This window comes from Protopterus annectens, chromosome 3.part1 (assembly GCF_019279795.1).
Source record: "Protopterus annectens isolate FY-2018-M chromosome 3.part1, PAN1.0, whole genome shotgun sequence".
NCBI classification, from domain to species: Eukaryota; Metazoa; Chordata; order Ceratodontiformes; family Protopteridae; genus Protopterus; species Protopterus annectens.
In genome coordinates, this window is record NC_056732.1 from 1,251,721,667 (window position 1) to 1,251,865,845 (window position 144,179).

Genomic DNA, 144,179 nt, shown 5'->3' on the forward strand with positions numbered 1-144,179 from the left:
CAGCAATTTTACTAAATATTTTCTCTGTGTCAGCTAAAGTAAATGGAGATCATTGCAACTGGGCACTCTTCTGGTTTCTCAGATTGAAAGTGTGATGCCTAACAAACAGCTTATCTTTAAGCAGAAGACAATACCTCTACAAAAACAAAGTATAAAAATGCAAGAAAATCAGATAAGTGTTAAGGCAAATGAAGCAATTTTACAGCGATTTCATTTTTTTCTTTTTGTTGCAAGTTGCAAAAGTCTCCTTGGTCAGCCATTATTACTGAACAGTGAAATGAGAGAAAGTAATATGCAACAAGGCATACAACAAAGTGAAATGTAAGCCTGTGCAAGTGGTGTAAAGGACAGAATCATAGCTAAAGTCCAGACAGCTCAAGCTGGCTTAGCAGCCGGGTGCTTAATGGTTCAAGCAGAGAAGATGGGCATGCCCATCTGTGTTGTGCAGATATGCACACCTGGTTCCACCTAACAGTTGATCTGTGGTGGAAACCAGGGGTACAATAGGGTATTCTTCTCAAAGGGCCAGCGCTGTCACCGAATCACCACAGAAATGGAGTGATACACCAGCAATGTTCATTATTATTATTTATTATTGTTTTCTGTTGTTAATGCCATTGTACATTCTGTTGTGTATTTGTTGCACAGTGTCACTCTTACTGTGTATCAATTGAAATGTGTTAATTCTTCCTAAATGTAATGTTATGTATTAACCTTGCTATTCACCTGATATATAATTTGTTAGTATGTAACAAAAAATACTGAAAGGCAGAGTACATGAAGCTATGCAATTTAAAAGATGTTTTCCTAAATGAGGAAACAAGGGTATCTGAACTATTTCCTCTCCTAGTATCTGCTTTCAGATATGCAAATGGCATGCAGACCCTTGGCATCACTCACAAAGATTGTACTTCAAAGCTACACATATAAACTGTTCACAATCCTGTTCTGGGGAATTAGGGTGTCAAGAATTCCAAAAGGGTAATAAGGCTCATAGAATGTTATGAGGAGCTTTACAAAACAAACATCTCTTCTCTCTTCCAAAACATATATTCCAAAACAGCAATAAACTTAGATAAATGAACAGGCTTAAACAGTGAAGGAAGAAAATCAACCTCAAATACTTATGTCTTTTTACTAGCCTCTGGTCAATATAGCTGACCCCGATACTGCAGAATATCTACCACAAGGGCCAACCCCCAAACATTTTCACTGAGAATTTTGTCTTTCTACAAAGTAAATAAATTTAACTTGAAGAACCTTGCTGTTTATTAACTTTATCAAGTCTAATATGTGCCTGTGCTGGGAATTAGCTATTAACATCACCCTCCAACAGAATTGTCCTTGAACTAATTAAGAACCACTTAGCCACCGTCTTTTCTCTTAACCAGGAGTTTATACTGTATATGCCAATTACTTAGACTTTCTATCTGACAGGTTTCTGCATTCAGAAAATGAAAGACAACCTGTTCTACTTTGTACCTCTCTGCTATTTGCTAAATATTGGCTATATATGGATTACTCTCTGTTACAATTTAACCTGAAGGGGGAGGGCCACTGTAGTAGAATGTATTGCTAAATATCCCCTCACTATTTTCTCCACTTTCACCAACTTCCTCACACTGCAGGTATGTGTCATATGTCATTGCATTTCTATTTGTTCTAAAACTTGTAGAACAGCAAATAGACCTGGGTAGTGTGCTGTATTTGTATTTATTTCATTCAAATTCTATAAGCTGTATGTATGTTGAGTCTGTGCCCTTTAACAAGTATGTAATATTAGTTTCTGGTGTTCTGATATATATATATATATATATATATATATATATATATATATATATATATATATACACACACACACACACACACACACACACACACACACACACACACACACACACACACACACACATATATATATATATATATATATATATATATATATATATAAAAAACACTCATTTGATACTGGTTAATCCAATGAATGTTATTAAGTGATGGCTTTATATTGTGCTTATCAATGCAGCACTATGTTATGGTATCTTGTTCTATACAGCTGCACATATACACTGCATTACCTCCTGCTAAACTACTTTCAGCTTACATTCATAAACTTTTTACCATATCTCTGTTCTTATACTTTTCCCATACTATCGTGTTCTAACTCGCTGTGGTCCATCCTACGTCTCTTTTTATAATAAGTATTAATATAATTAACATAGAAAGAATGGCAAAAATATAAAACCACAATATCTTGAAAACTTCAGAACGCTTCATAATTGTACCAAAAATCAAATTAATGAAGACAAAAAATTATACTATAATAACTTTCAGAATAATAGTAAACAAAACCTCAACCCTAAAAAATTTTGGACAGCCATTAAAGAAACCTTGCATCCCAGCCATAAATTCAACCCTAACCCTCTCCCAATAACTCATCAATCAAAACTGCAATACATTTTGACTCTTGATAGTATAGCATCTCTAACCAAGGATCCCCAACATCTAATGCCATCCCTGCCCAACAGCCACATATCACCACATCCACTTTCACCTTCAAACCTGTGCCCACATCCCATACAAAACTACTCTTAAACAAACACAGACCATGCTCTACTTCAGCTGATGACCTTCCAAGTGAGTGCCTTAAAATAGCAGCCAATAGCATTGCCTGCCTTGTCTCAGTCCTTATAAATGCATCAGTCCAAGAATCCCACATTCCCTCTCTCTGGAAAAAGTCACATGTTACCCTGCACAAAAGCTGAAATTCAACAGCCATTGCCAACTATAGGCCATAGTAATCGTATCGCCATCTCCAAAACACTTGAAAAATGTATTCAAAAGCACCTGCTAAACTACCTCCTGCAAGAAGAATTCCTATCCCCCAATCCACATGGCTTCCATCCTTCCCACAGTACTAACACTGTACTTCTGACCTATATAGATACTGTCAATAAAGCTAGAGTTAATGGCAAACTAGTCTCCTCTTTATTTTTATAGTTGTCTAAAGCTTTTGACATAGTTTTATCACAGCAAACTTCTACTTCAACTGTCCTCATTAGGTCTCTTTCAGCCCACCCTTCTGTGGTTCAAAAGTTACCAATCCAAAAGGTAAAAGTCATTAAAATGGCATTCTGCCCTTTCTGCATACCTCCCAGTCACCACCAGTGTACCATAAGGCTCTATCCTTGGTTCCTTCCTCTATAAAACTCTCACCAACACCCTCCACACATCCACACAGCAGACTTCCCTAATACAGTATGCAGATGAGTTACATACTCGTTTGCACATCTGACAACATGGCACACCTCCAAAAAAATTACTCAGAAAGCTTTAACAGCAACTAAAACATAGCTTTGTAACTCATAACTCATCAACCCCAAAAAAAGAAAAATACTACTTTTTTTCCAAAAACCCTCTCCCATGAAAAAAACAAAATTTAAAATCCTCTCTCTCTCTTGAAAATACAACCATTGAAGTTACTTCTTACAGAAAATTCTTAAGGGCGATAATGGCTGATACTCTTAAATTCTACCTGCATATACAAAATAGCATAAGAAAAACTCATCAAAAAATAGAGATGTTTTACCGAGCCAAAAACTTTCTCACCAATATAACTAAAGCTATACCTGCCTCCTCCCCATGCTTCCTTATAGTGCTCCCATCCTTACTAACCTTTAGGCATCACAAAAATCAAAACTTACACAATGCTATAATGAAGTTGTTAATTTGCAGCCAATATCCCTTTCAGAACCCACCATTGTACAACACTAAAAAGTCTAACTTAGTACTACCCATCAATTAAAATATACATATCTTCTTACCACCTATAAAATTATCCAGAATCCATCTGCTTCTCCAGTGACCAAAAACTCCTGTCTTTCCACAAAGCTATCAAATCTGCTGGTCATTGTCTATACTTATACCATGTTGTTAAAGCCTGGAACTCCTTATCTCTTTCCATCAGGTCAATACCTTCCCTCCCATCCTTCAAAACCATTCTGAAAGACTTCCTAGCCAAAAGGTAGCTCTATCCTTGCTCAACACCAAGACAAACTATACCCTAAATGTGAACAAATACCTGTTCATACCTTACATTTCCTTATGCTCCCTTCTTCACTCACTTCCTTACTTCTATCAATTTCTCTCCCTTGACCTTCTCTCTCTAAATACACAAAAAGGCTGTTTTTCTCTCACTTTGTATTCCAATTTCCTGTTTGTATTATACAAACTTTCTTTTAATTTCTCTATAACCTGGCTAAAATGTATTTAACTTTTAAATCATTTTCATATAACTTATATCTATTCTTAATCAATGTTTTCATGTTATGGCTAACATAGCATAATTACTTAAATTGAATTTGTTTTTAATATTATTTTTAAAGACTGTAAAATTATTGTTCTTAAAGTGTTTTCCAGTACTTTGGAGCTTTTCCTCCCAGGCCTCCAGTGAAAATGGGCTCCTAACCAGTTGGCCTTTCCCGGTAATCAAATGTCAGTAAATAAATAAATTATGTGTGGTAATGACAGCTAGAATCAGTCCACAGAAGAGACGGAACAAAATTTCCAACCCTTCCCTCCTTCTGACAAGAGTTATATACAGGAGAGACTTGCAAAGATTTGTTTTTTCAGTCATGCTTGCTTCTTTGGTCATACTTGGATAGCCAGAGAAATATTCATTCCAGTCTTAAAACATACATATGTTTTAGACACATGTAATAATGTCCTTCTAGCCTGCCAATATACCAGAGCAGTCATATCTATAAGAAGTGTCCAAGTTCTTCTTAAAAAATTTTTACTAGTGCTTGCTTTAATATAATGCGGTAGTTCATTCCAGACATAAGCTAGTCTCTAGGATAACCACTTAATATATATCTCATTCCTAAATAATGTCCTACACACTCATTTGGTAGATATTCCTTATTACAATTTTCAGTGTTCTAAATTCAAGTTCAGGGCCTAGAAAGACCTTCCAGGTGCTTGCCACCCTAAAAAGTTGGATCACATACTTCCAGGTCTAATTACTGATCCAAATTAAACTTGAAAATACTAATAGATTCCAATGTCATAATCCATAGTGAGATATTATTCCACCGCAAACAAGCTCTCCAGAGGTAGTGGACTCTAAATGCCCTATATATCCAAATAAATTCTAATCTTAAATATATATATATATATATATATATATATATATAAGACATTGCATAATTTCAAATATTTTAATCTTTCATAATAACTTAAACTTTCACATCCATGCATACACTTATTATATTACCACTGTATTCTTTTCAGTTTACTCATGATAGTTTTTTCAGAAGTTTCCATGTAATTATTGCATTCCCTAGTTCATGTCTAATATAATTTACAAACAATGATTTCATCATTTCTGATTTCCAAGACTATAAAGCATTTTACACAGTCTGTAGTTTTTTTAAAATAATCTAAAACCATTAAAAGCTTTACAGGCACACTTAAAGAGCATCTCTTTACTGAATCTACCTACAACATCTACCACCATCTGTTATCATGAATACTAGAATACATTTAATAAACTTTTTTCATCCTCTTAATGTGACATCTTATATCCAAATATTTCACATGAATATATGAGTTTATGTATTATATTTATGATTGCACAGCATTTTATGCATATCTTAGCTTGCATTTGGTATATATATATATATATATATATATATATATATATATATATATTTTTTTTTTTTTTTTTTTCTCAGTACACTCTGGCTGGATCTTTAATCTTACACTATCTGCATTCAATCTTTCTATTTTCTGAATTTTGTGATGCAATCATTTGGTAGATAATGTTGTTGACTTAAAGAACATGATGCATTTTCTGATCTTTGAGCTCAGGTCATGGATGAAACTGGTCAATAGACTAAGTTCACTTACCCAGTAAACAAATAGCAAATAACAGAATTCCTAATTGGTTGATATGATCAGAAAAACATAAAGCTTGGTCTACCCATAGGTCCCTAGAAGAGTACACTGATTCAATCACTGTATGCAGTATTAAATATTCACCCTTCAATCTATGTCTCTCAAATCTCATATGCTTAGGTTTTGATATACTTAGAAGCATATAAATCTCCTGTGCCTAAATGGTCAATTTAATCAAGTTATTTTGTAGACATTCCCTATCTGTAACAGATGTAATACTTTTACATATGTTCACATCATCTGCATATAGATTAGAAAACACTTCAGATGAAAAATATAGATCTGGAAGATACTTTCTAAAAAAAAGTATGCACCTAGGAGAGATCCCTGTGAGAGACTCTGACTGTAACCGAGAATTCTACCTGTCCATTTGTTGTATATTTGCTATGTTCTGTCTGTAAGCTATACAACTACCCATCTGATCAAGTTTTTCTAATTTATTGATCAGTGTTTTGTGCATGACTCTATTAAAGATTGAAGATAAGTGTATATAAATTACTCCACAGCACAATTTTTCATATTGTTATTCACAGAAGATTCATAGGACCCTAGGAGATTAGTAGATTAAGGGCCTTAGAGCCTTTTTTAAGCCGATTCATTAATGCCCCAATTTTCCCAATTATCAGTGCCCATGGGATAGAATGGCTTTAGGGCATTTACAAACTGTCCCTGTCCATAAAGGCTGCAGGCAACAAGCCAGGGGTGAATTTGCAATTTCCCTGCCCTTGGTCCAAATTGTGTTTGAATAGGAAGGCTTAGGGAAGGTCTTTGTTCCACATGAATAGCAAGTTTGTTCCAGAGAAGGGATAATCTCTGAGACATACTTGTCTCTTCAATGTGTTTTGTTTATGTCACACACAAGGTTTATATCCTTAGATAGGGTAATTCTAGTGTTTGTTTTGTGAATGTGTAGCAGATCCATAAAAGCTAGATTGGAGAATGCCTTGTTGGTTAGGCATAGATTGCCCATCAGCAGTCTGTAGGAGGTCAAGTACAGGGACAATGCTTAGAGGTGGTCTGCATAGGACATATTATTTACACCCTGTATTCTTTTAGTGAGAAACCTCTGTGGCCACTCCATTTGTTGCAAATACCTGGTCAGGTACATGCCAACGGGTGCATTGTACTCAATTATTGTCTAATGAGAGCTGAATATAGCAGGACTGTGATCTTGCTGGATCTGGATGCCATGCCTTTACTTATAAATTACACCACTTAGAAAGAGTTTCCTCACTGCCATGGACACATGGTGATCAGACTTCAGGTTACTGTCAACCCAATTTCCCAATACTCTTACCACTGGGTTTACTTTTAAGGGAGTGTTATCAATGTTGCAATTTGCAGTTGTGGTCATCTTCCTAAAGGGTATATTTATGCATTTTTTACATTGCATTTAGGCCATGGTTCTGACACCAGTTATTTGTCTGTGTCAGACCCTTCTGGATGATATCTACATCTTTGTGGGATTCAGTGATTGCACCAAACTTCAAGCTGTCAGCAAATTTGGTTAGCCTGTAGGACACCAATAGTAACAGGCCTCTTGATGGAGGTGGATTCCCCCACCCTAACTTCATGTATCGTATCTGTGAGACATTTGGCTATGCTTTGGGTGACATAGGGATTTATGCCTAAATTTGTGACATTTTCTATAATATCTAAAGTATTGTGCCAAACACCTTTGTCAGGTCAGTGTAGGCAGTATGTACTATTTTGCCCTCATTTGTGACTCTAGTGACTTTCTCAAAGTTCACCAAGTTTAGTCAGCATGACCTCCCCTTGATGAAACTGAACTGGAATGGGTCCAGTGTTTGAAGATTTCCTATGTCGTTACTTATCAGGTCCATGATAATTCTTTCTATGGCCTTGCAGATAAGACTAAAACTTTAGGTTTTATAGTTCCTGGGGTCCATCTTTATATACAGGGATGAACACTGCAGTCCTGAATTTCCTAGGGATGAATCCTATTTGGAGGCCATGGTTGAATGGAGATTCTAGAAGGCCTGGCAGATCATGTTTCAAGCTATTTAGACGGCACCCTGGGATATTATCAGAACCCACTGATGCTGTGTTTTTAGCTCTGGAGAGCACAGAGAGATCCTTTTCTTTAGTGATACTTGGGGAAGCAATGGTAGAGGGTATTTTCTGGGGGGAACTGTGGTGAAATTGGAGCTAATTTATCGGCTATCAAATTTGCTATATCCCTAGTTCAGTATAGGAAGTTCCATTTACTATTAGTTCATCACAACCGTTAAGGTTGCAGACATAACTGAAAAATGCCTTATGGTTATCCTTAGATTGGGAGGCTATTTTTGCAAAAGCGTTGACTTTGGTGGACTTGATTAGTCCCAAATTGCTTTTTGAGACTGATGAGGGAGGTTTTGTCTTTTAGGCATAACTCTTTTTATTTTTTGGACAGGATTTTTAATCTTTTGTTATACACCCTATTTTAACTGGCGGTCCACCAAGGGGGAGGGGGTCATGTTTTTGGAGTTTGTCCTAAGTTTATTTCTATTTGGTACTGCTGCTTCTGTTTAGTTATTTACATGCTTATATAGGGTTTCTGTAAACACTCTGCATAGGCCACAGTGTTCTCTGAGTTTGTGGGGGCTTGGAATTTAGCTATGCCATCACTTAACAGCTAGTAGTTAGCCTTGCAGAAGCTTCTGGGGTTTGTCGGGAGTTCAGCTTTTATATTTACTTCAAGGAGAACCACTATTGATTATTATTAGGAAGGTTTGTGGCAAGCACTGTGGTGGCAGGACAGGTAGCTTTCATCCTTCTAAGTTGGGAACTGCTGATTGAGAGCCCAGTGTCCAAGTGTATTAGTTCTGGTTTAGGCACTTGGGCTTCAGGCCAGTTATTTTACATTAAGAAGGTTCGTGGTCTGCACTCTTGTGGGAGAAGAGGCTGGACTCTGCCCTTCTGAGCTGGGAATTTTCTGGTTAAAGGTTTATAGTGCCTGAATATTTGAACTGTATCTTACTGAAATTGGTTCACCTTGTTTGCTCTAGCATAGACTAGATCCAGGCCTACTGAATCTAGCTTTGTTTATATGCTTGTTGTTTGTTTGCTTGTTATTTCCCTGGAAGCTAATTCCACCTAATACGCAACTTCTCAGCTTCTGTGGATCACTAGTGATATCTGCATTGCTTACTGTACTTATTTCCTTGTTTCACTTGAAAGAAAGTTACTGTTTGTCGTTTTGCATTTAGTTACTTGTAACACATTGCACTCAAGTTACCTGGCACTTGCTCACTAAAGCAATTATATAAGTCAGCACTAAAAATTAAAAGCACTACACCCTCACTCCCCACTGGCCCTTGTTTTCAATTAAGGATTTCCCAATATTATTCTAGCATGTCCAAAGGTCAGTTGTCAATCTCCTCTCCGGTCCAGCTGGTGAATCTGGGAATCTTGAGGCAATGTTATAACTGCCTCATGTACACAGACAACCCTCTCCTCCTCCCACATAACACAAATACTTGCGAGAGATGCAGCTATTTAGCCAAACTGGAGGCTGAGCTCTCTCAACTCAGGACTGGCAAGACCAGACAGGAGGAGAAGGCAACTACACACACCACAAAACCAGCCTCACATAATGCTACCACTCCACTGAATCAAACACATAAACACACAAAGACATACTCGGAGGCTCTGAGTAAAATTTACCTAAACAGCAGAGGCCTCCAAAGCAGACACCCAAACAACTGCTACCTCAAGACACCCCACAAGCAACACATAAACCACAAAAGCAGTGTGCAAAGCAGTCACAGCCCTTAAGGCCAAATACAACACCAAACATACTTGTCATAGGTGACTCCATAGTCAGACACACTGACGTCCCACTCACCAGGCTGAACAAGGAGAGGGTCACAGTAAGCTGCCTGTCGGGTGCTAGAATCCGCCACATAACACAAGCACTCGGGTCACTCCATGGCAAGTACAAATATGACACAGTCATTGTCCATGCTGGTGTGAACGACCTGAGACGTACCTCCCTGGACTACATGAAAAGAGACATAGAGGAGCTCTCTGATTATGTAGCCCAGGCAGGTGTGACCCTAACCCTGAGCAGTATCCTTCCTTCACCAAGAATGATGCCACAATATAGAGACAAGATGATCAGCTTTAACAATTGGCTTAATGTCTGGTGTCATTCAAAGGGGATCCAGTGTCTGTCTGCCTGGGATGACATGCTTGACAAGCCACGCTGCTTCGCAAGGGACGGCTTGCACCTGTCACCCTGGGATTCGGATATTGGCTAAGGCTCTTGCCACCCCCATAGTGCCTTTTTAGGCAAGGCTCAAATTCTAAACCTACCACCCTAGAAAACAAAAATGGGAAGAAACTGAGGGTAATGCTGCTCAATGCCAGAAGTCTAAATCTCAAAATGCACGCACTCAAGGCCCTTCTCAGTATGGAGAACATCGATGTCTGTGCTGTAACTGAAACCTGGTTCAAGGCTCCTGAGAGCACCCGGCACTATTAGGTTTTACCTCATATCATGCGTTCGGCCCCAAAACCCGGACCACACCACAAAAGGAGGGTGTATCCATATTCATAAAGGATACTCACACCTCCAGGTTGGTGGCAACGCATCAAGCTTGAAACCATCCAGGTGCAACTAACCATAGGCAAAACTGCTCTACAAATTGTAGCATGCTACAGGCCACCCTCTCAAACTCAGGAACCCCACACAGCCTTCCTGAAGACACTGGAGGGTATAAATGTATCTCCAAACACCATCATATTGGGTGACTTCAACTACCCGAATATAGACTGGGAACATTACTCAAGCCCTAACTTTCTAGCCCAACGGTTCCTGGAGTTCATAAATTCAAATGCCATGGAACAGCTAGTCACTGTTCCCACGAGAGGAGAAAATATACTAGATCTCATTGTCACAAACATGGGGACAAAATGCTCCACACCGAAGTATATCCCTCATTGGTGAGATCTGATCATAAACTAATCTCACTGGAAATCCACATCCCGCCCCACCCCAAGCAAAAAGACCATAGTGAAGAACTTCTCTAAAGCAAACTTCACACTACTCAAGACTGGTGTGGTATCCTTCAAGGCCCCTGAGCCAGAGGAAACCACAACCCAAGCTGCGGAAGCCCTTACAAATGCCTTCTATGAACACCTCCAGGACTGCATGGATCAGGCAATCCCAAATAAAACCAAGACTCTTTCCACAAAGGGCAAACGTCCAGTCTGGTGGACCCCAGCCATTAACAAACTTTACAATAAGAGGAGAAAGCTATTACATGATAGAACAAAATCCATAAAAGGAAGTCACCCTGATCATTATTAGTAAAAAATACGAGCACTCATAAAATCAACTAAGGCCAATTTTGAGAGAAAAATTGCCATGGATTCAAAGGACAATCATAAGGCCTTTTTCAGCTATGTTAGGAACCTGGGTGGAAACTCCCAGATATGCTCAGAATTAGTCCAAAATGATACAAAATCACTGAACCCACAGACATTGCCAACATACTGGCAGACAGGTTCAGTGCAAACTTCACCCCTCTCCCCTAAAGGAGAGATAACTATCCCAGCCGAGTGTAGCCTCCCGGACATCTCAAATGCGCAGGTGAAAGCTGCTCTCTCTAAAGCTAAAAACACAGCATCAATGGGACCGGATGGTGTCCCCGGCTGTGTGCTACACGAGCTAAATGAGGAATTAAACCTGCACATAAGGCAGCTGTTTAATCTCAGCCTTACCACAGGATACGTGCCCAAGGAGTGGCATACGGCAACTGTGGTCCCACTCCACAAAGGCGGTGCCTCACGGACCCTGGTAATTACCGCCCCATAAGCTTAACAAGTCTAGTCTGCAAAGCTATGGAGAGGATCATAATGGAGCTCATAAACAAAGATATAGTGGACTTGCAGACATTGGACCCGACCCAGTTTGGCTTTGTCAAGGGAAGATCATGCCTTTTGAACTTGGTTGACTTCTTCGAAACAGTCACCAAGGCCATTGATGAGGAAAGGCAGTCCATACAGCCTACCTTGACCTTGCAAAGGCTTTCGACACAATACCCCACTCAGGTATTGTAGAAAAACTTACCAGCTTAAATGTAAACCCATATGTCACAAGATGGGTTGCAAACTGGCTTAAGGACAGAACCCACAGGGTTAGAGTTGCTGGCGCTGTGTCAGACTCCAAGCCGGTCACAAGTGGTGTCCCACAGGGCTCAGTCCTTGGCCCCTATTGTTTGGCATCTACTTCTCAGAAGTACAGGCCAACATGGGAGGACTTTGGCTGACAAAGTTTGCAGATGACTGCAAACTGGGCGCCATAGTGGAAAGTGCATCGGACACGGATATCCTTCAGAAGGCACTCACGGAAACAGATAGCTGGTGCCAGAGCCATGGCCTGAAGTTAAACGCCAAAAAATGTATAGTCATACCCTTCGGGAAAAACAAGGTAACCCCAAGCTACCATATAGGTGGCAATCCACTAAGCACAGAAGAGGTTATCAGGGACCTGGGGACCCAGGTTGACAGTGGCCTTTCTTTTGACACTCACATTGCTAAAGTGGTTAGAAAGACCTTCTACATTGTCCACCTGATCATGAAGGGATTCACATCCAGATCTAGTGAGGTCATTGTTCCCTGTACTCTTCACTTATCAGACCAATGATCGAGTACAATGCCCCATTCGGGATGTATCTCACCCGACATCTGCAGCAATTGGAGAGACCCCAAAAGTTCCTCACCAAAAGGATAAAGGGACTCCAAAATCTGTCATATGCTGCCAGATTGAAGAAACTCCAGCTCTATTCAGTCGCATACCGTCTGCTCAGAGGTGACATGTGCCTGACATACAAGGCCATGTCCAACCCGGAATTAATGGACATGCTCCACCTCAAAAAATCCAAATCCACCAAAACCACTAAAGCAAGCGACTTAAACCTTAGCACGGATATAAATAGGACGTGCTGGAGGGATAGATTTATCACTCAGAGACTCCCTATGCTGTGGAATAAAATCCCGGTCCATGTGAGGCAGAGCACCTCGCTGACTCTGTTCAAGAGAAATCTAGACCTGTGGATGGGAGATCGTAGGTTTACCCCAGGAATCAACTCTGTGTCACTGCTGGTCAGAGGCACAACAAACTAATGGGCACAGTATTTTTTCATATAAGGGGTGGCGTAAGCCACAATAATTTGGGCTAGGCTTATAAATGCCTTAGGGCAGATAGCCTAGTATAAACCTATGAACCTATGAACCTATGAACATCATGTTACTAGTAGTTGTAAATCTATTATTATTATCAGCATATGCACGAAGATATATGGCTTCTAGTCCCAAACTTTTCAATTGTGATTAGAACGTATCCAAAATAACCTTCTCCATTATTTTTCCACAACAAGAAAGTAAACTTATTGGTCTACATGATTCTGGGTTTGTCCTATTCACTTTTCCTTTAAAGATGGGTTTGACAAGTGCATGTCTCCAATCTTGAGGTACCTCCTCTTACTTAAATAACCTAATCAATAACAAATATAATAGTACTGTAAGTTCATATTTAAGGGTTGTCAATATACTATTACTAATCCCATCTCCAGCCTATGCTTTGTTTGGGTCCATTTTATATAGTACTTTTTTCAATATAATATCAATTAATTTCAGTATCTGAAGTTAGCTGGATGTTACCAGCACACATTATCTCCCACTTTATGAAGGTAAACTGTTTTACATAAGATTTTATAAATATACCTACAATCTCTTGTGTTTGAGAATAACCAAACCCAAAAGACTTATTCCGACCAAGACTTATTCCAACGTGGTTGGGAGAACCATACACAACTCTAAAGGTACTGTGACTAACATTAATCAACATTCTGTGATTACTGGGAGAGGTGATAACATTCATGAGACACATTTTAACCAGTTTTTAAACAAGGAATGTGATTTTGATAAAACCAAACAATTCATGGATGTTAATATCAGGAATGTGGGTATCAGCGGTACTTTAAAGGAGAAGATTTATTCCATGGGGAAGAATCTTAAGAACATCAATGGTGCAAAAACTGATAATGCGTATATAAGGAAGTGTATTGAGATGAAGATTGTACCAAAAGGACTAAGATTTTTCAAAGTACAAATGGGTATCATTATGACTGAAAATGTTAAAGAAGATTTTAATCAATTTTTTGACAAGTGTGGTACAATGTTTATGCAATTATTGTTAAAATATAATGATGAAAAGTTAAGCAAGTTAATACAGGAGACAGAGAATTTAAATGAGCGAATAACTAAAGATTTATTATTCCCTGAATGGGATAGACTTTACAATAAACAATTTGATCTAGCCGAAAGGTGGATGCAAAATTTGTGCACAACCAAACATAAAAAAATATATTGGGATTTAAACCAATATAAGAATGGAACAGCTTACATATGGCATAGTGATAAAGCAAGTTGGAGAGTAAGTAAGTATACAAATTTAGATGACCAAAATTTGGATAGGAACACCGAGAGGGAACAAAATTATAGTGATTCAAATTTTTGGAGGGATCAGGAATCACACGGCAACCATATCGAAACAACTATACAAGAGGAAGGGGGAAGAACAATATGAGGAGATGGTAAATGTTGAAACTACCAGTATTCCTAAGGAAGATAGGATAACAAAAGTGGGGAACAAACATACACATTGAATGGGTTTAATATCTACAATTATTCCAATTTAGAAATACCCAAAGGGCATTTTAATATTTTGGCCAAAGGGATGAAATATATACCCCCCCCCCGTTTTGATTTGGTTGACAGTCTGTGTGAATTAAAAAAATTCACTAGGAGGTTGAATTTGGCTATCATGTTTAAGGATAAACCTAATAATAAACTACATGTAGAGAATGAACATAATCATAGGAATTCTGAATTCCGTTTGAAGAGTACATATATACCCCCTGGACATCCCATAGTTGAAATGTGCGAAAAAATAGTGACTCGGGAGTTTTATAACTTATATAGTAAATACAAAAACAAAGTGTACAGTAACAATCTAACTGTAAAAGATCAGGAAACCTTATCTGAGCTTCAAATTGATCCAAATATTAGGGTTATGAAACTAGATAAATGGGGAGGAATTGTTATATATGAGAGTTTGGAGTACAATAAAAAATGTATGATATTTTACATGGTACAGGCAATTATGCATCTATTTCACTTAACAAAATCAATATCGCATATAGGAGAATAGATTCATACCTGGAAGAGTTTCTAATAGATGGTAAGATTAGTAAAAAGATATACAATTTTATGACAGTTAAATATCTGAAGTTAGCTACGTTAGTAGGCATACCTAAGATACATAAAAAATGTGATCGATCCACCATTTAGGCCCATAATTTCTGGTTGCAATTCCAAAACATTTCCCATAGAAAAATATATTGATGTGAGACTTAAACACATATATGAAAAGATATTGCATATGGTAAAGGACTCCTGGGAATTTTTGAGAGAATTCCCCATACATGTTTGGAAGAAAGGATGGATATTCATTACGATAGATGTGATTGACTTATTTTCTTGTATCCCAAAAAATGAAGGACTTGATGCCTTCTGTAATAGTGTAACTAAAAATTCTGATCTTGAATGGGATGAAGTGTGTCTCATTATGGAATGTATGAGTTTGGTACTTGACAATAATTTTATTTATTATGAAGGGGAGTATTTCAAACAGACCAGGGGGTGGCAATGGGAGCTGCTTGTGCTCCCATTTTTGCCAACCTGATCATGTTGGATTGGGAACACAACATCTTGTTCCTCAGCACGTATTTTCCCTACATTACCCACTACTCTAGATTCCTGGATGATATTTACATCTTGTGGAATTCTAGTATAGATAAGTTGGAAGAATTTATTCAGTTTTTGAATCTCAGTAGTGAATTTTTAAAATTTACATATTCTTACAACACTGTTGGAATAGCTTATTTAGACACATATATTTATGAACAAGAAGGGAAATTACATTCTAAAATTCATAGGAAAAATACATTCACAAATGACTATTTAGAATTTGGTAGTTACCATCCCCCCAAGCTAAAATATAACATTTTTAAAGGTCAAGTTATTAGGGCCTCACATATGACATCAGACCTTAGCACTAACAAATGAAATACATAATATAACCAACATGTTTAAAGATAGAGGATATCCTATTGATATAATGAATAATGTCACCCAGTATGTGTTGAATGAATGGGGGAAGAAATACAAGCCCCTGTTAGGATCAAATAGTGTTGCTTCTAGTGAGACAATTTCTACAAACAATCATAACAAGGGGGGTACAGTGGATACCAACCATCAGAGATCCTTTATAATGTTGTATTGCCCCCTATCTGGGGATATTAGGGATATAATTTTCAAGTACTGGTATCTAATTACAGGTGATTCAGCCCTATCTGAGATTATGGGAATGAAACCTATATAAAATGGGAAAGAATTTAAAAAGATTATTGGGACAGCAAACACAAAATAATAAGACAAGTAGTATGTCGAGGGTCAACCATACCACCAGATGTGGTTGTTGCAATCAATGTATATATATTAATGAAGGGAAAGAAATGTCTATTCACAATGCTATGAGATCCAGGGTTAAATTTATTAGAGGGAATTGCAAAACGAAATGGTAATATACATTGTGGTTTGTAAGCAATGTTGTGGTTTCTATGTGGGAAAGACGGAGAGAAGTTTAAACAGACGTATTTACGAACATGTATACAACATAAAGAAGAAAGATTCCACTAATGCCCTCTTTAGACACATCGAAGTAACAGGCCATATACAAGGATTTAAGTTTGCAATCATAGATATTATCAAACAGGACCCAAGAGGGGGAGATTATAAAACCTTTCTATGCTTCAAGGAAGCATGGTGGCAATTATATTTAGATGCTACAACTCCACCTGGATTAAATGATAGCATTTCATTGAAACCCATCTTATCTATACAACAGTAAACATTCCCACTAAATATAATTAATATAAAATACAGAATAGTTGGGAAAGTATCCTGAATTCAAAATACCAAATGGGACAACTGGCGGGAAGGTTTAACCTTTAAGTACATGTATCAATGAATGTCTATGAACAAATGTTCATCATTTATGCCATAAGAAACAACATACTTAAGTTGACTCACTATAGTACATTTCTTTTGATAAAAATATTAATTGTTGCTAAGTCATTAGAAGGTCAACAGTCCAACATTTATTGAATACATCATTTGTATTCAGTTTTTATTGGTTAAAATAGATAGATCACATATATATTTTACAAGTATAGACAGTAAGTTATTACTGTAATGTGTAGTAGAGATGACATATTTAATATGCCATCTGTATATGATATTAAGTTGTACTTAATATATTATTTGATTTATTCCTTATATGTGTGGAACAACAGCTTCAGTAAACAGAAATGTCTGAAATATATATAGTTATTAATATTGTTTATATTTTAAGGAACTGTTCATTGAGCATCCACCAATATTATTGCAGTTCGGCTAGCACAAGCATTAAATATAATGTATCATTTTTGATTCATTTGACTGATTAATGGTCAGACTTAGACATTTAATAAGGGACAAGAATGATAATCTGCCTTAATATTGAGCGAATAAAGTGTAGAATTCATACTTCTGGATATTATTTTAACAAGTACATTATTTCAATAATTACTAAATTGTACATGTTTTTTTAAAAATTTTTAGTTTAGTAAGTGTAGTAACAAAGTGTGCATCCAGTTTAGATATGTCTACGTATTCAGAAGGTTGAGTATACGTGAACATCAGTGCATTTGTAGCAGGTTTTAATGTTATCAGAGACACTTCGTAGTGATGGTCCAGTTTTTAATAAAACTTTTCAAAATGTCAGTTTAGATGAGCTTTGATATAATATGTCATAATACATTGTATATCCTATATATTTAAGATCATGAAGGTTCAATATGGTGTTATTTTAATGTTTTATCACATCGCATTTGTTGTTTTTTCACATCGCAATTGTAGCAGTGTGACAGCTAAGGGAAGATTAATATATTTTTATAATTTCACTTAATAGGTGTTTTTTTAAGATATTTATACTCATCTTGTAGTAACTTGTGTTAGAATGCATTTTTGGAATCCTAAGAATGTTAATATTTAGGATACTAGTAGGAATTAAGGGCAGTATGCCTTTAAATATTTGAACACATTTTGGCACCAAGGAAGTTATTTAAGGCGTATTAAAAATCTATGGAGTGTTCCGAAGATGCCCATCAGGATGGGTGAAAGCGCTTAACCTATAGTTCAGTATTTTAACCTACAGTTTAGTATTTTATCAGATTTATATTTGTATCGCCTTGTGAATAAACGTTTGAACTGCGAAGTGGCTGGTGATTGTTGCATCCGTTATATTACATTCTGGTTTTGGAGGTGAACGAGCACTTATTGGGTACTCCGTGGCTGTAAGTTCAGCTTTTATATTTACTTCAAGGAGAACCACTATTGATTATTATTATAGAACATCATGTTACTAGTAATTATAAATCTAATATTATTATCAGCATATGCACGAAGATATATGGTTTCTAGTCCCAAACTTTTCAATTGTGATTAGAATGTATCCAAAATAACCTTCTCCATTATTTTTCCACAACAAGAAAGTAAACTTATTGGTCTACATGATTCTGGGTTTGTCCTATTCTCTTTTCCTTTAAAAATGGGTTTGTCAAGTGCATGTCTCCAATCTTGAGGTACCTCCTCTTACTTAAATGACCTAATCAATAACAAATATAATAGTACTGTAAGTTCATATGGAAGGGTTGTCAATATATTATTACTAATCCCATCTCCAGCCTATGCTTTGTTTGGGTCCAGTTTATATAGTACTTTTTTCAATATAATATCAATTAATTTCAGTATCTGAAGTTAGCTGGATGTTACCAGCACACATTATCTCCCACTTTGTGACGGTAAACTGTTTTACATAAGATTTTATAAATATACCTACAATCTGTTGTGTTTGAGAATAATTTTTTGAATCTATGCAGTTTATTGCTTTGTATGTCTTTACTCCTATCGCATCTTACACAACTATAAAATCTTTTCCTGTTATGCTCAATATCATTATATACATTTTCTTCACGTTTCCCACTATGTTTAATTTGTTTGTCAAGTCTTCTGTTTCAGTTTTCAAAGTTATAGTTCAACTTCATTTCATTTTCTTATATTTTGTTCTTATGGAAATATATTCTACGGACCTTGTGTGCCTGTTAAACATTTTATTTTATTTTATTTTGTATACAAACAATTTCCCTTTCAAAATTTGTCATATTTCTTATTTCCAGCTATCTTCCCACTGAATGCATCACTGCAATTAATTTTACATAGAGACTGTTTTGCTTCCATATAGTCTGAGATTAATTTCCTGTGCACTGGTTTAGATTTCAGTTTTGCAGAATTATCTAGCATTTGTTTAATCTTTGTAAGCCCATGATCAATACATATCAGTGGTGGTAAAACTTGACATGAAGTAACAATAATTTCCTTAGGAACACAATATCCAATATATTCCATTCCCTGGTAGGTTTGTTTACAATCTCACAACATATGTTATTCCTGCACATATATTGTAAATAATTTCCTTATTAATGTTGAAGACTCAGTATTATTATTCCTCTGTTTCTGGTAAATTTAAGTCCTTGCTAATTATGATTTTCCCTTCTGTGTTTCTTGCTAGAAATGTATGAATTTCTCTAGCTCATCCGCACTTCAGGTTTGTGGTCTATATACAACAACAATTGTGATCTGTTCCAGGCTTCCCTTTATTGTCACAGTTACCCAATCTGCAATAATGGTGATATCACCAAAGATGTAATAATCTCACATCTTCTTTCTTCAGTGAGATTTGTATGGTTACACTTGGACATCGAATCATTTGAACTGCCATGCTAATGAAGCTACAGACAGAGAGACAGACTCTGAAAAAAAATGCATGAGTATATCACTGAGGAATGCTATACAGCCACACTTTGGCAAACTATCTAAAAACTGGGATATTACATCTTGCAGATTCAGAAGCTGACCTTCCACATAGCCAAAACAGAATATATTTGCAGTAAAGGGAAATAAAGTTATCTTGAGAGGTATACAGACAATTTCCACCCTGCAATTAAAAGGACATTTGCCAAGGAAGAACCCATTTATTTGCAAATTACTGTCATTCGTTTTCAGGATTCCCTAGAGAGTAGACACAGACATCAGAACATTTTTTCAGTATGAGACCAAAAAAAAAAAAAAAAATGATAATGGAAGTTGAACTGGGGATCATCATGTGAATGATGTGGTCCAGTTTATCATCTGCATTAATTCAGGTCTTACATAAATTTGTATAGCCAGATGTAATTTTTTACAATTAAGGGAAACAATTTGGAGCAAACTGTTAATACAACTCTAGTCAGAGATAATAAAGACTATCTTCCATATTAGTGTTATGATCATTTTTTACTATAGGTAAGTGCAGAGGAATGCAGTCAATCTGAAAGGGACAGAAAGAGCAAAGATCTAGGCTGCTACTTATATGAGTCAATATGTTTCATGATGATGTTTTAACCAGAATTTGAGTAACAGATACAGAATGGTTTAGGTTAGATGAGGTACATTTGTCAGACGTGGGACTTAACATCTTTAACTTCTATATCAGACTTTTGTTGCAGGATATGGAATGAAACAATTAATGGGAGCTTTAAAAGTAGTTACAAGGCAGAATATTCAGTGGTAAAGAGAAATACAAAAAAAGGGGATGGAAGAGCAGGGAAAAGGATGTGACCTTCCATGGTATGATAAAAGGAATTGAACACAGCACAGTCATATGATGGTTAGAATGAAACCTGAAGGGTGGAAGGTTTTAGTAAGTACATTACCACACACACACAATTAGGGGTATCAGTGTGCCTCACTGGGATTTGTGATGTTAAAGGTAAAAGCAATGCTCTCCTGCGAGTAGTACTCTGTTCTGGAAGATATGCTAATTAGGAATTTAATCTCCCCTACTAGATAAGCTGTTGAGCTGAACTCTTCAGCTGCCATATTATTGGACATATGTACCTTGATAAGGTTAGGAATAGCTGGCTGAAGTCACATTGCTGGAGAATACTGACTACAGAATGTACAGTCCAGGCTTCCTGCTTCTGACTAAACTGAAACTAACTGCTTTTTATTATACATTTTCATTGCATGTCAAAAAATAACGTAGATATGCATGGTGCTGGATGTTTAAGATGCAAATGGACCAAATAAGAATGTGGACAAATATATAAGACTATATAAAGTCAGAATGCTAAGTAATGAATGTCCCATGTGAAGATTATGCCTCCTAATAAAGCTGATTGCACTTAGGTTTGGCTGTGTTGCTTTATTTATTTATTTATTTGTTAGGGGAGGGGTATTCAGCACAACAGAGTCTTTAAATAGGCCTTTAAATAGGTGATGTAAGCATTTATGAGTGGATTATCAAGTGGATGTAGCAATGCAGTGAATGTTAAGATCTGTCAGTTTTAGAGTTAATTTCTGCATTTTCATTATTTTATTTTATTTATATTTGTTTAAGGGGTACAGCAGTGATCAGGGCTGACAAATTTCAGGTTCATCCCAGGTTGAATGCATCACACAAGCAACAAATGTTTATACAACAACCAGGAGTGGCCTTAGATTAACTGGCACCCTAGGCAAAAGTGCTCCACGGCCCACCACCACCACACCTCCTGGTGCCCCCATTCTGGTCTACCTACACCAAATAAACACTGAAAAAGCACCCCTGCTAGAGCGGCACCCTAGGCAGCCACCTAGTTGGCCTGTGCATAAGGCCAGCTATGACAACAACCAATGAAACATATAGGCACTCATAACAGTGTGTAAGAAGTTGTGTGTAAGAAGTTGCAGAACAATTTAGCAGAGACAGTTGCAATTAGTATATAAAAGTGATACTAAGTGGATCACATTGGACTACATTGTTCGTATTATATAATACATAGCAGGAGATATTTCTAATTAGAAAATACAAAACAGAGAATCATAATTTACACCGGTGAGTTGAAAGCTGCAGAGAGATTGAGATGAAGAGGGCTACAATACTGAAGGAGTATTTGGTTTTGGTTTATGCAATGTGACCTGTATTGAGGCATTTGCATTTGTTCTTGCAGGAACTTTTTGAGTTTGGGACAGAAGTAAAAGTAACTAGAGATGTCTTCATCTCTGCTGGGAGATGTTACCACAATTTTGGTGCCAAAATCAAAAAGCTTGGATAGAGCAATGTAATTTTAATTTTTGTTCCAAGTTTTATAAGTTTCAGTTCTACATATTTCATTTATGTTGCCACAGCTCTTTTGTGACTTTTGTTTATATATTCTTGGGGTGTACATAAGTTTATCTTTTTTTTTCTTTCCCAGTTATTCTATGAATGGAGTTGAGTATCTTTGATTGGTTAAGTGAATAGAGAGGAGGTAAATGATTAATAATGAGTGCTATGGAATACAAGTCTGGTATATTAAATCTGAACACTTCCAGGAAAACTTCTGCATCCCGTAGCAGAAGCTTCTGACCTAATTCATGATGTTATAACACAAAGAGATTTTCCCAGTTTTAAGGCACTGTGGAGTATGTTTAAAGAGGAAACATCTAAAGACACTGCATGGCAAGCCAGTACATCTCTTAAGAGCAGATAAAGCAACAGCTTGATGTACCAGTCCTGTATAAGAATGCAGGGAGATCAGGGTTGTAACACTCTTACAGATTTCCAGAATCAAAACCGGAAGAGCAGTAGCGTTCACACAACAAAAGAGAATTGACTAGTTATGGTTAGATAATAAAAAGATCCTGTGTGTTAAGAGAAACTGGACCCAACAACAAATCAGCAAAACCCAATACTGTAACAGATGTCAAATCAAGAACTGAACGTGAACTGATGAAAAACAATGAAGTCAAAATCAGCCTAAGACAGATGTCTGCAAAGAACTTAAAAAAGTGTTAATTCAGAAACTGAGAAAAGGCAAACAAAAGAAGAAAGGCACTTAAGTAAGGAGCCACACAACAAAGAAATGGAAGCAAGTACTGAAAATCAAATAAGTAAGAGAATGCGGAGCTCAAAGCTCATTTCAGAAAAAAGAAAATGGGGCAGTCATCAGTCTTGTTCAAATAGCAGAGAAGTTAAAGCAAAAACTAACCTTAGTTGGGAACCACACTTTGTAGAGGAAGACACAGAAGATGTTCCACTACCATTTTGTTTGGGAAAGGAAGCTATGCTTTTCACCTCAAAACAAGATAGAGGAGAAAGTAGTGCTGAATTAGCAGACTTTCAGGAAAGCTACATAATCTTAAAAAAGCACAAGGGTAGATGGTGCTTTAAACAGAGCAAGAGATGATATAACCAAGGTTGGAAACTGCATGGGAGGAGGAAAACACAGACCAGGCTAAGAAGGAATACTGACTGGCTAACAAAGAGGCTAAGAGACCAGTTGTTAATAGCAAAGAACAAAGCACTAGAGGCACTCTGCCAGCTTCTGAAAAGTGATTTTGCATATTGCAGAAAGAAACTCTATGAAGCTGCAAGACAAAGACAGAAATAAAAAAGATAGTAATCAGACATCATTTATAAGGGATGCAGGCAGCAATCAGCACACAAGTCCAGGAGACCTCAAAGACAATGAAAGGAGTACGTCCAGCAGCTGCTGAATGAAGAAAGCACCACAAAAGTTGTTCTGCCTCATACATAGCTGATGGTGAAAGAACAACACACGCTAGAAGTAAGAACATCAGTAAGGAAAATGAAGTCGGGGAAAGCAGCAGTCTCAGCTGATATCACTATAGATATGATCAAGACGATGGGTGAATTAGGGGAGAAAGGACTCCTGAGGGCACTTGTAATGGTGTGGAGACAAAGGTGTACCCAAGATAACTAGACAATAAGCATTTTAATGCCAGTATATATGAAGAAAGTAAACATTTACAACTGTTGCCAGTACAGAGCAATCAAACGCCTGTCACACTGCATAAAAGTGCTGGATAAATACATTTGCAGAGTAGCAGAAAGTAAGATGGGAGGGGAGCAGTTCAGATGCAGATCAGGATGCAGCACAACCAACCCCATGTTTGCAGTGAGACAGGTAATGATGAAGAAACTGAAAATGAGGAAAGAGTCCAAATGGGCTTTCTTAGACTGAAGAAAGCAAATGACAAGCTCCAAGGAGAGCTGATTTACACAGTCCTGTGATGGTTCAAAGTCTCATAAACATTAATAGAATTAGTGTAGACTATGTGCAAAGAACAAATGACACAAGTACGAACACTGCTTGGACTCACAGAGGGGTTTCCAGTAGGAATGGCTGTGCATCAGGGATCAGCTCTAAGCTCCCTGCTGTTCATACTGCTGATAGATTACTTAGCAAACAGGTTGATACAAGAGATCAACAAAGCTGCTCTATACAGATGATGTGGCATTGCAAACAGGCTCTAAACAGGAACTTCAGCGAATGACAGCAAAATGGAATGCGAAACTAAAGGCACAAAGGATGAATCAGAGTACAAATGAGATGTGTTTTTTTTTTTTTTTAAAGAAATAGGGCAGCAGAGGTGCTAGTATGCCGTACCAGTGTGTACCAGCCCAAAAAAAGCCCTGCTATTAAGTACAATACATAACAATTTACCTACACCTCAACTAACCATTTTCTTATCTACCTTAAATTTGTTTTGACTCTAATGATTTTACATTTTTAATAGTCTATTTAATCCAGAAGTAATTGTATATAATATTGTTGTTATAACTGATTGATTGTTCTTTGTTATTTCTTCACTGTATATACGTATACTTGAATTCACTTGGAGCTTTTCTCCCCGGGTCTCCATTGAAAAAGGGCTCATTCTGGCTCAATGGACTATCCCGGTTAACAAACTGCAAATAAATAAATAAATAACTGTCATCTCAGTAAATGGGAAAATCAGAGGAAATTAACAATTGAGATAGAATGGAAAATACTGGAAATGGTTAGCAGCTTCAAGTATCAGGTTGAGGTTATTGAGGAGACAGGAAGTATGAATGAGGAGGTAACATCTAGAATCAGAGGTGAAACTGCCAGTTGACACACAGTATCAGTGATGCAGATCAGTAATTATATCCTGGAGTAGGCACATTGTAGTGTAAATCTTGTCAGATTGACTTTTTTGTCAATCTTTTGTATGTCAATGTACTGACTAATTTTATACACACTCACACACAAATATATATATATATACATATATATATATATATATATATATATATATATATATATATATATTGTGATGACCCTCCTCCACTGGACCACTACTCAAGGAGCCTCAATCCTCACCACTGACAACAGTGGGGGATGCACACTGAGAGGATGACAAGGTACACACACAGTACTACCAGATCCAGCTCTCTGCATCAAGTGCAATTTCCCTTAAGAGCACACAGAGACCACAGTCATTCCTGGGCTGGTTTCTCCCTCTTTCTCCAGATCCCCAATAAGACTTCCCACTGGCACAGCTATAGAGTTCAGATCTCAGATGAGTGGCCAAGACAAGACCTCCAGCATCCTCTCTGACCAACCAGTGCTTTGTGTCCCTGCTCAAGCAGCTGACACACAAACTCTTTGAGGTTTGATTTATATACACACATACACACACACACACACACACACACACACACACACACACACACACACGGGAAAGGCTGGCACAGGTTTACTAGCTATGTCTCCTTTCGCCCAGACTATAAAGTAGTTATCACTGCCACCAACCAGCTCCTTATCAACTACTTTAAGGCCCTTAACAAAGGGTCTCCAATCTTACTGTGTAATGTTACTATTAATACAAATGGTAGTTTGACCAAGAGCAAGGTTATTAGGAGTAGCCCATACTGTCACCAAAGAAATATGCAAGTACTCTCAGAACTTAAATATCTCTAGACAGATCACCCACAATGAAATGTTTAAATATATTTAATAATAAATAATAAAAAACAAGACAATACTAAATATATATTTACAGTATCAGCAGAGTTCAAAAATCACAGGAAATATTTAAAGCAACATTGCAGGACAATCTCAAATAAATAAAGAAAAATATCTAAACTAAGTGTTGCTATATTCCTGACTATATCTAAGAGAATTATACTGTTCCCTACACTTACTGTAGAGCAAGGCAGATGTGTGCTGAATGCTTCCTGTTGTTGCCAGGTCCAAGACAGAATACAGAATGTTGTGTCTCTCTCAGAGACCTCCAAAATTAATATCTCAAATATTACTGCTGGGATAGCTTGCAGAATGACACCATTTCTTCTCATCTAACTCTATCCCAGGTAAAACCCCGCTGCTGGAAGCTAGCAGTATTTAGTATCTACCTGTGGAAAAACATAGACAAGGGCTTTTCCTCAGATATTAGGTAAATATTGAAAGTCATAAAACAACTGCATCCTTTCAAATTTCAAAATTAGTAATTATTTCACCTTAAACACAATAGAGAAAGCTCCCCAATATAGACACTGTGCTTGTTGCTTTACTGAAACTGAAAGAAAACATAGCCAGAAGATAATTTAATTTCAGTTATTTTTCTGAAGTTTTGCTGGACTGAAATTAACCTCCTGCATTCCAGCTTCCACTGTTAAAGTATATACATTTAAACAGTTACAATAGTGCATGTAGATTTCTATTCTTTTCCAGCAGGGTACACTGTGGATCCATTTTAAACACAAGCATTTTACAAATACCCTTTTCAACACATGTCTGTACAAAAAAGTCTGATATACACATAACATACAGTTCTAATATGCAGTATCTCCCTTCATCATTCACACACACACACACACACACACACACACACACACACACACACACATATATATATATATATATATATACATGTATGTATGTGTGTGTGTGTGTGTGTGTGTGTGTGTGTGTGTATGACATACCTACACTTTTTTGATGCCTGCTTGGTCAAGACTGTTGAACAGTGAGAGTTGGTGGTGTATTTTTATGGAGTTTTACCCATTTTTCCACTGCAATGTGAATGTGGAGTTGGTATATATGATATAGGAGGGCTGGTTGCTGGTGGGCTTGCCCTCTACAAAAGTAAGACTGTTTTATGGTTTTCAATTTACGGTTTCTGGAATGTATCTTTCAGAAAACCATCAATCAAAATACCATTTCTCAACCAAATGTAAGAAAACCTATGTGAATGTGTATAAAACATATAAGCATATATATATTTTTTCGAGGGTAAGTCATGGGTGTTCCAAGTTCCATTATCTCTATTTTATTCTAGTAGAGGAAATTGTACTCCTGGTAATCAAATTTCTTCAGAAATGAAAGACATTCAGTGGTTACATTTTTCAAACTATTAACATTTTTATGTGAAGGAAAATTGGATTAATGTAAAAAAATCTTAATGCCTGCTGCTAAATATGCTTTGCTAAGCAGTGAATTTTGTCTCTGTGACATCACTGAAAGTAGACACCTGTTGCCTCTAAGTATTTATGCTGGGGTGGAATGGGCAGTGGTTGTCATTTTGGTACAGTGGCACTGATCCCTTCAGTTCTGACTCATATTTGAATAGGGGTAGGTTGATAGATGCACAAGCATTCATAAAGTTATTTCTGCTATTTTATTAGGGTATTAAGTAGTGCTGTTTTCTCTGCTTCCATTCCAGCTTATATTTTTTGCTACTTTATTGCTCAATAAATGCCACAGATTAACATACAATGCCATGAATTTAATTAGTAATCCAACCTCAGGGTACGTCTAATTTACTAGTGTTAAATCTTTGTCTCTTTAAAGGAAAAAAAAAAGATATGAGAAAAATGTGGTAGCAAGGATCTTTATGTCTTTTGGGCAGTCTTATCCTGCTACTTAGCATTACTCCTTTTCAGTTTCTATTTGGTAGTCCAGTTCAGTGATTGTTAGGGGTTTCATGTAATTTATTGGTTAAAAAAAAGAAAACTTAAAAGAGAGTGTGTTTGGGCTGGCCAACATGAAGTTTCACAGTTTTATTTTAGTCTTAAGTTTCGTAGTTTTATTTTAGTCTTATCTACAGTATGCTTTTACTGTTAATTTTGTTTGTTTTCTTATCAATTTTTGCAACAGTGTAGTAGCTCATGTTTGTACCCCTTTCATTTCTCATTTCATTTTCCCCATTATGCTGTGTTGAGGCATTTGTTACATCAACTGTAATTTTTGGGTGCCAGTTTATGAACAGATTTTCTGCCACTTTTCTCCTCATCCAGTGCTCACATTGGCTGAGGTACATTCTCTTGGTGTTCTTGGACTGGGGCTTGATGATGTCATGTGGATGGATTCCAGCATGGGGTAGGCATTGGGTGGAGACTTCTTCACTACATGCTCTCCCATTTCTCACTGCTTTTAATTCATTTAAATATCAACAATCTTAAGCAGCAGTTGGCAAACCGGGTTAAAGGCTTCACTCTTAAAGGGTACAGGGTTTGTTTCCAACCATATTGAAAACCTGGGAATACAGTAAACTCTCAGTTAACCGGAACTCAAGCAAATAGAAAAAAATTGAAGAAATACATTACAGTATGAACAATTCAGTTTTTCATGTGTTGCACTTTCTGTTTCCCCCCACAGAAGCAAATCTTACGTTTTTAGTTTTGGAGCTTTAAAAAGGAAGATACAAATACATTCCCTCTCTTCCCAACCTAAGAACAAGTCAAACCAAATAAGTAAAATCTCTAAAATGTCAACACCCGCTCCATACCCACTCAGTCAGTCTGCATCACATTGCACATTCTCTCTCTGATCTCTCACATACACACTCTCTTCAGCTTTCATACTTCTCTCCAATCTCTGACATGCAGTCACTTCTGCTTTCATACAAGCATTAACTCTCTCTCTATTCAGTTTATTCAGTTCCAATCCCTCAGCGTGTCACTGAAAACCATTCCACGTGCCATACTTTCTAGCGGAAAAATACGTTTAAAATATTATTATTCCAGTCAGGATTTTAATTACTGTATTTCAATATTAAAATCAAATCAATATAGTGTTTATGGTATGGTATGGTATAGGACACAGTATTTGTCAGGCCTATTTTTAATAGTAACTCTCAAGCAACCAGAAATTACACTTATCCGGCATCTGCCAATCCCCATGGGTGTCAGTTAACTGAGTTTACTGTACCTCTATTTATAAAGAAAAGAAACAATTATTTTAAATAAAGATATTTAAAATTGAATTATGTGAAGAGCGCAGTAGCATACCTATTTTTCATGGAGCATTTCTCAGGTCTGAAATGATCATAAATTCAGGTCTCTCATGTGGGAAGAATGCCACATTGACATATGGCTTGGAGTGATGACAGATAGGTCCAGAAGATAAGGAGAAGCAGAAATGTAGGGAGAAGACATGCTGGACCTTTAATTGTGGGTCCTGAATTTGGTCCTCATGCCATTTTGTGCATATCTGTTCAAAATGTGGGAGGGAACATCCCTAGCTAAATGTGGGGTTAAGGAAGAGACAAAAAAGAGCAGACCTGCTGTCACATTAGATTTGGGGTAGTGACCTAAATCACTGCAGCCTAACTGGAAGAACAGTTGGTCTTTTGGAGGCTACAGAGGAAACCAGTCCTTTTGGGAACATTTTCACAAGTAGCCTTTTGCATTATCCTATCAAGATGAGTGTGTTGGCTGATTTGCTGGATAAGTATCCTTTTTGCATTTTGTTGCAGCCTGCAATCAATTAAAGGCAGGGAGCAGGTGGTGCAGAACTTTCTCTCCAAGGCATTGTTAGCTGGTAGGATCACTGATCCTTTCACATTCCCCTCTTTTCTGTCTTTCTGGATGTCATCTTTGGAGCTGATTCTCAAGAAAAGGATTGGCCAGTACAGGCTTATCCAACTCCTTTCATTTCCATCAGGAACCTTGATGAATATATATGCTTTGGTGAATGATACAATTCACATTATAAAGAAGTTTCCAGATCCATGGCTGGCAAAGTTTGATACAGAGTCCACATTCTGCTTGATGCCAGAACATCAGGTAGATAGTTCTCTTCTTATTATCTGCTTTCAAGGAGGTTAGTTTTATTTCAACACAATAATACCCATGGGGTGTGCAGTAGCATATTTGACATTTGAGAAATTTAGCTCAGCCGTTTACTGAGGATACCAGCAAAGAACACAGCTCCTTTCAGGCAGCTATGCAATACCTTGAAGATTTTTTAATAAAAGGCAATGGGGGAGATGGTGCCAGGGAAGGCATGCTGGAATCCATTCAGTTATGCATGGAGCTGGATGTCCCAATGACAGAAGCAAAGACTGAGGGCTCGGTCAAGGCACTGGCTTTCCTAGATCTGGAGATTGATGTGGTGTCATCAGCTGCTAAGTTTCCCATAGACAAGCTAACCCATCTTGACAATGACACCACCAGATTCCTACTGGTCAAGAAAGTCAGTATAGGTGAGTCATGCAGCTCTTATATCTCTTTAACTTTGCTTGTAGAATGGTGGCCCTGGGCAGGACTTCCAACAGTTGCCATGCCAACCTGCTGAAGGGTGGTTGCCTTAAGCACCGCTGAGTTCAAGTCACTGACAGAGTCTAGGAAAACTTGCACATTTGGTGTGTTTTCATCTCCCAGTACAGAAACATCTCCTTTTGGCAAGATGACTGGATTTCTGGTCAAAACTGAGGAAGGATATAGGTTTCCTCAAGATAACTCCCATATGGGTTGTCAAGGTGGTCTGGCAAGAGCAGTTCCATAATAAAATGTCCATTTTTCATTTGGAAAAATCATGGTATAGTGCATGTTTTATATAGGAAGATACTGGAATTTGTCTGGGTTCACTCACTTTTTTAGTTGCTTATTTCACATAGCTTGTAGAGCAATTTTTCTTTCTCATGTAGTCACATTGCAGTAGCAAACAATATCATATCTATCTGACTTTTCATTTCCATATCAACAGATTTTTCAGACTAGCCCAGATGCACAAGAAGCCTCCAGTCTACCCATCACACCTCAGGATGATTGGCAAAGAGTAATCCACCAACTGCTTTCTAAATTGTGGTCAGACAGCACCAAGAAAGCTTACAGGGCAGCCATAATTTCCTTTCTTTGGTTTTGTCAAAACTTACCTGTGGGCAACAGGGGCTTGTCTCTGCTGCTTAACAGACAATATGTGATTTTCTACTTCCATACAGAAAGAGACTATGAAGGCACTCTGGGTTCATTTAGCACCCCCCAGACTTTGTGCTAAGGTAGTGGGGCTTTTGGTTGCATTCAAATCCTGGGTTATATCCAGATTGCTCTTGGGTTGAGTGAAAGAAACAGGCACCTCCATGGCCCACAGGAAGCCTGTCCACAGGGAACTGTTTGGTAGTGTATTTGAAGGTGCTCACTCCATACTGCAGGACTATCACTCTTAGTCTGGGGCACTCTTACATGCAGGATGTACTGGAGAGTTTTTAGGGTCAATGAACTTCTGGGATCTTTCACATGGGTTGTGATCTTGTCTCAGGGCTCACTGCTTATTTGGCTGAGCACATCAAAGACCAACCAGTCAGGCAAGGTCAACAGGTTATTTTAGACAAATCTGTTTGTTCATTAATTTGCTCAGAACAATGGGCACTTGCCATGTGAAGACTGGGTGGAAAGGTGAGTCCCAGAGACTTAGTGTTTCAGCTTCCCCAGGGCTGGCATGTTGCACCCAAGCATCTTGAGAGCCCTCTACACAGAGCACTACATGCACAGTGGCTTTCATCAACAGACTACTCCACTCACTCTTTCAACATAGGTAGAGCATCTGACCTACGCGACAGAAAGTCGATCAGTAGAAGTTACTAAGACAGCAGGGTGGTGGTCACCCCCCACATTTCTTAGTTATATTAGTCATTTGGCAATTCACATGTTATACAATTTGTTTGTGTTTCAGGTGTCACTTGAACTTTGATCTTGGGAAACTAATTTATTTCTTTAGCAGCCAAAAAAGTGGCAGCTCATACAAATGGGGTTAATTTTGGCTTGGACCCAGTACTGGTGGAAGTGTTTTAGAAATTTGTCTTGAGCATATGGTAGGACTGGCTGGCATCCACTCTCATTGACTTATTTTTTATGACTGGACAGCCTCAGATGTTATTCCTGCATCAGGGAGGTAACAACATAGGCAAGACTCACAGATGGCCTTTTGGCAACCATCATCAAAGGTCTGATATAATTTCAGCAACATTTGCCAAATATTTGCTTGATTTATTCTGCCATCATTCCTCTTCTTATGTGGCATGACTGGTTGTTCCTGCAGCAGCTGACTCCATCCATACATTTATCAACCAAAGAGTGGTCATAGGTTCATGAGTAAAAACTAGGCTAGCTGCCTTTGTGGGCCTTTTTAAGCCTAGCCAGTTTCCATTTTTGTGTTTAAAATAATCCATCCCATTTGGTTACAGAATGGCCTTACCTATCCCATCCTGGATCCTAGATTTGCTCCCATGCATACAGCACATCATGCAATGAGTGCCCTTCGCACTCATTGTTTCCGTACCAGGTATGAGTTTTATGGGATTGGGTTGCTAGCCCAAAGCCCAGCCTTCATCAAAGGGTGCACCACACACTCGCACGCACACACACCAATTAGGGCCAATTTAGAGTGTCCAGTCCACCTACTGCATGTCTTTGGAATGTGGGAGGAAACCTGATCACCCAGAGGAAACCCACACGAATGCAGGGAGGGTGTGCAGACTCCATACAGAAGGCACCCGAGCCAGGAATCAAACCAGAAAGCCACTTGCTGTGAGGCGACAATGCTAATAGCTACACTACTGCACCATCCCACCCCTCCTGTAGTCAATAATTATATATTACCTCTAATCAGAATAACTTGGATCATACCATAGATAATCTGAGGGGATCCATGCATGGGATAAAGCATTTAGCAGCTGCATCTGTTTATTAGAATTACAGGATGCAGGCCCGGGATAAATGTTCTGTTTCCCATCCATATATCTAAGTATAGATCTAGGCCAGTCTGCTCCTCAATTGAGAATCTTTGACACTTGAACACTAGGTCTATTAGAATAGGGTCCACTGGTCGACTGTTGGTTTGAATATACTTACTCTGGACTTATCATTGGGGTTGAAGCATTTATTGAGTATGCAATAGAGATTTATGATTTGTTACATTTGTAAGACAAACATTATTAACTATGTTACATCCAGGTTTATAGGACAAATCAATGATGGGAGAGATAAGCTGTGTGCAGCCTGTTGGGTGGTGACAAGGAGAACTGCCCCTTTTGAATTCTCCCGTTTTCCTGAACCACCATATCAGTATGCCCTTTGGTGGGAGTGTGTGGTTTTCACAATGATGCTGAGGGGAATTTTAAGTAGACTAGCCATTCTTGGGTGGTGGTGGGGGTTGACATTCTATCTGGCCATAGTGATCCTCTTTCAGTTCGGTTTATTGCATTGTTTAGCGTTTGTTTTGCTGCAAAGACGTGTGTGTGTGTGTGTGTGTGTGTGTGTGTGTGTGTGTGTGTGTGTGTGTGTGTGTGTGTGTGTGTGTGTGTGTGTGTGTGTGTGTGTGTGTGTGTGTGTGTGTGTGTGTGTGTGTGTGTGTGTGTGTGTGTGTGTGTGTGTGTTGTGTGTGTGTGTGTGTGTGTGTGTTGTGTGTTGTGTGTGTTTTTCATATGTAGTAGGCCACAAAAGAAACAAAGGTCAGTAGCTCCAGAAATGGTTGTAAACAATCGGGGAATAGATTTATCCCCGGTTTGTCAAGTATGGCTCTGCTTGATTTAGGAGAGTAACACTATTAAGTACTCAAAAAGCTAACCAGAACTTTTAAGTTTCCATGTAAATGTTTCTGTGGCTAAGCATCTTCTGATCCCTGTGATTGCTTGCCTAGTAATGTTCCTGTGGTCCTATGCTCCTCTGCACTCTTTCCATTTAGTTAATTGATTCTTATTCATGGGAGCCACAAAAGTGGATATATTCTAGGGTAGATCTCACTGTACCAGTGAATATAAGGTCCATAACAGAATATGCTCTCCTTATAAACACTCATAGTATTCTTTCATTACAGCATCTAACCATATCATTGAGAAAGCATTGCAAAGTAGATTTCAAATAAAATGCATCTCATATAAATTGACACAATAATAGATGGTCTAATGACAGCATATCTTAACCAACACTTTGCTCCCAATTTGATAGGTTAAAATTTATTTTTCCATATATTTCTTTACTAGGATGAGTTTTTTCCATTACACATTAACTGGTAAAATAAAATAGAACATATCTGCCAAAATTGTCTATGAAGAGGACATGTATCAGGAATTCCATGGAATACTAATATTAAAAATACTTCCAGGCTAGCTTTTTGTCTAGTTTAGATTTAACTAAAGCAATTCTACTAGCCCAAGAAACTATGAGGAAATAAGAGTTTTCAATTCCTGATGAGATCTATCATAATAGAGTGTTGCCTTTTTTAAACAAGAAACATCTTTATTAAACCATCTTTTTTAAACAAGAAACATCTTTATTAAACCATCACTTATGACATAGGCATTCATGCAAACAATCCACACCGACACAATCCCAGTTCCAAGCATTTTACATCACAAACCATACTGACACACTGCCAGCAAACATTATACATCACTTATAATCTACCAATCATTTTCAGTCAATAATTACATAGCTAATTTAACTCCTGCCTTGATTTAAACCCCATTCCTCCCCCATATATATTGTCCCCAAAATTCCCATTTTTTTCCTATGTAGTTTGCTCCTACCCTTTTCTAAAGATCTCAATGGCAGTTGTTTTATATCCATTACTACATTCACTACTTCTAGTATAGTTGGTTTAGAGTTTGATTTCCATTTTCTAGTAATTGCTTTTTTGGCAGCCACCATAATTAGACACAGCAAGGCCTTACCATGTTTAAGCAATTCCAATTCTGTATCATAGCTCAGAAAACTCATCTCCTTCTTCACACCAATCTGCCCACCCAACATCTCCAACAGTGCATTCAACAGGGAATCTTAAAGTCTGCCAACACACTGCACTCTCAGAAAATATGTTCCCAATGACCTCTTTCTTCCCCATCACACCTCCAACATTTGCTGGAGGCGAGGAAAATTTTTCTGGAGTCTGCTCAGGTATAAAAATATCTATGTAAACATTTTCAAGCAAAAATCCTAAATCTTCTAGATTTTGTTGCATATTTTGAAGACATACATATATCCTCCCGTCGTTTCTTTGTGAATTGACCTATACAGCAAGGTGCAGCAAATAACCAAATAACTAGTAAAAGCAAAAAAAAGAAACACACATACCACACCAACGAAGGCAAACAGCAAGGAAATCCACTTTATTGTTTAATTATTAAGCACTTTCATCCCTCTACAGCAGAGACTTCATCAGAATATGTAAAAAGCTATGAGCAACCCATTTAAATATCCCAAAGACATTCAAGATTGGTTGATAATTCCACCAATGACAATACAGGTTAGCATTTTTTGTTGTTTTTTACTAGTTCTTTGTGAATTGCTTATCCAATCTCTTTTCCCAATTCTTTCTAACCTCCTCTGATTGATTTGTATAGTTATCATGCAATATTTTATATGCTCTGCTAATTATTCCTTTTTTAATGGCAGCTTCTGTTCCAGATTCTACTAAAAACTCTAAAAGTGCTGGTCTTTTGTTTAAGACCCCCTATTTCTTTCTATTTGCCTATACTCTAATACTAATCCTTGATAGGGAAGGAAACCTCTAACCTACAGTCCAAATAAAATCTTAGCATCTTCCCATTCTATCATCCTTCCCTGTCCAGTTATTTGTTCCAAGTACATTGGTTCCTTTGCCAGTTTTCTCCAATAAATTCCAGCCCCCTCTTGCCTATTGTCTATATCCCTAATTGCAATCATGCCTCTCAGCAAAATCTCCTTTCTCCATTCCCATGTAGGCTAAGTTTTTAAGATACTTTTTGCCACTTTATAGATATAATATTCTCTATGATTATTGTTATTCTCCTTAAAGGCCTCCATCCAAAATTTCAGTCTCTTCTTGTTTCTTGAGCTTCTCCCCCTGTTTCATCATCATCCCTTTCCATTCTGAATTATAGCTTTCTGCTTGTGCTATGTATAGGTTGCTTAACTGTGTAGCTCTGAAATACCCCTTCAAATCAGGTAATGCCAATCCTCCCTGTTCTACTGGATGAATCAGCTTATCCCACTTAGGTTCATAGGTTGGTACTAGGCTATCAGCCCTAGGGCCTATACAAGCCTAGCCATAACAATTCCCTGGCTATTTCTTCCCACACTATTTACTTACCTGGACCCCTGTCTAGCAGGGCGACTGACGTGATCCCCAGGGTGAATTTCCTTTCTCCCATCCAATTGTCAAGGTTCCTTTCGAAGAGGGCCAAAGAGGCACTCTGCGTGACATGTGTGAGCAGTCTGTTCCAGAGTCTGGGGAGTTTCTGGATCAGGAACCTATCCCTCCAGCATGTTTTGTTTACTGTGATGACAAGGTTTAGATCCCTGGAGCGCATGGCTCTGAGGGATTGGGATTTCTTTAAGTGTAGCATGTCCAACAGCTCTGGGTTTGACATGGCCTTGTATGTTAAGCAGAGATCGCCTCTGAGTAGATGATATGTGACAGAGTATAGCTGGAGTTTTTTAAGGCGGTCAGCATAGGGCATCTGCTTTAGGCCTGTGATTCTTTTAGTGAGGTATTTCTGCGGCCTTTCCAGTTGTTGCAGATATCTTGAGAGGTACATACCAAATTGGTCGTTGTATTCTATAATGGGTCTAATGAGGGATGAGTACAGTGGGACAATGACCTCCTTTTTTCTGGATGAAAAGCCCTTAGTGATGAGGTGTGCCACATAGAAGGATTTCATGACTGTTGTGGCGATGTGGTTATCGAAGGTGAGACCACAGTTCACCTGTGTCCCCAAGTCTCTTATTACATTTTCGGTGTTTAGTGTACTGCCACCTATGTAGTAATTCATGGGTACATGTTTTTTCCCAAAGGGGATAACTATACATTTCTTGGCATTAAGCTTGAGCCCATGGCTCTGGCACCAAGCATCTGTTTCTGTAAGGCCCATTTGTAGAGTATCCACATCATTTGGGGATTCAATAATGGCTCCCAGCTTGCAGTCATCTGCGAACTTTGTTAGCCAGAGTCCCTTAGTGTTGGCCTGTACTTCAGAGAAGTAGATGCCAAACAAGAGCGGTCCCAGGACTGAACCCTGAGGTACTCCACCTGTCACTTGTCTGGAGCTGGATTTGGAGTCAGCTACTTTTACAGTGTGGGTTCTGCCAGTAAGCCAGTTGGCAACCCATTGGGTGACATAGGGATTAATGCCCAGCTTAGTAAGTTTATCTATGATTCCAGAGTGGGGGATGGTGTCAAAGGCCTTGGTGAGGTCTAGATAGGCTGTGATAGATAGACCACCTTACCCTTGTCCATGGCTCTGGAGACTGATTCGAAGAAGTCAGTCAGGTTCAGGAGTCAAGATTGGCCCTTCACGAACCCAAACTGGGTGGGGTCCAGTGTTTGAAGGTTGCCAATGTCTTTGTTTATAAGTTCCATGATAATACGCTCCATGGCCTTGCAGATAAGGCTCGTCAGACTGATGGGACAGTAGTTTCCGGGATCCAAGGTGGATCCCCCCTTGTGGAGTGGGATAACTGTATCTCTGTGCCACTCAGTGGGCACAAAACCTGAGGTGAGGCTATGATTAAACATGACACTTAGGTGAGGTGCCAGTTCATATTGTAGTTCATGTAGTACACAGCCCGGGATGTGAACTGGTCCCATGGATGCTGTATTCTTTGCTTTGGAGAGTGCATTTTTTACCTGTGTAGCCATTATTACCAGAATTTGGCAATCTTCTGGTATTGAGATGGGCCGTTTAGGGGATGAGAGGGAAGTGAAGTTGGCACTGAATCGATCTGCCAGGATATTGGCAATATCCTTGGGATCAGTATATTTAATGCCATTCTGTTTTAGCTCAGAGCAGATCTGAGCATTACCAATTTAGATTCTTGACATAGTTATAGAATGCCTTGTGGTTGTCTTTGGAATCTTTGGCAATTTTATTTCCGTAACTAGCTTTGGAGATTTTATGAAGAATCTCAGTTTCTTACTGAGGCTGGTAAGGGAGTTGCATCCTGGGATTTTCCTCTTTTCTGCAACAGTTTCTTCCTTTTGTTGTAAAGTTTATTTATGGCAGGGAACTACCAGATTGGCTTTATTTTTTTGGAGGAGAGCATCTTGGTTCTCGTTGGGATGGCACGATTCATGCATGAGTGGATGTGCTTGTACAGTGCCTTAGTGTAGTATTCAGCATTTGAACTTTCAGTTCCCGTCTGCATGGGTGTCATGAAGTTTGTCACTTCTGACTTGAGTAGCATGAAGTTGACTTTGGAGAAGTTTTTTATGGAGGTTTCCTTACTGGGGGGTGGGGGTGGGATGTGGATGCTAAGGGTGATTAGCTTATGGTCAGACCTGACTAACGAGGGGGTGACCATAGGTGTGGAGCATCAATTTCCCATGTTGGTAATGACCAGGACTAGGATATTGGAGCCCCTGGTGGAACTATGGATTAGTTGATCCAGGACATTGGAATTTATGAATTTCAAGAACCATTGGGCAAAGGTGTTGGTACATGAGTAGTTTTCCCAGTTAATGGCAGGGTAGTTAAAATCACCCAGTATTAGGGTGTTTGGTTCTATCTTAATATTTTCCAGTATGTTTAGAAATGTGTAGTGAGAATCTTGGGGCATGGTGGGGGATCTGTAGCAAGCTACAATTTGGATTGCAGTCTTACCTAGTGTTAGTTGCACCTGGAGAATTTCAGACACATTGTGTTGGGCAACTAGCCTGGTGGTGTGAATATCCTTGGTGAATATGGACACTCCTCCACCTTTAGTGTTTTGGTCCTGGTTTGGTGACCTAAAAGTGTGGTAAGAGTTGTAGCCTGGTATTGCAGGGGTGCCCTCTGGAGCCATGAACCAGGTCTCAGTTACTGCACAGATATCGATGTTCTCCATTTTTAGGAGTGCCTTGAGAGAGTGCATTTTGAGGTTTAGACTTCTAGCATTGAGTAGCATTACCTTCAGATTTTGCATGCTTGTACCTGTTACTGTGGTGGTTTTGTCCTTTGAACTTTGCCTAAAAAAGGCACTATAGGGGTGGCAAGAGCCTTAGCCAGCAATCTGAATCCCAGGGGCGACAGGTGCAGACCATCTCTGGCAAAGCATCGTGGTCTGTTGATCATGTCATCCCAGGCAGACAGATACTGGTTCCCCTTTGAATGACACCAGAAGCTTAGCCAATTGTTGAAGTCAGTCATTTTGTCCTTATATTGTGGTATCATTCTGGGTGAAGTCAGGATGCTACTCAGGGCTAGGGTCATACCTGTCTGGGCCACATGATCCGAGAGCTCTTCCATGTCTCTTTTCAAGTAGTCCAGGAAGGTACGTCTCAAGTTATTCACTCTAACATGGACAATGACAGAGTCATATTTGCACTTGCTGTGGAGTGACTTGAGTGCATGCGTTATGTGGCGGATCCTGGCACCCGACAGGCAGCTGACTGTAATTTTCTCCTTGTTCAACCTGGTGAGTGGGACATCAGTGTGCCAGACTATAGAGTCACCTATGACTAAAGTGTTAGGTACATTGGCTTGCCTTAGGGGCTGCTGCTGGTTAGCACTCTGGTGTTGTGAGCTATGTGACATTTTGGTTGTGACTGGTGTTTGTTTGCATTTCAGCTTCAGAGGTCCTTGTTGCTTGGGCAGGTTACAGTTAAGGGCCTCCACATATGTGGATTTAGTGTTGCTATATGTGGGTGTTGGTGTGGGTTTAGAAGGGTTATGTGTTGCTTGAGGTGTAGTGTGGGTGTTAACCTTCTCCTCTTGACTGTCTAGCACAATCTTGGGTGGAGAGATATTTGCTTCCAGTTTGGCTATGTAAGTGCATCTCTCACAAGCTGTAGTGTTGGGTGGTAGGAGGAGAGGGTTGTTTGTGTACATGAGGCAATTGTTGCATTGCCCCAGTATGCCCAGATTCACCAGGTGGACAGGAGAAATCACCGGAAGCTGACCCTTGGACATGCCTGGTTTGGTGCTTTTTTTTTGTAAAGTACAGGAGCTGTTTTCCCTTACCTTAGCAAGGTACTTTGCAATTATAGGCTGTTTAGTGCCTACAGTTAATTTCTCCTTATTAACAAGGAGAGTTGAGTGCTTGTATCAGTGTAAGGCTTCCTAGTGCTTTCTAGTAGGTATTAGAGCAAGTGCTAGTCCAGGGATGCTTAAAGGTAAGATGAACAAAATGCACACTGCAGTGTGCACTAGAGAAGTTAGAAGTGAAAGTAGGTAACTTAAGTTTTACCTGTTTAAAAAGTTAAGGTTTAGTGGAGAGTTGCTATTTCTAAAACAGCAAGATGGATTGAAAGGGGTGGTTACTTTTGTATTCTGGTACTATGGAATACAGTAGGATGGCCAATAAATTTAAATAGTTGAAGGGGAGTGATTTCAAAAATTTTAATTTTGTGATTACTCACACAATCCAGTCAAAGTAGAGAGGAAATAAGATATATGGTCAAATTAACATAAGAGGCAGGCAACTAGAAAGTCAGTGGGAAAACTTTTCTGCCTGAATCAGAAGAGACAGAGCTGTGGTCTCTTTTGAAGTTTTAATATGCAGTTAAAGCAGAATGCAAGTAAAACACAAGGTAAAGAAAACAAACCACAGTATTCAAAATATAAAAAGGCAATAAAGTAATATAAAATGCAACAAATAAAAGCAAACTAACCTTTCCTTCACAGCAAAGTGTAGCAGAGTCTGGATGAGCCTTTCTGGTAAAGCTCTAAAATGTTTTATTTTACCCCTTAAATAGAAGGTTTGGTTCCTAGCTCCACCCCCTCAGTTCACAAATGATTAACCTTAAGTGACCTCTTCTATCTTATGAATGAGTCCTTAATTTCTCACTTCTAATTTCTGCCTGACTCAGAATAGACAGAGCTGTGGTCTCTTTTGAACTTTTAATATGCAGTTAAAGCAGAATGCAAGTAAAACACAAGGTAAAGAAAACAAACCACAGTATTCAAAATATAAAAAGGCAATAAAGTAATACAAAATACAACAAATAAAAAAAAAGTAACCTTTCCTTCACAGCAAAGTGTAGCAGAGTCTGGATGAGCCTTTCTGGTAAAAAAAAAAGCCCTTGACACTTGCCATCTTCACTTCCCAGATGACTTCCTTCAGCTCTTTATTAATTGCTATCCACAACTTCTCCTCTGGTTGATAAAAATATGCCTGACCTGTGCACAAGACTAATGGGACCAAAAACATTTTAACTGCTAGTATCTTACTATCCCTATCCATACAACAAAGCTTCCATTTTCTCAGTTTTTGTATCATCTTTTGTTTAGTCTCTTTCCACATACCGTATCCTTAACTGCCACACCAGAATCATTTTTAATCCATATTCCTAAATACGCCATTGTATCATGTCTTCATAAATATGGATGTTGCTGAACCAATTTATATGTGGGTACATAATTTACCACTATTGCTTTTGTTTTAGCTTCGTTAATTTTGTATCCTGAAAAAATCTGAAGCTGTCTCGAAATGTTCCACAACACCGTAATGTCTCTTTCTGGTTTTGACAGGTATAAAATAATATTATATGCAAATAGAGCCAGCTTTTCTTGACTACCATATCAATTATATCCTTGAATTTCTGAGTCCCTTATTTTCTTTGCCAGTGGTTCTAAATATAATGCAAATAACAAAGGGAAAAGTGGACACCCTTGCCTGATTCCTCTGCTTAAGCAGAAATTATCAGAGAGGATCACACCCACTTTAATTTTTGCCTTTGATCCCTCATATATCCTGTTAATAAACTTGATAATTTTTTCAGGAAATGCAAATGCTTCCATTGCCCTGCTCATAAAGTCTCAGTTAATTCTGTCAAATGTTTTCTCTTCATCAAGACCCACCAACAATAATGGTATTTTCTTACATTCTGCTTCCCTTTGGATCATCAATGTTCTGTTAATGTTGTCAAATGTTTGCATCCCCTCCATAAAACCACATTGATCCATATCTATTAATTTTGCCATTCTTTTAGCCATTATAGACATGAACACTTTATAATCATATACAGTGTTGCATTTTGGTCTCACTGGAGCACATGCAAATTCCAGAGGCCGAAGGATAAAATCCTAAGACCTCACACAAGATATGCAGCAGCTTATCTGAATAATGTTTTAATATTTTCTGGATATTGATATCACCATTTCTCTCCAAGGTTCAAGCTATTTTAAACTGTGTACACCAGGATGACTTGATAACTAATCTAGCAAAATGCAAACTAGGAATGGTAGAAGCCTGCAGACTGGACTATGTAATAGGATGACAGCTTGTAAAATCACCAGCTGAAAAAGTAGAAGCAGTGCATAATCAACCTACACCAACCACTAAAAAGCAAATGAAAGTTACTGTTGGCATTGCTAGCTATTATTGGTAGTTTGTTGATTTTTTCCTGTATTAACTTGGTGCCTGAATGATAAAACTAAAAGTAAGGCTCCCCTAAAGATAAAGTGGAAAAATGAAACAGGACAAATCTTTACAGAGCAAAAGAAAAGGCTATGCTCTGTGCTCATAATTTTTGAAACACTTTCTAGTTTGTAGATAGTGAGGGTCATACATTTATATTAGCAAAAGGCTTAGTAACATTAAGAAGTGCTACTACACTACAGAAATAGTGTTTAGCCATTAAATGAGGCCTTCATTACCATGACATATTACCTGCTGGGGAGACAACTTATCCAGAGCACAGATCTTGCCCCCCTCCAGTGGTTCTTCTGACACAAAGTTAATGAATGACAGCTGTACACAGGAATATTTAAAGCTCCAGTGCCCTGATGCAGAGGAGATTGATGATCTTTGGATAATGGAATTCTAGTGGCTGTAGAAAGGTAACCTGTTCTATCCCAGCGGGGAAAGACACAGGGAATCTTAAAGCAAAAATTACTTGTTGCAGCTAGTTGACTGATTTTTTTTTTTTGTTATCTTTTCACTTTTGGCTAACTTTATTGTGTTATTACATTAGGAAGACTGAAACTGAAATTTTTGTGGAAGTAGAAAGGTGGCCTGGTCTGCCTGAGTTGGGAAACACACAGGTAGGCTTAAAGTGAAATTATTTCACTGGCCAGCGGGCTTTTAAGTTGGCTTAGTCTAGTTTCTTTCAGTCTGTAAATTTTATGTGTTTGCTCATCTCATCTCACTTCTACAGAACACAAATGCTTTATTCCTGACACATGTTCTCAGAGAGTTTGGCTTGCATCTGGTACCATCCAGGCTATGATAAGTATTTTAAACTGAAATATTGCACTTTACTGTGCTATTTCTACAGACTGCTGCTGTTTTTTCAAGTTATTCTACTGCATTTTTTCTGTATTTCATCACTGTAAAGTTTATTTGCTTTTCCTTAGTCTAGGTGCTGCTAGTGTGCATTAAAATCACCTTAAAGTGTACTTCCTCATCACTGGCTTGTCTTCCTTAAATCTCCTTGCAATTGCTTGTTGTAGCTAGTTGCTTGATTTGTTTCTCACCCTTTCTCACTAATGGCTAGCTAAAGTGTGTTTTCACATTAAGAAGACTGAGACCATAATTCTAGCGGTAGTTGAAAGGTAGCCTGGTCTAAAGAAGTTGGGAAATACACAGAGAGTCTTAAAGTGAGATTGTTTCATTAGCCAGAGGGCTTTTTACTTGGTTTAGTCTTTTTCATTTGAGTCTGTAAATTCCGCTGCTCATCAAGAAGTTGCTTTAAGTAGCACCTTGTATAAACATGTGCACATAGAAACTAGATTTTTGTTATAAAACTTCTCCTGTAACTTTAGCAAGTACTCAGTTGTGTAGCGATCTACTTATCTGCATGCTGAGGAAACACTGCTACATGCATTCAGTCATACATAATCTAGTTGCAGCTTTTACCTTCACAGTGCCTAGATTAACCTGCTGTACCACACCTTTTTACTTCACCATGGATGGCTATTTTCCCAATTTCTCCACCATCAGATTGGTAGATACGGGCATCCTGAGTCAATGTAGGAATTGCCCCATGTTCACTGACAACAAACTAATCCTTACAGAAACTGATACAGTATACGAGAGATGTAATTACTCACTGTCACTGGAGGCAAGACTGTTAAACAAAAGCACTCAAAATAACAATCAGGTTGTAGGTAACATAAGCATTCTACCCACCTCCTAGACATTTTTCCTACAAAGAGAAACCTCAGCAACCCCAAAGGCACTCCAACAAAACAAAACACAACACAACACATACAGTCGCACCCTTTGGGTCCCTAACTACAAAGCCAATAAGACAAGCCAACACACTATCCAATATTTTAATCACAGGAGGCTGCATTGTGAGACATACAATGTCCCACTCACCAAGGTAAATAAGGAGAAAATCATGATCAGTTTTCTATCAGGGGGATAGGATTCCCATGTACTCAAGTCTTTAGACCGCAAGTACCAGTATGACTTAGTCATAGTCCACGTGGGTGTAAATGACCTGAGATGTACTTCCCTAGACTGTATGAAGAGAGACATTAAGGAGCTCTCGAACTATGTGTCCCAGGATGGTATGTGTCTAGCACTGAACAGCATTCTACCTTCAATGATGATGCTACAATATGAACAAAAGATGACTTCAATTATTGGTTTAGTTTCTGATGTCATTCCATAACTCATACTAGGAACTTACTGGTGGGCCTCATCATTGAATCCAATACCATATTCAAGTTTGACCTCAACTACCCCATTATAAACTGAGATACTTACACAACTCCAAACTTACAGGCCCAGAGATTCCTTGAGTTTGTAAACACAAACACCTTGGACCAGGTAGCCCATATACCTACTAGGAGTGCAAGCACACTCAATCTGGTACTCACAAACATGGGAGAATAGTGTAACCCCCTCAATATAATGTTCTGGATGATAAGGTGAAACCACAAAGTTGTCTGCTTTGTAATACATATCAGTTCTGTGACCCACCACCCTCCAGCTAACACTATAACATGTAAGAACTATTGTAAGGCAAACTTTCCACTGCTAAGTGATAACATGTCAAAACTTCAAGCCTCCCAAACCATGAGAATCATACCTCGCAATCTCTTAGCACAAGAAATCTGGATAAAGTCAAAACATAATCTGAGGTCAAAGGCCAAAAAATAGGGACAGATTTTAAATATTACTCTTATAAACTTGGAAAGTTGCTTCAATAAAAGGTTTTGTGTTAGCATGCATTTTCTGAAGGATATAAAGTCTGAAACTCAAGTAGTTGTCATTATTTATTCTCTTTAATCCTCAATGATTTGCCATAAAACCTCAAATTTTATGAGGAACAGACCAAAATATGAGGTAAAAGTTGGACATTCTACAAAAATCTGGACAGCTGACAACTATGCTGAGAACACAGCTACCTATGCACAATTCTTCACAGAAATTATGTACAATCATGTAAATAAATGCACATAGATAGTTGTGCCTACCAGAAATAACCCCATAGCTAATTTACAAAAACAAACCTCCCTGGTGGAATCCAAACTTCAACAGCTTGTACAACAAAAGAAAAAAGGTTATAGCCAAGATTAGGAAGTACTAAACCCAGCATGATGAAAACATTCTCATCAATCTATACAAACAACTATGAGGGCAAATTATTTTTATTATTTATTTGTTTGTTTTCGGGGGTAAAGCAGTGATCTCCATGGACCTTTTTCAGACTCAGCCTAGAAGTGGTGTTTGGTTAAGTAACTTGCCCAGAGTTGCACAGTTAGGCACTGGAGACTGCGGGAATCAAACCTTGTACCTCTGGACAGCAAGAAATGTATTGTTCACAGCTCCTTAATCCTCTAAGCCAACTGCCAGATCTAAATTGTCTACTAGAGCCATATTTGAGGTAAAGATAGCCTTCTAACAAAGGACAACAACAAGGCTTTCTTTAGCTATGTCTGAAACATCAAAGGCAGCACACAGCAGTCTGCAGAACTGGTTGTAAATACAGCCAAAGACATACAGCCATAAGATATACTGCAGCAAATATGTTGGCTGACAAATTCAAATCCAATTTTACTATCCTTTTTCCTAAGCCTTCCCCAGGAATACCATCAAACAAACCACCCCAACTATCACTAGGGAGCAGTGCTAGATGTATTAAGCCAAAAACACTGCATCAATGGGCCCCAATGAAGGATGCCTCCTAAATAGCCTGAAATGTGACCTATCAGGACCACTGGAGTCACTGTTTAGCCACAATCCCCAGACAAACTTTGTGATATGTGAATAGAGAACTGCAGCAGACATACCTCTGCACAAGGGCAGGTCATCAATGGTCCCCAGGAACTACAGACACACAAAACTGACTAGTCTCATATGTAAATTCATGGGAAAAATGATCATGTAAAGAACATAGAAAACCTTCAAGCATTGGATCCAACCCAGTTTAGTTTAGTCAAGAGCAGATTATGCCTATTCAACCGTATGGAGTTCTTTGATAGCATCAGCAAGGCAATGGATGAGGGTAAAATGGGGCAAACTGCCTACCTTGACCTAGCTAAGGCACTGGATGCAATAATCCACTCAGGGATTGTAACAAACTGAAGACCATGGGCATAAATCATGTGTTACACACTGGATAAAAGCTGGTTCTCAGACAGAACCCACGAATTTAGGATAGCTGGAGACCACCTTCACAAAGAGGCCGATCACTAGCAGTGTCCCCCAGGAGACTTTTCTGGGTCCACTCATTTTTAGCATCTACTTCTCAGAATTCAAGGCCAATGTCAAGGACTATTGGTTGATCAAGTCTGTAGATGACTGCAAACTTGGAGCAGTCATTGAATCCCCACAAGACAATACATACTAAGGAAGGATTTACACAGACAAATGACTGATCTCAGAAATATGATTTAAAACATATTGCCAAGAAATGCATAATAGTACTCCTTGGGAATTCAGTCACCCTAGGAAATTACCTCAGTGATAACACACCCTTAGGAGTAGAACCAGTAGTCAGGGATTTGGGTACATATGTAGATAGCATCCTGTCTTTCGACCACCATGTGTCTAACTTAGTAAGGAAATCATTCTATGTTGCTCAACTTCAGTCCTCACTTTCAAAATGTGATTTGTCTAAATTTATTGTATATATTATATATCAGAATTATATACACTGGGCACGATTCCAAAAGACGTGATCTCAGTGTCGGTGACCATTTACACTGAGAGCAGGTCTTCTGGAATCTGGCCCCCACTGTAACCCTGTATATAGACAGGTCTTATACCAAAGTAAAGTCACTTACACCGAGAACAAGTCTTTCTAAATTGGGGCAGATCTACTCTGACATTAACTCTTCTGGAATCGGGCCCACTGTTTATCTTTTTTGTTAGCTGATAATGGTATTTCAGAGATTTGTGTTTTCCTTACACTCTTGCTATCTGTCATGACATGTAACTGTGACTTTCTTTGTATTCCTGGACTGAGCCTGAAATTGGTAACTGGTAATCAGTGCTCTACCTGGTAAACACATTTTAAATAAATATGTAAGCCTGACATAACAGTTTTCCATGTTTTGGTGCAACTGTCTCCATTCTCAATGCAAAAGATTAGCCCTAAGTGTTCTGGGACCATGTGATAAACACTCCTCATGTGTGATATGCAACCTGAACTGACAATGCAGGTTGCACTAATGCAGTGTATGTTGACACACACACACATACACATGCATATATATATATATATATATATATATATATATATATAAAATGTATATATATATATATATATATATATATATATATACACACACACTATCTGAACATAGCGATTCACTTTTTACGCGAATAAACAAACAATGTAAGTGCAGCCAACATCCACTGTATTGGTGCATTAGATAAAAATCATTCTATGTTGCTCAACTTCAGTCCTCACTTTCAAAATGTGATTTGTCTAAATTTATTGTATATATTATATATCAGAATTATATACACTGGGCACGATTTCAAAAGACGTGATCTCAGTGTCGGTGACCATTTACACTGAGAGCAGGTCTTCTGGAATCTGGCCCCCACTGTAACCCTGTATATAGACAGGTCTTATACCAAAGTAAAGTCACTTACACCGAGAACAAGTCTTTCTAAATTGGGGCAGATCTACACTGACATTAACTCTTCTGGAATCGGGCCCACTGTTTATCTTTTTTGTTAGCTGATAATGGTATTTCAGAGATTTGTGTTTTCCTTACACTCTTGCTATCTGTCATGACATGTAACTGTGACTTTCTTTGTATTCCTGGACTGAGCCTGAAATTGGTAACTGGTAATCAGTGCTCTACCTGGTAAACACATTTTAAATAAATATGTAAGCCTGACATAACAGTTTTCCATGTTTTGGTGCAACTGTCTCCATTCTCAATGCAAAAGATTAGCCCTAAGTGTTCTGGGACCATGTGATAAACACTCCTCATGTGTGATATGCAACCTGAACTGACAATGCAGGTTGCACTAATGCAGTGTATGTTGACACACACACACATACACATGCATATATATATATATATATATATATATATATATATATATATATATATATATATATATATATATATATATATATATATATACACACACACTATCTGAACATAGCGATTCACTTTTTACGCGAATAAACAAACAATGTAAGTACAGCCAACATCCACTGTATTGGTGCATTAGATAAAAATCCACATTATAGTAGTACTTTACATGAGTTTGTTAGATTGGCCAAGAAAGCTGAGAGATCAACTGAAGCATGGAGAATAGAGACGGTTACTAGCGGCCTTATTAAATCTAGTGCAGTCCTTTAATTACTCCAAAACATGGAATAGTGCTGTGTAAGTCTTTTTGGATTCCCAAAATAGTAGTCAGATAAACATATTGCATCTAGCAAGATTTCATATAAAATTAATATTGAATAGTTAATGTTGTAAGTACACATTTTTGACTTGGTTAAGCTTCCCTTTGTACACTTGTTGATCTTGTAAATAGAAAAACAGTGTCTCGCAGTATCTAACTTCAGATACATTCTGGTTGTAAAGTCCAGTTCTGTGTTAGTGCACTCAGCTGTTATATTTCATCTGGAGTCATACTTCTCAAGTGTCAGAATTTTGCAGAATGTCCAGATTCTTGCTTCACATTTTTGGTCTCTGCTCATAAAACATATGTTCCTTTTCTGACACATCATTGAGAAATGAAGTCATTAAATGATAACAGGCATTTAAGTTTCAGACTTCATATGTTTCAGAAAATATATGCTTGTATAAAACCTGTTATTCTAGCAAATTTCTAAGTTAATAAGAAAAATATTTAAAATCTGTCCCTGATTTTAGGCCTTTGTTTTCCCATAACATTTGGCTTTGTCCAGAATTATTGTACTAAGGAGTTGAGAGGCATTTCTGAATCTGAAATGTAATCTGTATTCATCCAAAGCAACAACTGCAATAACGTGTAACCATTTGGGCCAGGGCTTTAATAGGTCCTCCACATTTTCACTTGCCTTGAGCATGATATTTCTGAATAAAACACAAAAGTTTGCAGGGAAAAAAAAGCCATCAACTCATACAAAATATTAAGCTTCATTTTATGACCAATTTAGACAGTTTGCTCTAGAATTTTAATTATTCCAGTTGCTTCTATTACTCTATATAAGTTAGAGTATTATAGTTTTCTGATATATTTTGCCAAAAGTTACTAAACATTTTCTCCCAAAATAATAGGATTTTTTTTTTTTTATGTATTTCTTCAGGACAAAACTGTCCAAATCAGAAATGGCTCGCAAAAAGAGGGACAGGTGGTACCCCAAGCTATTACATGTGTATCAACACACTATTGTTTTTGGAACAGGAAATTAAAAAAAAATGAAAAGAGCAAATTCATTGTACACAAAAAATAGTTTACATAAAATGTTGTTTGGAAGTATATATTATACAATTTCATATTATTAGATAAGAGATTAACAAATATAGTTTATTTGGTAAGTTTCATCAGCTTCTTTTTCAGTGATTTAGTAGTATAGATTAGAATGTTTGTGATTTAGCCTAATATAATGTTTGTACTTTAACTTAATTTCTGTGATGGAGATCATCTCTGGAAGTATTTCTGTAGTGAGACAGTAGAGTTAGATTTCCATGATTGATTTTAACTACATGCAGAAATAAAATGGCACTTGAAGAGATCGTGCAATATAACAAACTTTAGTATATGCAGACAACGCATACAATGCAGAATTCATACAAGGCAGACTACTTTGCTGCATACTGGTCCATATTTTGATAGGGGAAATTCAAGGGTCCTCATGCCAGAAAATGACAAGGTGTGTTCTGTTTGCATTCTTCGCTGTTGGGAAATTACTTCTGCACAATTCTACATTAAAGGCAGGGTCAGAATCTGTTTCAAGATTCTCAAACACATGAAAGCCACAGCACAGCATCTGTCATCAGCCTTTAAATTAATAAAAGACTGTTCTAATATCAAATCTGTTACAGCTGTGTTAATTTTAAATGCAAGCGAGTGAGAGCTGTCAATTTCTGGATGGATTTTGGGTTATACCTTTTATGGGAATTCGGTCATTTGAAGCTTTTTGGCAGTGTTGTAAACACAAATACATGGATGTTATAAAAAAATAGTTCTTTTGCTAGCAGTCAAGAAGTGTCAGTGTAAGATTAAGTGTGATGATAATGATAAAACTACAGTTTTCTCCTGTATAATTTATATCACAGACGTCTTTTCTTCTTCGAGGCAGAGACTTGATTCTGTCTGAGTAGGAAGTAGAATGGGTTACTGCCCACTGTATCAACTACTGTTTTAAATGAAGTGTGTTAAATGACACAACATTAGCAGAAGGCACCCTACAACTCTGCTTCCACATGAAAACACACCAAGGTTGTGTACAATCTGCGCAACTCATCTCTCAATGCATGCTTAAAGAAGGTTTCCTTAAATATTTTTACAAGACTTATGGTCATTTAAAAATAGTGCTTTAAGTGTCAACAATCCATCATTACCGCAACTCATTTCCACAACTGAGAAAACACATTAGCATGTTTATACAACCATTACTAAGCAATGAAACAAAGGGGGGAAAGGTCTTTTGATAATGTCACTCTGTGCTTTTATCCCAGCCTGAGATGCATATGCTTGAGTGCCCCTCAAGATGCTTCTTACTAACCTCAAACCTGAAGCAGCAGCGGGGCAGCAAACCTCAGAGTACAGCAATGTCATGCTTTACAGGAACACACTCAGCAAGAGAATGAATGAAGTTTAAAAAATGGTTGCCTAGGAAACACTTCAGTCTTGGTAATTATTACTGTAACTATGTCTGCACACCCCACCTATAACAGAAATGGATAATAAATTATAATCACTGACTGGCAGATTTCTTATTGTTTTTGCTCACTACTGCTACCTGCTGGTAAACAATACAAAATGCATCACAGTATTTTTCTTAGTGATTGTAAGGGAACCTCAGCATTTAGAATCTTTGCATCTTTTATGCTTACATTGCAGAGGCCATTTTTACAAACAAATGGCCAAAAATCTAATATGTTTTTTTGCACAAAAACAGATTTAGTTAGTATGCCAACAGCATAAATGAATATTCTTCATAATAATGTAAATATACCGCTCAGAGAAACTATCTAAAATGGATCTGGGATTGCCTTTTTCTCATTAAAAAGTAAGTTAATATTCTGCAATACAGAGAAGCCTCTCTGTTACAAACTACATGGACATTCCACATTGGCTCCCAGGTATATTAATCACTATCATAGCTGCACACTGTGATATATAATCTGCTTGGCTTTAAAGACTGCCAGTGCTATTTATCTAAACTGTATGCAAATCCAGAACTAGAAAAATAAAATTAACACAAAAATTGAAAACAAGGTAAAAAAAAAAAAAAGTAACAGCTAAATCACCTTTTTGCCACGTTACCTGCTACTATGGCTAGTATTATATTACAGTAGATATTATACACTTTTATTTCCTCAGTATTCCAAAGAATCTATTTAATAAGGTCTGATTAATAAAAAATGAAGTATTGACTTCAGTTAGCAAACAACATGCTGCAGTTTACGATAAAATCTAAAATAAAATTATACTACCTTTTTGTAATTAGGTTTTTGTACTCTGTAGATTCCCATCTTTTACATTTAGTCAAGCTTTGTTCCCAGTGTTCTTCCCTTACAATCCTTACAAGTAAGCTTGTTTATTAATCAACTGCCATTACAAAGGGTGAGAACAAAGACAGAGGCATTAAAGGCTGCATATAACATGAGAATGCATATGTACAGAAGCTGGGCAATATCCTTACCCCCTACTCCATTTATCGGCTACAAAAGCATGTGAAAAAGCGGAATCCTTATAGGCATGGATATACTGGACAATGAGTGCCCCTCCTTTCCAAGAAGCAGAATATTTAAACAGATATTTTTTCTCCTCATCCCTTCTTACAACCCTTTCCCCATCCACCCACCTTAAGCAATCCATCTGAGGAATCCAGACCACCAGGCCTGATGCTGCTACTGTCCTGACAGGAGAGTACAAGCTAAATTGTATAAGAGAGTGTTTAGCACCTAACCTTCCTTAACTCTACTTTCCAAAAACAGGTACCATTTTGAAGAAGAATTTAGTCACAGAGAAACATGAAAAAGTAGTGGGGTAACATTTGTAGTTATTCAAAAAGCCAGAGCTTGACTGTTGTTAATATTTGTCATGCTATGGAAGTGAATATCTGTATTCAATTGAGAAATGTTTTCATTTTTAAGCCAAAATGCTCTGATTTACTGTCACCAATTTACACAGCAGGGACTATGAAAATATTATGTAACATAAAGCTAATGTGGTTTTGCATGTGGTTCTTTGTAATCAGTGTAATAGAAAATTACAGTGTTTTATCCATGTATATTTGATTTTGAAGCCAGCCTCTCTTACAAAAAAGATTCATTTTGATTTCATGAATGATTAAAAGTTAGATGTTTTCAACTCTACAAGCGCAGGAGGCATGCTCTTCCTTTAGTTAGAACAAGGTCTGCAAGTGATGTATGCTCTGAATGTAAAGTCTCCTTTCATAAATGCTTTTATTAAGTTTTCCATTATCAGCACCATGTATTTAAAGGTACACATATACAGTGTGGTTGGGAATGTGCTTATCGTATTTCCAGCTGAAACCAATCATAATTTTATACACTCTTCAGTTAGCTGCAAATCTGATTTTAGAACTATGTTAAATCTGTTTTAATCTTTAACAGGAGCTCATTAAAATGATAAAAATAGTTACCTTTCAAAGCATGCACCTACAGCAGTGAAGAACTGCAGTCAAGGACATATTGTGGCTCCATGTTGAAGTTCTGCTCACAACTATAAGAGGCATCTCTTCCTACATTTTGTGTACTTTGGGTCTTTGCATAATAGAATTGTTTTTAGTATACATTCAGTAGACTTCTATAAATCTCAGACTGCTGTCTGACATTCATACATTATTGCTGTGCATATGTATATATATATATATATATATATATATATATATATATATATATATATATATATATATATATATATATATATATATATACACACACACACACACACACACACATATTTGGCAAATTTAGTAAACTGTCTTTAAGTGTTTCTATTGACACTGCTCAGTAAAACAACCCTGTATTAGGGAAATTAAATATTAGGTTAAAGTGATTTTATTTGCTTGTGAAGAGAATGCTACATGGTACAAAGTCTACAGATTTACACCCAAGCTACTACAGTTTAAACTGCCATCAGTATATCTAAGTAATAAAACAGGCAACAAGTTATACTGTAGAAAATACTCTATTAAGTCGTATTAAAGAGGACAGGAAATGTAAGTAATGACACAGGAAACAATATTAATGTATTTTAATATTTTACCAATTTTGTTTTATATATTATACAGCAACACAAAAGTAGTGCACATATTTTAATACAACATATGGATTATTGAATTTATCAGTTAGTAATTCTTGTTGTGGATTGTGGGATATGTTTGGATGTCTGTTTAAATATGTTTCAAAGCACTATTCAGATTTTGGTTCCAATGAAGTATTTGATATTTGTTTGTTTGAAATAAAGCACTTAACCAACCATTATTAAACATTTATGCTGCTGTATTTAATGAGTCGTTCTTGGGTTTCCACAGTGAAACAGTTGGTTTGAGTATATATGATTTCATTATGTTTTTCCAAAGAATATAAACACTATCACATTCCGTACAAGAACTGCAATGGAGGATGAACCTTCCATTTAACTTTCAGATATTTAATTCTTTCATAAGCCCTAACATAATGACTGTATGGGGTATTAAGAAACATATAGCAGACTGTGCAGTCCTGTTGGTAGCTAAATCACTTACTGTGATATGAGGAAGTGATTCAAAGACTGCTGTAGTGCTATGTGATATGAAGACTATGCAGCAAGTACCACGACCGCAATCATACTGGATACCACCACATGCAAATGCAGCAGCCCACAGGCTTTGCTAATATAAACTAACCACTCCTTCTGCCCCAGAGATGTAGACCATGACTGAATACTGAAATAGTATGCCAAAGTGATTCAAAACATGCCCTATCGCACTCTTTTGGAGTGAAGCAATGGGAAAGTGCATCAACTTTTCATGGTGTAAACCCACTGCTGTCTATGTCAGGAGCAAGCTGCAAGGCTGTTAGCAATGTAGCAGGTAAGTGATGTGAGTGTGTGTGTGTTGCGTGTCTGTGCAGAGGCATGCATATAACTATATAGGTTTAAGTGTTTGTGTTGTGTGTGTGTGTGAGAGAGAGAGAGAGAGAGAGAGAGCACCTTAAAGCAGCTTGGTCATTTCAGAGACACACAAATGAATCTAATGAGTTTTTGCTTAATGCAAGTCTTTTATGTCTCTGATATCACTTATTACTGGCATAGTAGTATTAATGCTTACCAGCGAATCACTAATAGCAATACAGAGATCATTTCTCTGAATATTCCTATATGTATTAACAAACCAGCAACATCTCTACTGTTCAACAGGAAATAACTAAATCCATGTAAAACAGCTGAGAAAGCTGTTGATCCCTGTACAAAACTGCCCAAGTTCTCTTTATGATCTCCACAAATCTATCACTTAAATTATTATAATATGTAACCAAAGTATATCCTAGTCATTATAATCCACTTTCGTGTCATTGTTAAATAGTTCATTACTAATCATATTTTAATCAATCATATCTAAACTTAATAATTCTTTTCCGTTTCTACTACTGGAGTCATTATAAACTATAATGACTTCCTGAGCTGCATAAGTTCTATTAGTAAACGTATCTATAAACTTTGCAGCCTCATTTAGAGACTACAGAACTTCCAAAGTTGGAGAAATCCTCCAAATGCTCTACAAAGTGTCAACAATATATTTTCTGTATGGCAACTTGCACTAATTACAAAATTTGTTGTGTCAGTGAGCTTCCAATCTATCCTGACAAACCCCTGTGGGTTTGAATGGCTTCACTCAATTAAAGCCTGTTTTAAGAGCTCATAGACTGTGACTTTAAGGTGATGTGCTATTGCATTACAGCTTGATACTATGTTGCTACTAGATACGCTTTGAAGTTTGTGCTGTTATCGATTGGTTGTTACAGAACGATTTTAATGAATGGATGCAGCTACTGATTGGTTGATACTATGTATTTTAATTCTTTGTCTTAGAGGTTTAAACGGATCTGATGAAGGAATTTTTCTGAAAGCGATAATCCTGTTTGTTAATTTATTTTTTATTAAAAGTTTATGCTATCTACCGTGGTAGCCCTACTGTTGTTTTTCTTTGTTTGGCTTATACACTTCATTGAAGGGCTTTTGTTTTTTACAGTGTTGTTTTACCTTTTATTCATAGCTATCCTGGACATAATATTTTTCTGAAGTCTACCAATCAGGGTTATGTTCAACCAATTCTTGTGACTGCATTTCATAACTCATTTCCAGGTCAAATCTATTATCTTTTATAAAGAGATAAGATTCATGAACTGCTGAAATCTCCCCTTTGTACAAAAGTAACAAGTCATTATCAAAGTGAACGTGAGAAATCACATTATTAACAAAGAATTTATAGCTTTAGAAAATTCACTGTCAAAGTAATGTTTGGGACCAGTGAGAAGACTGAGGAATCCTGGGACAGCATTACACCGCTGCTGAGGGAGTGTTTTTTTTTTTTTTGCCTGCTTAATGTCCATCTCCTCCCTGTGCATATACACATTATGTTCAGGGGTGTAGCATACAATGGCTGCTGCAACATGACCAAGATGACTCAGCCATATAATGTCTTCTAGACAGCTTCTCCATGCATTCTCTGTCTACTCCATGGATCCACTGTTGGGGCATTTCCAAGTACTCTTCCCTTTTTCCTCCCCTTGGGACAGGCAAGCTGACATTAGTTACTCAAACCCACCCCTTCTACCCACCTCATCCAGAAGTTGCTAAATGAACACAGATAGTCAGTCAGCCACAATTTCCTCTGTACCACACAGCCAGGTCTGCATACATTACATTTTGTGTCCAGTTGCAGGTAAAAAGCATCTACTTTCCAAACTGTACTGTGTGTGTGTGTGTGTGGGGGGGGGGGGGGTAGAATAAAAGTTTATGACTTTATTGCTGTGAAGTGTAGCATCTACCTCTGGACAGCCACACATCTGTACAGTGTCATGAAAGATACAAGGATCTAGTCTCTCAGAAACAGGCAATGGTAGTGTCCTGTTTAGGGTATCAACCAACCAATTGTATAAGTCTGGGACATGGAGTGCTGAAAGTTTCAGGCTAAATTTTAAAGCTGTTTTCCAAATTTTAGTTGTATCCTTAAGTAGTTTGAAAAGTCTGGTGCCTACTTGTTTCTTTATGTGCCACATAATTATTACCTGTCTTGACTTGTAGATATCCTGTCTGAAAACTGTCCCAAGAAGCTATCAAACCTCTGTGATCTGCTTTCAGATCTTTCAAACAATGTGAAGTGATTTACCCTAATGATACCAGTACAGACAAAATACTGAAGTGAATTCCACAGTTATAATTCAAAGAATCTACTGTCAAATATAGAATCTCTTTTCAGTCATGAAGTACCATTCCACTTGATAATTTTATGTTTATCCACCACAGGAATATCTTTTTTGTATTATAAGGACTAAGACTCATCACTTACATGGAAACTTGGTTTGACTCGAATTTATTAAGACACTAGTAAGTTTTCTTTATATGAAGTCCTGTGGTAAGTACTAAAATAATGCAAGAAGACGTATAATAGAACGTACAAAAACTGTCTTGATCTTTTTCTGCTAGACAAATTTTGGCAGAAGTGCTCAAAGCTCCACTTGTCTGTAACCTTCACTGGGAGTACCCCCTAGAAAAGCAGAAGTTGTCCAGGGAGTTAGAAGAGACTTTGTTTATAATTTACTGCTACAGCCTGAAAAACAAAAACTGTTCTATATAGTGAATCAATAAGTCTCTTGTTTTTGCCACTAGCAAACAGTCAATTAATTAGAAGAAACTGGAATGCTTTGTTTCTCAGGGTGTGAAAACACAACTAAATATCTGGTAAAGACTTTATTGGCTGTGAACAGCCCAAATGCCAAAAATAAAAACAGTATTTGTGTGTGTGTGTGTGTGTGTGTGTTTAGAAAAAGGTGACAGGCATCATCCACATCCATGGTTGTCATATAAGAATTCTGTTCCCTGAAAGAAAGTGTAATAATGGAGGGATCATCTTAAAGGTGTTTGCATTTATGACTTTGCTCAAGTTTAGCAAATCAAGAACTTCTCTTGAAATCTGTCTTTTGACACTAAGAAAAATTTTGATTTTGAACTAAGCATCCCCTTCATATCAACATCTTTAAGAAAACTTGATCTATTCATTCTAAAGCTTATTGTGCCTTTGCACTTGTAATCTGATATCAAACAGAATGATTTCACTGAAACCTGCCTCCAGTGTGTAATAGAATGAGGGGACAGGTGAAAGGAATGTGGCAGCCATTTTGAAGGTATTTGGTAGAATCCTTTAGCTGTGGAACTGAGATTGTTCAAAATAAAGTGTAACAAGCCCGCTAGCTACACACAATGAAGGGTATCCTCCGTTGGTACACCACAATAACTCCACTTTTCAACTTCTCAATTATATGGAATGCCTGGAATAGAATGGTTGGACCACGAATCCACAAAAAAGAAATTTAATAAAAAACTACACAGCAAACAAACAGGATTGAGCGCGCTTTCGTCAGATAGACTTCATCAGAATCACATGATTACCAAAATATCTTGCTGTTATATAGTATCACATCACATTCAATTAGTGTTAAATTACAAGTTAATTAACTACACCATGACAGATCCCTTTAAATAACTTTTCCTGAAATGTTCACATTTTAAAAAACGTAAAACCTTTTCATTATATAAACCAATTTTAAAACATTTTTAAAAAACATTTTACAAAACTGTATAGGGAACTCAAAACTGAATTTACACCAGCTCCCTTTACTAAAATATTTACACTTATACATACATTTGTTTACAAATCATATGTAGTGATGTTACTTAAAATATATGTCCCTTTCCAATGCATATAACCAACAAAATTCATAAATATTAGGAATATTATAAAAATATACATAAATTCCTAAATATGTATATAATTTATTATAAGGAATTCTTTATCTATACATATATATATATTGTATTTAAAATATTATTAATAATGGTCAATACATAAATAGTGGTCAGTACATAACAAGTGGTAAATACATGAAGGCATAGAGCATGGAAGGCCCACACATAAGAGGATGTATCTTCTATCCACCCAGTTGATATTGCATTCAAGATTTGGGGTTATTAGCAAGAAGTTTTAATGCAGATTTGATGGAAAGATGATCGTTTAATCCCATATGGCCGCAGGCATCTAACCTGAGTTGCCATATGAGTTCCCTGTACTCTAGTAGGGCTTCCCAGTCGCCCCCCTTATCATTTTTCTTCACTTGTTCTAATATCCAGAACTTTATATTTGCTCTCTCACATGTCTGGCTATGTCTGTATAGGGCGTTATTTTCATTCTTCTTGTTGATGTCTCTTATATGTTCATAAATCCGTTGTTTAAGTTGTCTTTCCGTTTTACCCACATAGTGTTTCCCACATGCCAGACAATGCGCCAGGTAAACTACCCCCTTGGTATGACACGTGTGGTATCCGGAACTTTTTAACCTGGTACCTGTACCTTTGAGAAATAGTTCTTTTTCTCCTGTAATGAAGGAACATTGGCCACATCTACCACATTTGTGTGTTCCTAATTTTACCTGTGTTCCACCTTTCTCATATGTTTTCCTTTTCCTTTCAAACAACTGTTTGAGATTGGTGTATTTCCTGTAACAAAATTTTAAGGGTTGGTTGAATATGTATGATATATATATATATTAGAAGAAACTGGAATGCTTTGTTTCTCAGGGTGTGAAAACACAACTAAATATCTGGTAAAGACTTTATTGGCTGTGAACAGCCCAAATGCCAAAAATAAAAACAGTATTTGTGTGTGTGTGTGTGTGTTTAGAAAAAGGTGACAGGCATCATCCACATCCATGGTTGTCATATAAGAATTCTGTTCCCTGAAAGAAAGTGTAATAATGGAGGGATCATCTTAAAGGTGTTTGCATTTATGACTTTGCTCAAGTTTAGCAAATCAAGAACGTCTCTTGAAATCTGTCTTTTGACACTAAGAAAAATTTTGATTTTGAACTAAGCATCCCCTTCATATCAACATCTTTAAGAAAACTTGATCTATTCATTCTAAAGCTTATTGTGCCTTTGCACTTGTAATCTGATATCAGACAGAATGATTTCACTGAAACATGCCTCCAGTGTGTAATAGAATGAGGGGACAGGTGAAAGGAATGTGGCAGCCATTTTGAAGGTATTTGGTAGAATCCTTTAGTTGTGGAACTGAGATTGTTACTGGACTGCATTCCACGGCAGTGCGTTTACTGAACAAACTGCTAAATGCAACCCCCTTGCATGCATTTTTTTTGTTAGGAGCCTAATTCCTTTGGAACTAAGGAGCAGATTACTTAAAATAAAGATCTGTTCTGACCTTTCTTTTCAAGATTCATTATATAATGTGCTGGAACATCAAATTAAAGAATAGCATATCACAGAAGGATTAGGTCTTTTTCCTCTAACATTTTCATTGCAAGATTCATGATTAATTTTAAAACCATGCAGGTCTTCTCAAGAAAACCCCAGCTATGGCAGTCCCTGGTACAGCATCATAATCAAATATCATTCTTTGATCTCCTACCATATCCACTGCAGCAAACATTTTTTTCTGTTATATTTGTATTATTACTATTGCAGATAGACTGTAAATGTACCTGAATCTAGTCTAAATGGAGCTTTTATAAGATAGTAAGCACCAAAAGACAAAAAGAAACTACTGACCAAACTGCAGAAGAGTGCAAACCAAATACTCCACAATACTCAACAAAAGAAAAGAAAAGGGTCTGATGAAGTTCTTTTGTTGAGGATGAAAGCACTTACCAGCTTTCTATTGTCTTAAAATAAACATTTTTGCTTTACTTTGTGGACTACCAGCATTTTCTACAGCATCAGTATACCTGTGGTTTTATTGTGGAGTATTTGGTCCGCACACTTCTGCAGTTTGGTCATCTTTTATAAGATCCCAAGTGTGTAGATAATGAAGTGCCCTTATAGCTAACACAACAGACATATAAAATTGTTACTGTGTTTATCAAGTAATCTTGAATCATTATCAAAAGGCAATAGTCTCATAGGTAAGTACTAGGCTAACTCCCATTGTAGGCCATTTTTAAGCTTAGCCAATTTCCAGTTTTTGTTCTTGAAATAACCTATCCAAATTGGTTATAGACAGGCCTTACTCATTCTATGGTTGATAATTATATATTACCCCTAATTAGATCATATCATAGATAATTTGAGAGGAACTGTGAATGAGATAAAGCATTTAGGAGCTGCCTCTGTCCGTTAGTAGTTTGGGAGCAGTCCCGGGGTAAATGTTCCGTTTCCCATCCATAGATCTAAGCTGCACTTGAAAATGGTCAGGGATGAACTTTGTTTTATCTTGATATTTTGCAATGTGTTTTTTTTTCTCTCTTTTAATTAGATGTAGCTAAGAACATAGTACCTGGATCAGCTTGCTAGTTGTATACAAGCCCTTCATATCTAGAAATGTTTTATGTGTCTCATCAGCATAGCTGTCAACCTTATACCTCTAGACTTGAGGACATGGCAGAAAATAATAAAGTGCTATGCTCTCAATTCAGGAACAATTTTTAAATAATAGTGATTATTACATTACTGATTTTTAAAGTTGATATAATAAGATGATTTCAAATAAAATACATTATCTGAAGTAAAAGAAGTGTGTGACTTTAATAACCAACATTATTTGTTGACTGTAAAACACTCCCTTTTTTCAGAAAATCCCAGATTTTAGGAGGGCTAGATCAAAAATCTGAGCTACAATTAGGAGGTCCCTGAAAATCAGAGACATTTGAGAGATAAATCTTACTGCTTTCATAAGACAGTATACTATGCATCTGGAGATTATTTCCTTTACAATACTCCAAAAGTATAATAAAGTAAACACTGTAAACACACTGTTCAGTTCAAATCAGGAAGCCCTATTACCTCTGTGTCTCTTTTCAGGTGAAGAAGCATTTTACACCACAAATTCACTAATATAATTTGAGGTGTTTTGTGGAAGAAATGTTTCCTACAGAAAAATTCTCTTTATCACCATGCTGAGAGCAGGGAAATTAAACTTCTTATATAAAAATATTTTCATCATTAGATGTATCAGAGGAAAGTGTTCACTTCATTTTCCTTCTTTTCTCTAGAATCTTTGCAGATAATTTCAAAGATTCATATCTCTGTGTGCTATCCACAGACCTGAATTCAAAGATTCATATCTCCATGTGCTATCCACAGACCTGACACCATTCCAACAATTATACCAAGTTAGGACCCTGTTGTTTTAATGTGCTTTCTTATGCAAAATTCAAATCTTCCATGAGAAAGCTTTTATAGCTAATTGAGAGTTGTATGGCAGTAGAGTTGTATGGCGCGGTGGTACGGCGGTAGCGTTGTTACCTCACAGCAAGAGGTTCTCCCGTTCAATTCTCAGTGTGGCTTGGGAGTGCCTTCTGTGTGGAGTCTGCATGTCCTCCCCGCAGTTGGGTAGCATTCGAAAGACATGCGTGTGTAAATGGGCATGCCTTCATTGAAGGTTGGGCGTCGAGCTGGCACCTCGGCATTTTGTAAAAATCTACTGCCAATCATTAGCGGACCGGAGTTCCACTGTGGCGACCCCTTACTGGGAAAAAGCCGAAAGACAAAAAACAATCATAATCAGAAAAGAGGTGTATGAATTCAGAGGCCAAACTAAGTAAAGGTCTGGAGAACCATGCCACTATGTTCAGTAGACAAATGCCTATTACATGTATCCAAACCCAACAATTCTGCTGCTTAATCACCATTCTCCCACCACCTTGCTAAAGTCTTGTATTTCATCCCACAAACAATATGACAAGAATACTCACTAAAATCATATAAAATTCAATTAAAGTCCTACCTACTTAGTTACCGGCTTCATACATGTGATGTTCCTGGATAATCTCCAGCTCCCCTACTCCAAACCCTTACTAACTCTCACCACTCTTTTATCTAACTGGCCGTAAGGATCTACTTCTGCACAGTCCCTGACTATCTAACTATCCCCTACCCATCTCCACTACTATCTCTACCTCTAATAGACGCTTGTATTACCTGGACCTCCTCAATACTCATTCTTCATTTGTAACCATCTTCATCCTGTTGTTCCTTCACTGTCACCTACTTAGTATCTAATTACCACTGATTCCTTTTGAAAACAACTAAACTCTTATAAGTTCAATTTTAACTAATATTTTACTGGATTCTTGTTTTGATTAACTGCCATAGCTTTACTATTTTATGTATGTACATTTATTATGTAAATTTTGTATAACTTATTCTGTAAAACTGAGCATTTCTCCCTGAACCTCTGCTGAAAACAGGACCTGTGTCCAGTCCAAATTCCCCAGTAAACAAAAGTAAATAAAAAATTAAAATAAAATGAAAGAAAAGGTAAAGCATTATATTCATTCAACATTGAAACCTATTTCCTTGACATGACTCATCACTGCTAGACTTTTCAGTTTTACCATTTTATGCTGCTTTTTCTCAAAATTTCCATTATTCATCTTTAAGAAGTTGGCTTCAGAAATAATAAAATTGGCAATATTGACAACAGCCTACCATAACCATAAAATATGCATTATAAATCTAAATACATATATTTGAAGAAGTGCAATAAACAAGTACAAGACACTATACTACCAAAATTACACTGATGCAGGATCTGAAGCTCCTATCAAGATTGGCTGTATGTCTTGCTCACCACGGGTGTTATAGGACTAGCCAGTGTGTTCATATGTAATGCAATACTGTTGATGAAAACTCTGACCAGAGTGAGGGCACAAGTAGGTGGGATATAACCCAAATATTATGATTTAATTTTACTAATTACCCTCACCAAAGAATTCCTGATTTATTGACTCTATAAAAATGACAGAAGAAGCATCTAACAGGTGTATGCTCAACAGAGAGGTTGCTCAGAGATCTTCACTGTGACCAAGACTACATAATATATGCAACATGCAGGTATCACCATGATACAACAGTTAAAGCTGCTTATTTGCATCCATCAGTTTTTCTGCTTCAGAGCTGGGCTATCATCTATGCATAGCCTGTCTGTCTGGGATTCTGCCAGTAGTTTGGATTCTACACACAGGCCAAAGATGTGTTTTAAAGTGAACTGGAAAACCTTTCTCTCATTGCAGCCTAGTGACATCTCACGTTGTTCTGTAGTTACATCCTACTGATGCCTCTAGGCATCAAATATTGCTTGTTCATTTTTACATTAAGAATTCCAAAACCAGATTCAAACAATATAAAATTATATAATCCCCTTTGGTTCTTTATTTGTAATTATATTCAAATCCCTATCTAATTATTCAAGCTTAATTAAAAAAAATAAAAAATATATCATTCAATTCAACATATAGATTTTGGTTTGAATCCCTTATTCCCTTTTCCTTAACAAAAATATTGATAATAATATACCAACACATGCACGTAATACTAGGAAAAGTCAACAATTTTATTGCTGGTATCAGTGCTTTGAAGGAACTAAAATGAAATCATTGGAATCCGTGTACTTAGATTTTAATATTTATACAGTGACGTAGCTAGAGTTTGTGCCCCCACACACACACACACACACACACACACACACACACACACACACACAAAATCATGGTCAGATGGGGTCCCCATGTACAGCCCTCCCCCCTGCAGCCATTCCAGTGTCCCATTACTTGGCTGTTTCTTCCCATTTACCATAAACACTAATGTGCATACTGCTTTATGCTTTACTTCTACAATGATTATTTGGATTCCATTTAAAACTTTTATTTTAAATTTTATAGCACAAACACTGATAGACATCTGCTAAACAAAGCAATACAGTCTCATAATGAAAACAGACTTATCATTAAAACTTCTCTGCCCTTGAAACTCACTTCATTGAAACAGCACTGAAACCCACATTCAAAGAAAATGCACCTGGCCGGTGCTGGATAAAGTTTACCTTTTCGCTGTTTTCAAATCATAGGTCCTTTGCACACATATTTAAGACCATGCAAACATACATGAGTTCTTTGATTCACATCCTAATTTATTAAATTATATTCCTTGTATAATACAGCACACTTATTACAGTGTGTTATAAATTTGTTTTGAACATTTTTCCTGTAAGCAATGAAACAAAATGTAAGAAACAATAATGACAAAACTGCCAATTCAGAACATTTCCATCATAAAAGTCTATTCAAACTTCAGACATTACAACCCACCAATATCAGTAAATATGCACACTCTCTGCAGAAGTAAACGTCATATAAATAATTTCACATTAAAGAGATTTGTAACTAATGAAGAGGTCGCTGCTAGCAAACAACTTTATATTTTATTGTTTCATCTACAAATAAAGTGCCTGTTGCTCTTGAAGAATAAATTGCCTATGCTACATTAAAAAATGATAAGCTAGTGATATTGCAATAGGGAATGGATGGCAAACTGATACCTACTATGAACCTGTTATTTCAGTAAGCAATGAAACAAAATGAATAAACCAATAATGACAAAACTGCCAATTCAGAACATTTCCATAATAAATGTCTACTCAAAATTCTGTCATTACAACCCACCAATATCAGTAAATATGCACAATCTCTGCAGAAGTAAAAGTCATATAAATAATTCCACATTAAAGAGATTTGTAACTAATGAAGAGGTTGCTGCTAGCAAACAACTTTATATTTCATTGTTTCATCTACAAATAAAGTGCCTGTTGCCCTTGAGGAATAAATTTCCTATGCTATATTAAAAAATGATAAGCTAGTAACATTGCAATAGGGAATGGATGGCAAACTGATACCTACTATGAACCTGTTATCTCCTCCAAAGGAGGACATTCTCAGGACTGCAGCATCCACCCCCTTTAAAGTACAACACGGTACAGTATTAGCAATCCATCTACATACTATGGGAGTAGAACCCACACCCTTCTGCATCATACCTCTCAACCATACCGAATTACTCATTTTTTACCGAGTTTTGAGGTCCAAATGAAGGGGTGCCACAATTCCCAAGTGGCACCCCTTCATTTCCAATTTTTTTCCTTTTGGTTTATTTATTTTTTTTAAATATTGCACTGTCAGAGCTGACATCATCACGTACGCAATGACGTCAGCCCCGTCATGGCTATCAGCCAGTCGGAATCGAGCTCAAGGAGCTCGCATCACCATTTCCGGCTGCAAATGCAAGCAGGAACAGCAGGTTTGGATTTATGAAATAGCACAGCCAGCAGTAAATGTGAGCGGTGGTGGATTATTGGCAGCAGTACTTGTTTCGGGGAGAGTGCAGGTTTGGATTTATCTAAGTGAAGTGGATTATCGGCAGCTTGTTTCGTTTGGGGGAAAGTGCATATTTGCATTGCAGCACTCGTTTCATGGATTATTAGACTCTTGTTGGAAGTATTGAACTCAAGAAAGGTGTGTGTGTGTGTGTGTGTGTGTGTGTGTGTGTGGGGGGGTGGCATGAATTCAGCTGTTTTAATGAACTGGCTGGCGTAATATTTACCTATAAATATAAAAAGGGCAGTTGTAGTTGACAATAGTGGTTGCTGGCCAACAACTACTGCTGATGTTAATACTAAACATAAATACAAGCCTACAGTACAGGAAGAAAGGGACTCTGGAGCTTGCTGTTCATAGGGGTTTTCTGATTTGAGTGTGGTATATTTTGACTCTTACTAGTAGTTAGTAACAGTTAACTTACACAAGATAAGAAAAGAGAAAGAATCATGCCTGCAGCATTTGAAAACTTATGCTCTTGGGTTAAAAAAAATAGGTCACTTCGTTCACTATGCTGTCTTTGTACTCTGAATATCTAGGTAACGGTTGTCCTAAAACCAAAGCCCAGAAAACAAAGTTTGCGTAATGTAAAACCTGAATCATAGTTTTTCTACTACAGTGTTCACTGGAAAATAACTTTACAAAGTAAACTTGTGCTCAAATAATGAAGTGCCAGTACAATATAATGCTGTTGGGCTGGAGAATGAATGAAAAGGCTAAATAACTGATCATCCCTAATCTTACTGTACTTTACTTTCTGCCACTTGTTGAAATGTAAGTGAGAAAGTGAGGATGTGGCCTTTTTGGAAAAATGGTTGAAATTTGTGGTTAGGGTGCGGATGCCTTGCCTTAACGTTTAGTTTGTATACGTAGAATATGCAGTTCATATTCTTTTCTTGATATTTTCGTTTCTCGAAAATGATTTGGTACAGGTCTACTTTAAAATATTGTGCTGTAGTTCAGATTAAAATGCTCATTCCCTTCTTTCTGTGCTTTTAAATGCCTCTGAGATATAACGTAATTATTGCTTGTTTAAAGAGCCCTCGGCAATTTTTGACTAAAGTTATGGGGGAATTATGTCTGTTTATTGCAAGTAACCCTGCCCTTCCTTTTATTATTGCTGTTTCTTAAATAACATATGTATGGCTCCTTAAGTAATGTTGCACTTTCTTTTTATTATTGCTGTTTCTTAAAAGAGAAGAGAATCTCTCTCTCTCTCTCTCTATATATATATATATATATATATATATATATATAAATGTAGTGTGTGTGTGTGTGTGTGTGTGTGTGTGTGTGTGTATTCTCACTCATTTCCAGATACATATACAACTTGCTCTTGCTTAGATCAGAGCCTAAGATACCATATGTGACATCATAACCTCATAACAGCAGTATGTGAGACAACAACAAGGGATTACACTTTGACGTAGACAGAACCAGAGGATATGATGAAGTAAATGCTGACTGTATTGCAAAATATGTGTATGTAGATTACACCTCGAACAAGGCATGATTTTTAGACTTTAAATATTTTTCTGGGACTTCAGTAATTTTTAGAGGCATCTAGAGACCGTGCTCTTTTATGGCTATTCTGCAACGTCCAGTTTCAGAAAGAAAAACAAATATGTAGAGGAGAGTTGTTATGCTTATCTACAAAATACATCCTAATGTTTCTGTCTATTTACATTTAGTTACATAGAGTTATCTGGACAGAGGGTTGTTTAAAGAAGAATTGTTTGTAAGAGTACAGTCTCTTTGCTTATCTGTATGTTCCCTTACTATACCGTTATGTGTTTTAATATATTTGGGTCTGAGAATCCTTCCCTAAGAAACAGGTGCTGATGATCTGCATGACTTGAGATAGAGAAAATACAACCTGCAAGTCTTAATAGAAAGAAGGAATAAACTGTAATAACAAGTAGTTACATACATCTATGGATGCAGAGGAATGCATTTTCAGATGAAAAAAAATTGACATTCCAATGCTCAGTTTCATAAAATCTCATGCATTTAGTAAGCTGTGATTTCTGCTTTTTGTTGTGATTTCTTAAAACACATTACTTACATTGGAAAATGTTTAGCCACTGATGTTGGTATAGTAACATCGAAATAGGTTGTCAAGATTTTTGGGTGGCAGAGATTCAAAGTCTAATAAATTTCAGCTGCAGTAAGGACTTTTTCAGCAACTGCATGAGATATGTTGTGTGGACTTACTTCTCCAGCTAAGTATAGCAAAATACAAATACAGGCAGATGTACTATACTAGTTTCATTGCACGAGTCATTTGTACCAGCACATCTGCATTTCCAAAGAGTTTGGACCCACTCAAGTAAGGTGTGTGTGCGAATATGCCCCCATGTAATACACCTGGTGGCTAGAGGTATTCAGGCTCAAACCCTGTACCTTTGGTACAGGGTAAAAAGAGCCTAAAGTCCCTAGCCACCACCATTTCTGAACTTTGCCCAGATTTTTTTGTGCTAAGAGTTGAGAGCTATGGTGAGAAGTGAACAGAATTTATATTCCCCCATTACTGGCTTTGTTGTTTGTCCAGGTTTTTGTGCTAAGAGTTGAGATCTATGTTGAGTGAGAAGTGAGAACTAAATTTGTATTCCCCCATTTTTGGCTTTGTCCAGGTTTTTTGTGCTAAGAGGTTGAGAGCTATGGTGAGAAGTGAGAATTAAATTCACTAAATGATAGCCATTAAGTTTCAGTCTTCCTAACTTTTAGGGGACTGCTGATTTGGCATAGTGTATGTTGTTCTTGACCGTAGTGCATAGGGTCCTGGGTTCAAGACTTGCCAGTGAAATGCATGTTGGTAACACATTTTATTCTAGCAATTTTCCAAAATTATACAAGCAATGTTTAAAATGTGTCCCTGGTTTTTGACCTTTTGCCCCCCCAAAAAAATTGAAGTTGAAAATAAGTGTGAGAAGCTGTGCTAGATGCCTATGGCTTACACTACTATCATTCTATTTATAGTGTGGGTGTGGAAGTAGACTTTTATGGTGGAAATGTTCTGAATTGGGCAGTTTTGTCATTATGGTTCATGCATTTTGTTTCATTGCCTACAGTACAGCCTACTGGAAAAATGTTCAAACAATAAATTTTAAATGCTCTCTGTCTAACAAGTGTGTTGTATTATACAAGGAATATAACTTAAAGTCAGGAAGGTGTATCAAAGAAAAGAACACATGTATGTTTCTTGTTTTGTGTGCAAGGGTCAATGATTTGAAAACAGCCCGAAGGTAATCTTTATCCACTACTGGCCAGATGCATTTTCTTTGGATGTGGTGTGTGGGTTTCAATGCTATTTCAATAAATGCGAGTTTCAAGGGCAGAGAAGTTTTAGTGCCAAGTCTATTTTCACTGTGACACAGTATTGCTTTGTTTAGCAGATGTCTTAGTGTTTGTGCATTGTTGTGCTGCAAAATAAAAAAATAAAATCCAAATAATCATTGTAAAAGTAAAGAAGTATGCACATATTAGTGTTTATGGTAAATTGGGAGAAATTGCCAGGTAATGGGACATTGGAATGGCTGTAGGGGGACTCTGGTGCCATATTTTGGTTGTCTGTTCTTCAGTTAGCGTTTGAAAGTTGGTGTCCCACAATTCCATTGGAGTGGGTGGGGATACATAATTATATATGCAAATTAGATGATTTGTACCTATTTTTCACGGGCCTCGTCCAGATTTTTGATGTTTCCAGGTTGAGAGGTATGTTCTGCATCAAAAGCAAGTATACTACCTGTTATGCTACTAACAATGCAAGCAGACTTGGCATAAGCAGCACTAAACTTCTCTTCCCCTGAAGCTCTCAGCTCTTTGTAAAATCTACTTGACACTCAGCTATATCTCTCAACTTTGCAGCACAAGAAATCTAGAAAAAGCCAAAATTTATTGGGGGGAGACCAAAGGCCCAAAACCAGGGACGCATTTTAAACATTGCTTGTATAATCTTAGAAAGTTGCTAGAATAAAATATTTTGTGTTACCATGTCTTTTCTGAAAGATAGGAAGACTGAAATTTAAATGGCTATCATTTTAGTGAATTCAGATCTCACTAATTTGCCAAAAAACCACACATTTTAAGTGGAACAGACCAAAAGAATGAGCCAAACATTCCAAACATTCTATGAAAATCTGGACAGTTGATAGCTATGGACTCAACTCCATGAATCACAAGTGGTGGTATGGGTAGAGAATTCAGGCACTTGTTTTTGGGGTCTATATTAAATCAGTGAACGCTTAAAATAGCAAACACTGATTTATCGACCCTTTAAAACCAAAACCTGAAAATCCTGAAGACACGGAACAGCAATTTTTTTCCCAGGGAAAAAAATTGCTGTTACACAAAAAAAAAATTCAAAACACAAAAAGTGGGGGGCTGTGCCCCCCCCACGCCCCCCTACTCCTACTTAAATATACCAACTCCAAGATTACACCACAGTGGAGGAAATGGTAAAGTCCTGAAAATGGCCCAGTGATTTTTTCCCCTGGAAAAAAAATTGTTCTTCTGTGTCTTCGGGATTTTTCATTTTTAAAAGGTCAATAAATCAGCAATCGCTATTTTAAGCATTTGCTGATTTAATATTGACCCATTTTTTGTACCTAAGGTACAGGGTTTGAGCCTGAGTAACACTAATCACCAGGTATACATAACTGGGGCATTACACACACACACACACACACACACACACACACACACACACACATGTATCACCACTTGGTGAACTTCGGTGCACAATGTAAACAATAAAATGATTGGCACACACTAATTACTTGGTGAACACACACAAAGAAAACTTCCCTTACTGTACGTTTGGTTATGTTACTATTTATTTTTATTCTAATTGCAATTATATGCTGGCTATGCTTCAAAATAAACATTGCAAAAGACAAATGATCCCTTTGAGAATGTAGATAGATTGCACACACAGACAATATAATGGCAGGTGTAGTGTCTCAACTATTAAAATTAACTGGGGTAACTGAATTAACACTACCTACAGGTCAAAATATTTTAACTGCAGTTAAACATGTCATATAACAAGTAAAAGAACTTCCATCAGCACATATTTGGTATATGGCAGAAACACACAATTGGATTGAAATACTAGATGCATTATTTGCTCAAATAGATGCAGCTAGACAGCAAAATAGAGATGCAAATGTAGCAGCATCAATAAATCAAGCTGCAAATTCTATTACAGACATAGTCCAAAATATGACAAAAGTGTTATGGATAAAGGTACTTACACAAAATCATGGTTGGGGCCCTACTGGAGAATATTGTAAGGCAGTACAAAATTGGGTGTTATTGTCGCCAGCATTTAGGGGTCAGGTGCTACCGTTACCCCCAAAGAAATGTAAAACTATTAAGAAAAATCATAACGCACAAAAAGGTAGATCTACTAGTAGAACCAGAAGCAAATCCCACTCATCAAGCAGAAGAAGTAAGAGGTCTGTATCACCAACTAAGAATTAGTAAATTTAATCCACAATGGAAAATACCAACCTTTACAGATAATACTGATAAATTAAAGCACATAGTACCACACAGGAAATTATCATTAACAACATCACTTGGAGTATCGACGTCTACTAAATCTAAACCTTTACATTTAGTGATTAAAAATTGATACCCAGAATTTTGAAATTCAGCATCAGCAATTATGTTCAGAATACTTAGAAAACTGTATGCAGCAGGAAAACTGTATAAAAAATATACATAGCACTCATAGCAAATTGCACCACAAGTTAAGACCTATCCACGGGAAGAAAACAACATTACTACTATACAATCAAAAATCAGAAATAGAGTATCAGGACATGTATATTTAGTAAACAAAAATTCATTCAACACTCATTCAGCTATCCTTATAGTTGATATGAGCGGACATTCACATTTTTTTAAAACAACAGAAAAATCATTTTCTGAAATATTATTCACCCAATTTTATCCACACACACACACACACACACACACACACACACACACACACACACACACACACACACACACACACACACACATCTTACTTGGTGAACATTGCACACAATGTGAACAATAAAATGATCGGTACACACTAATTACTTGGTTAACCACACAAAGAAAACTCCTCTTACCTGCTGAAAAATAAGAAGCAGCAAAATTACCCTTGCAACAGGTGAAGCAAATGTTTTACTGTATTTTAAAATAGAGCGGATGGATAGGACATCTACAATGCACGCACAGACATGATGCGGGCGAACGGACCAGAAGAAAAGTATGTGATACTACGTGACTGTTCTTAAAGTAGAATGCCCTTAAAACAGTTTTTTTTAATTAAAACTATTAAATAAAGTCCCAAAAGTGCCGCCTGGGGCATATCTCCCCTCTCACCCTCCCCCAGCTATGCTACTAGATTGATATTAATGATGTAACTTATTTTGAGTATTTATTACATTAATTCATACTAAGTTCTCTCATTAATCCAATTCATTTTGTGATGGTGTACCAGGGTGGGTTAACATTTTAAATGAAATTATTTATAAAATATATAAAAATTGGGAAATCAGTAATTTAACATTCTATTATAGCAAAAGATAATAGTAATCTAAATGACGGATTTTTAGAATTTCATCACAAAAGAGCATTGGGTAGTTTTAATTGAACAAAATGAAAAGCAACTTCTTCTATCTATTAAAAGCACATCTTAGACTCTTTATTGGAGATTATTTAATGTTTTTGACTACTATTAGAGTTGCTAAAATTAAAAAATAAAATGTTTTGAATGCTGGAGATGTAAAAAACAGTGCTATGGTAATCAGTCACATATGTTCTATGATTGTTATATATGATATGTAAATTTTGAAAAAAAATACAAGATTTTCTTGAAGATTTATGGTCAAATTCTTTAATTTTTAACAAAAAAAGTTGTTTAATATTTTGGAAATAAAAAACTCAAAAAGAGACTTTTTTTAATCTAACCTGGACAATTCTTGCTGTGGCCAGAAACATTATTATGAAAAACTGGAAGAATTCTTCAGAACCAAAATTTGAAGGATTTCTTATCTTCTTGAAAGAGACTGCTACAAAAGAAACAACTAAGAAAAATACATTTTTTCCTAATAATTTTAAGAATAATCCTTGGTTGAAACTATTAACCCTCATTGAAAATTTTTCATCTTAACTATGCTTATATTAATTGATGTTGAAAACTGTGTTTATGGCTTGTGTTATTTATCTATAATCAGGCTTTCTGTATATATTGTAAATAGTTTATCTGTTATTCCATTTACTTATAATTTATACTGTTATATTTAATAAATATAATGTATTCAAAAGCTCAACACATCCTGTAACATTTTTCTAAAAAATTAATAAAACATTTTGAGCAAAAAAAGAATTCCAAAACCATGCTCCATCCATGGTATTATGATGGCAAACACAACTGTACTGATATTTGACCTCTGTCCAGTGGAGCTAAAAAGATACAGATTATTTGTATATTTATTTGCATTTTAATAATGTTCATATTTCTGGAAATACCTCAACACTCAAGTGACATAGGAAGAACTGCTTAGCCTCATATGAAAGCTCTCAGCTATATGAATAAAATGTTGCTGCCAGTATGTGTGCTGTTTGAACAGTTACCAGGGTATTGCAGGGTGGTTATACATTACAAAAATTAATATTTACTGTGTTTATAACATCCAGTTTAGACCTACAGTTAGATGAATGCAACAATTGTCTTGTGTTTGCAAGACTTCGTTCAAGACTTGGAGAGTTGTGGAAAGCCCTGAACTGCGAGTAACAAGCCTTTCATCAAAAAGGAAAGAGAGGGAGAAAATTGTTTACTTCAATTCTGTTTAAATATTTAAGTTCCACGTACAGTGACCTGTGTGGTGATACTACTTTTTAAATTTCTGGGGTTTTTTTCCAACCTATCTGCTTGCACTTTTAGTATGTTCTGGGACTTTAGTCTTGAGGTCTATATTATATGAACGATAGTTCATAATCTCGAATGCTCTGAAGACTGAAAATGATGGACTTCAAAGAGCTTCTTGTGGGGTCGCAGTACAGTGAAAGTCGGAATATTTGGTCTTTCCTCACTGTAGTGTGATCTCAGAGTTGGTATATATATATATATATATATATATATATATATATATATATATATATATATATTTGGTGGGGGGTGCAGCCCCCCACAATAAGGAGTTTGAGGTCCGGCACTTTCGCTCTGTAGAGCGTTCAGATTATGAACTTTCATTCATATAATATAGACCCTAGTCTTGTAGCTTAATTTACACTTGTTGGAAGATGTTCCTTCTATATTATACTGAACTTCTATTTCCACAAGTAGAATTACATGTAAACATCAGATGTTTGCATTTTAAACCCTGCTGGGTCTTAGTCTTTAAATTTCATTGACAGCTGTGGCTGAACTATAACAAATTGTGACATTTGAATCTTATTTAAGTTACTTATTACTGCATTTGTTCCATAATCAGTGCTACTGTTAAATTTCTACACAGTATGGTGCTTTAAACTGTAGTAGAATTTGCGTCACGATTTGTGCTTCAGTGCTTTAACAGTTGTTAATACTCCAGCTTTCCTCCTATAGTTTTATATGCTGATTATCATTTACCTGCTTAAAATTGCACTCTACCTCCTTTATGTTCCCCTATTCTTTCTATCTGCCCCATCATCCACTGACAGAAATTTTAAACTGCCTGGAGTCATATACCTGTAGCTCAGAAAAGTTGCATTTCAGTGCCTTTCTGTTTCTCTTTTCCTTGTATCTCCCCACCTCCAGTGAGACATTAAGCTAAAGTTTTGGTTAGAGTTCCAATATGGCTTTATTTGATTGGATTCCTCTCTAGCTAGCATGGTTCTTCCTTGAATTTTTTCCAAAGCTGCATCTCTGGCCACCATCCCTTATGGTAATCTGATTTCCCAAAATCCTTCCCTCCCCTCTTACATTGATATTGTCTGTTCTATAAGCTAATTAAGTACTCTTCCCACAGATTCATCCTAGAAAGCAAATTTCCCTATAAAACTGTACCCTGTAAAGCTGTAAATGTAGAGCAAATACCTTGCACTCAGATAAGCTAGAGCAGTGTCAAATAGCACTACCTATAGATTTTGTAGAATTCATCATTGTGTAAACATTAAAGTTAACAGCATTTAGTACAGTTTCGCATAATCTGCCCCAAGAAAACACCTTTATTAGTGTGCACCAACAAAGCACCCTTAGTAACATTCTAACTCCAATATGCTACCCCCTTGAAGGTCCAAGAGAATCCAATATTTTGTCAACTTGGGAGGACATGATTAAAAGACCATGCTGGTTTGCCATGGATGGTTTGCACCTGTCCCCTCTAGGCTTTTGAATGCTGACTAAAAGTTTATACAGCTCCTTAGTGCCTTTTTAGGCAATGCTAAATTGACAAAGCTATCCACAAAATCAACTCAACTGAACTTCAAGGTGTCATTGCTGGATGACAGGAGCCTAAATAATAATAATAAAAAAAAAAAAAAAAAAACACTCCTGCCAAGCCCTCCTCATGGTCAAGAATGTAAACATCTGTACAGTTACTGAGACATGGTTTAAAGTGGCAGAGAGTACATCGGCAGTACAAGGTTTCATTGCCTTCCACACTTTTAGACCAGTAGCAGAACATACATGGGCTAAAGATGGAGATACTCAATATACTTCAGTAGCAAACATACCTCTAGGTGAGTCAAACAGGATGATGCACTGGAATTCCTCCACATGTAGATCACCACTGAAAATCCTATACCATATCCTAGCCAACTATTGGTCACCCTTAACATCCCAAGAAACTCACCATGTATACCTGGACCTACTGGAAATACTTACTATCCAACTTAGCATCCTACACATGGGTGATTTTAATTAACCCTCTATAGACTGGGAATCCTACATGGCTTGAAATCTACAGGTACAGAGATTCCTGGATTTCATAAATTCAAGCACTCATGACCAAATAGTGAATACATCCAGTAGAGGCTCTAATATGCTAGACTTTATACTCATAAATATGACAGAATGCTGCACCTACCTACTGTCTCACCCTGCCTGGTAAAATACAACCATAAAGCTGTCTCTGAAATCAAAATCAAGTCCATGACCTTAGTAAAAGCATTAACAGTTAGTAACTATTATATGGTAAATTATCTTTTAAAGGATGGTTTGTCAAAATTCAATGGTCCTCTAAACCCCTAGAACACAGCAGCCTGTGCTAAATGGCTCTCCAAAACTCTGTACAGCCATTTCAATGGCTGCATCGAAGCTGCTGTACCTGCCAGAAGCCCAGAATTAGCTCTTGAAACAAAGTGCTCTGGGGCATCCCATATTAAACGGGATATACAACAAAATGAAAAGAAATTACGGTAAAAATCAGGAAGGGTAATTCCTATAAAGATAAAAACTCTCATGTATTTTATTTTATTTTATTTTTATTTTACATTTGTTGACTGAGCTAGTCTAGCTGGATATATGTCCATTTTCAGTAGAGGCCCGGGGAGAAAAGCTCTAAACATTTCAAATAAAGTTCACATCTACAGAAGTACATATTTAGAATGCAAATACATTCACCGTAAAGAAAACAGAAATTTTAAGTGGTAACACATTTGTAAAGTATATAAAAAAATACAAAATATTTGACTAGACTTAGTACAATTACTAATGAAGTTACAATTAAATGTTGAGAAAGAATAATAGCTAAAAAAGAATAGTATAAATGTAGAAAAGGAAGGAAGATAAAAGGAAAGTGAAATGAAGAAGCAGTTGAGTCATACATCTAATAGTAATATATGTCACTTTTTTTGAGAATACAGTAATAAGTAAGACTATGATGGACAGGTAGAATAGTAGTTGTTAAGATGAAATTATTTCAGAGATGAGAAGGCAACTAAGAGGGCTAAGTAGGTCAAACAAAGCCAACTTTGGAATAAGCATATAGCTTCCCAAGTGAAAGATAACCATAATACTTTCTTCAGCTATGTCCGAAACCTGAATGGCAGCAAACAGCAATGCGATGAACTGCTGTTTAATGGTGGCACGTTCAACAATCCTAGCAAACCTGCTAGTGGACAAATTCAGTAACAACTTTAACCTCTCTCTTCTCAACCATCCTCCAAGAAATACCCTCAAACATAACCCCTCCAACTATAACTAGGGAGCATGTTCATAGGTAGGTACTAGGCTATCGGCACAAGGGCCTAAGTAAGCCTAGCCAACAAAGTTCCTGGCTTACGCCACCCAAGAAAGTTATTTTCCTGTGCCCCTGTCGAGCAGAGCCACCAAAGTGATCCCCGAGGTGTATTTCCTATTTCCCATCCACTTATCAAGATTTTTCTTGAAGAGTGCTAATGAGGAACTTTGCTTGACATAGATGGGTAGCTTGTTCCAGAGTATGGGAAGTCTATGGGACAGGAATCTATCCTTCCAGCATGTCCTGTTTATTGTGGTGACAAGGCTTAGGTCCCTAGAGCATGTAGGTTGGAGGTATTGGGATTCCTTTAGGTGTAGCATGTCCAACAGCTCTGGGTTTGACATAGCTTTATATGTTAGGCAGAGATCACCGCAGAGTAGGTGATATGCTATGGAGTAAAGCTGGAGTTTTTTGAGATGGTCAGTGTAGGGCATCTGTTTGAGGCCAGTAATCCTCTTTGTGAGGTACTTCTGTGGCCTTTCCAGCTGCTGCAGATGTCTTGTGAGGTACATTCCAAAAGTGGCATTGTACTCTATAATGGGTCTAATGAGTGTCGAGTAGAGTGGTACAATGACCTCTTTTTTTCCTAGATGAGTACCCTTTTGTGATGAGGTGTGCCACATAGAAGGATTTCCTGACTACTGTGGCGATGTGATTATCAAATGAGAGACTACTGCCCACCTGGGTCCCTAGGTTTCTTATCACACATTCAGCGTTAAGTAGACTGCCGCCCATGTGGTAGTTCATGGGTACAGAGTTTTTACCAAAGGGGATGACAATGCACTTTTTGGCATTGAGTTTGAGGCCATGGCTCTGACACCAGGCATCTGTCTCAGTGAGGCCCTTCTGTAGGATATCCACATCATTTGGGGACTCAGCTATGGCTCCTAGTTTGCAGTCATCTGCAAACTTCATTAGCCAAAGGCCTTCTGTGTTAGCCTGTACTTCAGAGAAGTAGATACCAAACAGGAGAGGTCCCAGGACTGAACCCTGTGGTACTCCACTTGTCACTGGTTTAAAGTCAGATTTGGTGTCTGCAACTTTTACAGTGTGGGTTCTGTCAGTGAGCCAATTGGCAACCCATCTTGTGACGTAGGGATTTATACCTAATTTAGTGAGTTTAGGTATAATTCCAGAATGGGGGATGGTGTTGAAAGCCTTGGCGAGGTCAAGATAGGCTATGTAAACCGTCTTACCCTCGTCTACAGCTTCAGTGACTGCCTCAAAGAAGTTGATCAGGTTCAGGAGGCATGATCTGCCTTTCACAAATCCGAACTGGGTGGCGTCCAGGGTTTGGAGGTTACCATTGTCTTTGTTTATGAGTTCCATGATGATACGTTCCATGGCCTTACAGACCAGGCTCATCAGGCTAATAGGGAGATAGTTCCCGGGATCACTGGTGGCTCCCACTTTGTGGAGTGGGATAACTATTGCTGTGCGCCATTCAGTGGGCACAAAGCCTGATGTGAAACTATGACTGAACATGGTGCTTAGGTGGGGAGCCAGTTCGTTCTGAAGTTCGAGTAAAACACAGCCTGGGATGTTGTCCGATCCCATGGATGCTGTGTTTTTGGCTTTAGTGAGTGCAGCTTTTACCTGTGTAGTTGTGATTACAGGGAGTTTGCATTCTTCCTGTATAGATATGGGCCCTTTAGGAGGTTAGAGGGGGGTAAAGTTAGCACTGAACCTATCTGCCAGGATGTTGGCAATATCAGTCGGTTCTGTATATTTAGTGCCATTGTGCTGTAACTCAGAGCAGATCTGAGTGTTGCCATTGAGATGCTTGACATAGCTATAGAATGCTTTGTGGTTGTCCCTAGAATCAGTGGTGATTTTGTTTTCATAACTAGCTTTGGAGAATCTTACAAGGGATCTAAAAATAATTTTTAGTTTTGCTGTACTGTTTTATTAGCTTAATTTTGGAGCTTATCTCCCGGGACCTGTACTGAAAATGGACATGTATCCAGTTGGACTAGCCCGGTCAACAAATGTAAAATAAAATAAAATAAAAATAAATAAATCTCAGCTTCTTACTGAGGCTGACCAGGGAACTCCACCACTCATGGGATTTTACTCTCGTTTGCAACAGTTTCTTCTTTCTGTTGTAGAGTTTGTTTATGGCAGGGGACCACCAGATTGGCTTCCTTTTTTTGCAGGATAGCATCTTGGTTTGGTTTGGGATAACACGATCCATGCACTCGTGTAAGTGCTTATATAGTGCATTCGTGTAGGATTCAGCAGTCGTAACTCTATTGTCCATCTGCATGGGTGTCATGAAGTTCACCACTTCTGTGTTAAGAAGCATGAAGTTGGCTTTGGAGAATTTTTTTACAGTGATTTCCTTAATGGGGACTGGGGGTGGGATGTGGATATCTAGGGTGATTAGCTTATGATCAGATCTGACCAACGAGGAGTTGACTTCAGATGTGGAACACTGGCCACTCATGTTAGTAATGACTAGGTCTAGGATATTGTTGCCCCTGGTGGGGGTATGGATAAGTTGATCCAGGGCATTGGAATTTATGAATTCCAGAAAGCGTTGAGCAAAGGAGTTAGTACGTGAGTAGTTTTCCCAGTTAAAGGTGGGGTTGTTGAATCGCCCGTTATTAGGGTGTTTGGTTGTACCCTAATATTTTCCAGTATATCAAGAAAAGAGGAGTGGGAATCCTGAGGCATGGTGGGGGATCTGTAGCAAGTTTCAATTTGGATTGCAGTTTTGCCCAGAGTTAGTTGCACTTGGATAACCTCAGATGTATTATGCTGAGCAACTAGCCTGGAGGTGTGGATATCCTTAATGAATATGGACACACCTCTGCCTTTGGTGTTCTGGTACTAACTGCACTGTCTAAAGCCACAAACACAATAGGCCTCGATAACATCCTGGAATATGTCCTGAACAGTCTAAATTATGACTTATCAGGAGCCTGGGAGTCACTATTTAACTATGGTCATAAAACAAACTTTGCACCATAAGAATGGAGGACTGTAACGGTAATCCCCCTTAATAAGGGTGGACTTTCAACAGATCCTGGAAACTATAGACCCATTAGTCTGACTAGTCTTATCTGCAAAGCCATGGAAGTTATCAACAAGGACATAGGAGATCCCCAGACACTAGATCAATCCCAGTTTGGCTTTGTCAAAGGAAGGTTATACTTCCTGTATCTAGTGGACTTCTTTGAAAAGGTCACTAAGGCAATGAATGAGGGGAAAGCAGTGCACACTGTGTACTTAAAGTTGTCTAAAGCATTTAATACAATACCCCACTTGGGCATTGTCAAGAAACTTAGGGAACAAGACATAAACCCCTATATAACATCCTAGATAGCTAGCTAGCTCATGGAGAGGACCCAGGAATTTAGGATCAGTGAGGCCACCTCCACTAAGAGGCCAGTCATCAGTGGAGTCTTTCAGGACTCTTTGTCCTTTACTTCTTGGAGGTCAATGTCAATGTGAAAGGTCCCTGGATAACCAGGTTTATAGATGATTGCAAACTGGGAACAGTCATAGAATCCACCCCCCCATCCCCCAAAGATAAGAATACCCTTCAGGAAGGTCTACCACAGACAAACAGTTGGTGCCAAAGGCATGGCTTAAAACTCAGTGCCAAGAAATGCATTATAATATCATTTGGGAAGTCAGGCACCCCACATAACTACATCATTAATAAAACTCCTCTAAAAGTTGATTCACTAGTCAGGGATAAAGGGATTCCTTTAGATAGTAACCTAGCCTTCAACCAACATGTGTCCAAGGTAGTAAGAAAATTGTTTTATGTTGCTCAACTTATTCTAGGTTCAGATAGGTCATCTTTCCACTGCACTTTGCCCTCATCAGACCCATCATTGAGTATAATTCCCCCTTTGATATGTACCCAACCAGCCACATACAGCATGTGGAATGTCCACAAAGGTTCCTTAAAAGAATACAGGGAGTAAATACAATGTTCTATGTTAATTGCCTCAAAGTGTTGGCTCTTTACTCTGTGTCATACAGACTACCTAGAAGTGATCTTTGCCTGGTGTACAAGGCATCCCTAGACAATGTTTTGATGACCCTTTTGCACATCTGCAAAACAAACAGAATCAGAACTACTGCATCAAAATACTTAAATTCTGCTTGTTATATAAATAAAACAAGTTGGAGAGACAGATATGTTTCTCAGAAATTTTCCCATTCTCTGGAAAAGGCTCCTCATCCATGTGAAGCACAGTTCCTCCCTAACCCTATTTAAGCTCAACTTGGACAAATGGATGGATAACTGGAAATTCACTCTTGGTCTGGCATCTACATCTCTGATGGACACAGGCAGTCAGTACATCATCCTCTATATGAATCAAATTTATGAGTCACATTTGGGTTGCATGGCTAGACTTATAAGGGCCTTAGTGGTCGTGGTACACACCTATGAATAGTCTGCCATTTTTAGTTTTCTAGTAATATTTATGATTCTAGGTGAATGAACATTTATTTTTTTGTGAGATAACTTTATTTTATAAAGGCCTAGGCCATGCCCATTGCAAGTCAGGGTCAAACTCAAAAGAGTTCCATTGGAGGGAATTAGTTAAATGTCCTATAGGAGTGTGTGCTATATGCCTGTTTGTGCACATCTTGTGAAGGACTGGCATCTTGTTCAGGACTTATTCTCTCCACTTCACCCACTGCATTCTAGGTTAGGCACTGGATCTCATGTGACTCAAATTAAGATAAAGCAGGTACTGGAGAAGGAAGAAATATATGATATTGGTCAACATGAAAGCAGTGATTTTGTTAAAAGTGCAGATGATTTCAAGACAAGGCTATAACTGATGAGGAGTCAGTTATTTTTCATGAATGTATGGAAAATTTACTTGCTGATCTAAGCTCATTTGAGACTGTATCTGTTAACAATGAAGTAATGCTAAAAGACTTACTAAATTTATGGGATGAGGGCTTTATAGCTTGGAATGAGTCTAAACATATTAAACTAACAGATTGAATAAGTAACCTAAATATTAAGACACAGCAGCAGTAGGTGAAGTAATATGCATAATTTTATAGCTGAAATATCTCTAGGTATGTGCTGTATAGCATAACAGAGATAGCAATGAAGGGGGAAGATTCAGTATCAGTTTGTAACTGACACTATTTAACTGCCTTCACATTATTTACTGATCTCTGAAACATAATGCTTCACCTAGAATTAGTCACTGAATTCCCATAATATTACACTCCCTTTTTTGTGCTAGGAGCTCCCTAAATAGAATAATTCATGGTAAAGGCAAATATACATTTTTTTTACTGTACAGACTTTATGACTCTTAAGGCAGTTTGGGTAGACTATCAGATCTTTTTGGAAAGCAAAGTACCATTTTGCCTTTCCAACCAAAAGGATTCACTTCTAATAGCCTTTTAGGTAAGCAAGAGTAAATTGTTCATGGCAAGAATACCCAAATACAGTAGTCATAGGTAATTTAAAAGATTCTGAAGACTGTCTTCTGTCACCACTGAAACAGATATAGGTTCTTTATTTGTTCTGACCACAGCAAGCACAGACAAGTTTTTCAAGTACAACTTCAGGACTGCTCAATGAATCTTCTCCCTCTTTTCGAAGTTCAGAGACAAGTACTGTCTCTATGACTCTTGCTGTAATTTGACTGGCATGTCTCCTCACAAATTTTGTTCAATGACCACAGTAAATGGCACACATCCCTAGCAACTCCGAATGAAATGGGAAATCTGCTTAGGATCATAACTCCAAGACAGAACCATGACCTCTGATTTGGAGATGCTAATGAATTTCTCCCGAGCATGGTTGAGATCAGATTCATTAAAGGCTAAGAGGACATGATCTACAATGATGGAACCCTAAAATCCCCAAACCTGATGCTGTCCAAGCACTGACCTGGTCTTGATAGCCTGTCCATGAAGATCATAATCAGGACTGAAAACAAGGCACATACCTGGTGGAGTCATGCTCACTTTGAATGTGTTCAACATAACAATAATAATAGGAACATAACTATTATTACCCAAATACCAGGACTATGTGACATTCAACAGTGGTTCTGGGACCCAGTATTGCTGTAGGATTTCCATTTACTCAGTCCTCATTAGACCAGTCATTGAAATAATGACTCCTTTGGCATTTGTCTGTCCAACACATGCATCAACTGGAACGCCCACAGAGATACCTTACTAAAAGGATACAAGACCTAAACATGTCCTACATGAATTGACTCAAAGCCATGTCATTATACTCTGCAAAGTCTGCATCCTACAGACTACTTGAAAGAAACCTATGTCTGACATACAAGGCATCCTCTGACCCATTACTAATGGATTTACTGCACATCAGCAAGTCAAATGGCATCAGAAATACTCTGTCTAGGGATCTAAACCTCTTTTGCAACTTCAACAAAATGGTATGGAGGGACAGCTATATTTCACAAAGGATACTGTTGCTATGGAATAGACTCCCCATCCACATAAACAAAGTTCATCCCTGCCCATTTTCAAGCACAACTTAGGTCTGGGGATGGAAATAGAAAATGTAACCCAGGATTGCCTCCTGTACTACTAATGGACAGATGCAGCTCCTACATGCTTTATCCCATGTTTGGGTCCCCTCAAATTATCTATGGTATGATCTCAGTTACTCTCATTAGTAGGGGAAGTATAGAGTTATCGACCGTGGAGTGGGTTACCCAATCTATAACCAAATGGGATAGGTTACTTTAAGCACAAAAAGGGAAATCAGCTTGGCTTAAAATGGCCTGCAAGGGCAGCTAGCCTAGTACTTACCCATGAACCTAAAAGGTATTTCATGGTACACTGTATTATGTCTTTAGAAAATATGCAAAATGCATTTAGACAGCACTGGGAAAGCTGATCAGCCCTTCAATGATTGTAGATCAAACAACTAGGACACGTTTATGGTCAGGCTAGAATTCATATTGCACTTTTGAATCAAGGATGTGACTGTTTGAAATCTCTTTTCTAGCACCTGATATATGCTTTCCCAGGGATACTGAGAAAAGTGATACCTCTACAATCTGAATACACTCTCCAATCCCCATTATGCAAGTGGGGATTACACCCCTATTTGTCAGTCCACATATACTGTCCCAGCCATCCAAACACAAACAAAATGCATCTTTAACATTACACCCCAACAATATACAGTGCCTAGAGCATTTCTAAACAAAATGCATCCACTTATCTAGCCTTGACACAGCAGAAATGTTTAATCACTGCAGTGGCCTGATCTGCAGATAAGATCAAATTCCACAGTCTACGTCTGGTAATCTCTCCTCACGAGAAGGAATGTCCACCAGATTCAACATTTTATTTATCTTTAAGCAGTCAAAAATAAAAGTCAGCATTTCTTTACCCTTGCAAAGAATGGCCTAGGCAATATCCCACCTTCCTCCCCAAGAAACTTTCCCAGAACAAATGTCATTATGTATGGTCTCACAAATCAATTCCTACAAGACATGATTTAAAACTGTGGAGAACACCCAGGCACTGCAAGGCTATAAAGCCTTCCCTGCATTTAGATCAAATGCTGTACAGGAAGGGACAAAGGTGGAGGTGTCTCAATATTCATCAAAAACTATCACACCTCAAGACTGCTCAAGCAGTTTGATGCACTTGAGCTTCTCTATGAGCTTCTCTATGTCCAACTCACTATAAAGATAGTCTCGTACCATATAATTACAAGCTACAGGTTCCACTCCATGACCCAGGATATCCATACTGCATACCTTAAAGAACTGGAAGTTGCTCTGCATTGAACCCAAATAATGCTGGGGTAACATTAGCTACACCACTGTAAACTAGGAAACATACACAACATTCAATATGCAAGCCCAAAGATTACTGGACTTTGTCAGTACAAATGCTCTGAACAAACTAGCTTGTACACCCAGTAGGGGTACCAACATACTTGGCCCGATCCTCACAAACACTGGAGAAAGAAGTACCCACCTGTGTGTAACATCCTCACTTGCCAGGTCAGACCATAAAGCTGTCTCCTTTGAAATCAAACTACAACTCATGACCAAATCTAACCCTCAAACATTTAGGAATTGTTCCAAAACAAACCTACTACTACTGAGTGTTCTGACTCCTCAAACTGCTTGAACTCCACTGCCTCTATGGAATTGTTCACAGAAAACCTATACCATTATGTAAACGGCTGCACTGAAACAGCTGTACCTTCAAAGGACTAACTCAAAGAACATGCCACTTTGGTGGAATCTCATAGGTTGATACTAGGCTATCTGCCCTAGAGCTTTTATAAGCCTAGCCAGAGTGTTGTTTGGCTTTCGCCACCCTTTTAGATTTGTTGACTGTGCCTCTGTATAGTAGGTCACAGAACGTAGCCCTATTAAGGTTAGTTTACTGTACCTCTGTCTAGCAGGGACACAGAAGAGATCCCAGGGTTAAACTTACGATCTCCCATCCATTCGTCAAGATTTCTCTTGAATAGGGTCAGTGAGGGGCTCTGCCTAACATGGATTGAGATTTTGTTCCAGAGTGAGGGGAGCCTCTGGGATATGAATCTGTCCCTCCAGCATGTCCTATTTATTTCTGTGCTGAGGTTCAAGTCCCTGGAGCATGTAGCTCTAAGGGATTTGGATTTCCCGAGGTGGAGCATGTCTATTAATTCTGGGTTGGACATGGCTTTATACGTCAGACACAGATCGCCTCTGAGTAGGCTGTATGCAACTGAGTAGAACTGGAGTTTCTTTAGCTGAACTGCATAGGGCATCTGTTTGAGTCCCTTGATCCTCTTGGTGAGGTAATTTTGGGGTCTTTCCAGTTGCTGCAGGTGTCGGGTAAGGTACATCCCAAATGGGGCATTGTATTCAATTATGGGCCTGATAAGTGATGAGTAGAGGGGCACAATGACCTCTTGATCTAGATGTGAACCCTTTCGTGATAAGGTGGGCTATATAGAAGGTCTTTCTAACCACTTTGGCAACGTGATTGTCAAAGGAGAGATTACTATCTACTTGGGTCCCCAAGTCCCTAATTACTTCTTTCATACTTAATGGATTACCACCTATGTGGTAATTTGTGGGCACTTTGTTTTTCCCAAGGTGGATAACTATGAACTTTTTGGCATTTAGCTTTAGGCCATGGCTCTGGCACCAGTTGTCTGTCTCTGGGAGACCCTTTTGGAGGATGCTTGTGTCAGCTGGAGAGTCGATTATGGCACCCAGTTTGCAGTCATCTGAGAACTTTGTCAGCCATAGCCCTCCCGTGTTAGCCTGTACCTCGGGGAAATATATACCGAACAAAAGAGGTCCCAGGACTGAGCCTTGTGGGATGCCACTTGTAAATGGTTTAGAGTCTGACATGGCACCTGCAATTCTGACCATGTGGGTTCTATCCCCGAGCCAGTTTGCAACCCATCTTGTGACATAGGGGTTGATATTTAAGCTGGTGAGCTTATTTATGATGCCCGAGTGGGGTATTGTGTCAAAGGCTTTTGCGAGGTCCAGGTAGGCTGTGTGGACTACCTTCCCTTCATCTATCGCTTTGGTAACTGCTTCAAAGAAGTTGACCAGGTTCAAGAGGCAAGATCTGCCCTTAATAAAGCCGAACTGGGTAGGATCCAGTGTCTGGAGGTTCCCAATGTCCTTGTTTATGATTTCCATGATGATGCGCTCCATAGCCTTGCAGGCCAGGCTAGTCAGGGTTATAGGGCGATAGTTTCCGGGGTCCATTGTGGCACCACCTTTGTGGAGTGGGACCACTGTTGCTGTACGCCATTCCTTGGGTACATATCCTGTAGTAAGGCTGAGGTTGAACAATGACTTTATGTGTGGGTTTAGTTCTTCTTGGACCTCATGTATGACACAGCCCGGGACACCGTCTGGTCCCACTGATGCTGTGTTTTTTGCCTTGGAGAAGGCAGCTCTCACCTGTGCATCTGTGATCTCAGGGAGGCTGCAAGTTGTATAACAAAAGGAAGAAAACCATGGGCAAAACAAGGAAGTGTAATGCCCAACAAGGCAAGAAACCCCTATTCAAACTAAATAAGCAACACAGGAGTCTTACCAAGTCCATCCCAGCAAATCTAAGGTAAAGATAACCTTGAAGGCAAAGGACAAATAAAAAGCTTTCTTCAGTTATGTCTGCAACTTCAAATGTAATATGCAACAGTGTGCTGAACAAATTGCAAACACAGCCATCTATAGAGAGTCAGAAGATATAGAAAACATACTGGCTATCACATTTAGCTCTAGTTTCCTCATCTTTCCTTCCCCAGCTAGCACCAGTGAAGAAGTCCACAATATCCTCTCAAAGGCAAAAAAAAATGCTATATCTCTGGATACTGATAATACCCTGTGATACCTACTGAATAGAATGAAACATGATGTATTGAGCCCTCTAAGATCACTGTTGAACCTCAGTATCCTAAGAAAGTAAAGGACTACAACAGTTACCCTCTGCACAAGGGTGGGACACCTACTGACCTAATTAACTGCAGACCCATAAGTCTCATATATAAAGCCATGGAATTAATTATTATGAATACTCTAAATAAAGACACAGGAAATCTTCATACACTGGATCCAAAACAGTTTGGTTTTGTCAAAGGCAAATTGCACTTACTCAGCCTTGTGGAATTTTTTGAAAATGCCAACAAAGCTATGAATGAGGGCAAGATGGTGCACAGTGCCTATCCTGATCTGTCCAAAGTATTCAACACTATTCCCATTTGGGAATTGAAAACACGCTTACAAAACTAGGAGTAAACCTCAACATCAACCATCGGTCAACCATTGGATAGCCAAATGGCTTAGAGACATGACACAGAAAGTCAGGACTGGGGACTCCAATTCCACAAAAAGGTCAGTCAATAGTGGCATCCCACAGTGTTCAATGCTGGGGCCAATTCTTTTATCATCTTCTTTTCAGGAGTCAAAGGCCTTTGGTTAACCAAATTTACAGACATCTGCAAATTTGGCATAATCGTAGAATCCCGCAAGAACACTATCCTCCACCAAGAGGGCTTGCTGCAAACTAATAATTGGTGTCAGAGCCATGATTCAAAACTGAATGACAAATAATGTATAATAGTGTCCTTGAATAGTGGCCACCTCAAAGAGTATATCCAGTGGTTAGGGACTTGGGAACATATGTAGACAGTGACTTGGCCTTTGACTATCATTTCTCTATAGCTGAAAGGAATTCATTTTATATTGTACAACTTATATGCAAGGGTATGGCATCAAGGTCCAAAGATGTCATTGTCCTTCTGTGCAGAGCCCTAACTATTCAGTACAATGCTCTTCTTGGTATGTACCTGTCCAGACATATGCAATAACTATAACACCCACAGGAGTTCCTCACAAAAAGAATACGAGGCATAAACCGCATGGAATACATAGACTGCCTCAAAGCCTTATCTTTATACTCAGTCTCTCACAGACTACTAAGATGTGATCTATGCCTGGCTTGCAAGGCATCATCTCATCCAGTACTGATAGATTTGGTGCACATCTGCAAGTCTAACAGCATAAGTAATACTCTATAAAAGGACCTAATTCTCATATGCAACATAAACAGAACATGTTAGCAGGACAGGTATGTGTCTCAGAGATTACCCCTACACTAGAATGGGATTACGATTCAGGTGAAGCAGAGTTCATCCCTGACCCTATTCAAATGCAACCTGGACCAATAGATGGTGAATCGGAAATTTACCCCTGGACAGGCACCCATGGCCGTACTGAACAGGGGCAGCTTGTAAATGCTCAGCTGCTTAAACCAAACTACGTGACCTTAGGTAATTATCATGTTGTTTACATATAGGAAAACATGACTAGACTTACAAAGGCCTCCCAAAGCCATTAGCCAAGTATTTGCCTACGAACAAATTAACCTATAATCAAGGCTTTTTAATTTGGTGATTTTTTGCAAATGCTGCTCTCCTGGAATTTTCTTCTATATCTTAGTTGGTTGCAGAGATCCCTCACTAACACTGTATGGGAGGCCACTTTCCTTAACCTGAATGTCTCCCTCATGTCTGCCATGTCAAGCCTCGCACAGTTTTTGGTTATTGCTTCTGCTATTAAATCAGGTCCATTCAGATTTCATATCCCTGATCATCCAGAACACAAAGCTCTTCTGCAGTTGGAAGATGAAATCACTGTGTACTACTAATTGTAAAGCACTGGCTAGCTCTTCCCTGTACACCCTCATTACATGGTTGAGTTTTTAGTTTGCCCAGACATTGTCCTTGCGATCTGATCCAACTCAAAAAATAAATGGTTAGTCAAAAGGTCAGCACCTATCTTGAACCAACTATGCAGAATGTATGGGTTCAGGCCTAATGGCATGATTACAAAATCATTCAATGGCATTTGGCCCATGATATTCAATTACCAAGGCTTTGCATTCAAACATGACACTTATTATGGACAATTTATGATTAATACCAAAAGTCAAAAAATTGACCACACTAATTCAGATCAAGAAATCCACTCCTTCTCATAATTTCCCTGTAGCTATCACCTCCTTTCCATATGAATGATGAAATCTCACTACAGAATCAGCATGAGGTCATACATTAAGCACTCCACCCATATTTGTTTAGGTCACACATTCTGAAAGGCTTTTAGATGCACAAAGTCTTTCTTTTTACAACATAAATTCACAATGAGACAATAATGTCATGTACTGACAGGAATCTTAATTGAGTAGTGCCTAGCCAGGACCTTGTGAGAATCCCCACACCCACTTTCATCCCCTAATTAAGATCAACTTGGGAACAAGAGAGAGTTCTGTTCAAGAAGTCAAGTCCTGCTATATGTAGAGGCATGATGAACTAAATCTATTAGTTGTCAATCTTCAACATAAGCTCTACCTGCTTCCCATCATGGGAGTGACAGTCCATGCCTTAAAGGCCAATTTCCTTGTCAGGGCTTAGTCTATCTTAATTAATCTCAGTTCTGCCTGCCACTTGATTGGGACTGTACCTGACTACCACGCTTTCCCTTGTGAGGGTGAACCCACATGGTGGTTCCATGCAGTGTTTTAAGGATGAGACAACTAGGGCTATTTAGGTCATCACTGGAAAGTGTCCAAAGAACACGACTTCCATGTCTGCCTCCAAGGCTTGGATTCAGTATGCCTGTTCTGGGTGATGTTCTCAGATTATTTAACTCAACCATAGAGGAGGAGGAATTCTGGACTACTGTTAGCCTGACCCTCCTCTCAGCCTAATTTGCAAGGGTGACCCAGCCAAAACCATAATTTCCAAACATGGCACGAAGCACACCAAACATGATCTTATAAAACAGCCATATTTCAAAAAACAAAGAAAAGGCTCAAAACAAAAACTAAATGATCACGTATGACAGTAAACAATTTTGCCTTCACAAATTACTTTATCAGACTAATTAGATTAAGTGCAAAGCCAAATTGAACCTTATAACATTACTAAAACAGCCAAAGAAACCTAATATTTCAATTGTTCTTGTTTCTAAAATGCATTTTAAGTAATAACTCTACTCAAGCCTGGCAAGACATAAGCATTAAGCAAAATCTGTCATTTCAGCTCTTCAGTCTCTAATAATGTTTCTTCAATGCCCTTCCAATATCTAAATCAGCATAATCAAGAATAAAAAATAAAAACTTTTTATATTGCTTATAGCATTCTGTATGCCTTTGCAGAGTATTATTTGCATCACCAGTTTTCATCGCATACTGATGCTCATATATCCTATTTTTTAATAATCTCGTGTTTTTTCCCACATAAAAACGTAGCATGTACAACCAGAAAACTGTGTTAAACAGACAATATTTTTTGACTGGTAAGTAAAAAAAAACAAGATTTTCTCTACTGAATTTGAATTTAAATATACTTTATGTACCATCCATAATAAACTTACAGAAGCTGCAATTATATCATTTATAAGTGCCTTACTTTGCATTAAATCTTTCAAATTTCAACACTTTTATTAACAAAATCAGACTGTTTATTACAAATTCTTAATATTCTGGATATCCATAAAATATTTTGCAATTTTTGTCTGAAAATGTTCTTAATTACATTTGAATCTACTGTACAATGAAGAAGCATTGCTTTAAACTTGGAGTATATTTGGTACCATCTAGTGGATTTTCACTGTTATTACAATTTACACACCCAAACTTCCTTTAGACCTTTTTTCTATAAACCTTTTAAAAAATTATTTATCAAAAACTTTATTAGGATAACCTCTTATTTTAAATTATATATCACCTTATTCATTTTTTCATACATGTAATTATCTTCTATATCATGATACACAGAATTATAGAAAAAGATATGAAACAAAGTTGGGGGTGTATGAGTTGTAGTAGTGAAGAAAATCCACTAGATGGTGACAAATTAATATGTTCCAATAAATCTAGAGCAATGCTTCTACCTTAGTAGGTCTGAATGAGATTAGAAATATTTTGAGACAGGAAAATATTCATAAATACAATCACCTGGGATCTAGGTGTATTATTTGGAGGAATGTGTAATATCATAAATTCCCAAGATAACGTTGAATTTTGATACCCCATCTTTTGTAGTTGTAACTTTAGGGAATTCCAAAGTTTATATATACATTTGCAGCTCCAAAATATATGAGGGAGGTCAGCAGTTTTGTCTTTACAATAAGGGCATTTTGGAGAGTTCTTGGAGTTGAGCTCTATATAGCTACAAACTGGCTGAACCCAACTCAAACGTCTTGGGAAAACTTTAAGATCTTAGCATTAAAACACATATTAGCCCACAAATATGTTATCAATAGCCAAAGTAAACATCCAAATAATCTAAAGATTTGGGAACAAATTTTCAACATTATATTAGCTTAATGCACCAAAATCAGGAAACCCAATTGTTATTTTATTTTATACTATAAAGTATAACCTTTGTAAGAACCATACTATTTCAAGATATTATCTTTGCACAGAAGAATTTTTATAGATATGTTATTTAAATGGTGAAAGCATTCATGTAAATAATGTATATATTTTGTTATAATGTTGATAGAAGTTGTTTGGAAATTATCTCTGTATTTTTCTGTTAAGAGTTTGTATGAACAAGAGAAAAATTATAAAGAATTATTATTGGAAAAAAAAAAGAAATATTTTGAGACAAAACTGGAAAATATTTTATGGTTATCCAGAAGTATTAAGATTTATAGGATCATAGGAGATTAATAGGCTATCAACCCAGAGGTCATTTTAAGCCTAGTTGTTTCATCCTAATGTAATACCGTAGAATTATTAGTCAGTACCCAAGACTGCATTCAGTGATGACTGCCCATGTCCAGGAGGGTTGCTGGTGCTATCTCCGGTAAGAATTTACAGTGCTCCATCCACTCATCCAGGTTCCTTTTGAACAGTGTCATAGACATGCTCTGTTTCACATAAATTGGTAGCCTGTTCCAAAGATGTGGGAATCGCTGGGAGACAAATCTGTCAATACAGCATGTCCTACTTAAGTCACAGGCCATAATTAAGTCCCTGGGATGGGTAGCCCTAGACCCATTTGATTTAGGGATATGCAGTAAGTTCATTAGATTTGGGTCTTGGGTACTTTGTAGGCCAGGCATAAGTCTCCCCTAAGAAGTCTATATGATACGGAGTATAGTGACAGGGATTTTAGTTGGTCCATGTAAGGCACATGCTGGAAGCCTTGACCTTCTTTGTACATACCAAATGGGGAGTTATACTCAATTGAGGGCAGATAAGTGGCGAGTATAGGGGGGGGGTTATAACTTCTTTTGCTCTCATAATCAAATGAGCTATATGGAAAGCTTTCCTTACAATGGTAGACACATGGTAGATGAAGTTAAGGTCGTGTTCAATCTGTGATCCCAGGTCCCTTACCACTTCATGGGAACTTGGGGTATAGTTATTGATTTGATAGTGTGAAGGAACAATGTTTGTGCCGAAAGGAATGATGATGCCTTTTCTTCACATTCAGTTTGAGACCATGACTAATACACCAGTTGTTGGTCTGTGTGAGACCATCCTGGAGTATACTAACATCAGTCATCTGCAAACTTGGTCAGCCACAGTTCTATAGTTTTGACCTGAATATCTGAGAAGTATATACCAATCTGTAGGAGGCCCAGCACTAACCCCTGTGGCACCTGGATGGCAACAGGCCTGCTGGTTGATGTGGAGTCACACACTTTGATAGTGTGTCCATTTTGTGAGCCAGTTGGCAGCCCATCTTACAATGAAGGGGTGTACCATGTGCACAGATTTGCTCTCATCAATGCCCTTGGTCACACTTTCAAAGAAAGTCACCAGATGTAACAGGCAGGATCTGCCCTTCACAAAGCTGAATTGGGTAGGATCCAGGGTTTGGAGGTCACCTATGTCTTTATTTATTAGGTCCATAATGATACATTCCATGGCCTTACAGATGAGGCTGGTCAGGCTTGTGTCTGTTGCTAGGCCACCCTTGTGGAGAGGAATAACTGAAGCTATTCTCCATTCTGCAGAGAACTCTGGCCCCATAGATGAAATGTTCTTTGCCTTGGACAGGGCTTTGAGTACCTGCTCTTCAGATATGTAAGGTGGGGGGGGGGGTTGTTGAAAGTTAGGAAGGGACAAGGGAGTGAAATTTTCACCAAACCTATTTACTAGCAGGTTCGTTATCTCTGTGGGGTCAGTGTGTGTGATACTGTTGGCCACCAGTTCTGCACATGCTTGGATCCTACCTTATAGGTTACATACATAGCTGTAAAAGGCCGTATGGTTATCCTTGGTAGTACTTACTAGGTTTCTCTCAAAGGAGCTCTTGGAGGATTTGACAAGTTATCTTATTTGCCTGTTAAGGTTAAGGAGGGTGCTTTTCCATTGTTGGGTGTTTGTCTTTGGTTTTCCTGGACAACAACTTATTGCATTTATTGTAGAGTTAGTTGATGCTGGAAGTTACCATGGCAGCTTGATTTTACTTGCAGCTCTGGTTTTGATTCTATCTGGTACAGCTGAGTTTATATACTTATGCAAGTGATTGTACAGGGCTTTTGTCTAAGCTTCACTGTAGTTACCACTTTCACCTTGGGGTGGGGTTTGGAATGCATTTATACCTTTACCTAGGAGGGTATAGTTTGCCTTGGTGAAGTTTTTTAGTTTGATTTAATCCTTTGTGAGTTCTGATGTTAGTGTTAGTTCGAAGGTGACTGATTTGTGTCAGTTTTAACTAATGAGGGTCCAACAGCTTCAGCAGTGCACCTGTTTGACATGTTGGTGAGGAACAGATCTAGAATTTCTTCCTCTGGTCGGGGTATGGCCAATTTGCTCCAGGACATTTGAATTCACAAAGTCAAGGAACTTTTGTACTAGCAAGTTTGGGCTAGAGTAGGTTTCCCAGTTGATGGTGGGATAACTGAAATCCCATATATCCAGTGTGTTCGGTAAAATTTGGATTATCTTCTGTTTGGTTAAATAGGCTTCATGGGTATTGTGACACACTGAGGGGGTCTATAACTGGTTAGGACTTGAATGGGGGGGGTTTTACCCACCATTACCTGAACCTGGAGTAACTCCAAGGAGTTGTCCATTCTAAATAGACGTGAGGTCAATTTATCTCTAATACAGACTGAAACAATGCCTCCTTTGGTTTATACATGTTCATTTTGTGGTCTAAGGATGTGGAAGGCATAGTAGCCTTGCAGGACCAGGGTACTCACTGAGGTCTTAAACCAGGTTTTTGTGACTGTGCAGACATCTACATCTTCTATCAATAGAGGTGCTTCCAAGGAGTGCAGTTTTTAGTTTAAGCTCCTAGCATTTAGCAGCATGACCCTTATTTTGTTCTGATTTGTTAATTTCACATCAGTAATGTTGTTTTCGAGACCTTGCCTAAAAAAGGCACTATGGGGAAGGCAACAGCCTTTGCCAGCAGCAGAAAGCCTAGGAGTGCCAGGTGCAAACCATCTCTGGCAAAGCAGGAAGGCTTATCGACCTTGGCTTCTCAGGCTGACAGAAACTGGCTCCCCTTGGAATGACACCAAAAACTAAGCCAATAAATAAAATCAATAATTTTTTGTTTATACTGTGGCATCATTCTAGGTGAGGATAGTATGCTGCTCAAGGCTAGGGACATACCTGCCTGGGACACATACTCAGAGAGCTTGACCATATCTCTCTTCATATAGTCCAGTGAGGTATGTTTCAGGTCATTCTCACCAACATGAACTATGACAGAGTCATAACAGTACTTGCTGCAGAGAGACCTGAGTGCATGCATGATTTGGTGAATCCTGTCACTGGACAGCCAGCTGACCATGACTTTCTCCTTGTCCAACCTGGTTAGTGGGATATCCATGTGTTTCACTATTGAGTCTCCAATGACAAAAAAAAAAAATCTTGTTTTTTTGTGTGTTATGCCTTATGGACTTGGTGGGTGAAACAATGGTGTTGTATGTCATATGCTGTGGAGACTGTTAGCTGTAGCACACTTGTGTCTTGGAGGTCTCTGGTGTTTGGGTAAGTTTTTTGAGAGAACTTCCACGTATATAGATTTATGAGTTTGATGCATACTATGTGTATGCATAGTGGTACTATGTGAATATGTAGTGGTGGGTGAGTTGACAACCTTCTCCGTGTTACTGTTTTGACTGAGCGAGAGCATGGATTCTAGATTCTTGCTGTCAATACATCTCTTGCACTCTGTACTAGACTGTTTTATTAGTAGTAGAGAGTTGTCGGCGTACATGAGAAAATTGCTACTCTGCCTCAAGAGACCCAAGTCAACAAGGCTGGCAGGAGAAACAAGTGTAGTCTAAATGTCTGTAATGCTAGGTTGAAGACTGTTGTCAATAGGGTGTGGGTTTTCAGAAACAATCATGGAGGAGCTTGTCAAATGGATATTTCTGCCTGAGTTTTAAGGAAAATTTGTTGAATTTAACTGTCTGGCTTTGGCGCACAACTGCACAGCAGTGTGCAGTGCTGCATGAAGTGCAAACAAGCAGAAACCTCCTCAGATACAGATCCTAAATACCAGAAGCTAAAACTTGGGGAAAAAAACAAAAAAAAACTAACAAAATTCAAAAGGACCAATGAGGATGCTTATTCCAAGCCCTAGAGTGGCCTCCCTTTACCAGTCAGGTGCCAATCAAACATAATTCTTTCACAAAAGTGCAGATAGGCCCCTTCCAATCCAAGATGGCCTGGAAAATATGCTCAGAACAAACAAACCCCTACAAACAGGTCCATAGGTTCATAGGTTTGTACTAGGCTATCTGCCCTAAGGCATTTTAGTTTGTTGTGCCTCTGTCCAGCAGTGACACAGAGATGATTCAGGGGGTAACCCTCAGATCTCCATCCCACCGTCAAGATTTCTCTGAAAGAGCCAGCGAGGGAGGTGCTCTCTCATGGATGGACGATTTTTTTTCACACATAGGAGTCTCTGGGGTGACAAATCTATCCTCCAGCATGTCCTTATTTATATATATCCGTGCTAAGGTTTAAGTTCTTTTAGTGGATCTGGTAGATCTGGATTTTTGAGCTGGAGCATGTCCATTAATTCTGGGTTGGACATGGCCTTGTATGTCAGGCACAGGTCACCTCCCAGAGATGGATGGCGACTGAAATATAGAGCTGGAGTCTCTTCTCTGGCAGCATATGACAGATTTTGAGTTCCTTTCTTTTTTTGGTGGGGAACTTGGGGGGGTCTCCAATTGCTGCAGGTGTCAGGTGAGATACATCCCGAATGGGGCATTGTACTCGATCATTGGTCTGATAAGTGAAGAGTACAGGGGAAAATGACCTCTCACTTGATGGATGTGAATCCCCTTCATGATCAGGTGGGCAATGTAGAGGGTTTTCTAACCACTTTAGCAATGTGAGTGTCAGGCCACTGTCAACCTGGGTCCCCAGGTCCCTGATAACCTCTTCTGTGCTTAGTGGATTGCCACCTATATGGTAGCTTGGGGTTACCTTGTTTTTTTTGGCATTTAACTTCAGGCCATGGCTCTGGCACCAGCTATCAGTTTTTCCGAGACCCCTCTGAAGGATATCTGTGTCTGATGTACTTTCCACTATGGCTCCCAGTTTGCAGTCATCTGCAAACTTTGTCAGCCATAGTCTCTCCTGTATGTTTGCCTTCTATCTAGATGTAGATGCCACAACAGGGGGGGGGCCAGGCCTGAGCACCACCACTTGTGAGCAGCAGAGCAGCTCTGATGGCAGCTACTCTCTCTCCTAACCCTGTGGGTTCTGTCCTTTAGCCAGTTTGCAACCCATCTTGTGACATATGGGTTTACATTTAAGCTGGTAAGTTTCTCTATAATACCCGAGTGGGGTATTATATCAAGCTTTTAAAGGTCAAGGTAGGCTGTATGGACTGCCTTTCCCTCATCAATGGCCTTGGTGACTGTTTACCAAGTTCAAAAGGCATGATCTGCCCTTGACAAAGCCAAACTGGGTCGAGTTCAATGTCTGCAAGTCCCCTATGTCTTTGTTTATGAGTTCCATTATGATCCTCTCTATAGCTTTGCAGACCAGGCTTGTTTACCAGGGTCTGTAGAGGCACTGCCGGACCACAGTTGCCGTCACGCACTCCTTGAGCACATATCCTGGTAAGGTAAGGCTAAACAGCAGCTGAGACTTGTGGGTTTTTTTTTAGTTCAGTGTGTTTTTGTGCACACACAGCTGGGACACCATCCAGTCCCATTGATGCTGTGTTTTTAGCTTTAGAGAGCAGCTTTCACCTGCGCATTGGAGATGTCTGGGAGGCTGCACTCCGCTGGATTATATCTCCTCTTGGGGAGCTGGGGTGGGGGTGGTTTGCACTGAACCTGTCTGCCAGTATGTTGGCAATGTCTGTGGGTTCAGTGATTTTGTATCATTTTGGACTAATTCTGAGCATATCTGGGAGTTTCCACAGGTTTCTAAATAGCTGCTGAAAAGGCCTTATGATTGTCTTTTGAATCTATGGCAATTTTTCTCTCAAAGTTGGCCTTGGATGATTTTATGAGTGCTCAGATTTTTTTACTAATAATGATGAAACGTGTCTTCGCTTTTCAGGGTTGTGCTCTGTCATGTCACAGCTTTGTCCTCTTATTGTAAAGTTTGTTTATTCCACCAGACTGTGGAAAGAGTCTTGGTTTTATTAGGGATTGCCTGATCATGCAGTCCTGGAGGTGTTTTAAGAAGGCATTTGTAGGGCTTCTCCGGGCTTGGTTGTGGTTTCCACTGGCTGGCGGGGGCCCTTGAGGATACCACCACCAGTGTAGTAGTAGTGAAGTTTGCTTTAGAGAAGTCTTCACTGTGGTCTTTTTGTTTGGGGTGGATGTGAATATCCAGTGAGATTAGTTTATGATCTGATCCCACCAATGAGGGATATACTCCGGTGTGGCATTTTTGTCCCCATGTTTGTGATGATGAGATCTAGTATATTTTCTCCTCTTGTGGGAACGGTGACTAGTTGTTCCATGGCATTTGAATTTATGAACTCCAGGAACCTTTGGGCTAGAAAGTATCTTCCCAGTCTATATTCGGGTAGTTGAAATCACCCGATATAATGGTGTGTTTGAGATACATACCCTCCAGTGTCTTCAGGAAGGCTGTGTGGGGTTCCTGAGTTTGAGAGGGTGGCCTGTAGCATGCTACAAATTGTAGAGCAGTTTTGCCTATGGTTAATTGCACCTGGATGGTTTCTGATGCTTCGTGCGTTGCCACCAACCTGGAGGTGTGGGTATCCTTGATGAATATGGATACACCCCTCTTTTTTTGTTGTGGGTCTGGGTTTTTGGGGCCATGATATGATATGAGGTAAAACCTGATAGTGCCGGGTGCTCTCAGGGCCTTGAACCAAGTTTCAGTCACAGCACAGACATCGATGTTCTCCATACTGAGAAGGGCCTTTGAGATTTAGACTTCTGGCATTGAGCAGCATTACCCTTAGTTTCTTCCCATTTTGTTTTCTAGGATGGTAGGTTTAGAATTTGAGCCTTGCCTAAAAGGCACTATGGGGGTGGCAAGCCCTTTAGCCAATATCCGATCCTAGGGGTGACAGGTGCAAGCGCAGCATGGCTTGTCAAGCATGTCATCCCAGGCAGACAGACACTGGATCCCCTTTGAATGACACCAGAAATTAAGCCAATTGTTAAAGCTGATCATCTTGTCTTTATGTTGTGGCATCATTCTTGGTGAAGGAAGGATGCTGCTCAGGGTCAGGGTCAGGGTCATACCTGCCTGGGCTACATAATCAGAGAGCTCCTCTATGTCTCTTTTCATGTAGTCCAGGGAGGTGCGTCCAGGTCGCTCACACCAGCATGGACAATGACTGTGTCATATTTGTACTTGCTGTGGAGTGACCAGTGCTTGTGTTATGTGGCGGATTTCTAGCGCCCGATGGGCACTGCAGCTTACTGGCCCTCCTTGTTCAGCCTGGTGAGTGGGATGTCAGTGTGTCTGACTATGGAGTCACCTATGACAAGTATGTTTGGTGTTGTATTTGGCCTTAAGGGCTGTGACTGCTTTGCACACTGATTTTGTAGTTTATGTGTTGCATGTGGTGTGTCATGAGGTGGCAGTTGCTTGGGTGTCTGCTTTGGAGGCCTCTGCTGTTTAGGTAAATTTTTGCTCAGAGCCTCTGAGTATGTCTTTGTGTGTTTATGTGTTTGATTCATTGTTGTGATAGCTTTATGTGAGACTGGTTTTGTGGTGTGTGTAGTTGCCTTCTCCTCCTGTCTGGTCTTGCCAGTCCTGAGTTGAGAGCTCAGCCTCCAGTTTGGCTAAATAGCTGCATCTCTCACAAGTATTTGTGTTTTTTGGGAGGAGGAGAGAGTTGTCTGTGTACATGAGGCATGTGTAACATTGCCCTCAATATTCAGATTCACCAACTGGACAGGAGGGGCAGCATCTGGCCCTTTGACATGCTAGAGAAATTAAGAAGTTAGGGGTGTAACTGAATAAGAGAGGACTTAGTAAGGAAGTGGGTACTCCTGGGGGGTTAAGTAGTGAGGGACTTTGTATAATACAGACGCGTGCTAAGCCTGAAAAGAAGATGCTTTTAAGACAAGTGCTGAGCTTTTTGGGAGAAAAAAAAAAAAGCTTTTAGGAACAAGTGCTTTTTAGTTAAGGAATATACTGTTTAGATTACTAGTAGAGCAGTTCTAAGGTAAAAAATGAAGAACAGACTTTATGGAACTAGAAAAAGTTTAACCTTGTTAAAATGCTGCTCTAGTGGCAACTAAATCATTGATAGCAGGGGCTGGAAAGAGCCAGGAATTGACCCAATCGGCCAATAAAACTACAGTTTCAAGTCAGTAACCACTCCCATGGGGGCAGGGAAGCTGCTCAATGTTTTCACTGCCACTGATCAACAGAGAGACTCCCTTTAGCCCAAGCAAAATGGCCTCACAGAAACTTACAAACAGTTCAAGAACAGCAAGCCTGTAACTGAACTTTCTAAATCTCATAAAAGTGGGAAAAAAGCAAGATTTTTTTTTTGTTTTTGTTTTTTCAGAGATAGCAGAGGTGCACAAGTAATATCAAGTTATAACAGTGCAGTAAATGACCCCACACAAGAGTGCTAGGTCAAAGACAGAAAATATGCAAGTTTTGAGAAAAAACGATTTTAAAATTAAGTGCAAACAGGAAATTCAGTAAACAGCTTTTGTTCCAGAAGCTGCACCTTCCAGAAGCTGCAGGGCTGGATCTGAACTGCCCTACAGCCACTAGCTACCCTAGTTTCAGCAGGAAACACGAGATACAGCATTAGACACTGAAAAACATTTAAAACAGCAGAAAATCAGCCAGTAGGCACTAAAGAATGATTAACAATTAACAGATCAGTTAATTAAGTACTGCTTGGCGGGAAAACCAGAGCAGGCAGAACAGATAGCTTTAAAACAGTGAAAAGTTACCAATAAATACTTAAAACAGTGGAAACAACAAAGCTTGCTAAATAGTGAAATAGCAATAAAATTAAATTTTACAGGCACAGTGTTGCAGGAAATTGCAGGAACAGTCTGAATATGTTAATAAAAGGTACTCTGCATTATCCCATATAATGTGATATAGTGTAACTCACTGTAGTGTGAATATTATACTACTTTTTTTTTCTGTCAAGTAATGCATTTCTTCTTATCTGTGGAGTTTTTCTCCCTGGGCCTCCACTGAAAATGTGATAAATCCCTATAAACAAAGAGAAATAATAATTGCATCTATTGTAGATTTATTATGGATGGTCCTCCAATATATTTAAGTTCGTTAGACAAAGTCTTTTCAAGTCTTGGCTTTTTTATTTGCCAGTCGAGAAATATTGTTAATTTTGTACAATGTTCTGGTTGCACATCTTTTATGTGGGGAAAACCATAAGGTTATTGAAAATAGGATATCAATATGCTCTTAGAAAAGGTGATTCAAGTAATGCTGTGCAGACAGACACAGAATGGCATAAAAATATGAATTTTTTTGTTCTTGATTATGTTGATTTAGTGACTAGAGGGGGCAATGAAGAAATATTATGAGAGGGTAAGGAGCTGAAATGGCAGATTTTGCTTAATGTACATGTTTTTTGGCAGGTTTGAATGGAGCTATTCATTATAAATATATTTTAAAAGCCAAAAAAATGAAACAGTTTCATTGGCTGTTTTTTAGTCATGTGATAAGGTTCTAAATGATTTTGTTTTTAATTTTGTCAGTCTGATGAAGTCTTTTGTGAAGATGAAAGCCATTACTATTATATAATAAAGTGGCTGTTCAGTTTGTGTTTTGAACTTCCACCATGAAAGAAAGATAAAAAATGCTAAAAATCCTTTGGATGTTGGATGCTTGAGACTACATGACTAGACATCACAATGTAATGATGCTGTTACTGCAACAAGTAGCATTCACTTTTGAAGCCAATTCTCTGTGGCCTATGGTTATGGAATATAAGACATATTAGGGTCACAAATGGAATTTTGCTAGGAAGACTAGCAGAAAATGAAAAGGGATGTGGTATTGTCATAGTGATTGACTCAAATATCTACTATTAAGGTACATTCCTATGCAATTGCACTATGGCCTTCATTAGATAACTGCTGCCATAGTCATAACTAACTGGACAATTCCCATGTTCCAGGGTGATGAGAGGGTGGCCTGTCAAGAGATACTGGGTTGAGGTGTGCCCTGAAGAATGGCAGTGGTAAACCTTACTCTAGCTCTCTAGTCAATGTCATGTCTGTAATGTTTCGAGAATGTGTCAACAGATGCACAAGTAGCTGCTTGGAGTAGGGTTTGGGTCCATAATCCCTTAATTTGTGGTTGTGAGCCAACTGTGCCTTCCAGGAGTTTTCCTCAAGAGGAGTAGCAAAACCGTGTGCAATGTGCTACCCATTAGATACAGTTTGTTTAGAAATTGGTTCTCTCTCTTCCCTCAGAGCAAGGGAAATAAACAATTGGATACATTTTCTGTTGACCTTGGTACTGTATGGATAATATCTAAACTGTATGCGAACATCAAAGGAATATAACATTTTTCCTCTTTGTTTTGTTGGTTAGAGAAAACAGATAACTAGAGAGTTGGCTTCAAGACAACACACTTTCACCTTAGGGCATCAGTGAAGGATGAGCTCTCAGACTCACCCAATCCCTAGGAGAGGCTAGAATGGATTCCTTGTATATTACTACTTGTAGCTCCAATGCTTTCCTGGCTGACCAGAGAGCAACAGCAAAGCAATTGTCCAAGTCAGGAACCTAATGTGAGTTACATCTGCTTGCTTAAAGGGGGCATGGGTATGCTTTTCCAAGACACAATTCAGGTCACTTCAAATGCAATTCTCTATCTATGCAATCTTAAATAAAGTACTCCTTCAAGGAACTGTCTTAATGTTCTCAGAGATGAGAATAGTGACAAATCCACTGGCAATAAGCCTGATATGACCAACAGCTGGATATTAATATAAGTGCATGCCAAGCTTGCACTGAATGGTCACAGGGATACTAACGACTAAGGATCTTGCATTTTGGCCTGGCACCTTTTGGAAAACCTGTTAACCTTAGATATATATGTCTGGAAAGCATAGAGCTAGATCATCCAAGCTGTGACTTGCAGTGTTTCCAGATCAGGATGTAGGAACCCCTCATTCTGAGAAAGTGAGTCCAATATCATGGACACCTCTTGATATCCCAATTAAAAATTACATTTGAAGGGTGGATCAGTGTTATGTGGCCAAAAAGGCACTATCATCAGCAGTTTTAGTCTGTACTGCTTCATTTTTACACTCACCCATAGAAGTAAAGGGATCAGAGAAAGTTGTAGAGAAACAAACCTCTCTATTAGATTGAGATGATGTCTACTAGCATTTCTTTAAAGAATCTGTTGTCTGGAGAAACAAGGTGGTGTTTTGAGAGGCACCCCATTTAAGCAACAGTTGAAGGAAGACCTCAGTTTGTAGCATAAATTCATGAAGATATGTCTTTATCCTGCTTAGCTGGTCTGCCACTGTATTTTGTGTGGATAGTAAGCACACCACTCTGAATGATGTGCTGCATGTCTCAAGCAGTCACTGCTGACCTGCATAGGGTGTAGGATCTGGTCCCACTCTGCCTGTTGATGTATCACATTGTAGCTGTGTTATCCATTACTGCTTGTAAGACACCCACTGTCTATACATGACAATGTTTTTATGAGCTGAATCAATACCATTTATTTCAAACTGATGTGTTTCCTTTTAGGTGCAGCATTCCATCCCAGCTGGAACTTAAGGTTTTGTGTTAATGCTCCCCACAATATGTCTAAAGTACCTGTTGTAAGAATTTGGATGGAAGGTCCCCAAAAGAAGGGTACTGTCAGGTTCAGTCTGTCCATTTATTCCCATTTTAGCTCAGGGGAAATGCAAGCTAGAAGGGGAACCTGCTATTGTAGTGAATGCACTGGAGTTACATAGACCTGAGCTACACTGGAGCATCATCTGTATGTTTGAAGCCATATAACTCAGAGCTCTGGAACACACTTGCTGTAGCCCACTTCTGCCTTGCTAACAGAGGGGAGCATTTTTGGAGGTATTCTATTTTGCTTAGTAGAGGAAAAAACGTTTATAGGTTGATATCCAACAGACAGCCCAAGAAGGTCATACTGCTGGAGGGTGTTATTGGACTTCTGAAAGTTGAGAGTAAATCCCCAAACTTTGGAGAAGTGATATGAGCTGTGAAAGGCTCCTTTTCACCTCCTCCTGAGACTGCCTGGATTAGACAGTCATCCAGTAAGGAAATATGTGGATACCCCTGACTGTACAGAAATCAAATCACTATATATCATCTGTACCTATCTTCCTCCTGGTAACAATACCAATACTATTGAGGATATCCTTAGCTGTATATCCTCTACTTACCCACAAGAAACAATAATACTAGGTGACTTCAACACCGACTGGAAAACTGTCAATGCTGGAAATCCCACTTCCCATATTAATCTTCATGGCTTTAGTCAAACAATTACCTCTACAACCAGAATCAACAAACCAAATAAAAAAGAAACCACCTTAGACTGGATTCTTACTAATAATCATAAACAAGCTTATAAGGCAGGAACTCTGCCTGATGATGTAAGTGATCACATGTTGACTTACATTATAAGGCAAAAGAATGATATTTCTAACCCCCCCCCTCCCCACTTATAGGGTATCACGGACCAACAAACACTTTAACCAAGGACTATTTCAAAATAAGTGCCGGTGACTGGAATCCTTTAAAATCCCTTCCACTTGATGAGGTTGCTAAATATTTAAACTCCTAATTCTTAGCTATCCTCGATAGGCATGCTCCTTAACGTTCCATCAGAATGAAAACCAAACCAGCCCCCTGGCTTTCTAAGGAAAACAGACAAAAAATGCTGCTTAGAAACAAATCATGGGCTAAATGGAGAGCTACCAAAACTCGCTCTGACCAACAAAACTTTAGGCAGCTTAGAAATACTACAAAAAAGGCCATACTTACTGACAAAAAGAACTACTATTGTAAATTACAGCAAATCCACCAAAACAACCCACAGAAGTTCTGGTCAGGAATCAATAGACTCTTACTCCCAGGTCACTCTCGTACTCCAACCCCACTAGGGTCCGATCATAATACCTCCCTCCAAATTGCTAATACTTTCAATATTTTCTTCACTGAGACCATACAGTCACTTGCCAGTCAACTAACCCCAGATAACTCAAAACTTCATACCACCAGTTCTGGCTCTCTTCCAACATTTAAATTGCAACCCATCTCTACAGCTATCATCTTCAAATTCATCCAAAAACTGAAACCTTGCACTCCTTCTGCTGACCAGCTACCATCTGAATACCTGCAAAAAGCAGCCAAAGTTATTGCATACCCAATATCCATCCTTATTAATAGAACCATTAAAGAGGGGTCCATCCCAGAAATCTGGAAAATCTCCCATATTATACCCCTACACAAAGGTGGTATCTCCAAAGATTATTCTAACTATCAGCCTATAGCCCTGTTATCTCCCCTAGCAAAAATTATGGAGAAATGTATTCACCATCAGCTATTAGACTACTTAACTCAACATGACATTCTGGCTAACTGCCAACATGGCTTTAGGCCATTTCATAGTACCACTACCGCCCTCTTATCCTTCACAGATTCCATCAATAGAAATTGCAACAATAATATCCTCTCATCTGCACTCTATCGATCTCTCAAAAGCTTTTGACATGGTTAACCACACCCTTCTTATTAACATTCTAGATTCCCTTTCCCTTGATACTTTGGCTATCCAATGGTTCAAGTCCTACCTCAGCAATAGGCAACAGGCAGTTCTCTGGGATCACAACCTATCATCCCTCCTGCCAGTCACCCTTGGAGTCGCTCAGGGCTCTATTCTAGGACTTCTCCTTTTCTCACTATTCATTAATGACCTGCATGTAGCAATTTCTCAAGCCACCTGTATACAATAGCAGACGATTTGACAATCATATGTTCAGCTAACTCCCCCTCAGAACTACATTCTTCAACTCAGAAGGTATTCAACATAATTGAGACTTGGTTCTTAAAGTGCTGCCTCCTTCTAAATGCCAAAAAAACTAAGCTCCTACTCTTTGTACCTACCAGTAAGTCCTCCCCGGTAGACTTCTCAATCAGTTCCAACAACGGTACCTTCACGTCCCCAGACTGGTGGTGCTGCGGTAGCATTGTCGCCTCACAGTAAGACATTGTCCTGTTCAATTCTCAGCTAGGCAGTCTTCTGTGTGGAGATTTGCGTGAATAGGTGTACCTTTGTTGAAGGTTGTGCATCAGGGCTGGCAACTCGGCACGTAAAAATCTACTGCCAATCATTAGCAGACCAGAGTTCTGCTGTGGCGACCCCTAACCGGGAAAAGCCGAAAGACACAACAACAACAACAAATAACCTTAACTTTGACAGCCATATAAACAACACTATAAAATCTGTAAACAAAAACTTGGCTCCTTATACAGAATTAAACCTTTCTTAACACCATCAGCCAGAACCAAAATTGCTCACGCTCACTTAATTTTAACTCTTCTTTATGCCTCACCCATTTACACTAACCTAAAAAAATAACCTTATCAAACTAATTCCTACAATAGTATTGCCCGATTTGCTACTGGTAATCCCTTTACAAGCCACCACTGTCTAAATCTGCTGCAACTAGGCTGGCTAGAACTACAAAATCTTCTGTTATTTACTCAACTCACCATTGCCTACAAGCTATTTTACCAACCTAACATCACTCCTATACTCTCTAACCTCATCATCCCCTACAAAAACCTAAATTCACTACACTCCTCTAGCAAACTTCTAGCCACCATAACAAAGTCCAACAACAAAGCAGGGAATTCCTTGTTCTCTAACACTGTTGGTAAAAACTGGAACCTTTTATCTATAGAACTAACCTTAATTACCACTCGGCCTCTATTAAACAAAACCTCAAAAACCACCTGAAGATACATTGGTTATGCCCCTGCAGTAACCCTGATTAATCCTTTGATTCTTTACTTCTCACCTCTCTTCCAAATCTCTGCTGCATATCCCTGTAAGGACTGTGCTGTAAATAGTATTCCTGAAACTACCTATTGTACTGTTATTTACCTATGTATTATACTGTATATTGATTTGTCTTATACTGTTTGACACTGTTTAGTGTAATACTTTTCTTTATTATTACGTTCATATCTTTTATCTTTTTACACTGTGTATATATGTATATATATATATATATATATATATATATTGTTTGTATATTCTGTGTGCTAATTTCGGAGCTTTTCTCCTCGGGCCTCTACTGAAAATGGAAATACATCCAGCTAGACTAGCCCGGTTAACAAATGTAAAAAAATAAATAAATAAATAAATCACTGGAGGCAGGCACATACTGAATGCTCTGGGATCAGTGGCCAAACCAAAGGGCAATGATGTAAATAAATAATCTGAGCCCCTTGCCTTGAATATGAGAAAAAGTACAGTTGTGTACACTTACCATAAATGTAGATGTTCGATTGTATTCACTGTTGCAGTCATCACCTGTGGGTTATCCCTGCCGTGGTAGCCCTCGGCCAGCCCGAATACCACAGTCAATGTTTTTTTGTATTGGCTGCAGTTGCCTGTAGTCTGACATCAGGTCGTCAGTGTATAAAGCAAGGCAGTCAACATCATTACATCATTTTTTTCTTGCCCTAACCCATCAGAAGCACAAGTAAATAAGGAAAAGTGGTCCTGGTGGCCAAAAGCCACCATGAGAAGCTTATATCCCCCTAGGGAAAGATGCTATATGAGGGATGGAGGGAGGGAAACCAGGACTGCAACAGTGAATACACTCGAACATCTACATTTATGGTAAGTGTACACAACTGTATTATGTTCTTCATGTTTCACTGTTGCAGTCATCACCTGTGGGAGGATTTCCAATGCTGAGGAGACGGGTGAAAGGAAAGGTTAGAGTCCTAGGCATGGGTCAGCGGGCCCTGTAGAACTGCAGTGGCAAACCCTGCCATAGACTTAGAAAAAAGAAGTAGGTGGTAATGCTTTTAAAGGTATGGACAGAGGTCCAGGTGGCAGCTTCCAAGATGTCCCTGGTGGGGACTCCTCTGAGGAAGGCTGTGGAAGTGGAGTGCTAATTTTGGAGCTTTTCTCCTTGGGCCTCTACTGAAAATGGAAATACATCCAGCTAGACTAGCCTGGTTAACAAATGTAAAATAAATAAAATAAATAAATAAATCACTGGAGGCAGGCACATACTGAATGCTCTGGGATCAGTGGCCAAACCAAAGGGCTATGATGTAAATAAATAATCTGAGCCCCTTGCCTTGAATATGAGAAAAAGTACAGTTGTGTACACTTACCATAAATGTAGATGTTCGATTGTATTCACTGTTGCAGTCATCACCTGTGGGTTATCCCTGCTGTGGTAGTAGCCCTCGGCCAGCCCGAATACCACAGTCAATGTTTTTTTGTATTGGATGCAGTTGCCTGTAGTCTGACATCAGGTCGTCAGTGTATAAAGCAAGGCAGTCGACATCATTACATTGTTTTTTCTTGCCCTAACCCATCAGAAGCACAAGGAAATAAGGAAAAGTGGTCCTGGTGGCCAAAAGCCACCATGGGAAGCTTATATCCCCCTAGGGGAAGATGTTATATGGGGGATGGAGGGAGGGGAACCAGGACTGCAACAGTGAATACACTCGAACATCTACATTTATGGTTTGTGTACACAACTGTATTATGTTCTTCATGTTTCACTGTTGCAGTCATCATCTGTGGGAGGATTTCCAATGCTGAGGAGAGGGGTGAAGGGAAAGGTTAGAGTCCTAGGCATGGGTCAGCGGGCCCTGTAGAACTGCAGTGGCAAACCCTGCCATAGACTTAGAAAAAAGAGGTAGGTGATAATGCTTTTAAAGGTATGGACAGAGGTCCAGGTGGCAGCTTCCAAGATGTCCCTGGTGGGGACTCCTCTGAGGAAGGCTGTGGAAGTGGAGGCTGCTCTAATGGAATGGGTATGGATAGACTTGGAGGGGTTTCCCGTGTAGTCTGTAGTAAAAATAGATACATTGTGATATCCATTTGGAAATGGTTTGTTTGGAAATGGGCTTCCCATCTGCCCCAGGGGCAAAGCTGACAAATAGTCTGGCTTTCTGAAAGGTTTAGTATGGACCAGATAATATCTGAGTTGTCTGTGCACATTTAGCGAGTGTATAATTCTTTCCCCCTTGTTTTGAGGGTTGAGAAAGAAGGTGGATAGGTGTATGGCCTGGTTGAGGGTCAGATCAGATACCACCTTGGGCATAAAGGAGGGGTTAGACCTCAGGTAGACCCTATCTGCATGGAAAATGATGAAGGGCTCAACAGCCATGAGAGCCTGAAGCTCGGATACCCTTCTGGCTGAGGTGATAGCAAGTAGGAAGGCAGTCTTCCAGGAGAGGTATTTCAATTCTGTAGAAGCAGCAGGTTCGAAAGGAGGTAAGGTTAGTTTTTCTAGAACATAATACAGGTCTCAGGGTGGCATGGGAGGCCTTCTGCGAGGTCTGGTATTAGAAGCCCCTCTGAGGAATTGCTTAATCAAAGGATGAGAGAAGAGGGGTGGGTCTGAATTGAAATGGACAGAAATGGCTGAGGCATGGATTTTAATAGAGGAGAAAAAGAGGCCACTATCGAGCAACTCGGCTAGAAAATCCAAGATAAGAAGGATGGAAGGATGGGAGGTACTGGCCCCTTTGGACTGGCTTCAGGAGCAGAATCCTTTCCATTTTCCTGCATATGATTTTCTGGTGCTGGGCCTTCTAGCCTCTGTGATGATGTCTAGGACCTGTTTTCTTAACAGGGACTCCTTGTTAGCTTTTAAGGTATAAGCTATGCTGAGAGATTGAGTTTGTAAGTCTGGGTGCAGTATCTTCCCCCTCCCCTGGGTAAAGAGATCTGAGATCAGGGGAAGCTGCTTGGGGGGCTGTAAGGTCAAGCTGCGCAGTAAGGGGTACCAATGCTGTCTGGGCCAATCTGGAGCAATGAGGATGGCCTTTGGTCTCTCCTCCCTTATTTTGATCAGTATCTTGGAAATAAGGGGCAGAGGAGGGAAAGCGTACACAAAGGAGTTCCAGGGGAAGGTCAAGGCATCCACCTTCCACTCTAGGAGGTGATACTCCCTGGTACAGAAATTTTGCAGCTGGTGGTTGAGGTGTGAGGCAAAGAGATCCACTTCCAGAGTCACCTACTCCTGAGTGATTTGCAGAAAGATTTCCCTGTTGAGCTGCCATTCGTGGGCAACCATTAAGTTTCTGCTTAGTTGGTCTGCCAGAGTGTTGTTGACCCCTGGTAGGTATTGAGCAATTTGGTGTAGACCCATGGAGGTGGCTGTAATGCAGAGGCTCATAGCTATCCTGCACAGGGGGTAGGATTGGGTTCCCTTGTTTGTTGATATACCACATTACTGTGGTGTTGTCTGTTTTTATAAGATCTGCTCTGAGTTACAGCACAATGGCACTAAATATACAGAAAACACCAGTTGAAAGACACCACACTCTCCAAAGAATGTCCAAGTGTGAATTTGATGTGAATTTAAAAAAAACTTTGATAAAAAAAAATGTAGGTAGTAAAGATAATCATTTTAAAAATGGAGTTTCACAAACAACCAGTACACTTGAAAAAAAGCTGAGCGGGTGTGAAGTGAGCTGTGTTGTGTTTTGTGTATATTTTGTTTGTGTGGTGCTGTGGAATAAAAGAAGAACCCTTCAACCTGCTGCCTGCCTCTTCTTCTTTCTCTTTTAGCCACTACATTGCTTATCATCAAACAGCTTTAATTAATTCAACATCCAATTTCACTGGACATTCTTTCTTTGGAGGGTGTGTTTCAAACTGGTGTTTCTAAGGTTTTTTACTTGTTGCAGTTTACTAAATATACAGACCCAACTGATATTGCCAACATCCTGGCAGATAGGTTCAGTGCTAACTTTACCCCCCTCTCACCCCCTGAAGAGCCCATCTCTATACTGGAAGAATGCAAAGTTCCTGTAATAATGGCTGCACAGGTAAAAACCACACTCTCCAAAACCAAGAACACAGCATCCATGGGACCAGACAACATCCCAGGCTTCATTCTACATAAACTACAGAATGAACTGGCACCCCACCTAAGTACCATGTTCAATCATAGCCTCACCTCAGGCTTTGTGCCTGCTGAATGATGCACAGCGACAGTTATCCCATTCCACAAGGGGGAGCCACCAAGGACCACATGAACTACCGTCCCATTAGCCTGACAAGCCTGGTCTGCAAGGCCATGGAAAATATCATCATGGAAATTATAAACAAAGACATTGGTAATCTCCAAACTCTGGACCCCACCCAGTTTGGGTTTGTAAAAGAGATGATGTCTCCTAAACCTGATAGACTTCTTTGAAGCAGTCACCAAAGCCATAAACAAGGGTAAGGTGGTTCACACAGCCTATCTAGATCTTGCCAAGGCTTTCAACACCATCTCCCACTCTGGAATTATAGATAAACTCACTAAACTAGGTATAAATCCCTATGTCACAAGATGGGTTGCCAACTGGCTCACTGACAGAACCCACACTGTGAAAGTAGCAGACTCCAAATCCGACTTCAGACCAGTGACAAGTGGAGTACCACAGGGTTCAGTCCTGGGTCCTCTCCTGTTTGGTATCTACTTCTCTGAAGTACAGGCTAACACAGAAGGTCTTTGGCTAACAAAGTTCACAGATGACTGCAAACTAGAAGCCATAATGGAAACTCCTAACAATGTGGGCATCCTACAAAAGGGCCTCACTGAGACAGATGCCTGGTGTCAAAGCCATGGCCTCAAGCTCAATGCCAAAAAGTGCATTGTCATCCCCTTTGGTAAAAACTCTGTACCCATGAACTGCAACATAGGCGGTAGTATACTTAACACCAAAAGTGTGATAAGAAACCTTGGGACACAGGTGGACAGTAGTCTCTCCTTTGATAATCACATCGCCACAATAGTCAGGAAATCCTTCTATGTGGCACACCTCATCACAAAAGGTTTCTCATCCAGAAAAAAAGAGGTCATTGTTCCCCTCTACTCATCACTCATTAGACCCATTATATAGTACAATGCCCCTTTTGGTATGTACCTCACAAGACATCTACAACAACTGGAAAGGCTGCAGAAATACCTCACCAAGAGGATTACTGGCCTCAAACAGTTGCCCTACGCAGACCATCTCAAAAAACTCCAGTTTTACTCCGTCGCATATCGCCTACTCAGAGGTGATCCCTGCCGAACATACAAAGCTATGTCAAACCCAGAGCTGTTGGACATGCTCCTCTTAAAGAAATCCCAATCCCTCCGAGCTACACGCTCTAGGGACCTAAACCTTGTCACCACAATAAACAGAACATGCCGGAGGGATAAATTTCTGTCCCAGAGACTTCCCATACTCTGGAATAAACTACCTATCTATATCAAACAAAGCTCCTCATTAGCACTCTTCAAGAAAAATATTGGTGATTGGATGGGAAATAGGAAATTCACCCAGGGGATCACCTCTGTGGCTCTGCTCGACAGTGGCACAGGGAAATAATTTTCTTGAGTAGCAAAACCAGGGTACCTTTTTGGCTGGGCTTGTATAGGCCCCAGGGTCAATAGCCTAGTAACTACCTATGAACCTATGAAGAACCATCCCTGGCCTGAGATGGGGTTTGAAAGATGTCAGAGCCTTTTGTACTGCCATCATTTCTTTCTGATTAATGTGCAAGTGAAGTTGCTTGGCATCCCAAAGACCTGGGGTGCACCTGCCTGCTAGGTGAGCACCCCAAGCAAGGTCTGAGGTATTGGTGGTGATGGTCTGGCCTGTAGGGTGGAGGATGAAGGGAAGTCCCTTGTTCCTGATACAGGTCTCTGCCCACCAGAGAAACTCAGCCCTTATACATGGGATCAGAGGGAGAGAGGTCTCTACGGACTGAGAGTGCTGGCACCAAAGGTTCTTTAGATACCACTGAAGTTTTCTCATGTGAAGCCTGGCCAGAGGAATGAGAAGGATGCAAGATGCCATCTATCCCAGGGCTTGCAAGATTCTGGAAGTCAGCTGGGTAAAGTAGAGAGGCAGAAACCTCTGCTTTTCTGGGGATAGAAAGGCCATTTGGGATGCTGTGTCTAGCAGAGCTCCCAAGAAAATGATCTTCCTGCTGGGTTTGCTTTGATTTCTTCTCATTGATGGTGAACCCTAGGAAGTTAGGAATGATTTGACAAAGAGAAGGTCTTGGAGCAGCTTTTCTTTGCACTCTGAATGAGGCAGTTGTCCAGGTAAGGGTAAATCTGTATATTTCTTTCTCTGCAGAATGCTATGGCCAGGGCCAATCATTTGGTGAATACTCTGGGTGCAGTAGATAAGCCAAAGGGCTGCACAGAGAACTGAAAGTGTTGAGTCTGCTCTGAAGCACAGGAATTTCCTGCACGATTCCCTGGTGGGGATGTGGAGGTAGGCATCTTTAGGTCACGGGTCACTAGCCTCACATTTTTTGTTAGCATAGGCAGCAGCTGCTGCAAGGTTAGCATTTTGAATGTGGGGACCACCAGGAGGTGTTCAGAAAGGAGATATCCAGAATGGTGTACCAAGTGCCCACTTTTCTGGGAACAAGAAATAGTCTGGAATAAAATCCTTTGCCTGTTTGATCTGAGGGTACAGGTTCTACTGCCCCCTGGAATATGAGAGTTTGTACCTGTTTCAATCCGTCTGTCCACTGATTTGGAGGTAAGTCTGGGTACCCTCTTGGAATTGGGAGTTTGCTAAAAGAGAATTTGTATCCCTGAAAAATGATCTTTAAGACCCATTGGTCCTTTGTTACAGAAAGCCAATTGTCTTTGAAGAGGGAGATCCTTCCTCCTAGCTTTTGATGAGTGAAGGGAGGAGGGGGAGTCATTGTGAGTGTTTGCCATAGAAGGTTGGCTTGGAACTCCTTGCCTTAGAGACAGAAGTGGTCCATTGTTTGCTTCTCTGCTGGCCCTGGGATAGGGGCCTGGATGGTCTGTCCCTGCAGGGCTTACCTTGGCCTTGTCTGCTAGGTGCAGGGAAGGCCCAGTGCTTAGAGTAAAAGTTCCTGCTGAACCTGTGGGGGTTGTACCTGAAATAAATCTTTTACAGTTTGCATATATTTTGCTGCGTCTTCCATCTTTTTAAGCACCTCTTCTGCTTTTTCCACAAACAAGTGCTCCTTATCTAGGGGTGCATCAATAAGTTTAGACTTGTCATGATGAGGGAGAGGTTGTTCCTTCAGCTATGCAGGTCTCCTAATAACAGATCCTGTCACTGCTGCCCTGCTAGAGGTTTCTAGGGCGCTTATCCACATTGTAATGTATTTGGCCACTTGACAAGCAGAGTGCAGTAAATCTGCTAACTTTTTTGAATTGGCACAGTCAGAAAAAGTAGCAATTTTCTGTTTTAATAGTTCCAAAGTGTGTTGTTGATATTTTAACATATGGAACTGACAACTGAGTGCTCTGATAGCTACGGTTGCAGAGGTGTATACTTTTTTACCCCATCTGTCCAGAACTCTGGACTCCTTGTCAGAAGGAAGAGGACTTCTGGCAGAACTAGTCTTAGCTCCTTTAGGTCCCTGTGTAATGACCTCTGGGTCTGCAGCAGGATTTCTGTACGGGTATTTGTGAGAATCCGGTACTCTGTAGTACCTATCAGGTTTACTAGGAGCAGAAGGAAGGGCGTCAGGGGCTAAGCTGGATTCATGGAAACATCAACCACCACTTCTAAAATAGGGGGATAGCCAGGGGTCTGTGCTGAGGCAGGTCCAGAAACTCTGTCTTTTCTTAGACTGTGGGAAGTCCTGGGATTCCCTGAGGGAGTGAAGGGTTTCCTCAAAGGAAAGGTCCTCTGGAGGGGAGGCAGAAGGGATGGATTCCTCTGCATCTGAATACTCATAAGCAGTTAAGGGATGGTATTCCTCTTCAAAAACTGAATAGTCAAAGTCCTCAAAATCCTGTTCTGTCATAATTTCTGGAGAAGTGTGCCTTTTCCTTTTAGAAGTTGTGGCCTGACTGCCCTGGATAAAGTAGATGAGATCCTCTGCCATTTTCAGAATTTCTGCTTGGGATGGTGGAGCAGTAGCAAGATGATTACTAGAAGCAGATTTCCTAGGAGTGGCCTGGCTTCTAGGCCTCAGAGAATCTGTCGGTCTGAGAGAAACGGTAGTCGGAAGAGAAGACGTCATTTTTTGTCTAGATTTGGTACTGCTAAAGGCCTCGGAAGCCAGTGCCTGTGTAGCTGCTCAGGACCCAACCGAGGAAGAGACAACCAAAGGTTCGGAAGAAGAAGATTTCTGCGGCATACCGAACTGCGAAAGGGTTGCAGTAGAGACCTGCGTAGATATCGAATCGGGCATCAGGGGCTGCGAAAATGCCTCGCTGAATTCCGGAGAACTGACGACCTGCTTAGCGGTAGTGTCGGAAAGCTTAGCCTTGTGTAGTCTGTCTCTATCTTTATCTCTATGTTTTTTTTGGAATGTCCACAGATTGTTGGCTGATGGATGCCATATCGGAATGCAAAGATGGAACACGAAAACAACTGTCTACAAAAAGAGCTCTACAGTGAATGGTTCTTGCATTAAAGAGGGCACAAAACCGGCAACAGGGGACATTGTGGTCTGGGCCTAAACAAGTGTCGCAGTAAGAATGGAAGTCTCGGTGTGGGATCTGCTTTCCACAGGTGAGGCAATTAACTTTTTTAGACATTGGTTAGTGCAAGACAAAAGTATCCCCAATGGGGTACTTAGCTTTAGACGTTTTCAGCTGAAATTCAACTTCTGGTAGTGACCGACTGGCACTCATGCAAACTACTACTGCTACAGGGTCCACGTCAAGAAAGACTGATGTAATGACGTCAGCTGCCTTGCTTTATAGCACTGACTACCTGACGTCGGACTACAGGCGACTGCAGCCAACACAAAAAAACAATGACTCTGATATTCGGGCCTGCTGAGGGCTACCACAGCAGGGATAACCCACAGGTGATGACTGCAACAGTGAAACAAAAAGAATATCTGTGGTCCCTGTGGACTGGGATATGAAGGCAGGAGCTTTTAGACCCATGCTGACCATCAGGACCTAAAAAGACAGGTAGGCAACATGTCCTATAGGGTCAGCATCTTGAATTTTAGAACATTTAGGGAGGTGTTTAATTCTGAGAGGTCTGAAATAGGTCTCTGAAAAAGTTCCCTCTTTTCTGGGAATGAGGAAATGTCTGGAGAAGATTTGATTCCTAAAGCTGAGACTGCTCTTTTCCTTGCTTGAAACAGTGATAATTTATAATGAGGTACACAAAGTGCTGCTGGTGTTTTGGTAAAAGGAGGAATGCCTGACATACAGGAGACTTTCCCACTGTAGTTTGCATCCTGCTGCAATGATCCATTTGCCTTTATCTATGCAGTTCCAGTCTTGCAGATAATGAGAAAACCTCATAGCAATCCTAGTTGGGGGCTTTTGATGCAAGTCTGGGTTTGGGAGAGAGAGGCTCCATGTAATCATGGTTGCACCCTGGTGGTGGAAGACTTTTGGTTCCCCAACTTATTCTTGGCATTTACTCTGTTTCTTTTTAAATTTGCCATTTTGACCCTTCAATGACCTACTGTTTTCTGTCTGCAATGGAAGGGCCCTAGCTTAGATGGGTTGCATCTGACATATGGCAGTGACAATGGGTTAAGTGTTGTATTCCATCCTGATAAAATCTTTTTTCTGTCTCCCATTTTCTTAAAGAATTCACCATTTTGGGTACCAAAGAGCATCTCCTTGTCTACAGAGATATTATCGAACATAATATAATATACAATATAGATTTAACATCCTGTGACAGAAGGTGAAGCCTCAGTCAGGCATATTTCTGAATTTCAGACCCTGTGGCAGGTGCTCTGGACACTGCATCAACAGCATTATTGCTACTCTTAATTAGAGTGCTTACCCAAACTGACTGCTTAATTTCCATAGATTTGTCCGCAGGTCAGCATAATACACCTCCCCACAGTTTCCTCTCCTAGATCTCCAAGGATGTCCACCTGGAAATTAATTAAATATATTTAGCAATTAGGAGCCCTGATGGCCAGGGTGGCAAATGTATAGTCAAGGATGATCACCTGAAAATTAATCAAATACGTCTGACAATTAATAGCTCTGATGGATGGGGTGGCAAATCAATCTTCTGTTGCAGGAGAATGCTCTCTATCTTTTTGTGGAGGGCTCTCCAGACACTGATGTTCAGAACCTGGCTCTAGGCTTTGATTGGTTTCACAAGGCTTTGGGCCAAAATGAACCACAGCTCTGAGAAAGTATGGGGAGAAAGGGGGAGGGGACGAAGACCCACCCCATTTCTGATATCCAAATGCTGGTTAGGAGGCAGGAGGTATTGAAAGGTGTTTCATTTTTGGGCCTTCTTATGTGTTACAGCCACCATGGAGGCCTTAGTCACCACACAGGAATTATCACAATTCCTAGCCATGCTATGTGACATCTTTCACATTAATAGTTCTGGTCACATTATCCTCCTCAGAAATCATAAACTGGACTTCTGTAACACATGCCTAGATCTAGGCTTCTACATTAGTCCATTTCCTAACTTCATACTTCTTAGACATGCCATAGCTATCAGTGATCCAAAGAGGCAACATCAGAGGCCTGTGGATGAATAGTCATTCTGTCTAGGGACTGCCAAAAGTGAATCATCAGAATAGTACTGCTCACATTGAGCTGGGACATAACAGGCCTGTCTCAGTTTCCATGCCCCTGCCTGCCTTTACTTTGTTTCTCTTTTATAAGGTTGTCAGGGGAGGAAGACAATCCAGTGGATGCCACAAAAGCCTGGGTAAAGGCTTAAAATCTCTTTAGATATGCCAGAGTAACACTACAAACAGTAGCAGCCAAAAAATAAAAAGAAATTCCCCAACCGGGTACTTATCTGATATCAGAAGCAGACCAAGCCATGACAGAAATCTAGTCAAGTTACTCAGTGCTACAGATCAAGGAAATGCACTGCACTTTAATAAGAAAGTTCTAAAATGGTGCAGGTGGATTATGGCTTTATATCAACAGCATCCAGACATCATAGGCAAGGGTGTCAACCAAGCTGAGGGGGAAAGGTTCCGAGTTCTGGTAGTTGAGCCAGATGCTTGGGAATGGCCACGTCTCAATAATTAAAATTACTGCAACAGTGATATAAAGAACATAATTTTTTCAATTTCATTGAATGCTGGTGAAACAAAAAGAACATGCAGGCCAAGCAACAATTCATCTTCTGATTTGTTACAGAAGAAATGTAAAGGTTTCTAAGCTTCTTAGTTACAGTACTTTGTTTCATTGCGTTGTAAATCCATCTCATGGAAATCTTGTGATCTCTTCCAAAGCAACTGCTGGCTGTAGTTTGTGACAGGAGCACCCTGGTTTGGAGAATGAGCTTCTAAAAATACAGAAATAAACAGGAGCCCTGAAATATTCTGAGACTTCTGCATACCAGCTGATAATAGATTCCCAGGTTACTGCCTATCTACCAAAGTTGCATCTTTTTTTTTTTTGTTCATTTATGTGAGCAAATATTTTTAATTATCAGCATCCTAAATTCGAAACAAAGAAACAGACTGTAAACTGTCTTGCTTAAGGACTTCCATAATCAAATTAGAAATCCAGAGTTAAAAAAAATTGTGAACAGCATATAAACCTCAGTTTCTCACTAGCTGTCAATAAAATAAATCAATGAAATTAATGAATTTTAATTTTTGCCTTTCTTTCATTTTGCATTTACCTAAACAAAAAAGAAGTCATGTCTTACCATAACGTTCCATCTGTATTGTTGATCCTCGTTCAGTCATTATGCATGGGGTATCGGTTCCGAGCTCGGAACAGAGACGGCCATTTTCCAAGCTCGGAACAGCTTCAAACTCTTGAGTTAAACTCTTACCCACAATCCCCCTCTCCCTGTTACCTCAGATTGAGTTTGCAAGTCAAAGAAGGTAGAGGCTACCTCTGGTCAAATAACCTAAGAGAACCGGATGGTGAGATCCACTAGAAACCACAGGAGGGGGAAGGAGGGAGGGTCGTAATGACTGAACGATACAGATGGAACGTTATGGTAAGACATAGCGTCTTTATCTGATATTGTAAATCCTCTTTCATTCCTTACGCAAGGGACAGAGTCCCCAGCTACCTCTATTCCTGGGAGGTTCTCATGGAAGGACATTCCTGAGCACCATAGAACCGAAAGATGCTCTTCCCCTGGAGGCCAAATCCAATTTGTAATGATTAATGAAGGTATGAGGCGTAGCGCAAGTTGCAGCTGCACAGATGTCATGTAAAGAAGCTCTGGCATGGAAGGCAGCAGAAGTTACCACTGACCTTGTTGAATGAGCTTTCATGATAGTAGGCAATGAGATATTACATTGTGTTATTGCGATGGTGGTGCTGCAGTAGCGTTGTCGCCTCACAGTAAGACGTCCTGTTCGATTTTCAGCTAGACCGTCTTCTGTGTGGAGACATGCATGAATGGGCGTCAGGGCTGGCAACTCGGCATGTAAAAATCTTCTGCCAATCATTAGCGGACCGGAGTTCCGCTGTGGCGACCCCTAATCAGGAAAAGCCGAAAGACTCAACAACATAAATAAAGGTCAGACAGTCCTTCAACCATCTAGCTAATGTGACCTTAGCAACAGCAGATCCTAATCTAGGTCCAGAAAAGGCCAAAAATAACTGGTCAGATTTACAAAAGGGTTTAGTCCTGTTTAAGTAAAAACGGATTTGCCTGTGTATATCTACGGTATGTAGGCAATACTCTCCTTTGTTTGAATGATTAGGAAAGAAAACTGGCAATTCAATGGCTTGATTAATGGATATTTCAGAGATCACTTTAGGCAGAAATTAAGGCTTAGTTCTCAGAGTTACTCTATCTCTATAAAAAATCAAGTATGCACTCTTGATACATAAAGCTTGAAGCTCAGAAATACGTCTGGCAGAAGTAATGTAGACCAAAAACAAGGTTTTCCATGACAAATACTTGAGGTCTCAAGAAGAGGCTGGTTGTGACATTGTCAGAGCTTGTAGAACTAAAGATAAATCCCATGGTTGAATAGGTTCTCTAAAAGGTGGCTTCAGATGATTCACACCTTTTATGAAGGTCTTGCACAATTTATGGGACATAAGAGAGGAATTGTGGACATCCTCATGAAAATTAGAAATTGCAGCCAAATGAACTCTAATGGTAGAAGCCAACAGACACGATTGAAACAGGTCGGCCAGATAGTCTAGTATTATCAACACCAGTACTGAAAACGGGTCGACTTGTTTATCTTTCAGACAACAGGTAAATCTTTTCTACTTGCTCAGATAAGTAATTCTAGTGGAAGACTTATGAGAAGCAATGAGAATATCACGTACTGGTAAAGAAAGATCATTCTGCCTGGCGATCAAGGGTATTGGAATAGCTAAGCCATGAGCATCAGGCTGTTCAAGTTGGGATGAATCAGGTTCTGTGGATGTGAGATCAGTTCCGGGGTTGGATGGGGAATCCATGGTCGATCTAGTAGGCAAAGCCAAAGGAAGGGGAACCAAATCTGTCGAGGCCAATATGGTGTTATGAGTATCACCTTGCTCTTCAACTGACGGTCTTTAATCAGAAACTGGGGAATGAGGGGAAAGGGTGGTAATGCGTAAAGAAGACCCGAGGGCAAATCGTGGACTAGAGCGTCCCTGGGTGACTGTCCTGAACGGGGAATCAGGGTGAAGTAGTTGCTGCATTTGTAGTTGGTTGGGGATGCAAAGAGGTCACAGCAAGGATGGCCCCAGCAGTGGAAGGTCTCCGCCGCTATCAAGGAATTCAGGGACCACTCGTGAGGTTGAAGAATGCACCTGCTGAGTCTGTCTGCTATCAGGTTGGAACTCCCGGGAATGTGCATTGCTAGTAGAAAACGGTTGGTAGCCATCACCCATTGCTATATCTTCATGGCCTCTCAACAAAGGGGGTATGATTTGGTTCCACCTTGTTTGTTGATGTATCAGACCACCGCCATGTTATCTGATTGAATCACAATTGTCCCAGACGGCAGCAGGGGATGGAATGCTTGCAACGCCAGAAGCACTGCCCTCAGCTCTAGAACATTTATATGCAAATGGACCTCCAGTTCGGACCAAGTACCCTGGACTGTCTGTCCCTGACATAGCCCCCCCACCCCATCAGGGGGGCATCTGTGGTCACTGTGGCCTTGGGTTGCTGGGGGGAGAAGGGGCAAGACCATTGTGAGAGATTGTGTCATCCACCAATTTAAATCCTGTTTGCACCTGTGGGTTACTCAAATCATGGCTGAAAAAGGATGCTGAAAAGGATACCATTGGGTGAGTAGTAGCCATTGTAGAAGCCTCATGTGAAACCTGGCCAAGGGAACAATGGTGATGGAAGCTGCATGGAACCCAAGAGCTGCAGAACCAAGTGAGCCGTGGATTTTTCCTTTGAAAGGATTGGAATTAGTTGTTGCTTTATCCTTAGAATTCTGTGCTCTGGAATAGCAGCTCTGCAGGTTTTGTGTCCAAGATAACCCCTATGAATTCTGTCGACTGAGATGGGGTGAGATTGGATTTTTGCCAGTTTATGGTTATGCCTAGCCTTTGAGCAGCAAGGAGAGAGTATGCCAGGTCTTTTTCCAGTAGATGTCTGGTGGGGGCGGAAATGAGCCAGTCGTCTATGTATGGAAACACCTGTGAACACTATGGGGGCTGTAGAGAGTCCAAAGGGCAGTACTCTGAACTGGTAGTGACCGACTCCAGCACGGAAGCGCAGAAATCTTCTTGATGTCCTGTCCAACTTTATGTGGTAGTAAGCATCTTGAAGATCTATAGAGCACATCCAATCATCTTTTTCCAAAAGCGGGCCAATAGACTGTATTGTGACCATCTGGAATTTTTGTACTCTCACAAGCTTGTTCATTACACTGAGATCCAAAATTGGTCTCCAGTCCCCGGTTTTCTTTGGCACCAAAAATAGTCTTGAGTAGAATCCGGATCCTATCTGGTCTGGAGGGACTATTTGGATGACTCTCTTTCTTAGCAGCTTTTCTCTCTCTAGTGCTGCTTCTTCCCTTTGACTGGGTGGAATGGCGGGAAGATTTTTTGAAGGGACGTGACAAAGATCGAAGGGGATATGATAACCTCTGGTTATAATCCTTTGTAATCCAGTACACTTTTATACGCCAAAAAAAATGTAATAAGAAGCAAAGCTTTTGGGTTAACCACCCTTCATCAGTACATAAAATTGAATGAATCTAAAAAACCATTTAAATAGGAACATGATTAAACCACATGATTCAGCCAGCCTAACAGAATCAACAAACAATTACATATTTAAAATACATCAAAATGACAATACACAGAAATCTAAATTACTTTTAAATATCTGAAATTATTATGAATATCTAAAAAAACACATATACAACCATAAGATACGTATCAAGAAAATACATATATATATATATATATATATATATATATATATATATATATATATATATATGTGTGTGTGTGTGTATAAGAATATGTATAAGCATATAACATATATATAAAAATATATAAAAAAATTCATACATATAAATATGAAAGATACAATAAAACACATAGAACATATTAAAAGCACAAAAGACATAAAACATAGAAAATAAAAGACCATGCTTAATAAGTATTGGTATATTAATATAGAATCTAAATATTTTCTCTTTGTCTTTTAACAAGAACTGGTTTCAAACTAACCACTACATTCAATCCAGGTTCTTGTTCTGCATCTAGTCTAATAATCCATTCAAGTTCTTTGAGCTCTAGTGCATTATTAATATCACCCCCTCTCAAACCAAGATTAACTTCACAAATCACTCTAAACTTAAAAGCATGGCCTTCATTTTCCTTAATATGCTTTCTTAATGCATTTGTCATAATCTCCCTTCTAATTTCAGATTTGTGTTCTATTATGCGCTCTTTCAGCTTTCTAATAGTCTTACCTACATAGAAACTTGTGCATTTAACACAAGTCGCAAGGTAGACTATTTGACAGGTATTACAATTAGCTGAGCAGTCAAATTCAAATTTTTTCTTTGTTATAGGATGTTCAAATATATTTGAAGTATCAAATATGTCAACACAACATGTACAATTATAACATTTCTGCATTAAGTTTTTCTTTAAATGATTACCCTTTCCTTCTTTTTCTCTAAAATCCTTGTAGCATAATTTCTGTTTTAAATTTTCCATGTTCCTAAAAGAGAACTTCGGTTTCGATCCTAATAGCTCTTTTACCTCTGGCATAGCCAGCATTATCAACCAGTTTCTTTCTATAATGCTACAAACATCTCTTGTATGAGCATTATATGTAGTTACATATCCTACTACATCATTTTTATTATCTAACACATTCACTGATTGTTTATTATGTGCACTAAAGACAGGTTTATATTCATTGCTTCTTTTCATTTTGACCTCATTGTATATACATTCACTAATTTGTGATGAATAGTCTAGCTTAATAAAGTCTTGCACCATTTCATCTGCCTGAATTATAAAGTTAACATCCTCTGTATTCAATTTACTTGCCCTTATTAATTGGGCTTTAAGTACGCCCTTCAAAGTATGCTGTGGATGCATACTATCTTTCCTGATATATCTGTTGACACTCACTTCTTTCTTATAGATCGTTGTTTGAATACTATGTCCTTTTTTATACAATCTAATATCTAAGAAAGTTATATCTTTTCCAGAGTAAGTCATTTTAAATTTTAAGAAGTTCGTAGTCGTGTTTAAATAATTAACATAATTGTTCAGTTCAGCTACATCACCATCCCAAATGAGGAAACAATCATCAACAAATCTTTTGTAAAATTTAACTTTGGTATTGAGTATGTTATGATTACTTAAGAGAAATTGTTTCTCCCATTGGTACAATACTAAATTAGTGTATGTGTTCGCTACTGGGGTGCCCATTGCTACCCCAGTCAATTGCAAATAGAATTTCTTATCAAACAAAAAAACATTTTTCGTTAGCACAACATCTAAAAGTACACAAACATTTTCTATTTCCCTTGCTTGCATGGATGTCTCAGAGCTCAGAAAGCTTCTTATGGCATCCACACCATGGTCATTTGGAATTACTGTAAACAATGAAACAATATCTTGGGTCACAAATAGGAAGGTTTTTTCAGTATTAGATTCATACCAGGTGTATAACTTAGTTAAAAAATCTTCAGTATTTTTTAATATACTTGGACATTTAACTAAATACTTAATTGCATCTGTAAGTATTTAGAAACTGGTTCCGTTATCCAGCCACTGCCCGATACAATTGGCCTAAGTGGAGGATCAGCCAAATCTTTGTGTATTTTTGGGATACCATATATTTGTGGTATCCTAGGGCAGGGTACCGTAAAATAATTAAAAAGATCAATTGATATATCTTCAGTTAATTGTAACTCATAAATTGTCATGTTTACACTTGCTATACATTTCTTCACATCATTCATGATTATTTCTTTAAAAGTTGCTACATCTGATAAAAAAAACTCTTAAAATTCTCATAATATTTAACCCTATCCATTATAACCACGACTCCCCCTTTATCAGCCTACTTAATTACAATATTATGGTTCCGTTCAAGTTCACGTAACGCCATAAATTCTCGATATGTTAAATTATTTTTTCTTATCAGTTCTTAAATATAATTGTCTAAACTCCCTTTCAACTACATTTGTAAATGCAAGGACAACTGGATGTGGCTGAGGAATAAAAGTACTCAGCTTTTTACATTTTGGTGATTCATGAGAAAAGAAAATCATTGAAAAGCAATGCAGAAATGTTATAATTGTACATGTTGTGTTGACATATTTGATACTTCAAATATATTTGAACATTCTATAACAAAGAAAAAATTTGATTTGACTGTTCAACTAATTGTAATACCTGTCAAATGTCTTTGCGACTTGTGCTCACACAAGTTTCTATGTAGGTAAGACTATTAGAAAGCTGAAAGAGCCATAATAGAACACAAATCTGAAATTAGAAGGAGTTATGATGCACTAAGTAAGCATATTAAGGAAAATGAAGGCCATGCTTTAAGTTTAGAGGATTAATCTAGTTAATGGTTTGAGAGGGGGTGATATTAATAATGCACTAGAGCTCAAAGAACTTGAATGGATTATTAGACTAGATGCAGAGCAAGAACCTGGATTGAATGTAGCTGTTAGTTTGAAACCAGTTCTTGTTAAAAGACAAAGAGAAAATATTTAGATTCTATATTAATATACCAATACTTATTAAGCATGGTCTTTTATTTTCTATGTTTTATGCATTTTGTGCTTTTAATATGTTCTATGTGTTTTATTGGATCTTTCATATTTATATGTATGAATTTTTTTTATATATTTCTTATATCTATGTTATATGCTTATACATATTCTTATACATATATATATATATATATATGTATTTTCTTGATACGTATCTTATGGTTGTATATGTGTTTTTTTAGATATTCATAATAATTTCAGATATTTAAAAGTAATTTAGATTTCTGTGTATTGTCATTTTGATGTATTTTAAATATGTAATTGTTTGTTGATTCTGTTAGGCTGGCTGAATCATGTGGTTTAATCATGTTCCTATTTAAATGGTTTTTTAGATTCATTCAATTTTATGTACTGATGACGGGTGGTTAACCCGAAAGCTTTGCTTCTTATTAATTTTTTTTTGGTGTATAAAAGTGTATTGGATTGCTTAGAACTTGAATTAGATGTGTTTGCTATAATCCTTTGTATCCAGGAATCGGTGGTGATGGTTAGCCTGGCAGAAGGGTACAAGGAGAAATGTCCCCCAACCGCCTCCAGAGGAAAGGAGTTGGTGCACTCTTCAGGAGCGTTGGTAGGATTGACCAGGGAAAGAATCCCTGAAACCCTGGTTATGCGGACCCCCTCTGCCCCAAAAGGAGCATCTTCCCTGTGAGTTTCCCCCTCTGCCTCTGGGGGAGAACTCAGCCTGTGTGTCATGGAAAGGACCCTGAGATTTCTTGAACCATATCTTCCCACTCTTTTGGTTTTGGGAGAAAGCACGTTGAGGGGAAGAATAATGGACACCTACAGCAGAAAGGGTCTTACCATCCTGTTCACATCTGGCCAGTGTGCTTTTAACTTTGGGCCCAAACAATGAGGCGGCCTCAATGGGGGCATTAAGAAAAGAAGACTTAAAGGGTTCCGTGAAGTTGCACAAGCGCATCCAGGTGTGTCGTCTCAAGACCGCAGCTGAACCCACTGCTCTAGCTGCTCCTTCTGATGTGTGAGATATCAGTCGCATAGAGGAGTTAGATATAGATTCAATGGTGGCCAGCTGAGAGGCCACTTTGTCATGGACCTCATCAGACACGGCACCAGCCAAGGTTTCAGAAAGCTCAGAAACCAGATCCCTTTGAAGCCTGGTAAAATGTGCCACATAATTCAGGGACCTGATAGCAAAGGTCGGTAAAGCAAAGATGCACTTCCCTTATCCTGTCCAGGGCCCGGGACTCTTTGTTAGGCAGATGGACAGCCTGGCTTTCTTCTCCTGCCAGATTCTTTTTTGTTGTGGCCGCCACCACCAAAGCATCCACAGGAAGACCTTTGGACCAATGAGGATCCGAAGCAGGAGGGGACAAGATCTTATCTGGCCTCTGGGGAACAGCTTAGACTGTATCAGGAGCTTTTCAAGCACACTGCACAATGAGCCAGACAAGTTCATCGGCAGGTGGAGTAACCCAGGAGGTAGGGGGCCGGGCGAGAAAGGCCTGCAGGAACACAGATTCCTCAGAGGTTGGATTAGAGGGCTGCCAGTCACCTCTCTATTTCAGGATTTCGAGGATATCACCAAATGATACCTCAGAGGGTGACCGAGGGTATCCTTCCCCCTCATCGAAATCTGTGTCTTCAGTGAGGGACTACTCTGTGGAGTCCATGTGCTTCCTGTTACACAAACTTTTCCTGTGGACCTCCTCAGTGGGAGAAGCTGGAGAAGACAGCAAAAAAGGAGATTCCTGAGGGAATATGTCCTGCGGCCCTTGCACCCGGTGTCATCTAGGTGCGACTTGTGAAACCAGTGTACCAGAGGAGGGCGGAGGTATACACAGTCCGGTATCGCCAGCAGCAGCGAAAGCCCTCTCCATCAGTTGGAAGGTTGGTCCAACTGAAGAGGAGTGTATGTCTAGGACAGTGGTCACCCCTCCCCTAAGTGCCTCTGCCTGCCGACCCGGAGTCCCTGGATGGCTGTGGAACAGCAAACTATGTGTGCCACAACTAATATCCTGGGTCATAGCAAAACTTTCCTGCCACAAAGGCAACTGTGGTTCCTTAGTGAGATCCATAAAGGGAACTGCAGAAGGGGAAGACTGTGCTATATCCATGGACTTCAAAGGCAATGAAGGAGGAGAATAAGAAAGGGTCTTTGGAGATGGGTGATCACCTCCCAAGGAAGGATAGTTCCTGAGGGGTGGGATACCTCTGGCCAAGAGTACCTGGTCCACAAGATGCAACACATCATGTTCAGAAAGGCTTCTAGTAGACCTCATGGAGACTGAGGGAGAAACAGGCTTGTCCACAGAAGAGGCAGACTCGGTGCCCATCTCATCTGACTGCACCGAGGACAATGGTGCCGGGAGAGACTGGACTACTGTTGTCTGCACCGTAGAAGTCATTGGTGCCAAGGTCATGGTCTGCACCGACACGGGGATCGATGCTGAAGTGGTTGTCAGTGCCGAAGCTGGAACCGACAAAACTGGAATCAACAATAAAGGTGTTGATTCAGAGGAAGATCTCGGAGCCGACGCGGTCAAGGTTTGCGCCGACTGAACGGTTGGTGCTGATACAATGGTAATGGTCTGAGCCGAGGAGCCCCTCAGTGCCAATATATAGAAGGCTGCAGGAGAAGACGGAGCCAAAATCACTAACGGAGCCGAAGGCCTCGGTGCCGAAGGTCTAGGCACCGAAAGCACTAGGGCTGACTGAGTAAGCTCTGGAGCCGAAACTTTAGCCTTTTTAGGTTTTGGTTGATGGGAGTCCCCAGTCGGGGACGAAGGCAAAGATTTAGCCTTAGTAGGGACATCCAAGTTTTTCTTATGGGTATCTAGAAGGGGTTGAGGCCTTCGACCCAGAAACAACCTCTGAAAAGGGAGATTTTAGAAGTCCCTTCAGTAACAGCTTGTTTTTCTTTTCCAACAAGGTTCTATTAGAAAAGTTCTCACAAATAGTACAAGGTGGGTCCACATACAAATGGGAAGCTCCCAAACAATAAACACACAAAGAGTGTGCATCAGAAGTAGGCAGTTTGTGTCCACAATCAGAACACCGCTTAAAGCCTGGACTACCTTTCTTATCTGCCATGACAGCAAATTAATTAATAGAAAATGTATCAGCAATGGTACAAGAGAGTAACCGAAGGTATGAGAGAAAAGGGAAAAGGATTACCAACAATGGTAAAGAGAAAATACCTCGTGGTAAGGAAGAAGCAGAAAAACCTGAAGAAATTATGAACACTAGATGTGATAGGGTAAGAGACAATAAAATATGAACTTTCCTGACAGAAAAGTAATCTGTAAAACTATTAAACATCAATAGACTGTACTTAGCTCAAGAGAAGTTGCTTGACACGACCGAATGGCAACGTGGCAAATGAAATCTGAGGTAACAGGGAGAGGGGGATTGTGGGTAAGAGTTTAGCTCGAGAGTTTGAAGCTGACGTGAGCTTGGAAAATGGCCGGCTCGGTTCCGAGCTCAGAACTGACAGGAATGAACGAGGATTAACAATATCAGATCATTTGTTTAAAAAAAAAATAAAATATTTGAAACTTTAGTGCTTGTTATGAAAGTGCAAATCTGTAGGAACATACCATAATAGTAGATTACTTCAGTCGATCACTGTTGAACTAATCCTAGTACTGGGTCTTTGCTCTTAGGTGTCTCCATACATCAAGCCCGACCTTTAGAGCTCACAATCTTCTCTCCCCTTGGTTTACCATATGTGCAGCCCCCCCTGTACATTACAGTATAAAGAAAGCATCTGCCTACTCCATCTTACATATTTCTTGTCCCAGGAATAGAGGCTATAATCCTTGAAGTTAATTTAAAGCCAGTAGGCAACTAGAAGAGTAAACTACTCAGGGAAGATGTTTGTTTGTGTCTTTCAGCTTTTCCCGGTTAGGGGTCGCCACAGCGGAACTCTGGTCCGCTAATGATTGGTAGTTGATTTTTACGTGCCGAGTTACCAGCCCTGACGTGCAACCTTCAACGAAGGTATGCCCATTCACGCATTGTCTCCACGCAGAAGACGCTCTAGCTGAGAATCGAACTGGACAGCATCTTACTGTGAGGCGACAACGCTACCGCAGCAAGATGCAAAGAGGTAAAGAAAAGATGTGAATAATAAGAATCCTCAAATCACTCCCCAGACTTGCATAGACTAAAGCCCTTATAAAAGAGGGTGTTGGAAAATAAAGAAGGTTTGGGCACCCCACTCCAGCCCAAGAAGAATGTATAGGAGAAAAAAACAACATCGGGAAAGCTGGGGGGTTGAAAGTTCTGCAAAAGTCAGCTACTCTAGCGACTATGGTATGTTTCTATTCAGTTGCATTACATTATACATTTAGACCACTGTTGCTACCAGCCTTCTCAGTTTGCCTCCCACTTGCCATTCAAGCAAATAGTTAAGGGTGTGTTGCACACAAGTCCACCCAAAAGGTACATTTCCCCATGACAGGGCCCCAATTGTGTGGTAGAAAATCTCATATTGCTATTATTATTAGTTTTGCTGAAAGACAACCATCTTTGTAACTCTAACCTAAAGTAGAACTGCTGAAATGCAGGTTTTTCTATGTTCACAACCTTTATTTTTTTCCCCTCCACAAAGATGGGGGTTGCAATATGAAAGTACAGTAGTGTAAAATTTTACCATAACAGTAGGTGGCCTTCTCTTCAGTGTTGCATTATTCTTCACTGTAGGGATCTCCTACCAAGGATAGCCAAACGTCTAGCCAGTATACCAAAGTCTTAGATCTTGTATGAGCTATGCGTCACACATATGTTCCCTGTACAGAGCAGAGGGCACAAAGGTGATGTACAGACATTGCCCAGAACTGAGTTGCACCAGTAGAGAATAGTCACCATAAGACAAAGGAGGCCATGCACATCCAGAAGGAAAACATGCAGATGGAAAAGGGCAGATCCTCAGCCAGGAGGATAATCAAATCAAAGCCTAAAAGAAAAAGGGGATGGAGGGACTAAATACGGCAACAGTGAACAGAAGGAAATCTACCGTAATGGTAGCATTTTTCACATCTGCACTATGTCCTTCTATATCATTCTTGCAGTACTCTTCACCTTAGAGAGAGTACAAAAGCTCAAGAAAGGGAGTGGGAGGTGGAAGGCTGGGAAGAGCCTTCAACAAATCCATGCAGGATGGCCCTAGCAAAACCTGCTCCAGCCCTAGAAAACACATCTAATTTATAACTAACTCATAAAATTCTCCACAATCCAGATAAGACCCCTGCCCTCAAAGATATTATTCAACCATACTCTGCCTCTAGATCCCTTCGCTCCAACAATAAACGTCTTCTCCAAGTCACCAAAGCAAATAACATAGTAGGTGAGAGAGACTACTCCTACTGCATTTCCAGACTTTGGAACTGCTCACCAAATTCACTTGTTACTGCTCCCTCATCTAAACAGTTTAAAATGCTTCTAAAAACCCACCTTGCTAACTCCTGGCTCTGCTCCTGTTACACCCAGGGTAAGCCCCCCTCCCTTATCTCTTTGCTCCTTAATCCCTCTTCTCTCCCTTCATCCTTCACTACATTTCACCATTTCAGAAAACCTGAACTCTCATTTCTCCCAGTAAACCATTATCTGGGGCACCCTTACATTTTAACTTGGGCACTCAATTTGTATTGTTGTCACTACTAATTGCTTTGTACTTTGTACATTATTCATAACTACAATTCACATTATGCTCCTGCTATAGTTTACATTGCTTCAATTATTGTATTATAGTAATGTCTTGCAGATTTTTGCTGTACTTAATAAGTTTCAATTATGTTGTTTCTTAACATACTATGTTATTCTTATTGTATTATACTGTAGCCTTTCTCCCTGGGCCTCCACTGAAAAAAGACTCATGTCCAGCTGACTTTCCCGGTAAACAAATGTAAAATAAAATAAATAAAGAAAGAAAGAAATGTATGCACTGAAGACCAAGTAGCAACTTCAAAGCGAGAACTGGTGTCCCAACCTTTGAAGAAAATACTAGAAGAGGCAACAGCCCTAGTGGAATGAGCCCTAACGGAAACGGACACTTGCCATGAAAAAAATAATGAAAGGAAATGACCTTAGAAATTCAAGAGGAAATGGTTTGCATAGAGACAGTCAAACCCAATGTCCTGGGATGAAAGTTAACAAAAAACTGTCCAGACTTGAGAATGACCTTAGTTCTATCCAAATAATACCAGAGTTGTCTGTGCAAATCCAAGGTATGCAGGACTTTTCTCATTAGCAGACTGAGGAGAAGGAAAAAAGGAAGGGAGCTGTACTGCCTGATTCAAGAACATCTTGTTAATAACCTTGGGCATAAAAGGATTGGTATGAGGATAGACACTGACCCTGTGGAAAAAAAAAGGTATGACCGTAACGACCTGAAATTCAGAAACCCTCCAAGCAGAAGTAAGAGCAAGGAAAAAGACAGTCTACCAGGTTCAGTGTTGCAGAGAAGCTGAAACTGCAGGCTCAAAAGGAACCTGGGACAAAATGAAGGTCCCAAGGAGGAGGAACGGGCTTCCTTGGGGCCCTAAGATGCAGGATGCCTTTAAGAAACTGTTTTGACCTCAAAGCGAGAAGCCAAAGGAGGATTCAAGGCAGACAGGCCAAAATAGCTAACAAATGGGCCTTTACAGAAGAACAGGCCAAGCCAGACTGGAGCAATTCACACACACATAAGTCAGGACCAGAGGGACCCCCACACAAACTGAAAAAGAGTCCTGGCTATGAGCATGGCACTAGACAGAAAATCTCTTCCATTTTGACATACAAGACTTTCTGTTTGCAGGTTTTTTTGCCTCCTGTAAAACCTTGAGCAGGTCCTCAGAAAAGATGTGCCTAAAAGGGATCAAAACCTGACCACCTACAGTGTAAGTTGAAGAGTGGATAAGTGAGGATAGATGAGTGACCTTTATTCCTGTGCAAGGAGGTCCAACCACTGAGGTAAACTGTGGTGATTGCCCCTGGCCAGATGCATTAAGAGGGGGAAGCACTGCTGTCTTGGCCAAAAGGGAGTCACTACAAAGATTTTTGGAGAGTCCAACTAAATCTCCTGCAGGACTCCTGGAAATAGGGGAAGGGAAGATATAGCTAAACACCCCCGTGCAAGGAAAAGAAAGTGCACACATCTTCCAAGCCAGATGGCATGGCACTTGAACAGAAAAGAGAGAAATCCCTGTTTAGAGGGGATGTAAAAAGATCTGTCTGAGGAATACCCCACTGATGGGCTATGTACAGAAAATGAGCTTGTGATTTGGACTTGCTCAAAGAATTTGTCACTAGATTGTGCTCTGAATGAATATACACTGCCCACACAGTAAACTGATAACAGATAGCCAGATCCCAGGCCTGAAGAGTCAGGTAAGACTTTGTGCCTCCCTCTTTTTGACATCATACATCACTGTTTTGTTGTCTGTATAAATCTTCAGAGGGGCTGCAGAGAGCATGGGGGAAAGCCTGAAGGGGCAGAATCAGAGTTCTAATTTCTTTGATGTTGATATGGTCTGATTTCTGACGGAGGGGCGAGAAACCGTGAACTTTCAGATGACCAGAGGAAGCCCCCCATCCCATATCTGAGGCATTGGTGAACAGTTCTTAAGAAGGAACCAGAAGCTAAAAGGGAAGGCTTGGGTTGAGCGCAAGCTGCTGAATTCGCCACTCAAATTCCTCCTTCAGGCAAGGAAGGAGAGGCACACTGAAATCCAGAGGGTGTCAATGCTGAAGCCAAACTGACTTGATGTACCACTGAAGCTTACACATATGCATTCTGACAAAAGGCACAATTGGAAATGAGGAGGGCCATGAATCCCAGGGCCTGAAAAAACTCCCTGGCTGGCTTGACAGGCAGAGGAAGAAGAGATTGAAAGAAAGCTGTCAGGGACAATACCTTTGGAGGTAGAAGAGAGGCCAACATTGGTGCTGTGTGAATCCTGCAACCCACATGATCCTGAGTGGGAGTTAGGGTAGACTTTTGGAAGTTGATAATGAACCCCAGACACTGAAGGAGAGACATTGTGAACTCCAGATCCTGTAACAAGCAACTGGGAGAAGTTTGTCTGGATAAGAAAAAATCTGAATGTCCTGGAACCTGCAAAAGGCAATCACAGGAAATAGGCATTTTGTGAATACCCTTGGGGCAGCAGAGAGGCCAAAGGGCAATGTAGAGAACTGAAAATGAGAGGACGAAATGGAGAAATACAAAAATGTCTTGCAAACAGCATGAACAGGAATATGAAGGTAAGCATCATTCAGCTCCAAGGACACCAGAAAAGGTTGGTGTAGCAACAAAAGAAACAGGGCTTGAAGAGAAAGCATCCAAATGAAGGAACTTTGAGAAAGGTGTTGACTAAGGTGAGATCCAGAATAGAGCGCCAAGTGTCCTCCTTTCGAGGAATGAGGAACATTCTGGAGTAAAATCCCTTCTCTACTTGGGAAGGAGACAAGTTGAATAGTTCCCTGGTTCATCAAGGACCCAAGAACCTCTGAGAAATGATGCAGCTGCTCTAGACGTGGTTGAGGAATCCCTACAAAAAGTGGAGAGAAATTAGAAACACCATGAAGTAACCCTGACAGATGATGGACAGAACTAAAGAATCTGTGGTGATGAGATGCCAGTTTGGAATACATAGGGAGAACCAAAGGGAGAAAGGAATATGGCCAAGGGTTTTGGGGGGGGCAAAATGTCAAAGAGAACCAGACTTGTCATATAAAGGAGGCTTCTGAGCCCCAGGACCTGAGAAGACTTAGCAGGTGGAGCTCACCTACCACCCTTCCTGCCCTTAGTGGCCTGACAAGGTTGCCTGCAAATAAAAGCAGACCTACTAGGATAGTTCCTCTGGAACTTAGGGATAGGAGATACAAAAATAAGTTTAAAGTCCAGGAAAGCTTTACCTTTTTCTTGGAGACACAAACATATCAGGAGCAGCAGTCCCAAAGAGACTTTTGTTATCCAAAGGAGCATCCAGGAACTTGTTCTTAATGTCTACAGGTAATGACTGAAGCTAAGAGTAACACCTAATGACAAAGCAAAAGGCAGCAGCTGTGCAAAAGGCATCATCAGCATCATAGCTGCACTTGATAGATAGGCTAGCTATCTGAGAGGTAGAACCCACAATAGATAAAAGTCTCCTTCAGAATCAAGGAGGTCAGAAATAACCTGACATGCTCTGGCCTTGATTGCCCAGACTTATCTGGTCACATGGGTCTGGTAATTGATGGTCTAAAAGGCCAAAGTGGATGCAATATAGACCTTCTTACCAATCCTCTCCATTGGCCTACTATCCTCATCCAAAGGCAGAAGGTTGAAAGAGAACAAAAGATTAGAAGGCTTGTCAGAGGAGATCACCACCACAGCAGGGTCAGCAGAAGGTCATTTAGATAAGAATTGACAATCCTCAGGAACCTTATAGAACCCGCCAAGTTTTGCTGGAGCAGGAGGCTGAGAAACAGGAGACTTAGCGGCAGCTATAAAAAAATGTCTAACAAAGCAGCCAATACTGAAGGTACTGCAGAAAGTTTAGGAATGTCCAACTGAAGCAGCTGATATCTGTTCTGGATATCAGACACCTGAGCAGAATCCCACTTACAATATTTCATCATTCTGGCTACTGTGTCCCCAAAAGATAATTCCTCAAAAACAGACTCAGGGCTAATGGAGTCATATTCATTATAGCTGTAAGCCAAAGGAAAAGGCATCTGGGAAGAGTAAGACAAGGACCCTTCTTCAGACTGAATCGTCATCCAAGGAATCAGGTTGCCTAGGCCATTTGGAATGAGTTGAAGGACAAGAGGGAGTAGGCAGAGAACCCCCTAGGGGAGCTTTCAGGGCTATTAAGGCATTAAACAGGCCTGGAGTAAACTCCTGCCATTCCCTTTGAGGGTCCTTGGGATGTACAGAAGAATGTTTAGCATGCTGCTTTTTTCTGATGGGGACATCAGCCCCAACACTGAAGGTTCCAAACCCTGACAAGTCAATAAGAGTACCTAAAACTTCTTCCCTGACCAAAATCTGCAGAATCCCTCTAGGGCCCTTTGAGATAAATCAACTGCAGTTCTCCCTTGACATCGGGAGTAGACTCCTGCAAAGCCTCCAAGGACATGTGAAAGTAAGGATTAAAGGATCTATGCCAGCCTCTGACAGGTTCATGGGACATGAATCTCAAAGACACTGGACACCCTACAGAATTATCTCCTGCTTCTACAGAAATGCCTGGTAGAGGATGGACAGCCAAAGAATCCGGATGAGATTTCTTCACCTTCTTCCTGCTTAATGCAAGTACCTCGGGGATAATCAATTCTGCCATGCTACCCTGAGCTAACTGTTTAAGCCTCTGGTACTTGAGATAGATGGCTAGGGAAGACAACTGGCTTTTAAGAGTCTTAGCAGAAATGCCTTACAAATGCTAAAGGACATACGGTCATGAGAAGCACCCAAACAATAAAGACACTGTAACAATTCTTATACGGAATCTGCCTCCCACACTGATATTTTCCCTTCTTTGACAATGAGCTCCAGGTAACCCCATGGAAAACAAGACCAAAAGTAAAAGAAAAAAGTCCCCAATGAGGCACTTACCTGATGACTAGGTATTCAGCACAGCAAAAGGGTGTTCAGACCGACGAGCAATGATGGCGTTTGGACTGGCAGCAAAGAAGTTTGGGTAACTGCATCCGTATGTCACATTTATGCCCTATGTCGTACACAAGAAGCATACATGTGATATACTGTTCATACAGGATGTAAAGGTTTTGGTATACTGGTAGGACATTGAGCTGTCCTTGGTAAGAATCCCCAAGGTGAAGAATACTACAACAGTGATGTAGAAGGGTATGTAATTTTACTTTCATGCTTCTGAATCAACCCATTCACATCCCTGTCTTCTTCCCACCTCCCCAGAATTTGGGGAGGGGTGAATACTGTATTTTATGGATGTGCATAAGCAACTGTTTTGAACTAAACATGTAAGAATGTCAGAACAACTGTTCTTTTCCTTTTCCAAGGTCAGAGAGTGGAAGCCTGTAAACAAGCAGGCTATATGGATAGCTCACTGTATTTGCTTATGTTACTACTTGGTGAGACACAAGACAGTCTTGTTCTGAAATGTACTGACAGAGAGGTGACAATGACACCTACACTGAATCTGGGTCCATGTCTACTATGGCACAAGAGGAAAAATCTCTTCCACTTGGCTAGGTACAATTTCCTTCTATCTGGTTTCCTAGTCCCCTTCATAACATTAAACACATACTTTAGAACATGTGCCTAAATGGGAGTAATACTAGCTCATACAAGTTGTTAGTCTTATAGTCCTCAGGATGGCTGTAGTGGGGACAATTTATTTTGTGTCAAAACATCCTCACTCACAGACAATAGAATCATCTCTGAGCTTGCCAGGCTCAGTACGAGGGAGAATCAATGTTGTCTCGACCTGTCCTCCTTGACCTTTTTAATAATCTGGGGTTTAAGGGTACAGGAGAAGAATGCACAGAGAAATAGGCCTCCTGATGGCATGGAGAAAGCATCTTCTGTACAAGCTCCTGTAGTTGGAATCCTTGTTGAAAACTTTATGAGCTGAATGCTGTCTGTAAGGCAAAAAAAAAAGAGCTACTTCTAGTATACCCCACATGTATGCCAACTCTAGAAACATGCCCCTGGTTAACATCCATTAATGAGTGTGTCTTCCTCAGCTTGTCTGCAAAAATATTTTCTGGTGATGGGGCACAGGATGTCCTGATGGCCTAGTCTGACTGCTGGGTTTTCCAAGCTTGTACTACTAGCATGCACAGGAGGTAGGACTGGGTGACCCTTGCTTCATTTATCATGTCACTGTAGTGTTGCCTTTAAGCAATGAAGGGTCTTCTGGCTCCAAACCTGCTTTAAGGTATTGGGGCTAGAATAACTGCCATCACTTTTTATGCTGACTTTTTTTTTCTGAAAATGCCTATCCCATGTACCCTAACTCTTCAAGTCTCCAACATATACTGTTCTGGCTTGTCTCTCTCCTTTTCTCAAAGAAACCCTGTCTCTGCTGAAAATGAGATAGGACGGACTCACCATAAGAGCATGCAACTCAGACACCGTTCTTGTAGAGGTCAGAGCAATCAATAAAATGGTTTTCTATGTTAAGAGCCTAAAGTCAGCCAAGTCAGCTAGTTCATATGGAGCAAGTGTTAGCTTCACTAACACTAAATTAAGATCCCAAGGAGGGTCCACCACATTTTTGGAGGCCTCTTACACATGAAATATATTAAAAGAGAAGGATCCATGGGCAGACCTACTGAAATGGCTGATAAATGAACCCCGATGAAGGAGTAAGAAAGGCCATGGGATAGTAACACACACACAAACATTGTAAAATCCGACAACTAGCCCTAAATGGGTGCTGGTTATGTAGGCACCAACTAGAAAACCTTTCTCTATTTGTTAATATATACTTTCCTACTAGCAGGTCTTTTTGTCTTCATTGGTACCTTCTGCATATCCCCATTACACATGTGCCTAAAGGGAATCAAGCCCCTATCATTAATGCAGTCAGTTGAAGTTGATTGGGGTAGAGGTGTATCAAACAGCCTGATATTATCTTGTATGAGTAGATACTTTCTATGAGAAAGCTTGTGATAATTGTCCCTGGCCATTTTCAAAGTCACCAGAATGACCTCAAAGAATTCCTTCTGAATCTTAAATATCCTGGAGATCAGTGGAAAAGGCATACAGGAATATTCCTGCCAAAGGAAAAGAAAAGAAAATGCCCTTGTCTTGCTCAGCTTAACTGCCACACATTTTTTCTCTGTCAGAATGTAGGATGCCTGTAGAGTGAGATAGTGCTATGAAGATATATCCCAAGCTAACATGGCTAGTCTGCAATGTGGGTACACCCTGCTTGTTGATGTACCATATGACTGTGCCATTTTCTGTAACAACTTGAAGAGGTCCTATGGACCAAAGATGATTCAGACAGTTGAGTGCCTTGATCAGGGCATGCATCTCTTTTATATTAAAGTGACTGCATCTGTCCTTGGTGTCCAACCCACCTTGCACTTTTTTTCCCTCCTGAAACTGCTCCTCAGGCAAAGTCCAGAGTGTCTGCCATCACTGCTCTGAAACAGTGAAGAAGAAGGGAGACAAGGACTTAGAAATATTTGTTAGCTCCACAAAATGGTTTCTGTTTTAGCAAACCACAGCATTGGGATTTGAAAAGACAAAGGTTGTTGGTATTGAGACTAGAGAGTCTTCAGATATCATTGTATCTTTCTCACGTGGAGTTTTACTAGGGGTATCATGAGAATCATTGATGCCATCAGACAAAATCCTGAGGTATTCCCTTTGAGTGGAAAACCTTAGAAACAGATTTAGATGGAGATCTATTTATTCCAGTGAAAGAAAAGCTCTTTGAACTGAGGTGTCTAGCTGCCACTGCAGGAAAACAATCCTGTGAGAAGTCATCAAAAAAGACTTATGAATGTTCTCTCGGAATCACAGCTTGTGTAGTAGATCTCTGATCCAAGAGAGAGATTCCTGACGCTTTGAAAAAGACCCTGCAAAGATAAGCAAGTTGTCTAAAACTGGAAAAAGGTGTATACCCTCTATTGTTTGATGAGCTAGACATTTTGTGAACACTCTTGGTTCAATGGATAGTCCAAAGTGTAGAGCAGAGGACTGACAACATGATCCAGACACAGAAAACTTTAAGAAATGCCTACATCTGGATGAATATGGATGGGGTGATAAGCTTCTCTTAAATCTAGTGTTACCATGAACCTTGAATGAGGAAGAAGAGGTAACAGGTTGTGAAATGACAACATTTTGAATTTGAGTACTATCACAAACAGATATAGGAAAGAAAGAACCAGAGCTAGTATCCAAGCATTTTCTTTCTTTGGCACTAAAAACATCCTTGAATAAAAACTTTCCCAAAAGGGAAGGAAGAACTGGTTCTCTAGCTCCCTGGGAAAGCATGTGTTGAAGTGCAGAGGTAAATGAGAGAGCCTGATCAGGTGGATAAGGAATTACCCCCTGAAAAGGAGGGATTTCATCACACTGCCATTTGTAATTTTGATGAATAAACTTCAAAACCCGTTTGTCTTAAAGTATCTGTTACCAAAATGAAAAATAAGAAGCACACTTTTTTGTTTTGGGGGGGGGGTACAGGCAAGGTCCCTTAAATAACCATTCTGACTTGTTGGGCAGTCATTGGTTTTACAGGAGGTTCCCTGCATACATTCTGGAACCTCCCCCCCCCCCACCATTTTTTTTCATAAATGTCTGTTTACCCGCATTTTGTTGAGACTATTTACTTTTCTTTGCAAACTTCAATGAGGGGTTAGAATATCTCTTGAAAATTTTGGAAAAGGAAAGCTGCAAACATCATAAGAGATTCCCCTCTATCACATTTCCCCCTTAATCAAACTTTTTGATAATCTCTGCAACAGAGGAACTGAAATCTAAATCTCTATCCAAAGGAGAATTTAAAATCTCATTTTTGACACCATATACGAGATTGAGAATGCAGGGAAACATCCTAATAATACCATGGGTCACAGCCCTGGAAAAAGTATCACCTGAGTCATACACACACACACACACACACACACACACACACACACACACACACACACACACACACACACACACACACTGTAAACAATGAGCAGTGACTTCTACAATGGAAGAAAATAAAACTATTAAAGCAGATTTTCCCTTACAAGAAACTGCAGAAAAAACATTCCTCATACTTTCATAATTAGTCAGAATAAACTTTTTCGCTGGACTCTTGACAATTAAAAATTCTAAAAATCAAAGTTACAGAAGCATATACTTTTTTCCATACTTATCAATAATCTTCCCATCCTTGTCAGGAACAGTAGGATTGGAATTAACCAAAGTTTAACAGTAGTAGGATTAACTGAAGGCTGCTGGGTCAGGTTTGGGAAGAGTATATAAAAACTTAAAAGACTGAGAAACTTTATACATTCAATCTGCCTTGTTAAGGGTAGCAGACTATAAGAAAAATTACAGGCAGTAACACACGTCATCTAGAACTGGAGGAATGAGTGAAGCTTCTGGAAAATTCCTATATTTTTTGAGGGACTGAGAAACAGTACAGTTGTGTAATATCTTACCAAAAAACAGATGTCATTCTCTTCCCTGTTGCAGTATTCCTTACAGTAAGGATCCCCTGCCAAGGGCAGCCTGATGCCCGGCCAGTATACCAAACCCTTTAGGTTGCTAAGGGTACCCCGTATCGTATGTCACATACATGCTCTCCACTCAAGGCATAGGGAAATCAAGGTGATGTCCGGAAGTAACAAGCACATTCAGAAGGGAAAAGAAGTAGGGGAAGGAGGGAGGGCTTGAATACTGCAACAATGAACAGGAGGGCATCTACTGTTCTGGTACGATTTTAAACAACTTTACTGTATCCTTTTATCTGTAAGTACCTTGAGGGGCCCTGGAGTGAAAAAAGGATGAAAAGCTTGAACAGCCAACAGAAGAGCTATCAGCTCTTTGACAAGGAAGTGGTCTTTCTTTTGTTGAAGTGACCAGAGGTCCTGCACTTTTAGAGAGAGAAAGGAAGCCTCCCATCCCACGTCTGAAAACTTTGAATAGCTCCTGAGAGGGAAGTGGAGGTTGAAAAGGAAGCTCTGGACTGAGTGACACCTGCCAAATGCACCACTGAAATTCCAGCTTGAGACATGTAAGAAGTGGGACTAGGAAATCTAAAGGATGAGATTGCTAAAGCCTAACTGACTTTAGAAACCACCAAAAGTTTTTCATGTTGAGTTTGGCTAGAGGGAACATAGGATTAGTGGATGCCATGAAACACAGAGCTCTTAAACTCTCTGGCTATGATTGAGGCCAGAGGAAAAAGGGACTGAAAGAAGGAAATGAGCATTAAGGCTTTGGGAGGAGGCAGGGATGCAAGCAATGGAACAGTCTAGATCCTATGACCTAGGAAAAATATGATCCTGTGAAGGAGTCAGAAAGGACTTTTGGACATTTATAGTGAAACCCAGGCTTTTCAGGACAGAAATGGCAAAGTGAAGATGCTGCAGTAGAATCTCTGCAGAGGAAGCCTGAAAAAGCAGGTTTTCTGGGTAGAGAAAGACCTATTAACCCCTTAGCCTGCAAAAAGCAATCAGGGGAGCAAGGCATTTGGTGAATAACCTTTGGGCAGTAGAGAGGCTAAATAGCAAAGCAGAGAACTGAAAATGCCAGGAAGCAACAGAGAAACACAAAAATGTCCTGAAAAGGGGATGAACAGGTACATGAAGACAAGCATCCTTGAGACCAGAAAAAAATATAAAAGCCTAATGGAACAACAAAGGGAAAGTCTGAAGGGACAACATCAGAAAGGAAGGAACCTTCAAAAAGGTGTTTAGGTGAGAGAGATCCAGAATGGGTCTCCAATTATCCTCTTTTCTGGGGACCAAGAACATTCTGGAGTAAAACCCCTTCCTCCTTTCAGGAAATGGAACTTCCTGAAAAGTTCCCTGAGTCAAGAGATCCTGGAGCACATAGCCGGCCTTAGGCACAAGCCAACTAGGTGGCCGCCTAGGCCGCCACTCTAGTAGGGGCACTTTTCCAGTACTTATTTGGTGTAGGTAGACCAGGATTGGGGCACCGGGTGGTGTGGTGGGCGCCTAGGGCACCAGTTGACCTAAGGCCGCTCCTGCTGATGCACCTCTGAAAAAACAAAAGGCCAACTGTTCCTGAGGGGGATGAGAAAAGCCCAAGAAAGGGGGGAGAGCTTTCCAGGCCAGGTAGCACCCTTGGCAAATGATGGAAAGAACCCAAGAATCTTGAGTAATCTTTAAGCAAACTGGAAGGGACAGGGAAAGACAAACAGCAAGAAGAATGTGGCTCAGGAGAACAGGATAGCCAGGCAGTGCCTGATTTGTCAGGGAAAGGAGATTTCTGAGCTAAAGAAGTCTGGGTAGCCTTAGTAGGGGGAGTCCTTCTACCACCCTGGGGGAGGGGGAGATGCTTATGAACACAGACCAGCTTATTAGGGTAATTCCTTTGGAATTTAAGTACAGGAGAAACAAAATTATGTTTTAGATCTTGTAAAACTTTACCCTTTTCCTGTAGGGACTTAATTCAGCAGCAGCACTAAACAAATGCTTGTTATCCAGAGGAGCATCCATCATGTAGATGTTAAAGTGTATTCACTGTTGCAGTCATTACCCTTGGGTTATCCTGCTGGCAGGCTACCCTCAGTCGGCCAGAATTCCAAAGTCTAGGTCCGGCATCGGTTGCTGTCGCATCTTCCCTGACGTCAGTACGCCAGGGGTATAAAAGATGCAGCCAACGCCATTTTATTGTTTTTCTTGCCCCAGATGTCAGGTGCCCCAAATTGGTAGGCTGAAAAATATGCCAATAAGAAATGCATGCACAAAAATAACATTTCCTTCATCTACAAGCAAATACACCAAAAAGGTTGTATAGGATAGAGAAGTGCAGATAAGACCTAGCAAAGAGAAGGGGGATGGTGGGTAACCTGGACTGCAACAGTGAGTAGACTCGAACATCTACATTTATGGTAGGTGCACAACTGTACTATGTTCATCGTGTTTCACTGTTGCAGTCATTACTCTTAGGTAGAATCCCAAAGCTGAGGATGGGTGGCTGGGCTAAATAGGATTAGGAGAGGCTATGAGGCCCTGCAGAACTGCAATGGCAAAGCCTGCTCTGGACTTAGGCAAGTGGTAGTGCTTTGTAAAGGTGTGCACTGAACTCCAAGTTGCAGCCTCTAAGATATCTTTGGTTGGTACTCCTCTGAGGAAGGCTGCTGAAGTGGCTGCTGCTCTGGTGGAATGAGGCCTAGCACTGATTTGCCATGTTGAAAATAGCAGAAATGGATGCAATTGCCTATCCATTTAGAAATAGTCTGTTTTGAGATAGCCTTTCCTTGTGATCCTGCAGCATATGATATTAAAAGTTGCTCAGTCTTTCTGAAAGCTTTAGTTCTGTCCAAGTAGAAGCGTAACTGCCTGTGTATGTCCAAAGAATGAAGAATTTTCTCACCCTTGTTCTGTGGATTTGGGTAAAAGGTAGGCAAGTGAATGGTTTGGTTGAGGGCCACACTGGACACCACCTTAGGCAAAAATGTAGGGTTTGTCCTCAGAGAAACCCTGTATGAATGAAAAATGATGAAAGGTTCCACTGCCATGAGTGCTTGTAACTCTGAGACTCACCTTGCAGACGTTATTGCTAGGAGCAGAGCTGTTTTCCAGGATAATAATTTTATATCTGCTGTTGATGCTGGCTCGAAAGGAGGCAGTGTGAGTTTTTCCAAAACATAATTAAGGTCCCAGGCTGGAATTGGTGCTCTCCTTGGAGGCCTAATGTTTTTGGCACCTCTGAGGTACTGCCTTATTAAAGGATGAGAAAAGATAGGTGGTTCCGTATTGTAATGGGCTGAAATGGCAGAGGCATGAATCTTAATTGATGAGAAAGAAAGGCCTTTGTTCAGCATCTTAGTTAGGTATTGTAAAATCTGAGGTATATTTGGTACAGACGT